This window comes from Myotis myotis, unplaced genomic scaffold (assembly GCF_014108235.1).
Source record: "Myotis myotis isolate mMyoMyo1 unplaced genomic scaffold, mMyoMyo1.p scaffold_m19_p_6, whole genome shotgun sequence".
Taxonomy (NCBI): Eukaryota; Metazoa; Chordata; class Mammalia; order Chiroptera; family Vespertilionidae; genus Myotis; species Myotis myotis.
In genome coordinates, this window is record NW_023416368.1 from 86,081,275 (window position 1) to 86,217,498 (window position 136,224).

Here is a 136,224-nt window from a genome sequence, read left to right on the forward strand (position 1 = left end):
TTTAGTTTTATTTTTAAAATATGTTTTTATTGATTTCAGAGAGAAAGGGAGAGGGAGAAAGAGATAGAAACAGCAATGATGAGAGAGAATCATTGATCAGCTGCCTCCTGCATGCCACAACTAGGGCGTGTGACCTGACTGGGAATGGAACCGTGACCTCCTGGTTCATAGGTTGATGCTTAACCATTGAGCCACACCTGGCCGGGCAGATCATGGGGCCCTTGATGGAAGAAATAGTTGCTACGCATTTGGGGAATCATTATCTTTTCTTTTTTTAAATTTTTATTTATTGTTTTTAGAGCGGGGGGTGGGGCGGGGAATGAGAGAGAGAGAGAGAGAGAGAGAGAGAGAGAGAGAGAGAGAAAGCAATTTTTTTGTTTTTCCACTTGTTGATGCATTCATTGGTTGATTCTTATATGTGCCCTGAGCGGGGACTGAACCCCCAACCTTGGCATATCTGGACCATGCTCTAACCAACTGAACTACCCATCCAGGGCGGGATTCATTATCTTAATCTGTATTTCCTCTTGCATGTGCCTAAGTTGTTGCGATGGTATCTGCCTCCAGGGCACTGACATAGCTGCTAAATGAGCCACGTCCATGCTGGTGAAACCCCTTGCTGACCACTCAGGGCACACTGCAGGAGATGGGGAACGAGTAAGATGCTAAGAGACGGTCACAAGGGGTGAAATGCTGGAGAAGAGGAGGTGATGGCCAGGTGACCTTTGAGGTGGGCCAAGGTCATCAGAGGCTCCCTTACCCTCCTGCCTTGGGCTGTACTCCCTGCCCACTTTTTTTCAAAGTAGGAGCCACTTCCATGCACAAACTTGAGAGAGTAAGGTGTTGTTGAGACCGGCTGTATGGTACACGTGACTGAACCCAGATAAGGTCTCTGTATAAACTTTTAAGATTCTGGCAGGTGGTGTGTTGATCTACTCATCCTACAGCATGAAAGACAAGCCTCAGGTGTATTTCCTTGCCTATTAAACTGCCAATTAACAATCTGGAGTGGTCCGCCTCGTTCAGCCATCTCTTCTTGTCCTCTGTGTATGCGGGCCAGTTTCAGATTTCACCTGGGGAACTTCTGATGTTTGGAACCAAAGTTCTTCCTAACGCAGTGAGACTGTGGATGAAAAGGGGCCACACGCTAACCTGCATTGCAGCCTTGCAAACTCAGAGGCCTAAAGTAATCACAAAGAATGATCTGACATTAAAATTTTAACTAAAAGCAGTTTATGGTGGGTAGTCATATCCTAGGCAGGTATCTTCCCTGACACAAGTTAATCTTTACCTTAACTGAGCCTGACTATTATCTTTTTGCATCTCTGATAACATATCATTAGAATGTCAAAATAGCCCTGCTGGTGTGGCTCAGTGGTTGAGGGTCGACCTATGAACCAGGAGGTCACAGTTCGATTCTAGGTCAGGGTACATGCCAGGTTTTGGGCTCGATCCCCAGTGTAGGGTGTGCAGGAGGCAGCCAATCTATAATTCTCTCTCACCATTGATGTTTCTATCTCTCTTTCCCTCTCTCTCCCTATCTGAAATAAAAATATGTATTTTTAAAAAAGGATGTCAAAGTAATTTTCTTTTCTCCAGACCCCTCAAAGCACAGGCACTGCTCTGCGCAGACCACAAATCCACTCATTGTTATTGTTGGCAGTTAACTATCCTGCGCTCACCTAAGTAAAACAAGTGTGTGTCTGTTATTTTGCTTTTTATCTAATACCAGAGGTTACCCCCGCTCTGCTTTCTCCCGCCTCCCTAATCTATCACCAATGGATTTCATGTAACACACTTCTGTCTTCTCTTTTGACTGTAATGTATAAAACAAGGTGCAAAATTGCCATCTCGATCCTTTGAGATGTTGCCTCCCAGCATTTGTCGACAGCGTGGCTCAAATAAACTCACAAAAGATTCTTCATTGACAGGACTAAAGGGGAACTTCAATGGGAACCCATGGTTTGTTCACTCCTGTATCTCATTGTTGGTTCCTTTCCCAGGATGTTTCTTATGGGCATTGACTTTCAAGTTTCATATAATTTTCACCTGTTAATAAACATTCTTCTTCTTTTGATTTCTTGCCCCAACATTTACAAATATAAAAAGCCATTCTTGCCCTGGCCAGGTAGCTCAGTTGGTTGAAGTGTTATCCCCATATGCCAAGGTTATGGGTTTTTCCCCCTGGTCAGGTCACATACAAGAATCACCTAATGAATGCATAAATAAGTGGAACAACCAATTGATGTCATTCTCTCTCTCTCTCTCTCTAAAACAAAACAAAAAAACAAACTTATGTGCTTAAAAAACACACATTCTTAGCTCACACAGATCATACAAAAACAGGTAGTGGGCCAACCCATGATACTATAAATAATAGAAGAGTAGGTTACATTATGTCCCTAATTTTCCATAGTCCGCCTCTGAAGGGTGTAAAAACATGTTTCCATATTAAATACGTTTAAATCTCATTTTAAACAATTAATTGTATCTGTGAACAAGTCCTCAAATTATACCAAGTTTTCACGGCTTATGGTTGTTCGTACTTTTCTTTAAACTAATTGCTGCATAACCCATGAAAGTTTCCTTTGGTATGATTTCCCAGAACTAGATTTGTGTGTTTTTCTTATTTTTCCCGGGAAACCTAAACCTAATCGCTGCAGCTGCTGATAACGCAAGGCCTTCTGGGGAACGTAGTTCCGGCTTTGCAGCGAGTGAGTCTTCTGGCGCTGAGCCGGGACATTTCCAGCGGAAGTTGTTGGGCGTGAGAAGGAAGGAGAAGACGGTTTTCCGCAAACGTCTTTGCTCACCGGCGCACCTGGGCGACGCCTGGGGGCCGTGGCTCCGCGTCCCCTTGCGATTGGCCTGCGGCTTTCCAAACACGCGCAAACAGCGCTTTACGGGCCCCGCCAGCGCAGGGCCGTCTGGGAGTTGTAGTTCTGACCCCTTCCCGAACTCTGTGGCCGGGCGGCGGCTCCGAAATCCGAGGCGGTCCACCACCTTTGGCTTGAAGGATGGATCCGGGGCCTGACGCGGTGCCTCTGGCTGGCCTGGCCTGGTCGTCGGCCTCGGCGCCCCCGCCGCGGGGATTCAGCGCGGTGAGCGGCATCGGGGGGCAGGGGTTGAACGGGGGCACCGGAGGCTGCGGCTGGACAGGCGCCTGGCGCTGACCCACGTCCCGCCGTAGATCTCCTGCACCGTGGAGGGGGCGCCCGCCAGCTTCGGCAAGAGCTTCGCGCAGAAATCTGGCTACTTCCTGTGCCTCAGTACCCTGGGCGGTCTGGAGGTAAGAGGCGCCCACCTCCAGGAACCCGGGGTCCGCCCATTCCCCCGGTCCATTCGCGGGGCCCTGCGCCCGGCGCGCCGTCCCCGCTGCTCCGTGACTCGCTGTGTTCTCCCCACTCGACCCCCAGAATCCGCAGGAGAACGTGGTGGCCGATATCCAAGTCCTGGTGGACAAGAGCCCCCTCCCGCCGGGCTTCTCCCCGGTCTGCGACCCCCTGGACTCCAGTGAGGCTCGCGTCGGAGGCTGGGGGTGGGGGTGCGTCCGCGTCCCAGCAGGGGGGACCGGGGAGAGGGATGGAGGGTGACAGGCGCGATTTCTGAGCTCGGCAACCCCCTGACTCACTGGCTGCTGAAGGGTTGGCCGAGGACTCGGAGCTGTTCCCGGGCGGGGTGGCGGGCCCTACGCTGCGTAAAAATGTGCAATTGGCACTGTGGCTCCTGGAGTAACAACAGCGACCTGTTTTGTAATTGTTACTACCACAGCTCCTACACCGCAGCCAAGCTGAACCACGCGCAGATCTTTTATTTATTTATTTTTTTTACAGAGAGGAAGGGAGAGGGATAGAGAGTTAGAAACATCGATGAGAGGGAAACATCGATCAGCTGCCTCCTGCACATCTCCCACTGGGGATGTGCCCGCAACCAAGGTACATGCCCTTGACCGGAATCGAACCTGGGACCCTTCAGTCCGCAGGCCCACGTTCTATCCACTGAGCCAGACCGGTTAGGGCGCGCAGTTATTTTTTTTATTTTTTAAAAAATTGATTTGAGAAGGAAGGAAGAGGGAGAGAGGGATGGAAACATCAATGATGAGAAAGGAGTATCCATGGGCTGCCTCCTGCACGCCCCCTACTGGGGATGGAGTGTGCAACCGGGGCATGTGCCCCGACCTGGAATCCAACCGTGACGTCCTGGTTCCGGGATCCCTGCTCAACCACTGAGCCACACCAACCAGGCGCAGTTCTCTTACTTCATTTCCAGGCTTTTGCACACTCCGACTCCTCTCCGGGTTAGCTGATACTTCGCCCTCCACACCCCTCCGCTTCTGACCCTGACGGCCCTGCTTTCTAACCATCTGGCTTTCCCCGCCTCCCACCGTGTCTTGCCATTCGTATTTGATTTTTAGGGTATACCAGGGGTTCTCAACCTTCTGGCCCTTTAAATACAGTTCCTCGTGTGGTGACCCAACCATAACATTATTTTCGTTGCTACTTCATAACTGTCATGTTGCTACTGTTATGAATCGTCATGTAAATATCTGATCTGCAGGATGGTCTTAGGCGACCCCTGTGAAAGGGTCGTTCGACCGCCAAAGGGGTCGCGACCCACAGGTTGAGAACCGCTGGGGTATACCTATTGATACTGGAGTTAGCAAACTTTTTCTGTAAAGGGCCACATAGTAAATATTTTAGGCTTTGCAAGCCAGGTGGTGTCTGCTGCACACTCTCTCACACTCCCCACCCCCTTTAAAAAGGGAAAAACCATTTTTAGGGAAACATTTGTTGGGCGGGATTTGCCTCAGGGGCACTCAGTTCTGTCTGATTCCGTAGCTACCCATCCTCACGGAGGTGCACATGGCCACCCTGTGAGTGCTCCTGCCTGTCACCAGAGAGGAGCCTGCCCCAGAGCTCCTAGAGGCTGCATGGGGTTCTCTCCTGTGGCTCCGTCGTTCACGGTTTAACCAGAGATTAACACCATGCGGTGACGGCCTTACACAGTGCCTTGGCCACTGCCTTGGAGCCATCTTTGGGTCCCTTCCCTGCTTTCCCCTCTTCTCACTCCCTCACCCTCCCAGAGGCCTCTGTGTCTAAGAAGAAGCGCATGTGTATGAAGTTGGTGCCCCTGGGGGCTGCGGACACAGCTGTGTTTGATATCCGGCTGAGCGGGAAGACCAAGACGGTGCCTGGATACCTCCGAATAGGGTAGGGCGCCCCCCCCCCCAAACTATAAGAGAAAGTTTATTTAGAAAGTTACAGAAGTAGTAGAAGGGCCCTTGGAACTTAGGAGAGGGAAAAGCAGAGGCAACACACCTGGGGAAAGAAGAGGGTGAGGGGGGAAGTTCGGGCTTCCCCCCAGCTTTTGGCCTCCTTCCTTGCCCCCCAACTCCCATGTGTATGCGCTGATCCTCCGAGACTCCCCTGAGGCCTCCATCCCTTCTGCCACCTCTCTGTGCCTCAGTTTCCACATTTAACAAGGGACAGTTGTACTAGTCTTGTGGGGTCGTCATGAGGGATAAACGAGTTGGTGTGTCTGAAGGCCACAGGACAGTGGTGGGACCCAGCAGTTGCTTAAGATGTGGGCTGAGATGCTGAAAGGAAGATTCCCCAAAAGGCAGGGGCCACCCAGAGATCCGGGTTCCTCCTTTCTCCTCCTGGCCGCTGTTCTCAGCCCTGGCTCTGCCTTGGGTCAGAACACTCCTCTCCCTCCCTCCCCATCTAGGGACATGGGTGGCTTTGCCATCTGGTGCAAGAAGGCAAAGGCCCCTCGGCCAGTGCCCAAGCCCCGAGCTCTCAGCCGGGACATGCAGGGCCTGTCCTTGGACCAACCCAGCCAGCCCAGGTGAGTCCTTGGGCTCGGGGGTGGGGGCGGGAATGGGGGTGGGGCGGTGCGTCAGGTCTGACAGGGGCTGTCCCATCACCACCAGCAAGGGCGGCTTCCCAGAGGGGACATTGTCGAGACTGGGTTCCAGGGCCTCCACCCTGCGGAGGAGTGACTCCATCTACGAGGCCTCCAACCTCTATGGCATCTCAGGTGAGTGCAGAGCCGGCAACTGAGGGATTGGGGTTGAGGCTGGGTGCGACTGGCCAAAGGTTTATACAGCTCAGAAGGGACGTGGCCACGGTTGGAACCAGGCCTGGCCCCACCCCATTCCGTAAAGACTAGCAGGGGCGCTGCTCTGGCCCGTGTGGTTCAGTTGGTTGGCGCGTCCTCCCTCACAACAAAAGGTTTTGGGTTCAATTCCCAGTCGGGCACATACCTAGGTTGCGGCTTCCATGCCCATCTGGGGTGTGTACAGGAGGCAACTGGGGGATATTTCTCTCTCACATGAATGTTCCTCTCTCTCTTTCCCTCCCTTCCTCTCTCTAAAATCCTCTGGTGAGGATTAAAAATAAAACTGGCCAGGGGGAAGGGAGCGTGCCGGGTGGGCTCTGGGGTGGGCAGCAGCCAGCCCCAAGCCCGCTGCCCCTCAGTTCCTTACTCCCCACCCCGTGCTTTCCTCAGCCATGGATGGGGTTCCCTTCACGCTGCACCCCCGATTCGAAGGCAAGAGCTGCGGCCCTCTGGTGAGTCTGCCCTGGGGGAACTTGGGTCTGTCCCTGCCCATCGCCTTTCTAGACAGGGGCACGGGGGCCATCATCCAGGCCCCGGCCCCCAGCACTGAGGCCCAAGTTTCTGGGTTGGGGGAGGCTGGAGACCAAGCCGTGGGGCTGGCGGGCACCAGTCTGGAATGGGGGAGTCCAGAGGGCAGCTGGATGCTGGTGGCCAGAGGCTGTGGCAGGAAGAGGGAGGGGATGTCCAGGCAGATATTGAGAGAGGCTCGAAGATGAGGGAATGGGGTTCCAGGTAGGGGTCTGGGTCCAAGACTGACCCGCCCCTGCCCACCAGGCCTTCTCTGCCTTTGCTGATCTGACCATCAAGTCGCTGGCAGACATTGAGGAGGAGGTAGGTGCTGGGGCGGGGAGGAAAGGCAGGGGGTGCTGGGACCCTCCCCCACCCCAGGTCTCCCCCAGCTGCACCCCACCTCTCCAGGGCTGGAGATCACTCAGTCCCTCAGTGGCTCTCCCCCCGCCCCCCATGCCTCACAGCACCCTCCACGGCCCCTCGCTCACTCTGTGCTCTTCCTCCCCCTCAGTACAACTACGGCTTCGTGGTGGAGAAAACAGCAGCTGCACGCCTGCCCCCCAGCGTGTCGTAGCCCCTTCCTGTCCCAGGGAAGGGGCCCCTGCCCCACACCCCCAGGACTGGCAGCTGCCCCACCCTAGCTCATGTTGGGGACCTTGGCAGCACAGGGCATTCTGGACCCTCAGCCCCGTGGGGAGCTGCTGGCCCGATGGGGGTGGACCTGGCTGCTTGATGGGGTCTCCTGCCCCAGGCCCTGTAGGGCAGAGGTGGGGCGAGATGGAAACTGGTGCCTTCACGTCATTTGTGTCAAGACTGTCTGGTGCCCGGAGGCCACAGGCTGTCCTCTGGGCAATAAACACTATGCCACCTGCCGTCTGGAGTCCTGATCCTGGCCCTGAGTGTGGCTCGTGGTCTTCACCTTGTGCCAGCCGGACAGCCGTGACCCCGCAAGCGGGGGAAATCCCGGGGAGGTGGCCCTGCTGCTCCTCCTGTTCCTCAGATGGAAACTGAGGCCCAGGATTCTCGGTCGCGAGGAAGACCCAGTCCTGCTCCCCTGTCCTTGCGCACAGTAACGTCATAGTAACAGCTACCGTGTATCTCGGGGACCACTTCGCAACACCTTAGACAGGTGTCTCATTTAGTCCCGTCACAGCCCGGTGGGAAGCCCGTTCTGTCACCATTTTACAGATGGTGACACTGAGGCCGCGGACAGCTAAGATCACAGCTGGGCTTGGAGCCCAGAGCCTGCTCTCCACAGAAAGCTGGCTGTGCATCCTTTCCCTCCGCTGAGCTATGGATACAAGGGTCGACCCTCATTATTCGCAGTCGTTCCATTTTATACTAAAGTTGCGGAGAAAACGGAACGAGTGAATCTTGGGCTCCTCAGGAAAATGGGTGGGTTTCTGTGAGGAGCTGTGGTCACATTTTTGTCAAGTGGTTGATACCTTGCTTATTATACGGATACTGCTGCATCCTTAACCTTGAACTCACTGCCAACAGCAGTGTAACTCACACCTGAACACAGCTCACCTCACACATATCACATGCCTCCAGCGAGGCAGCCCGCTGGAGCTTAGGGATACCAGACGGCACTTCGGCACCACGCGTGGGGCCTTTTTAAACAGCGAAATGCCAAGAGAAAGCACAGAAATGGGAAAGGTAGACCGCAGAAAAGACTCATTTACAGTCTGAGCTGGAACAGAAGGCAGTGTCACCCTGCTCCGCCTCAGCTGGGAACAGGTGCCTCCCGGGACCCGGGTTGTGCCCTGCTCTGCACGTGTCCTCCAGGGAGCACGAAAGCACCGGGAGTATTTTGATTTGGGGGTTTAGCCGGCAAGAGCGTGTGCAAACGTGGAGTTGCAAATAATGCCGGTGGGCGGTGTTTGTGAAATTCCTGCCCCAGGCTCCTGTCACGTGTCCGCCCCTCTCTTCTCTCCCCCACGTCCCTGTAGCATCAGGAAAGCCCCCAGGTCTCTGGCTCAGGGGCTGAGGGTTATTTCTCATCCACACCACGTGCAGCAGGCTCTGTGGGTCATAGTTGGAAATCCAGGTGAAGGGGCAGCCACCATCTCCTGACCCGGGGGGGGGGGGGGGGGATTCAGAAAAGTCTGGGCTATCAGTTAAATGGCCGAGCTAGGAAGTTCCTTGTTCAAGTTCAGGTCACAGTTCATTGGCCAGAATGGGTCCCCTGGGGCCTAAAGGGACAAACCACCCAACCAGACCTTTATGTCTAACAACACGACCCCAGGGGCCTGAGGGAAGAGGGTTCCCTGCTCTGGGGTCTGAGAGGAGGGGCGAAGTTCTACTGTGGGGTCTGACCGGGGAGGCAAAGCCCTGCTCTGGGGTCTGACGGGGTAGGGCGAGCTCTGCTCTGGGGTCTGAGGGGGGAGGGCGAGCCTTGTTCTGGGGTCTGACGGGGTAGGGCGAGCTCTGCTCTGGGGTCTGGGGGGGAGGGTGAGCCCTGCTCTGGGGTCTGGGGGGGAGGGCGAGCCCTGTGCTGGCGTCTAAGAGGGAAGACAGCTGTCTTGGACGGGTGGGGGGAAACCATGCACAAGGTACGTCCTCCCCCACACACTCAGCTGCCCTGAGAGAACTAGGCCTCCAGTGCTGAGCTATCTCCCCATCTCCCCTGTGGGCTCTGCCGGCCCCTGCCAGGTCCCGCCCAGGCTGCTCTGGCGCCGGCCTGGGAATTCAATCTGGCTGGAAAGCAAAGGTTGTTTGTTTTCCCTGGTTGCCTTCTCAGCTACCCCGAAACCATCCCTGGATCACTTTCCAGGGCAACCGGGTGTGATCGGGGCCCTTGGATGACCTGTGCTGGCCTCGGTCTAACTGGGCCGGCTGTCACAGGATCCTGCAAAATCCCAGCCCTCTGCCCTGCTGGGCCCGGCCCCTCACAGCACCCGGGAGGGAGCAGGGCCACACCAATCCGAACAGCCCAGGCGGCCTGGCTGGCTTGGCTCCTTGGATGGAGCTTCGGCCTGCGGACTGAAGGGTCCTGGATTCGATTCCGGTCAAGGGCACATGCCCAGGTTGCGGGCTCAGTCCCCAGTAGGGCGTGTGCAGGAGGCAGCCGATCAGTGATTCTCATCATTGATGTTTCTGTCTCTCCCTCTCTGAAATCAATAAAAATATACCTTAAAAAATAAAATGAAAAAATGTCAAACAGCCCCAGGCTGAGCTGACATCATCTTGGGCTACCAAGGGAACGAAGCCTTACCTATTCCTGCCTTTTACTCGCTCCTGGGCGCTGAGAGCCAGGCATCGCCGGAACCCGGGTACCGAGAGGGACGAGGGACCTTTCTGGAGAGGCACGTCCCAGCTCCACTGCTTGCCAGCTGGTGGCCCTGAGCAGTAACAACCTCTACACTCCCAGAACATTTCACCACCCCAAAAGGAGGCCCAGCAGCCTCTCCCAGCTCCTGGCAGCCACCGGCCTGCTCTCCGTCTCTGGATTTGCCTGTTTAGGACATTTCATACAGATGGAATCACAATATGTGGCCCTTCGTGTCTGGCTGCTCCTACTCAGTGTGATGTCTCCCGGGTTCATCCGTGTTGCAGCACGTCAGTGCTTCTTTCCTTTTGATGGCTGAGCGACAGTCCACTGTGCAAATGGACCACATTTTGTTCATCCATTCATCAGTTTGTGGACATTTGGTGATTGTCACTAGTACTGCTGTGAACTTGCATGTGCAAGGACTTGTTTGAACACCAGTTTTCAACCCTTTTCGGCCTCCTTACATGTTGTACTCCCACCCTAGTCCTGGCTATGAGGCGAGGGGCCCAGCTTCTAGCTCCCCTGACCAGTCCCGGAGTGAGGCCCTCTGCACCGGCAGCCAGCCAGTCCTCATTCTCCTCCCTCCTCCACCCTGAGTCCCCAAGGCCTGCCCCATTCCAGGGAGTTTTAGAAGCTGGAGTCCCCTGTGTCCTCAGGAACCTGCTCTGTCCTGGATCCCTCTGTGATGGGGTTCCAGCCATTGCTGCTGGGTGGCCTCACTTTTCAGGCCTCAGTTTTCCCATCTGTGGGTGGGGTTGTCCTGAAGATGAACTGAGGACAGGAAAGCACCTGGCCCATAACATTTATTCTCATTTTATCCTCTTTGTTGATATCCATCATGCTCCCCAAGAGCCCACGCTCACTGGGCATGCTCACGTACACGGTCTCCTGACGCCACGCCACGGTGCGGAGGAAGTCTGTGCAGCTTCCCAGGGACCAGGGAGGAGAGGGCCAAGGCTGGTGGGACACCCAGGTCTGTGGTCAGCTGGGTCCCTACCCAGGGCCAGGCTTGGGGATCAGCCGTCCTGCTGGGTGCTGCCCCTTCTCTGCCCATTGGGAAGAGTCCTGTGGGGGTTTCCTTTGCTGTGGCTGAGCCTCCTCTGCTCCTTGGGCCCGGGAGTCCTCACATGGCTCAGGAAGGGACAGGCTGGAAAATTCCTGGGACATCTGCACATTTGGGTAGGGGTGGGGGGTCAGACCACCCCCACTCCTGGTGAAATTTGTATGTTTGAAGATTTGTGGGAGACAGTTCCCAGGGCAAACCCCGTCTCCCATTCCTGCCCTCCCTACCCTCACTCCTGCCACCCCACTCCTTACCCCAAGCCCGGGCTTGGCCACAAGCACATTCAGGTGTGGCTCAAGTGACGTGGAGATAGTGCGGGCCAGAGTTTATTTGCAGGATGGGAGTGGGGCCAGGGCCTCTGGAGACCCCTGGGACTCTGAGTTATCCACTCCAAGCCCTGCCAGTTCCATGAGCCCCAGAAACTGGCCATCAACCCATCTTTCTCAGCCACCAGGCGCCCGACTGACAGCAGCACCGGCTGCCACACATTGACAACCTACTGTGCACAGGCCCCCGGAATGGCTTACACGGAGTCTCACGGGAGCCCTAGGCAGAGGGATCGATTTGTCCCCACGTTACAGACAAGGAAACTGAGACACGGAGTGGTGAGCCTCACCACGGACCCACAGCCAGGAGTCTGGGTGCAGCCCTTCAGGGCCGTGTGGCCCTGGGCTTCTCTGAGCTCTGCACACACAGGTTTCAAATGCTCACAGACTGGAAGGAGTCGCAGAGACTTGCACTGTCAGCAGCATGGGGGTTACAGGACCTGGCTCTGATGCTCAGTACTGGCCGGGGGACCCGTGGTGAGTCACTGCCCCTCTCTGGGCCTCGGTTTCCTCATCTGTAAAATGGACGGAGACATTTAGAGAACCGCTGCCTAAGCCCCACCCGCCCCTCCTGCCTATCCCAGAACCTCACTGTCTGCGTCGCTACATTTCCCAGTCTCCCCTGCAGCAAGTTGTGGCCATGTCCTGATCAGTGGGAAATAAGCAGAAAGGTCCCAAGGCCTCCCAGGAAGACTTTGGAAAGATGCTGAGCCAGCCCTGGCCTCTGCCTTTCTCTCTGAGTGAGGATGTGAAGGCTGGAGCCCTGGCAGCCACTTTGTGCCATGAGGCAACTTTGAGGGATGCTGTGAACTGAAAGAGAACAAGCTGTACTGCTACTGTGACTGATCTCTGCAGACTGCTCTTCCTGCTGCCTCACACCAGCTCTCTGTCCCTGGCCCCTGAGCTCACACCAGTGTGGAGTCTTTCCCCAACCCCCCTGGCTTGTGTCCCAGCATGCTGCGCATCTCATGGGTGACCCCGTCCCAGGGCCCCCCACTGACCAACAGTGTCCGGTGCATGCAGGATGCAGACAGGCTGCTCTCCCGGACACCCCCCACCGTTGCAGACATGGAGGCAGTGACTGAGGGTCTGAGGGGGTCCCCAGGTTCTGGGCAGAATGAGTAGGGGATTTGGTGGTGGGTACCCTGCTGGGGCGGAGCCCTGGGGCTGGCCTTGGAGACTTCAGTGGAGCGGGCAGGGTCATCTTCGAAGTGCGGTGGAGAGAGCTCACGGAGACCCCGGCGGGTGGCTTGGGCAGCCCGGAGCAGCGCGTGGGTCAGTACGGCCACCAGGGCCAGGGCGCCCAAGCCAAGGATGGAGGCGGCTGCTGCTCCCGCCTCGATCTCGAAGAGCAGCAGAGCATAGATGGACAGTCCTGAGGAAGGAAATGTTTCTCATTTACTCAGTCTGCAAACACGTGCTCCCCAAGCCCTGGGAGAGCTTCCCACAGAGGGGCGGGCATTCAAAACCGTCCAACACCATAGGCACGTGGATCAACCCATCGATCCTCGCACAGCCCACAAATATATCCTCATGACGTCAATTTTACCGTAAAAGGGTGAATTTCGTTTTATGTGCACTTTACCACAATTAAAACAACCCAGATCTCAGGTTTTCTGAATCCCCGTCATTGGCCTTCAGTGAATCACGGCTCCCCTCCGGCCTTGGTTTGCTAATGTGAACAAGGCAGTGGGTGACCTGGCCTTGAGGGCCTTGCTGGTCCAGCATGCAGTTGGCACCATTCATTACTGTGGGAACATTTACCAGTGTCTACCCCCTAGATCCCAATAGTACCTTTCTCCCACCCTGTGTGACAACCAAACACCTCCCCAGATATTGCCAAATATCCCCTGGGGCATAGCCTCAGCCCCCATTGAGAACGGCCAGTCCAGTCCCTATGCCCACCCTGGAGGCTGGTCTAGAAGCTCTGACCCACCCCTATGGCATCAGTGACGTGGCCAATCAGAGCACTGCTTCCCGTCTTGTAGTGATTGGTGCAGGGTTTTCCCGTGGCCCAAGCTCAGCCAATGAGAATCAGCACTGAGACTTTTGCTTGGGATTTGAGAACCCAGAAATTTTCTTACTGCATCCCCTGGGGAGCTTGAGAGAGAAGCCGGGGCTGACAGGATTTCTTGGCACTTTATGGGAGTGTTTTCATGCCTTCTTTGGCTCTGAACTCTTGCTTTTGAAGATGACACATTGTATCTGACGTTAAAGTGAGGCCAAGGACGTTTTTTTGCTCTACACAATTGTTTTTCCAAATTATAAGAGAAAGTTTATTTAGAAAGGTACAGAGGTGGGAAAGGCCAGCCAGCTGGGCTATGTGGGCTTAGGAAATGAGTTACGGAGGCAAGAGAAGGGCCCTCGGAGCCTAGGAAAAAGAGAGAGGACACGCCTGGGGAAGGAGAGGGGGAAAGGCAGGGGCGTGCTCAAGAGAGAGAAAGGGCGTGCCGCTCTGAACATTTTTGAAAAGGTCTTTATAATTATTCTTTTGGCTCTGGTTAGCAATGAATGGAGGATTGACTGGACATACTGGGGAATTCTTGCCAATGAGGTCACCTAACCTTAGAAAGAATCTAAATGGGAGCTGAACGAATTCTTAATGCTTGATGAGACTGACATAGTTACTTTTTTTTTTTTTTTTTTTTTTTGCCCTTTGTGAGTTTTCTCATATTTTAAAATGAGGATACTTTAAGTCTCCAACATGTTTGCTGGTTCGTGAGAAGACGGGAGGTTGTAGGCATTTTGTTGAAAGCACAGATACAACCATCTTTCTAAGGGGAAGCAGGGGAAGAGGTGAAGCAAGGGGCATTTCTGATGGGCTCATTTGAGCACCTGGATTCAATCACACCTGAGGCCAACAATCCCCTGGTCTTTTCAGATACGCTGGTCACCCCATCCACTCTCTTTGCTGTTGTTGTTAATCCTCACTCAAGGACATTTTTTCCATTGATTTTTAGAGAGAGTGGAAGGAACGGGGAGAGACAGAGAGAGAAACATCTCATGTCTATTGGTTGCCTCCTGCATGCGCCCCGACCCGGGGCCAGGGATCAAGCCTGCAACTGAGGCATGTGCCCCTGACCATAATCGAACCTGGGACCCTTCAATCCCAGAGCTGATGCTCTAACCACTGAGAAAACCAGCTAGGGCTCCACTCTCTTTTTTAAAAAAAAGAACTATACCTGGGGCATTTTATTAACTCAAACAACAAAAGTTAAGCAGAGTTCCCTGCACTTTACATACAATTTCCCATAGTGAGCCCTCAGCTCACATCTCATAAATACGTATTTTAATTGTGTCTCCTAAACATTTGTCAAGATTACAACCAAATATAACATGTCAGGAATCTCTTTAAAGAAACGTGATGATTTGATGCCTTTACCAGGAGGTGTGGGTGAGAACGTTGATCTAAGTTATTAAAAGCCAGGGAGGAAAAGAGGATGATGAGTCCTCTGGCACCCAGCTAATTATTTTTACTCTCCTTCATGTTTGGGGATTTTAAATTACATTTCTGCTTTATAAAGTGTACCCCCCCCCCCTTAAGCCATTCTTGAGCTGGAAGTTCTGATATTTGTAACCAAAACAGTTTTTTGCTAAGGCCAACCTCTGAAACTATCTCTTGAAACTACCAAGGACAGAAAATTTTGTTCAAAACCAAACGTAGAAAACTGATGAATCAGGAGTGTTCGGAAGACAAGTACCATTTATGAATCCCCGCCCCCCCCCCCCCCAAAGCCTCCCACTGGAGCCAGATGCCATGTACGGGCTTTTAGGGGGATTAACTCTAAATCCTCTCAGCAATTCTACGAAGCAACAAACTGTTATCATCCCATTGTACTGATGAGGAAACTGAGGCAGAAAGTGTCAGACCCAAGTGTCAAACACAGGCAGGGTGGCTCCAGAGTTTACCCCGGTTATGGGACCATTAACCCTGGCTGTTCCCACCCACGGCCCCCACACCCCACGTCCTGTCCCCCAGCACGCACCTGCTAAGTAGACGGAGACCCCACAGCAGAAGAGGCCCACGGCCACATGTCTGAGGAGGCGGCAGTCATAGAAAAACCAGTCAGACCTGGGAAGAGGGGGCAGGAAGAGGGGGCTCTGGAGGTAGAGCTGCTTGGGGAAGGCTGGGGGTGGGGGGGAGGGAGTGGCCCAGCTTTGGGGGAAACAAGATCTGTGTGAGGATCCATCCTGAACACTCATCCATTGTTCCAGGTTAGTGTTCACCACCATTTACCATCCAGCCATTCCTGTTGATTATTCAACCATATAGCTACCCATCCATGTAACCATGCCCTATGAATTCATCCGTCCGCTCATCCACGCATCCGTGCATCCATCCACCCATCCATCCATTCATCACTTAACAACCCTAAGCCTAATCCCCGTCTCTCTGCACTCAGGGCCTAGTGCCCCCTAAATGACCAGAGCCTCCACCAGAGAGCTAGCTGGCCCCTGGCCCTCTCTGAGCCTCAGAGCCTCCACCAGAGAGCTGGCCGGCCCCTGGCCCTCTCTGAGCCTCAGAGCCTCCACCAGAGAGCTGGCCGGCCCCTGGCCCTCTCTGAGCCTCAGAGCCTCCACCAGAGAGCTGGCCGGCCCCTGGCCCTCTCTGAGCCTCAGAGCCTCCACCAGAGAGCTGGCCGGCCCCTGGCCCTCTCTGAGCCTCAGAGCCTCCACCAGAGAGCTGGCCGGCCCCTGGCCCTCTCTGAGCCTCAGTTGGCACATTTGTAAAGCGGATGGTCGCAGCAGTAGTTTCACCTGCTATACATTTTCAACTGATAGAACAGAGAGGGAGGCAGGGATGGAAGGAAGGAGGGAGGAGGGAAGGATACATGGGGGGAGGGAGAGATGATAAAGGGATGGGGGAAGGAAGGAAAGCTCCCCCCAACCTGAGGCCCAGAGAGGGGTAGTGGCTCGCCTGGGCTCGCCCAGCCCCGGGGCCGGGCGGCGAGGCCAGTCCTCCTACCTGCCGGGGCCGGGCCCCCTGGCCAGCTCGGCGCCCAGGTGGCCGCAGAGCGCGGCGAGCAGCAGGCAGGTGAGGCTCAGCACCAGGGCCAGCGCGGCGAGCGCGGCGGCCAGCGGCAGCAGCGCCCCGGCCGCGTCCTCGGGCAGCCCCGGGCCCGCGCCCAGCTCCGGACCCAGCCCGTCAGCTCGCGTCCCCCGCAGCTCCGCGCGGCCCGCCTGCAGCTGGAACAGCAGCTGCGCGCCCAGCGCCGCCAGGACGGCCGCCGGGACGCCCAGCAGGATCAGCGCGGCCAGCACCCGGTCGCTGTAGGAGCGGGCCATGGCGCGGGCGGGCCGGGGGCCGTCGAGGAGTCAGAGATTTTCGGGGAGCAGGGGAGCTGCGGGTGGCGGGGGGTCCTGAAGGGGGCGGGGGTCGCAGGGGTGCTTGAAAGATGGGGTGACTTCAGGAGCTTCGGGGTACAGGTCGCAATGGGGACGAGGGAGCTCTGCGCAAACTTGAGACGGTGTTTTCTCCTCCTTTGGAGGACCCTGGGGCGCCCCCTCCCGGCTTCGGGTGCTGGCGGGGAGGGGCCGGCGTGGGGCGGGGCCAATGAGGGGAGGGTGGCCCCCACGAGGGGCAAGGGCGTGGTAGCTCCATCCAGGGACCCCTCAAGGTCTCTAAAGTACCCCCACCGCCGGCCTAAGCACCTGTTTCGTTGTTGTTTTTTAAAAGGAACTTGGCCCTGGCCCGGCTCAGCTGGTTGGAGCGTCCTCTGGGACACCAGAGAAGTTGCCTGTTGGATTGGGGTCAGGGCACATGCCTAGTTCAGGCGTTTGCAATCTCTCTCTCTCTTCTCTCTCTCTCTCTCTCTCTCTCTCTCTCTCTCTCTCTCTCTCTCTCTCTCTCTCTCTCTCTCTCAATAAAAGCCCCACAAAACCGTTGTCTTCTAAAAGCTGCAGAGGAGCCTGCACCCTGCCGTTAGGTACACTGAATTTAAGAGCCATCATCACCGGGGTCCCATGCACAGGTGGCTCACTGAGGTCCGCAAAGGGAAAACTGGCTGGAACCTGCAATAGGCGGCATCACCGACCTGGAGATCGGGGGGGGGGGGGGGGGGGGGTGAGAATGAAATAAGGCCGCACTAGTCCAGTCCCCAGGCCGCCCGGCCCAGAGCAGCGGCGTGTCAGCCTTTCCGGAGATTAGGCGCAGGGAAGGGGTTTACATCTCATTTACCTGTTTGGCCCCGCCCCCCGGAGAACTTGGCTCCCCACCCCTCGCTCAGGTGGCGCCAGAGGCAAAACCCAGAGGTTCCTGGCGCCCAGATAACTCCTGTCCCCGCGGGACCTGCCAGATAGGACGCGCCCTTCGTGTCATTTTTCAGAAGAAAGAAAGGAGGCTTAGAGACGGCGGTGACTGTCCCAGTCGTACAGCCAGGAAAGGGGTTCCAGACTGGGGTTTTGGTTTATTTCTCTACTAGAATTCGTGCAAGGGGCTCGGCCGGTCCTTGCCGCCCGGCTTTGTCCGGAAGGTCGTCCGGGCTGTCGTTCTGCTGTTCGATCTAATCAACATATTAGCTCTTTACTGTATAGGATTCTGTTGTCTCTCCGGGAACACTCGGGACCCCGGCATCCATGGCACCAAGTATTGAAATGCATCCCGTATAAACGATAAAGGGTTGTTGCAGTTTGCATATTAAATACACGGACACCTCATTTCCCCCCTTTTATTGAGCTTATTGGGGTGACACTGCTTAACAAAACTATACAGGTTCCAGGTGCACAATTCCACAGCATGGACATCTCAGTTCATGGAGGATGGGCTGAGTGTCCTCAGCACGATTATTCGATTTGATTTGCTTTTTCCCGTGTTGGAACCAGTAACGATCCCACCTCACCCAGATCGTAGTAAAAATATTTCTGGAGACCCGGACGGAAGGCTCAGACGCGCGCCTCTGGAGGACAGGACAGGCCCTGGGTCCGCCCCCTTTTGGGAGAGGGTATCTCACAGCCAGATCTCCGTCCCGCCCTTCACCTGCCGGGGTGTGTGTGTTGGGGGGAGGGGGGCAGGATCAGAACAGACTCCTCCAGTTCCTCCCCCCTCTCCGGGCCTCAGAATGACCCTTCTCAGCCCTGGCCGGCCTGGGTCAGTGGGTAGAGCATCTGCCCATGAAGGACCTCGGGTTTGACTCCTGGTCACGGGCAAGTACCTGGGATGCAGGCGCGTGTGGGAGGCAACAAGTCAATGTGCCTCACACCCATGTTTTTTTCTCTTTCTCCCCTCCCTCCCGTTCACTCGCTCTTTAAAAAAATCAATGGAAAAAATGTCCTGGGGTGAGGATTAACAACAACACCAGGCCCTTCCCACTCCCCCGTGGGCCTTGCCCGCCATCTGGAGAACTCCCCCTACACTCCCCCGCCTCCCTGCTATGGCCTCCTGCTGGGGCCCCACCTCCTGGCCAGAACTCAGAATGCCACCGCCCCCCCGCCCCCCGCCGCCCCGCTCGGACCCTGTGGGGCCCGTCTCTGATTCCACCTTGGGGAGCTGAGAGTAGCCCCCGGCCCCACCCACCACCGGGTAAGGGGCGAGGGGTGAGGGGTGAGGGCGCCCCATAGACCCGCCCCACCAGGGGGTCAGAACAACCCCCATCCCACCCCCGCCTCCTCGGAGGTGTCATTACAGACCCCCCTCTGGTCATCCCCCACCCAGGTCAGAACAGCTCCCCGGCCCCGCCCTCCGCCCCGGGGGCGCCCCCCGCAGCCCGGCCGTGTGCGCCCCGCCCCGCCCCGTCCACGCGGTACTTGCGGCGCCGCAGCGGCTCGGTGAGGCTGCGCGGCGCGGGGTCGTCCAGGTCCTCGGGCTGCAGGAAGCTGCGGTCCAGCACCTCCGCCGCCTCCTGCCAGTTGGCGAAGCAGGCGGGGCCCAGGCGCCGGATCTCGTCGGCCGCGTCGCGCGTGAGCACGTCCCCGCTCGGCTTGAGCACCACGACGGCGGGCAGCCGCTCCACCGAGAACTGGCGTCCGAGGTCCCTGCACGGCCGGCAGGTCAGTGACCCCGAGCCGGGACCCCCACATCTACTGAACTGAACGCCCCGTGTGCATGCCCGGGCTGGGCGCTGGGGAAGCCCGGTACCGGTACCGGTACCGGGGCAGGCCAGGCCACACCGGCCCTGCGCTGTGCCTCCCTCCGACAGCCCGACTCGCTCCGACTCAGGGACCTTGCACGGGCCGGGCCGGGCCATCTCCTGTCTGCTCTACCTGGTGCGCTCTTCCCAGGCCTCTGCCCATTGAGACCCAACTTCACATCGCAGCACCTCCTTTCCCGCTGCCGTTCAGTGCCGGTCAGCATCCTGCACATGGCATGGGCGATTTCCCCCACAATAGAACCAGCTTCGCCAGGGCACGGGTTCTGTTCTTACTCACTGTGTCCCCAGTGCCTGCAACAGTGTGGGGCGCAGAGTAGGTACTACTCCTGATGTGTGGGAGGAATGAATGGATATTGATAAATGCCATAAAGAAGTGTGGGTAGGGGCTGGCGGTTAGGGAGGGCCTCTCCAAGGAGGTGACCTTTGAGCTGAGATCTGCAGGAGGAGGAGGGCGGGGGCGGGGGGGGGGGGGGGAAGAGTTGGGGGAAGGGGTCCCAGGCAGAAGGCGCAGCGCAGCCCATGCAAAGGCCCTGAGGTGGGAGGGAGATTGGGGTGCTGACTTGATCACGCAGGGCCCACAGGGTTACAACGTTTTCTTTTCAGTCTGAGGAGGAAGCTGGTGAGAACCATCCACAGCCCCCCCCCCACACACCCCGACCCCCAGGACCTATCTAGGCCAGAATCCCTCACAGTCTGCGTTGAGTAAAGGGAGCCAGACTGGGCCCATCACCCATAGTTCTTTCTTTCTTTTTCTTTTTTCCAAATTAGAAAGTTACAGAAGTGGTAGAAGCGAGCCAGCTGGGCTGCGTAGGCTCAGGAAACAAGCTAGAGGCAGAAGAAGGGCCCTTTGGCTCCAGAGAGGGAAAGACAAAGCTAACACACTTGCAGGGAAGAGGAGGGGGAAGGGAAAGGCCGGAGAGCACGCCTCACTCTCGGTTCTTAATTTCCACCCCCTTGGTTCCTGGGTGGCCCTTTTCCAGGCCTCCACACAGAGAACACATGACACCTGCAAAATCCCACAGGAGTAGGTTGCCAGACAGCAAGTGAAGATACAGGACACCCGTTAAGTATGAATATCATATAAACAAATACTTTTTTGTATAAGGTTGTCCCATGTAATATGTAGGACAAACTTATACTAAGAAGTTGTTCATAGTTTGTGTGAAATTTGTGTTTTACTGGGCATCCTATACAGTGGGGCCTTGACTTAGGAGTTTAATTCATTCCGAGATGGAGCTTGTTAAGGAGCTCGTTAACTCAAATTACTCTATCAACTCAATGCAAAAAATCGGCAGAGAGACAGCTGGTATCTCAAAAAACTCCTTAGTCGGGACACTTGTAAGTCAAGGCCCCACTGTATCTGGCAATCCTGTGGGTGGGGGTGGAGGGTTGGAACTGGCTCCCTTTCTCCAGGTGCCAGCTGGGTGGATGTTCTGTTGAGAGGAGCGCCTCAAACAAGGTCAGCATTTTCTACGATGCCCTGGCAGCTGGCATTTCTGCCTCAGGGACGGCAATGTTGCCACTTCTGGGGAAAAAACCCCCCCTTCCCCAGCTGCAAAGGGCAGTGGGAGTGAGCCAATGTCCAAACTTTGATAATCTCGGGGGGAGAATGAAGTTCTCCATGACCAGAAACTTCCAACTTGTTGTATAACAAAATGAATGAAATCAGAAAATGTCGCGAAGTCTGCAACTCACTTTCAAATGTTTCAGCACAAACCTCGCCCGTATGTAGATACAGAAAATATGGCAAGATGTTAACAATGACCTAGCGTTTCCCTGTGTGCTTCTTCCAACTTGTTGGTATTTTTGAAAATTTTCATAATGAAAAGTTGGGGTTTAAAAAGAGTGAAAGGCTTGCTACGGAAAAGGGAAAAGTTCTAAAATAGCCACAGCCCTAGCTGGTTTGGCTCAGTGGATAGTGTCGGCCTGTGGGCTGAAGGGTCCTGGGTTCGATTCTGGTCAAGGGTACATGCCCGGGTTGTGGGCTTGATCCCCATTAGGGGGCGTGCAGGAGGCAGCTGATCAATGATTCTCTCTCATCATTGATGTTTCTATCTCTCTCTCCCTCTCCCTTCCTCTCTGAAATCAATAAAAATATATATTTTTAAAAATAGCCACAGACTAGAGCCCAGAAATCGGCCCGAACCAATATGCTCAATTAATATTTGACAAAGGAGGCAACAACATACAATGGAGCCAAGATAGTCTCTTCAATAAATGGTGTTGGGAAAATTGGACAGATATATGCAAGAAAATGAAACTAGACCACCAACTTACACCATACACAAAAATAAACTAAAAATGGATAAAGGACTTAAATGTACGACAGGAAACCATAAAAATTCTAGAAGAATCCAAAGGCAACAAAATCTCAGACATATGCCGAAGCAATTTCTTCACTGATACAGCTCCTAGGGCACTTGAAACGAAAGAGAAAATGAACAAATGGGACTACATCAAAATAAAAAGCTTCTGCACAGCAAAAGAAACCATCAACAAAACAACGAGAAAACCCACTGTGTGGGAAAACATATTTGCCAATGTCATATCTGATAAGGGCCTAATCTCCAAAATTTATAGGGAACTCATACAACTTAACAAAAGGAAGATAAACAATCCAATCAAAAAATGGGCAAAGGACCTAAATAGACACCTTTCAAAAGAGGACATTCAGAAAGCCAAGAGACATATGAAAACATGCTCAAAGTCACTAATCATCCGAGAGATGCAAATCAAAACAACAATGAGGTACCATCTCACACCTGTCAGACTGGCTATCATCAACAAATCAACAAACGACAAGTGCTGGAGAGGATGTGGAGAAAAAGGAACACTTGTGCACTGCTGGTGGGAATGCAGACTGGTGCAGCCACTATGGAAGACAGTATGGAGTTTCCTTAAAAAACTGAAAATGGAACTCCCATTTGACCCTGTGATCCCACTGCTAGGAATATATCCCAAGAAACCAGAAACACCAATCAGAAAGGATATATGCACCCCTATGTTCATAGCAGCACAATTCACCATAGCTAAGATCTGGAAACAGCCTAAGTGCCCATCAGTAGATGAATGGATTAGAAAACTGTGGTACATCTACACGATGGAATACTATGCTGCTCTAAAAAGGAAGGAACTCTTACCATTTGCAACGTCATGGATGGAACTGGAGAGCATTATGCTAAGTGAAATAAGCCAGTCAATGAAGGAAAAATACCACATGATCTCACTCATTCATGGATAATAGAGACCATTATAAACTTTTGAACAATAATAGATACAGAGGCAGAGCTGCCTCAAACAGATTGTCAAACTGCAGCAGGAAGGCCGGGGAGGGTTGCGGGGCAGGAGGTAGGGGGGTAAGAGATCAACTAAAGGACTTGTATGCATGCATATAAGCATAACCAGTGGACATAAGACATTGGGGGATAGGGGAGGCTAGGGGACTGTCTAGGGCGGGGGGATAAAATGGACACATATGTAATACCCTTTGTAATACTTTAAGCAATAAAAATTAAAAAAAAAAAAAATAGCCACAGACTAAAGCGCCATTTATTGGGCCGCTAATTGTAAAGCTTGACTCCCGACACCTCTCCCTCCCTCAGCTCCAGCACCCTCCATGGCTCCCAGCTATGCCGAGGACCACATCAAACTTGTTAAGGTGGCATTTGGGGCACTGCTCCACGTGGTGCCTGCTGACTTCTCACACCTGCAATTACTTATCGGTCCCTAAATTGGCTGTCCTTCGAGCCTTTGTGCTGTGCTATGGCCTCTGCCTAGAAACCCTCCCCTTTCCTCAGACTTCATCCTCCCAACTTTCCTGTCCTTAGAGGTCTCTCTTTACAGCCACTTCCTTAAGTGAGCATCCCCTGACCCCCACATCTCAGCAAGGTCCCCCATTATATCTCTACGTGGTATCCTTCCTTTGTCTTCCAGAACATACTGCAGTTTGCTATTATGTATTTGAGTCTTTGTGAAACTCCCTGGGGGCTGGATGGACACAGGGGTGTGTAGGCCCTACTCTGTAGCCCTCTGTCCTCCAAATATGGCCTGGCTGCTCACACCAGATGGCGCTCTGTCAGTAAACGAATACTGTACATCAAACTAAAAAACTGCACAGCAAAAGGAACCATCATCAAAATGAAAAGGGAACCCACTGCATTGGGAGAACACATTTGCCAATGATACAACTGATAAGGGGTTAATTTCCAAAATATATAAAGAACTCAACAAAAGGAAGACAAACAGTCCCACTAGAAAATGGGCTCAGTGGTTGAGCGTCAACCTATGAACCAGGAGGTCACAGTTCGATTCCCGGTCAGGGCACATGCCTGGGGTTGTGGGCTGGATCTCCAATGGGGGGCATGGAGGAGGCAGCTGATCAATGATTCTCTCTCATCATTAATGTTTCTATCTCTCTCTCCCTCTCCATTTCTCTCTGAAATCAATTAAAAAAAATTTTTTTTAAAAAATGGGCAAAGGACCTGAGTAGATACTTCTCCAAAGAGGACATATAGATGGCCCATAGACATATGAAAAAAATGTTCAACATCACTAATCATCAGAGAGATTCAAATTAAAACTACGAGGTATCACCTCACACCTGCCAGAATGGCTACCATCACTAAATCAACAAACAGCAAGTGCTGGCGAGGATGTGGAGAAAAGGGAACCCTAGTGCACTGCTGGTGGGAATGCAGACTGGTGCAGCCACTATGGAAAACGGTATGGAGTTTCCTCCAAAAATTAAAAATGGAACTACCGTTTAACCCAGTGATCCCACTTCTGGGAATATATCCTAAGAATTCCGAAATACCATTCAGAAAGAATATATGCACCCCTTTGTTCATAGCAGTGTTATTTACAATAGTTAAGATCTGGAAACAGCCCAAGTGCCCATCAGTAGATGAGTGGATAAAAAAAGCTGTGGTACATCTACACAATGGAACGCTATGCAGCTGTAAAAAAGAAGGATCTCTTGCCCTTTGCAACAGCGTGGATGGACTTGGAGACTATGATGCTAAACGAAATAAGCCAGTCAGAAAAAGATAAATTTCTTATGATCTCATTTATATGTGGAATCTAAAGAACAAAATAAACAGAATAGGTCCAGAGGCATGGATGCCTGGAACAGACTGACAGATCTCAGAGGGGAGGAGAGGAGGGGGACGGGAAGAGGTTAACCCAAGAACTTATATGCATATATGCATAGCCTATGGACAGAGACAATAGTGCGGTGAAGGCCTGGAATGGGGTGGGGACTAGGTGGAGGGGGAGAAAATGGGGGACCTCTGTAATACTGTCAACAATAAAACAAAAAAATACTTCACTCTCAGCAGAAACAGCCCTTCCTCCAGGAAGCCCTCCCTGACCTTCCCCTCCCACCTCACCTCCTCAGGTCATCCTCAAAGGGCAGGAAGAGCCACTTCTTGGGCATGTCCTTGAGGAACAGGTCCTGTTGCTCCTCTGTGGTGTCCTGAGACACATACACCAAGGCCAGCTGGGCTGCCCGCAGCACATAGAACTCATCGGTGAGCCGAATGAAGAAGTCCCTGAGAATCGGGGCAAAGGCCTGGCACTGGGGACAGGACCCAGCGCCGAAGAACAGCAGCACCAGTCGGTTGTCCAGCCTGCGGCTGAGCTCTGCCTCTGTATCCAGTTCGTCCTGGTCACTGTTGTTTCGGATCAGAACTCGACCAGAGAAGAGGGAGGCCATGGCAGCCCCGGCTAGGGCCTGGGAAAGGGTGCAGGGACCTGTGTGGCCCTGGGCCTGCTGGCTGGCTGCTGTCCCAGGATTAGGGATCTTTAGGAGGTCAGTGTAAGGCCTTGCTAATCTGCCTAAGCCATGACCTGATTCTGACCTGATTCTGCAGAGCCTCCCAGGGCGGAGGGCAGCTTCCAGGGCCTTTTCTCAAGGCATAACTGCAAATGCGTTTTAAAAATGCGCAGGACTGCAAAGGAAGCCCGTCAGACTGACATAAGGTAGGAGACCTGTTCCTTATGTGATGTAAAAACACATGCTTCTTGTCCTAACTGGTTTGGCTCAGTGGATAGAGCATCAGCCTGCGGACTGAAGGGACCAAGGTTCGATTCCGGTCAAGGGCATGTACCTTGGTTGCAGGCACATCCCCAGGAGGGGGTGTGGTGTGCAAGAGGCAGCTGATCGATGTTTCTCTCTCATCGATGTTTCTAACTCTCTATCCCTCTCCCTTCCTCTCTGTAAAAAATCAATAAAATATATTTTTTAAATAAAACACATGCTTCTTCATGAGCACATTAAGTAATCCTGATTCACCAGGGCTCTACTAACCACTGCCATCTCCAAGTGGAGATGAGCATGAGTGGTATTTTGAGGTGTCTGCCGTGACCAGGACGTGAGGTGAAATTATCTTGGGTTTCCACGGGCGAAGGGGTCCCGGGACCGGCCCGTGCCTGCTGTGACAGGCTTGAGAGACTTGCTAGATTCCGGTGAGAAGTTCATGGAAATAAAGATGACTTCCCCCTGAATTCTGACTGGACAGTCCACCTTAAGGTCCCCTGATGTGCAAGGTTGAACATCATGGCTGCCGTATGTTGCAGCCCCTCCATCAAGAGAGGGAAACCAGCTCCCCTCTCCTTGTATCCAGGCTGGCTGGCGACTTGTTTCCATCAACAGAATTCGGCAGAAGGTGTGAGTTTACAGGATCACTCTCACCTCCCGCTGTCACTCCCTTGGAATCTTCCTCCAGACGCTCCAAGTATTAGACAGGACAAGGGCCTCAAGGTCTGGCAGCTCTAAGCCTTACACTACATGTTAAAATGTAGCACAGTGTTTTGCAGACAGCTGGAAACAGGATGAGCTTGACAAGAACCCAACCAGATCATTGTAGCCAATTGCAAAGAAGAAATCAATGTGTGATTAACCAAATAGTGTATATAAACAATGGCTAAGCCTTGCCTGACTGGTGTGCTCAGTGGTTAGCGTCGGTCCCCCTATGAACCAAGAGGTCATGGTTCGATTCCCGATCAGGGCACATGTCCAGGTTGCGGGCCCAATCCATTGATGTTTCTATCTTTCTCTCCCTCTCCCTTCCTCTCTGAAATCAATAAAAACATATTTTTAAAAAAAACCCAAACCAATGGCTAAGCCTTCCTTAGGGGACACCAGCTTCGGACATGAATCCCATCTCCGTTACTTCCTGCAAGTAAAACTACCTTGTGACAACCATGTGTCATTCCTTTTTAATTTTTTTAATTTAATTTTTTTTAAATAAAGAAGGCAGTGTTTTCTTTTTTTAATATGTTTTTATTGATTTCAGAGAGGGAGGGGAGAGGGAGACAGGGATAGAAACATCAATGATGAGAAAGAATCAGCTGCCTCCTGCAAGCCCCCTACCTGGGATGGAGCTCACAATCTGCCATGTGCCTGACAGGGAATCAGACGGTCACCGTCTGGTTCATGGGTCAACGCTCAACCACTGAGCCACACGGGCTGGGCTATTTATTTATTTTAGAGAGAGGAGGGAGAGAGAGAGAAGCATTGATGTGAGAGAGAAACATCAATCGATTGCCTCCCATACTCGCCCCCATCACGGATTGAACCCACAACCTAGGTATGTGCCCTGACCAGGAATCAAACCCACTACCTTTTATTGAACAGGACGAAGCTCTAATTAACTGAGCCACACTGGCCCGGGCCCATGTCTCATTTCTGAATAGAGCACCCCCCAAACTGTGAACCCTTTGAGTTGGTTAACACAAGGAAGCCGCGGTAGCCCAGAGGTTGACAAGCCTTTTTTGTAAAGGGCCAGGTAATAAATATTTTCAGTTTTGTGAGACATACAGTCTCTGTTGCAACTTTAAATTTTGTCATGCAAAGCTGCTCTAGACAATATGTAAGTGAATTTATGTGTCTGGGTTCCAGTAAAATGCTATTTATGGAGGCTGAAATTTGAACTTCATAGAATTGTCATGTGTTATGACATATTAGTCTTTTGAGTTTTTTCAACCATTCAGAAATGTAAAAACCCTTCCTAGCTCCTGGCAAGTTGGCTTTGGCCTGTGAGCTGTGGTCTGCAGACTCCTTTTCTAGTCTATTGGGTGAGATGCCATCTGGAGAACTAGATGCCCAGCTAGCAGCCAGCACCACCTGCCACATGTATCACCCTCTAGCCCAGCCACCCAAAGAATATTGCCAAGTGACTGAGTCCAGTGAGACCACAGAGGGACTGACCGCCCAGGCAACCCATGTATCCTGAGAAATAGTTGATGGCTGCTGTATTGAGGCAGGTTAGTAAGAAGCTAGGAAGTATCTTGGCAAGTGGAATGAGGAAAACAGAGACACATAGTTAAATAAGGCCAAGCAATTAACAGCCAGCTAGCCCTAGCCAGTTTGGCTCAGTGGATAGAGCATTGGCCTGCAGACTGAAGGGTCCCGGGTTTGAATCCAGTCAAGGGCACATGCCCAGATTGCAGGCTCAATCTCCAGTAAGGGGTGTACAGGAGGCAGCCGATCAATGATTCACTCTCATCATTGATGTTTCTCTTCTCCTTTCTCTCTTTGAAATCAATAATAATAACAATAATAATATATGTAATATATTTAAAGAAAACAGACAAAAAAACCCTTGAGATAAAGGATGCCAGTGCTGCCCATACGGTTTGGCTCAGTAGATAGAGCGTCAGCCTTCGAACTGAAGGGTTCCAGGTTCGATTCTGGTCAAGGGCATGTACCTTGGTTGCGGGCACATCCCCAGTAGGGAGTGTGCAGGAGGCAGCTGATCAATGTTTCTCTCTCAGCGATGTTTCTGACTATCCCTCTCCCTTCCTCTCTGTAAAAAATCAATAAAATATATTAGAAAAAGAAAGGATGCCAGTGCTGGCTCGCCCATGCCCTCCCGTCCTTCCTCAGGCATGTATCTCTGCCTTTTTACTCCTAATCTCCCAGGATTTCTACCAGACTTGCAACCAGGGGAGCAGCAGGCACAGCAACTTGCCCCAGGCTAACTCCCTGAATTCATCTCCAAGGGCCCTCCTTTTGCCTCTGTAACTTGTTTCCTGAGCCCACACAGCCCAGTGTGGCTCATTTCTGTGACTGTGACTTCCTTCCCTGAGTCTAGGCAGCTCAGCTTAGGCTCATTCCTGTTGCTGTGATCTTGCCTCGTCTATCTTAAGTCCTTCCTTTGTTTCACCGTCCCCGGCTTTCGTAAACGTACTCTCAAAATCACCTGAACTCAAATCGTAAAAGCCTGCACAAAGGCAAGAACCCACATATTCCCGACTGCCCCAGGGCAGGCCCTCCTCAGGCCTGGCCCCTTTCTGGTGACAGTTATGAAGCCACCGTGTTTGGGGCAATTTGTTACGCAGCAGTAGATAACAAAAACACCTGCTCTAGAGGATTTTTCAGGGCCTGGGAAAATGTGGGAGACCCTGAAAGAAACTTGGTATTATTGGCTTTAAGAAAACCACAAAGGCCTCATTGCCAAGAGTGTAATTCACGTTGTCAAGGCCTCATGAATGGATCCCTTCCAGAAGTGCCTGTTTCACTCCATTTGGAAACACTTTCCTAGACAGATTTTCTTCACTTCGCCTTTGCCAGAACCCTGGGAAGTCCAGGCCTGTTGGGAATTCAAGAGGGCACTGAGAGTGGAATCATCTCAACAGTGAACTCCTCTGCAGTGTCCTGAGCATAGTCGGCAAGGTCCGTGCGGTGTTGTCCCACCCTGCGGGGGAAGCACGGAGCCTGGCAGAAGCTGGGCCCCTGACTGAATCACCCAGTGAATGCCCGTGTCAGGCTGTGGAGCCAACTCCAGCCCGACTGGAGCTACCATCTACCCCAGGGTTCTCAAACTGCCGCACCCTTGCCACTTGGGGCCGGATCACTCTTTGTCCTGTACATTACAGGATGCTTAGCAGCCCCCTGGCCTCTGCCCACGGGATGCTGGTAGTATACTCCCCCTTCCCTAGTTGTGACAATTAAAATGTCTCCAAATGTTGCCAAGTGTCCCCAGGGGGCAGTTGAGAACCACTGTTCTAACCCTTTATCCAGTGGTAGTGGGTGGAATGATGGCCCCCAAACAGACACATCCAAGTCCAAACCGGCAGGACCTGTGATTGTGACCTTATTTGGAGGAATAACAAAATTTGAAGATGTAACTAAATTCAGGATCTCTAGATGCGACGGTGAACCCTGAGAAAAAACACCTACTAAGAAGGGCTCCTGGTGGCTAACTGGACTTAAATTAAACAACAACAACAATAACACACACAACAGCCTAGCCCTGGCTGGTGCTGCTCAGTGGTTAGAGTGTCTGGGCACCAAAGCGTCTTGGGTTTGATCCGGGTCAAGGGCACTTACCTGGGTTGCAGGTTTGACCTCTGCCCCTGTCGGGGAGTGTGCAGGAGGCGACCAATTTCTCTCTCTCTCTCACCCTCCCTCCCTTCCATTCTCTCTAAAATCAATGGAGAAAATATCCTTGGGTAAGGATTAACAAAACACACACACACAAACACCAAAACCAGTGAATTAATAATAAAAAACCTGTTAATTTCATTATAAGCAAATCTGGGTTAAAAAACATTGTAAAATTAACAGGGCGTTAATTTTCACCTATGACACATGGCCGGCAAGTTTTGTCCATTAATTCCGAAGTCCACTAAACGGAGGCCTGCAAAATCGAGGGTTTACTGGGCTTTGTTTTGGCAGCCGCAGGAAACGCGTACCTTTACGGTGGCGGGCACTTGACCACGGCAGAGAAATTGCTCACTCCCACACGGCGCTCGTGTTCTACGTACAGTGACACACCCAAGCTCTGCTCTCTCCGTACCTTATTTCAATGTATGTTTCATTTCTCTCCTTCCAGAAAGTTTGAAGAACTCCTTCTGCTGTGGCCTGCAGGCACTTGGGGTCCCTCTGGGGAGGGAGATGTCCATCGGGCCGTGCCCCCCACAGCTACTGTGGTAGCCCCTTCATTCTCCAGATAAAGAGTTCCCTGTCTGTCAGCCTTTGTACAGTGGGTGATCAATAAATATGTGATTTACAGCGCCTCAGGAGTCGGGTGTTATTACCCAAAGGGCAAGCAAGGTGGAGGGGAGAGGTGACTCTCCCAAGGCCACCCAGCTGGAGAAGGTGAGAGCTTGGTTTGACCCTGAGTGCTGTCCCCTTGTCTAAGCCTCAGTTTCCACGTCTGAGGCTAGAGGAATAGAGCTGTTTCTTCTATTTCTTTTTTAAAAAAAGCCCTCACCCAAGGATATGTTTTTATTTTTATTTTTTTAATATATTTTATTGATTATTTACAGAGAAGAAGGGAGAGGAAATAGAGAGTGAGAAACATCCATCAGCTGCCTCCTGCAAACTCCCTACTGGGGATGTGCCCGCAACCAAGGTACATGCCCTTGACCGGGATCGAACCTGGGACCCTTCAGTCCGCAGGCCGACGCTCTATCCACTGAGCCAAACCGGTTAGGGCCCAAGGATATGTTTTTATTGATTTTTCTTTAGAGAAAAGGGAAGGGAGGGGGAGAGAAACGCGGATTGCTTGCCTCCCTTACATGCCCGGACTGGTGGTGAGACAACTCAAAACCTAGGTACGTGCCCTGACCAGGAATCAAACTCACAATCTTTGGTGCACCGGATTAGCCCCAGCCAACTGAGTTACCTGGCCAGTTTCTTTCTTTCTTTCTTTTTTTTAATTGCCTCTTATGTGAGGTTCCTTTTCTCAGCTCCTCACAAAAATCTCCAATGAACTATTTCTTTTTTTTAAACTATATTTTATTGATTTTTTTGCAGAGAGGAAGGGAGAGAGATAGAGAGTTAGAAACATCGATGAGAGAGAAACATCGATCAGCTGCCTCCTGCACATCTCCTACTGGGGATGTGCCTGCAACCAAACTACATTCCCTTGACTGGAAGCGAACCCGGGACCTTTCAGTCCACAGGCCGTCGCTCTATCCACTGAGCCAAACCGGTTTCTTAATTGCTCATCTGGAATCCCTGGCATGGATAAGGTTGTCTGAAAATAAGGGGAGCCCTAACCGGTTTGGCTCAGTGGATAGAGCGTCGGCCTGTGCACTCAAGGGTCCCAGGTTCGATTTCGGTCAAGGGCACGTACCTTAGTTGCGGGCACATACCCAGTAGGGAGTGTGCAGAAGGCAGCTGATAGATGTTTCTCTCTCATCGATGTTTCTAACTCTCTATCCCTCTCCCTTCCTCTCTGTAAAAAGTCAATAAAAATACATTAAAAAAAGAAAATGAGGGGGGAAACCTCACTAAAGTGGAGTGGGGAGGCCAGCAGGGGGCGCTCTCACACAGTACCGCTCCATGTCAATTACAGACCCTCAACAGAACGGGGTGTACATCCCCCCTACCCCGGTTACCTAGCCAGTGAAACACTAATCTCCCTGAACTCTCACTTTTCTCTGCTGGACTTCCTCTTACAGCAACCCTTCCCAACTTCCTCCTTTTTCCTCCACAGAGTAACCGTCCTCTCCTTTGTATGTGGGACTTTCCTATGGCTTTTGCTAAAACTTGCTTGTCCCGAATTGAAATTCTTTGCTGTTGCCTATTTTGCTGGTAAAATCGCTGTTTTATTTTTAAGGTCACCATGTATTTTGGGATTGGGAGTTTTTTCTATCTTAGGAAGGTAACTGAGTGTTGCATGATGTTGCTGGGCTGTGGGGTATCGCTGAAAAGGGAAGAATAAGGGATAAAGAGGAATAAAAAACGTTTTCAGTTTTGATCACTGAAAACAGGCTGGGTCACCGCTGGAGTTCTGACACCACCTTAAGAAAAAGTTGAGCTTCCAGAGTCTTTGGGATTTCATGATTTCAGGCTGAAGACTCATAAGAGAATCTCCAGGAGCTGTGGATAGAGTTGGAAGAGATTGTCACGTGCACTGTTCAGTTCTGGCTCCGTGAGCTTGGTGAGATAATGGGAGGAGGAGAGGGAACTACGAGGGAGGAGAGGAGGAAGAGGAGGAGGGACAGAAGGACGGAGAAGGGGAAGGGGGAGTGGGTGGAGGAAGAGGGAAGCAGGGGAAGAAGAGCACAAAGGGAAGTGGAGGAAAGGGGAAGGGGGAGAAAAACAGAAGAGGGGGAGGAGGGCGAAGGAGGAGGGAGGCAGGCAGGGGAGAGGAGGGAAATCTGGGCAAGAAGTCGCAAGGGGTAGGGAAGTTTAGGGAAGAAGGAAAGGGAAGGAAGAGGGGGGACAAGCTTTCTGCCCACGTTTGTGAATGAATGAATCTCAACTCTGAGCTGGCATGACAGTTCCAGTGCTCAGTTTTTTACCTGTAAAATGTGGGTGATCACAGTAGCAGGATAGTTATTGGTCGTTGTTCTGGGCCTGTTGGGATTTGTCTCCTCGAACCCATTCCGCCCACCCTGGAAGGCCCCAGGAACCAATGACAGCATGGGGGAGGGGGGAGGGCGAGTGAGCTCCTGCCAAGCCTTGTCCTCCAAATGGCTCTGGAAACAGGCCCAGGCCTTCTTCCAAGGATTGCACTGAAAAGGTCTGCCAAGCAGGGAAGAAAACAAGCAGGGTGGGGTGGGTAGGAGGGCAGAGAAGGGGGAGCTTGGAGAGAAGCATAGGGCAGAAGCCCTCATGGGCACGGTGCAGGAAAGCAGGACCCAGGAGTCTGCAAAAACAGAGGCCCTCCGGAAGGTCCACTAGCTGGGACTAGGTTGGGGTTTTCTATCTTGGACTTGCCTGCCTCCTGCCTGAGCTTCTGGGAGCCCACGAGGGAGCAGCCAGGACGGCGGCTCTGTGAGCAGCTCCAGGTCAGCCAGGAAACAGGGTACCGGGCAGCCAGGCCGGCGCTGGCCCCACCTGATCAGGAGGGTGCTTTGGGGGGCTCTGGGTGAGCATTAGGATCTTCGGGTGCCAATAAAGGACTCCTGTGGGAGGGTGGGGGTCTGGTGTGTGGATTTTGTTCTCCCTGGGCTCCTGGGGTGTTACATTGAACCTCACTGACAAGATGTTGGGATACAGATTTGGGATTAGCTGGGTCCTGGTAATGTATCTTTCAGACTAAGAAGGTGAGGTTTGAATTTAGGAACGTCTAGGGCCCCAGGCTGTGAGTGTAGGACTCCCAAGGTCACTGGAATGTGGCTTTGAGATCCAAGAGGCTTGGGGCTTGTATTTAGAACAAGCTGGGGCAGGAGTCCAGTCCAGGCGGGCCCGTTTTGTGAACTGGGATTTCCCAGCTCCCCGTGTAGGAATCCGGGATTACATGGGGGGGCGAGGGGCGCGAACGCCCGGAGGCCACGCCCCTCGGCTGCGGGACGCACGTGTTTGCTGGAACGCGCGGTGTGGGGGCGGATGAAGTTTGGTTGTCAAGGAGACAGCCGGCGGCTTCGCCGGGCCGTTCTAGCCCCCGGGTCTCGTTAGCCGTCGCTTCTCTGGCCCGGGGGCCCTCTTGATGGTTGTGGCCTCCGGAAGGGGGCGGGCCTCGGCTCCGCGGCTCCGGAGCGCCCAGGCGGGCAGGTCGGAAGAGGGGCTTTGGGCGGGACTGGGCGCAGTGGGGCGGGGCTGAGGGCGCTAGAGGTGGCCGGGGTGAGTCCCGGAGGGCGACCGGCCGCAGCGTGGGGGTGGGGCCGGCAGCCGGGGATGGAACCTGGAGCTGGAATGCAAGCCGGGTCCGGGGCTGGGGGCGGGTCCGGTTCGGGGTGGGCGGGGGCTGGTGCTGAGGGTCGGGGCTAGAGGCCCGCGTGGGGCGGGGCCCGCCGAGTGGCGGGTGGCGGAGGCGGGACGCTCAGGAAGACCCGGGGCTGGTGGCCGGGCAGGTTGTGGACAGGAAGTGGGGAGGCGTCCCGGACCCGGCGCCGCGGCGAGGTCGAGGCGTGGGGGCGCGGCCTGGCCGAGTGCCCGGGGAGGGCCTGGGTCTGCGGGGCGGACCAGGTGGAGCCAGGCTTTCGGGCCGAGTCCCGAGGGCGGAGCCGGGTCCGGGGTCGCACGGCTGGGTCACGGCATGGGGTGCGACTGACAGTGACGGACAGGGGGGGACAGCTGTGTGCGGGCGTGACCTGGACGCGGACGAACCGGTAGAGAAGTGGGGGCCGGGCCAGGAGCTGGGAGGCCTGTGCCCTACACGGGGCCTGATGGGACCCCGGCCCGGGGGCGGGGTCTGACCGGGACGGGGCCGGTCCCAGACTTGGGGGCGAGGTCTGCGCGGAGCAGGTGGGCCTGAGCCGGGGGCGGGGCCTGCCTGAGCCGGGGGCGGGGCCTGCCTGGCCGCGGGGCGGGGCCTGCCTGGCCGCGGGGCGGGGCCTGCGCGGCCAGCGGCCTCAGCGCTCTCCGCCTCCCCAGGATGCGGGCTCCCGGTGCGGGGACGGCCTCCGTGGCTTCGCTGGGGCTGCTGTGGCTGCTGGGGCTGCCGTGGACCTGGAGCGCGGCGGCGGCACTCTGCGTGTACGTGGGCGGCGGCGGCTGGCGTTTCCTGCGCATCGTCTGCAAGACCGCGAGGCGGGACCTGTTGTGAGTGCCAACCCGGCCTGGCCCCGGCCGTGCTCCCGGGGGCGGAAGGAGGGGGCTGCTGGGGCGGCGTGGGGGTCCCCAGGGCCTGTGGGGAGGGTTTGCACGCGGGGGCGGGGCTCGGGCTCGGCCTGCGAGAGGGACGGGTTGGGGAGCGAGGGGACTTGCAGGTGGCGGCTTGAGGGTCTCTGGAGGGACCTGTGTAGGTTCCCAAGTCCTTGAGGCCACGTGGGAGACCTCAGGGGGCCTGGGGGGGAACTTGGGGGTTGGTCTGTGGGCAGCTGGTAGGAGTCCCATAGAACCGGGGCTGATGGTGAGGCTGTGGGTGTTGGGGGGTGGGGCCTTGGTGGGAGGCCTCTCAGGGCTCCTGGGGGGACTCTGGTAGGTCCCAAGGGGCTCACACGGGCAGCTCGGTCGTCTCTGGAGGCTGTCCAGACTGATTGGACACTTTGGGTCTATTTAGGGCTCTGGGAGAAGGAATGAAAGGGCTTCTTGGGGCATCTGTAAAGGACAGTTAAGGTCTTTGAAGGATGTGTGCCTCTGAGCCATTGACAGGTTTCTCTGTGACCACTGACAGGGGCTCTTTGAGAGTTGGGGTCTGGGCGGGACTTGGGGTTCAGGGTCTGTGGGGAGGTTGCCGTGGGTTCTGGCTTGTGTGGTGGTCTCTGGAGACTGGGATCTCTGGGGAGAGGATTCTGGTGTCATGTGCAGGTGTCCTTGGAAGGTCTCTGGGTCTCTGAGGGTCTGGCTCAAAGAGGCTGGCTGTGGGAGTCTTCTTGTGTGAAGTAGGCATTGCTGGAGGTCCCCGGCGTGCTGCTGTGTCCCAGTTCCCAGAGACGTCTCAGTAGCAGCCCCCATGTTGGGAGAGTGTGTGAGCACCTGCCATGGGTCTGTTGCCTTCACAAGTGTCCTCTCCTCTTGGGGACTTGGGGAGCCCAGATGGAGCCCGTGGCCCTGGCCTCCACTTAGGGTCGCGCACCCAGGAGCATGGCTGGCGGGCCCTCCCTGCCTCCTTGGGCTTGTCAAGGCCCTCGCTCTTCCCCATGGACTGGGTGTATCCATGCCTGGCCCCGTCTTCTCTGGGGACAGGGCCCGAGTGCGGTCCACGCTGAGGCCTTGACACAGGGCTTGGCACACTTTTCTGTGGGAGGCAGCCTTGCGTATGGCCCCACCCCCTGGTCTTCATGCTCTTATCAGATCCCCTTGCTTTGAGTGTGGGCTGGGCCTGGTGGCTCACTTCTAACGGATGGCACACAACAGAGGTGATAGGATGTTACCTGTGAAGAAGACCGAGGCTTCCATGTTGAGTGCTCCCTGGGGGAGAAGCTGGCTGCCACATGGGTTGCAGCACTGGGAGAGGTCCACATAAATGAACTTGGAAGTGAATTCCCTCCTAGTAAAACCTTGAGCTGAGCACAGCCCCAGCTGACACCTTGATTGTAGCCTCAGCTGAGACCCTGAGCCAGACCACCCTGCGAAACCACTTCCAGATTCCTGACGCACAGGAACTGTGAGATAATAAATGTGTGTTGTTTCCAGTGTTCGTTTGGGGAGTAGTTATGCCGCAGTAACTAATGCAGCTTGTATAGCCCACTCCATGCAGCAGGCTTTGTTCTAATGCTCTCTCTTAGCCCTGTAAGGAAGAAGTGCCTATGAAACCTATTTTACAGGTTGGTCAACCGAGGCACAGAGAAGTGAATACATTTGCCCAGGAACACACAGCCAGGGAAGGGCAGGGCTTCAGAGTCCATGTTTTTAGCTGCTATGCTCTGCCCAGGGTGGCTGTATTTAGAGCCTGGGTTCAGAAAATATTTAAGCCCCCTGTCCAAGTTCTTCCAACTGATCTTGTAATTGTGGCATGAAATCTGACCACATGTAACCTGATTGGTTTCTTCTTGCCCCGGGTAAAAACAGAAGGCGGCACAAGGAGCGGAGGGATGAGAAGAGGCCTTGGGAAGGACCCAGAGGCGGAGAGTGGCCTCTTTGTCCCCAGGGTGGGGATGGCTTGGGCTTCTGCCCAGGCATGTGGCTGGAGCTGAGCACTGGCGCTCACTGCTTGCCTGTGTGGGTGTCCTTCAGAGAGCCTGGGGCTCGCGCAGGATGGACTGGTGACAGGCTGAGGGGGTTGGGACCCCGCCTTGAGTGTGACCTGAGTGTGACCAGCCACAGCCTCAGTTCCGGTTTCTTGCTGTATGGTCTGTGGATGGGGAGCCCCCATGCAGGGGCTGCTTTCTGTGGTTCCAAACCTCGCTGATGACCCTCTCCCCATGGCTGTTGCACAAGTACCACCTCATGGAGTTCTTCGGATGCTCTATCAGGGAAGCTCTAAGAGGGGAGCTGGGCACACGGAGGCGTTCAGATGTGCTGGTGCTGATTGCCCTCAGCCGGCGTGGGTGCCTCGGCGGCTCTGTAAGCTGATGTTTACCCGCTTGGTGGCCAGAGTCAGCATGTCTTAACTGGACCGTGGCCCTGTGCCCTGCTGGCCCTTGGATCATCGCCCTTCGAGCCCCAGTTCCTTTATCGGTAAGAGTAGTCTGTGTACAATGCCTGTCCTTCAAGAAGCATGAATTGAGCAACTGCTGTGTGCACCATGGGCACTTGGCCTGCCTTTGTGGCCAGCCTGAGGAGGAGCGTAGGGACCGTGCCAGGGGACCTGGTTCTTGGTTATTCTGTCCCTGACTGTGACCTTGTGATCTCGGGCGTGTTAATTTACTTCTCTGAGCTCTCAGCTCATTCATCTGACAAATGGGGATCTTAGGACCCAACTTTGGAAGGTGACCATAAAGTTAGCATAGTGCTCATCACATAGTAAGTAGTTCCTCAGTAAACGCAAAGGCTGCTCATCTTAGCTCCTCTGTTTATTAGTTGAATGGCTGAGCGATGGGGATCTGACCAGGGAGATGGATGTATAAACAGCTAACTTTTAATATTTTGCATCCTTACTTTTTTTTGTAATAGTTAGTACATAACACATGGTACAGATTTTGAATGTTCTAGAGCTGTGGTCGGCAAACTGCAGCTCGCGAGCCACATGCGGCTTTTTGGCCCCTTGAGTGTGGCTCTTCCTAAGCCTTAGGAGTACCCTAATTAAGTTAATAACAATGTACCTCCCTATATAGTTTAAGTTTAAAAAATTTGGCTCTCAAAAGAAATTTCAATCGTTGTACTGTTGATAATTGGCTCTGTTGACTAATGAATTTGCTGACCACTGTTCTAGAGGGGTGTGCAGTGCCCTCTCTTTGCTGACCCCTGCCCTGCAGTTCCCCTCCTCAGTATCGCTCTTCCAAGATATGATACAGGAATCTATGCAGACCTCGTCTGTTCTTCGTGCCCACAAATGCACACATTCTCCATCCTTTTCCTCCCCTGGTGCTCTCTTTCTTCTTTCTACTTTCATTTTTGGTTTTTACTTTTACTTAAGTCATATACACTTTGGGATGAAAGACTCTAAGCCTATTACCTCAAGTGGCAGCAGCCTGCCCCACTGTCCATCTGCATTTTCCCTTCTTTGCCCAGAATGACTCTCACCTCTTATGTGAATCTGGCCAAGTTTGGCCCCATTTGGGGAAGTGTATTCTGTGATGGGGGAGCAGCAGGCACAGTGCAAGGGCTGACCCCCGGAAGGCTTCCTGGGGGAGGTGGCAAGGATGCTCAGTGAATGGGCCGGCAGGTGAGGCCTGTGCATATGTCAGTGTGCTGGCAGGTAGCATGTGTGCGGATGCTGGGGTTCAGTTGGTCCAAATTCCTGGGGGCAAATTCCTACAAGGACCAAAAACCCTGATCCCTTCCCAGGTGCAGCTGGAGGGGCTCCTAGGGGCTCCCAGGATAAGCAGTGACCTAAGCAGGAAGACTCACAAATGTCATCAGAACGCTGAACCCTTAGTTTTAAAAACTGCAGATGCTTGCAGGCCTGTACATCCTCTCCTCTAACAGACCTGTCTGCCCACCAAGAACCTCGTCTCCCTCCATCCCCCTCTTGCCTGATTCCTGCCACACTGGCCTCTGCCCTGGTTCTCGAATGTGCCTCATTCTCCAGGCCCATTTCTACCTCAGGGCCTTTGTACCGGCTGTGCCCCAGCCTTACCATGGCCTCTTCTTTTCATCTTGCCAGGCCCTGCTGAGAAGTGATCTACCTGGCTCCCCTCAGGGCCACTCCCACCCCTGCCCCCGTCCGCATCACTCTGGCTGCGTCACCCATCAGGGCCTGGTCTCCAGTCAGCGCTTCCTTCATGCTCGTTCATGTCTGAGGAGCGGGTGTGTCTCCTGGAAGTACTGTGAGCCCCTGAGGGTCGGATCTGGTTGTGCCTGAGCCAAAAACTGTACCCAGCACATAATAGGTGCTGGTACACATCAGCTGTCTGCTAAATGGAGGAGGAAGGGAATGAATGAATGAATGAATGAGTGAATGGCAGTGCTGAAGTTTACTGTGAAGATGTTGAGTCCAGGGATGGAAGGAAGCCATTTCAAGGAACCAAGGATGCAAGGGGGAGGCCGTGGGGGTGAAAAGAATGGATTTGATAAGGAATTTGATGATAAAGCAGGTGGGACATGATGGCCAGATGAGGCCTAAACGGAGGTATAGTTGAGACTATGTCTGTATTGTTCAGGGCAAAGCAAGCTGCTATAACAAACAGAACCCCATTATCAGTGTCTTAACAAAGTTTGAGGTTACCTCTCAGAGCCAGAGACTCTGGCACCGGGGCAGGGAGCCACATAAAAACGGGAACCACTCGTTTCTCAAGCTGCCACACCAAGAAATTTAGAAATTAAAGCAATTTTTGTTTACTTAAAACAAAACAAAAAGTTAATTTCTCACTCATCTGACAGCCTGGCATCCTTGGTGGCTGCTCACCTTTACACGGTCATTCAGGGCCCTGGCTACTTCCTCTTGGGGTCTTGCCATCCCCTGCGCCTCTGATCCCCTCATCCGCTAGCATGTTGGGAAGTGGAAGTGAGACGAACCTGCTTCAAATGCTCCTTGAGTTGTATCCCCCCTGTCTTGACAACAGGTCTCTTGGCCCCACCGGGGAGAAGCCACCCCTCCCCTGGCCACCTGTGTCTATTGCCATTGAGTGACTTGGGGGTGGAGCAGCTGCCCAGCTCGTGGCTGGACCCCGGGGTCTGGTTGGGGCAGATGGCGCCTGAGGAGTCCGGCAGGTGTGCTTGGTGCGTCCCAAAGGAGAGAAACAAAGACAGGACTAGGCCTCGGCTCCCTCAGCATCACGGAGGGCCTGGCCAGCTGTGAGAATCTGCTGCTTTCTGGGCTGGTTGGTAGATGGACCTAGGTCCCTGCAAAGCCCACCAACCAAAGGGTCCTCCTTGAACCCTCCTGGTCTGGGGGGTACAGGGACCTTTTCTTCCACTTTCTCCAGATGTGGCACAGAGGCTTGGGGTGGTCTCCTGGGGGCCTGGCCAGGTACCCAGTAATGCCGTCCCCTCCGTCCCCCCTCCCAGTGGCCTCTCTGTGCTGATCAGAGTGCGCCTGGAGCTGCGGCGGCACCAGCGAGCCCGCCACACCATCCCAGGGATCTTCCAGGCAGTGGCGCGGCAGCAGCCAGACCGGCTGGCCCTGGTGGACGCAGGCACCGGTGTGTGCTGGACCTTCGCGCAGCTGGACGCCTACTCCAATGCTGTGGCCAATGTCTTCCACCAGCTGGGCCTCGGGCCGGGCGATGTGGTGGCCATCTTCCTGGAGGGCCGGCCGGAGTTTGTGGGTCTGTGGCTGGGCCTGGCCAAGGCTGGCGTGGAGGCCGCTCTGCTCAACGTCAACCTGCGGCGCGAGCCCCTCGCCTTCTGCCTGGGCACCTCGGGCGCCAAGGCCCTCATCTTCGGAGGGGAGCTGGCAGCAGGTGAGGCTGGGTGCAGGCATTATCCTGGGCAGGGCTGTGGCTGCTCAGGGCAAGGAGACAGTGCACCTCAGCCCTTAGGAGGGGCCGGCCCATCCTTGACCATGACACGTCTGTTTTGGGCTGCAGTGGTGGCTGAGGTGAGTGGACAGCTGGGGAAGAGCCTGCTCAAGTTCTGCTCTGGAGACTTGGGTCCTGAGGGCAGCTGGCCGGACACCCAGCTCCTGGACCCGCTGCTAAAGGAGGCATCCACGGCCCCCCTGGCCCAGTCCCCTGGGAAGGGCATGGATGGTGAGTCCAAGGTGGGGCCCCTCTCCCCCACCAATGCCCACGCTGTCCCCTCACCCCACCTTCCCAGCACCTGGTCGCCAACACCCTCATCTCCTGCAGATCGACTCTTCTACATCTACACGTCGGGGACCACGGGGCTACCCAAGGCCGCCATTGTCGTGCACAGCAGGTGAGGGGCCCATGGCGCCCCAGTCCGGAGGATGACTCCAGGTCGTCTCATAGCCTGGTTCCCCAGCCCCATAAATCCCACTGCCCTATTCCTGGTGCTCTGGGGCTCCTCGTTGCCGCACCTCTTCCCCACATCCAGCCCATTAGCGGGGCCTGTCCCGCAATCTGTCCACTTCCCCCTCCTCCTCCCCCCACTCTACCCGGACCTGCCCCAGTCCCTCTTTAGCATCCTGCTGCCCCTGAAGGCTCTGCTCCCCTCAGTGGCCACAGGAAGGTTTAACGACTTGATTCAGACACCCCCCGCCCCCGCCCAGACCTCCCTGTACCTGCCTTGGCCTTCAGAGTAAAACCCCCGTTCATGTTGTGTGGCCCTGCCACTTCTCTGATGTTTTCTTCCTTTCCATCCCTTGCTCACTGTCTTCTCGGCCACTCACAGTTCCTCAATCTGGCCAGGCTCCTCTGGTCTCAGGGCCTTTACAGGTGCTATGCCCACTGCCTGCTTGCCCTTCCCTAGCTCGCCCCCTCAGCTCCTTGCCAGGCCTTAGCTAATGTGTCACTTCCCCAGGCAGGATCCCCACCCTCCCTGGCTGTGTCACCTTCAGCCCCTCTCTGTCCCTTAGCCCCGGTACATCCCTCAGGGCACACAGCACCATGGACAGTTCTGTGTTCGCTGCATGTGCCTCTCGGCCAGCCCGCAAGCCTGGGAATTGGGCTGGCTCTGCCTGGCGTGCTGCACACTCCCCCCTTCCCATGCCCTGGAGGATGTAGGTCCCAGCCCCTGCACTCCTGCCCTCAGGTACTACCGCATCGCAGCCTTTGGCCACCACGCCTACAGCATGCGCCCGTCAGACGTGCTCTACGACTGCCTGCCCCTGTATCACTCCGCAGGTACCAGGGGGTGCTGGGGAGGGGGGGACAGGACAGGGGCCGGGAACCCCTCACCAAGCTTGCCTTCTGCAGGGAACATCATGGGCGTGGGACAGTGTCTCCTCTACGGGATGACGGTGGTCCTCCGCAAGAAGTTCTCAGCCAGCCGCTTCTGGGACGACTGCGTCAAGCACAACTGCACGGTCAGGCCCGCCCCTCCCGCGGGTCCTCCACTGCGGCGCGGCCCCCTCTCCCACCCCCTCCAGGGCTCCTGATGGGGACAGAGGGTGACCAGTGTTTCTTGAGCTCTGTGTCCAGCCCAGGGCTAACCCTTTGCTCACGTTGGGAGTGGGCAAAGACTTCACACCCATTTTGCACTTGGGGATTGCACATGGGGAAGGCTTGCAGTGTAACTGCAATTGGGCTCCACTTCCCTGTGCCCTGGGCCCCTCCTTCCCTCCTGGGTCTTCCCTACAGGCTCTGAATGGAAATGAGACCAGCGGACTCAGTCACCACCCTGGGCTATTTAATATTTAAGGCCACAAGGCGTGGGGACTTCCAGGTGGGGTGCGCATGAGGCAGAGGTGGAGGACATTTTCTGTTCCTGACACCAGGCGGGCTAAGACACATCCCTTCCCCCCGCCCCCATGAGGAGGGTTTCACCACTGTGATGGGGTGGAAATACAGATACTAGCCTCTGTCTCCAAGAAGAGGGAGGGGGAGGGGGAGCGGGGAGAGAATGGGACTGCAAGTTGGCAGGTGCTATCCCACAGTGGACAGGTGGGGCCCAGCGAGGTTCAGCCACCATCCCAGGTCACAAAGCTGGGCAGGGGCTCTCGGCAGGGCATCCTGGGGGACCCCTTGGGGCAATGACTGTATTCTCTGCTTTTGAGGATTTATGTTCTGCTTGGGCTGAGGTCTTGGGTGACGTTGCTAATCTGAATCTTGAAATGCAGACAGTCTGGGGTTTTACCTTACTTACTGAGAGTTGCAAATGCATGTAAATGTGGACAGGAAAGTATGAGGGATTCCTGAGCACCTGTCACTCCCTCCCCGCCCCCACCCAGATCCCAGATCCCAGTCCCTCCTGCAGCATTGTGAAGCCGCCCAGACAGCAGCATGCTTCCTGCATAGCTGTTTCAGTGAAACCTCTGAGAGATGATGACCTTTTTAAAAATGGAGGTGAAATCCACATAACATAAAATTAGCCATTTTAAAGTGAACAGTTCATCATCTAGTACCTTCACAATGTTGTGCAACCATCACCGCTATCTAGTTCCAGAACATGTTTATCACCCCAAAAGGAAAACCTGTACCCATGAGCAGTCACTCCCGCCCCGCTCCCCTAGCCCTGGCATCCACTAATCTGCTTTCTGTTTCTGTGGATTTGCCTGTTCTGGAAATTTCCTGTGAATGGAATAATATACTGTGTGGCTGTTTGTGTCTGTGGAGGACTGATTTTAAAACAAAAGATTTAAAAGCAGAGTGTCAAAGAGATGTCTGTATACCCATGTTCATAGCAGCATCATTCACAATAGCTGAAACATGGAAGCAACTCAACTGTCCATTGACAGATGAATGGAGAAGCAGATGTGGTCCATCCACACAGTAGAATATTATTCAGCCATAAAAGGAAGGAAATTCTGACACATGCTACAATGTGCATGAACCTTGAGGACATTGTGCTAAGTGAATAAGCCAGGCACAAAGGGCAAATACTGTGTGACTCCACTTACGTGAAATCGGTAGAGTAGTCAGATTCATAGATACAGTTGGTAGAATAGTGGGTGCCAGCACTGGGGGCTGGGGATGAGGAGTAAATGTTTAATGGAGACAGAGTTTTAGTTTGGGAAGATGAGAAGTTTTGGAGATGGATGGTGCGATGGATGTTGAACAGTGTGAATGTACTTTATGCCACTGAACTATTCACTTAAAAATGGTTAAGCCCATGCCCCAGCCGGTTTGGCTTAGTGGATAGAGCGTCGACCTGTGGTCCCGGGTTCAATTCTAGTCAAGGGCACATGCTCTGGTTGTGGGCTCGATCCCCAGTAGGGAGCATGCAGGAGGCAGCCAAACAATGATTCTCTCTCATCATTGATGTTTCTATCTCTCTCTCCCTCTCCATTTCTCTCTGAAATCAATAAAAATACATATTTTTAAAAAATGGTTAAGCCTTGCCCTGGCCGGTGTTGCTCACAGTGGTTAGAACGTTGGCCTGAGCACTGAAGGGTTGTGGGTTTGGTTCCCGGTCAAGGGTATATATCTGGGTTGCAGGTTCCATCCCCCGACCCGGTTAGGAAGCATGGGGAAGGCAACCAGTCTATGTGTCTCTCTAATGCTGCTTCCCTCCGCCCCTCCTTCCCTGTTTCCCTCCCTCCCTCCCCCTCTTTACAATTCAATGGAAAAAATATCCTCGGGTGAGAATTAACAAAAAGAATAAAAATAAAGTGGTTAAGCAGGTGTGGCTTAGTTGGTTGTATAAAATTACCCTGACTCAGCGGTGTCCTAGCTGGGGGTCCCAGGTTGATGATCAGCTCCCAGCTCCTGTCCAGGTACTCCCTGCAGAGGGCGTCAATGAGCAGGTGACTTGGAGGGCACCTGGGTGGGGCTCGTCCGCTGTGATTGAGAGGCAGCACAGAGTACACAGAGTATGTGCCTGACTGGTCCCGCCCCAGGGGCGGTGCTGCGGGCAGCCTGGGTTCAGCTGGCCGGGCTCTGGGGACGGCGTGGAGCACATGGGCTCTGGGCTGAGTTGCCCTGTGGGGTGTGGTGTCAGTGCTGAGGCTCACCTTCGTGGCCTGCGTGCAGCACATAAGGTGTCCCCAGGAAGCAGCATGGGATAGAGAGACGGTGAGGGGCAGAGGGGGAACCAAATGCATCATTTACGGAGAAGGCCTGTTGAGGCCCCTTTGGAGGACTGGGCTGTTTCCCCACAGTCATGAACCTTAGGGCTGTTTTGTTCTAGTGCCCAGGATGGGCGCGGGGGTTGTCCTGGGGTGTCAGGCTCCATGGCGTGCTCCCTCTCTGCCAGGTGGTCCAGTACATCGGGGAGATCTGCCGTTACCTGTTGAAGCAGCCAGTGCGTGAGGCAGAGGGGCAGCACCAGGTGCGCCTGGCCGTGGGCAATGGGCTGCGGCCCGCCATCTGGGAGGAGTTCACAGAGCGGTTCGGTGTGCGCCAGATTGGCGAGTTCTATGGGGCCACCGAGTGCAACTGCAGCATCGCCAACATGGATGGGAAGGTGAGCGTGGCAGGGTGTCTGGCACGAGTCCGGGTTTGGGAATCGCTGTGGCCCGGAGCACAATGGCGGGTTAAGAGGGCTTCTGGGCTGCCCCCCCCCCCCATGTGGGGACCCTCTTCTCGTACACACAGTCATGTAACTGTCACCCCTGAGTTCCAGTCCATGGAGTGGCTGTGTGCGCTAGGCAGCTGCCTCAGTTCCCACCTGGGGAGGTGGCAGGGAGGCAGGGCTCACGGGCACCAAGGGAGCAGGTTGGGTGCTGATCCCCTCCTACTGGACAGGTCTCAGGCTCCTTGTTTTTTGGGGGGCTTTGTTTGTTTTTTCTTCTATAACGAGGGTTTAATAGCTCATTGGGTGTGTTCTACTTACTCAACAGCATGAGCTCAGTGCAGCGCCCCTCGCTGGCGCTCTCTGCAAACAGATGCTTTCATGATTAGCAGTTACCTCCTTTCTGCCCTTACTCCTCTCCCTTCCCAACCTCCTCCTCCTCGAGGCCAGGACCAGATGAGAATAATAAGAAAGCAAGCACCAGGGCCAGAATTCTTTTCTGTCTTGCTGGCTGCTGGGACCCCGGCACCTGACTACAAGGCCTGGCCCCCACAGCGCATATCTGTTGAGTGGACCTCCCCAAGGGCCGCCGTGGCCTCCCTAGCACAGGTTGCTACTGTAACAAACATGCCCAACAGGCGTAGCGGCACAAACCCATCAGACAGGCGTTTTTGCTCAGAGACTGATCCAGGCCGGCTGACATGCTGCGGGCAGTGAGCAGCAGTCCGCCAGTGTCCCCACGTGGCTCCAGAGTCACTCCGGGTGCCCACTTCAGCCAGTGTGGAGGGTTTTGTGGACCAGGAAGCGGCAGCAAGCCAGCAGGTCACCTGCAACTGTAAGGGAGACTGAGAAGGTGGGAGGAGGAGTCCTAGGGAGTACTCTACTTAATTCCCCCCTTTTCAGGTCACCCAGGGTCACAGAGCTGGGGTGACACTGGGGGCGCTATTCCAGGCCCTGGGGCAGGAAAGGCGGCGTGTTATGGGGGAGGACACTGCCACCCTGGAGCTCCTTGCCGACAGTTCTCCTTGCTCCAGGTGGGCTCCTGTGGCTTCAACAGCCGCATCCTGCCCCACGTGTACCCCATCCGGCTGGTGAAGGTCAATGAGGACACCATGGAGCTACTGCGAGATGCCCAGGGCCTCTGTATCCCATGCCAGGCAGGTGAGCGGGCCCTCACTCAGTCTTCCCGGAGCTGGGGTCCCTGCCCTCTGCCCTCCTAGTGCAACCTGAGTGTGGCCTCCTCCCCAGGGGAACCCGGCCTCCTCGTGGGCCAGATCAACCAGCGGGACCCATTGCGTCGCTTCGATGGCTACATCAGCGAGAGCGCCACCAGCAAGAAGATTGCCCACAGCGTCTTCTGCAAGGGCGACAGTGCCTACCTCTCAGGTGTGCACACCCTAGGGGCTGGCTGTGGGGATGGTGGCTGTCATCTCACCTTCCCCTCCCACCTCTGCCAGGTGATGTGCTGGTGATGGATGAGCTGGGCTACATGTACTTCCGGGACCGAAGTGGGGATACCTTCCGCTGGCGTGGGGAGAATGTCTCCACCACCGAGGTGGAGGGTGTGCTGAGCCGCCTGCTGGGCCAGACGGATGTGGCCGTGTATGGGGTGGCCGTGCCAGGCAAGCTGGGGCTGTGGGGGTGGTCCTAGGGTATGGCAGCCCCAAGGGAGCCCAGACAGGAGGAGCTTGAAGGTACAGGTGCCCTTGGGCAGTACACATCCTGGACAATTACACACAACAGCCTGGGTGGGTGCCGCTGGAACTGGAGTCCCCCCTCTTGTGTGATTTGAGCCTCCGTTTCCTCATCCAGAAAATGGGATCATGAAAGCGACTCTGACTCAGGGTTGCAGGAGTGTAGCAGGAGCTCAACAAAATGTTTTCTGCTTTGGCCAGTGTTAGCCCAGGTGGAAGGGACTGGAGATCAGAGGCCAGGGGCTGCAGGGGCTGCTGTGTGTGTGTCTGGTCCCATGGTGGGTAAGGGATGGTGTTCTCAACTGAGCCTCTGTTTCTAGGAGTAGAAGGCAAAGCAGGCATGGCGGCCATTGCGGACCCCCATGGCCAGCTGAGCCCCAATGCACTGTACCAGGAGCTACAGAAGGTGCTAGCACCCTATGCCCGGCCCATCTTCCTGCGTCTCCTGCCTCAGATGGACACCACAGGTTCGCCGCACCCCTCCCCCACTCCCGTATTTGTCCTGGTTCAGGCACTCAGGCCAAGTCTAACATAGTGGTTCACAGCCAGCTGGCACTATGGGCTTGTGCAGGACCCTTCTCTTGTTTTACTTACATATTTACTCCCATTCCTCATTCCCAACCACACTAGACATCCTTCAGTTTTTGGTGTGTCTTTATTTTCTGCATTTTTCTGATGGAAGTTTGAGCAAATCATCTCACACCTCTGATCTTTCTTGGATCTTTCACCCATCTTTGTATTGCCTCTTTTTCTTTTTGATTTGTGGGAGTTCTTCAAAATGGTCTGGATATTACTTACTTAGCAATTTCAGACATTGTAAGTCTCTTCTCCTATTTGGGAGTCTGTGAACTTTATCCACTATAGCCTTTGTTGAAAAGAAACCCTTAGTTTTGTTACATACTTATCATTTTTTTGTTTTATTTTGTTTTGTTAATCCTCACTCGATATTTTTTCCATTGATTTTTAGAGAGAGAGATGGAGGGAAGGAGGGAGGGGGAGAGAGAAACATCAATGTGAGAGAGACACATTGACTGGTTGTCTCCTGCACATGCCCTGACTGGGGTCTGGGATTGAACTTGTAACCCAGGTATGTGCCCTTGACCAGGAATCAAGCCCACAACCCTTCAGTGCACAGGCCGACACACTAACCTCTGAGCTAGGGCCATATTTATTCTTTTAAAAAATCTTATGGTTTGTGCTTTTGAATTTTTGTTTAAAAAAAACCCACACAGACCTGCCTGGCCTGCGCAGCGTGGTGGTTGAGCGACGGCCTATGAACCAGGAGGTCATGGTTCGATTCCTGGTTGGGGCACATGCCCGGGTTGCAGGCTCAATCCTCAGTGTGGGTCATGCAGAGGACAGCTGATCAATGATTCTCTCTCATCATTGATGTGTCTGTCTCTCTTCCTCTCCCTTCCTCTCTGAAATCAATAAAAATATATTTAAAAAACAACAGACCTTCCCAACTCTAGAGCACGTAGGTGTTCTCCCTGGCTTTTTAATACTAACCCCAGTCCTATCTTTTACAAAACCCTTCTTTAATCATCCACTGCAGGGGTGCAAACTTTTTCTTAGACCCTGGATAGTAAATATTTTCAGTTTTGTGGGCCATACACTCTCTGCCCCAACTACTCCGGCCTGCCTTGTAGCACAAAAGCAGCCTAGACAGTGTGTAGGTGAATGGGCATGGCTTTGTGCCTATGAAACTTTATTTACTGAACAGGCGGTGGATTGAATTTGGTCCTTGGGCTTTAAGTTGCTGACCCCTGACCTATTGTGTGACAGACCCTTCTCTGCCTCGGTCTCATTGGGGGGCCGGGGGGGCGGGGGCGGGGAGTAGACAGGTAACCAGGCAGCGAGTGCACAGTTTCCGGCTGTGATGAGGATGGTCAGAGAGGCCTCCCTTGAAGGAGGGGACATGAAGCTCGGGCCGGAAGGACATGGAGGAGTTGGGCAGGCAAATCGGGGAAGAATGTTCCTGGCCGCGGGGAGGGCATATGCAAAAGCCTGGAGTCACGGGAGAGGATGGTGAGTTGGGGGCTCCTGAAAGCCACCTGCCTCGCCCTCACCTCCCCCTGCACCCCACAGGCACCTTCAAGATCCAGAAGACACGGCTGCAGCATGAAGGCTTTGACCCATCCCAGACCTCAGACCGACTCTTCTTCCTGGACCTGAAGCAGGGACACTACCTGCCCCTGGACCAGGGTGTCTACACCCAGATCTGCTCGGGCTCCTTCTCCCTTTGAAGCTCCTCCTTTGCTGGCCAGAGACTCCCGGCCAGGCCCCTCAAGCCAGGTGGGCTGGAGCCAGACAGCTCTGCCCTGTCCTGGGGCGGAGAAACTGGACCCCAGGAGGAGCCCGTCTCCCCTGCCTGGTCCTCTGAGCTGTCTCCTTGCCCCTCTCTGCCTGTCTTCTGCTGTGTCTATGTCTCTTTCTCCTCTCTGCTTCCTGGCCGTGGCCTCCCCGCTGTCCCCATCTGCCCTCACCTTTCCCCTCTTTTCCTCCATCTCCCCTCTCTCCTCCTCTGTTCTCCTGTGAAGTGCAGAGCAGACATTTCCTGGGACCCGGCGTTTGCTTGGGGCCTCCATCCATCATCCCTGCTGAGCCTTAGACCCAGAGTGGGGCCTTCCCACTTCCCCTCAGCTGTGCCTTACGGAGCCCCACCCAGTCCAGTCTTCTGAGGCTGCTGGGTTCCAGGATGTGTAGTCCCATGTGAAATCCAGGCAGGCCCTCTGCCCGCCCTGCCAAATGGAGGCGCCAGAGTGGTCTGCTTTCCCCACCCAGTGCAGGGGCATCGGCAGGGACCTCCGGGTCAGCTGGAAATCGCTCCTAAGCCAAACCCGTTGCCTTTTGCACTTCCCATCCCTGGTGGGTCCCCCCTGCCTGGCCTGCCTTTCCTGATGTCCTGGACGCTTCCAGAATTGCTGTGACCATTTGGATGTTGCCTCTACCTGGATGTCCCTGTTCAGGCATCTGCACAGAGCTCCTGCTGGAGGGACCCTGAAGACTGTGCTGGGTGGCTGCTTGCCCACCACTCAGATGCTCACCCTGGAAGAGGCTTCTTGGGTGTCCCCATCCAGCACAGCTGCTGTGGGACCCGTGGGAGTGGCAGCAATGGGGGGGGGGGGGGGCTGCCATTGGTGGCATCCAAAATGGCCTCAGGGGTTCCAGTCATTGAATGTCCCTACTGGCCTTGCTAGTGACAGCCTGGACCTTGTGTTGGTGGTGACATCCTAGACAATCCAGCCTGCCTTGGTGGCTCATCCCGTACTCCTACTGGGGCTGGCCACTCTGACTGCCTGTCAATCCTCCAACAGTGCCGTCCAGCACCTAGAACAAAAAGCAGTAGGGCCAGTAGCCAGTGACCCTGCATTGTTTTGCATGGGCCTTCCCAAGCACCAAGGTTTTGTTTTATAGTTGAGTTTAAGAAATAAAGCTGCAGACTATCCGATGCCTGATGTGAGCCCAGTTGTTCACTGTCCCCATGTGCACAGAAACCTGAGTCTCTGAAGACAGGATCCTCACTGGGGAACATGCTGCACCAGAGACGAGCGAGGCAGATTTGGCCTTTTCTTGTTGCCCTCTGTTGCCTGTTCTTACACCAGTATGGCCTCTGGGAGGAGGGGGACTCAGGTTAGCATTCTCACCGCTACCTTTAGCCTCTGGGGCCTCACAAAGCCCTGTTCTGACCTCAGTGGTCCTAGAGGAGAGTCGGCCAATCTGCCTGTTGGTTTCAACAGCTGCACAAAATGGCCCAAAACAGAGCGTGTGTTGTGGGTGGCACGGTTTGCTGCCCCAGGAAGGGTGCCCCTCTGTGTATGGGGCCAGCAGGTGTGGCTGTAGCTCTGGGTGACTGAGCTGGAATATTAACCCAGGACATTGAGCTCCAGAGTCTCAACTTCTACCTTCTGCTGTTCCCTCCAGTATTAGTGTCTCATCTTGTCTCCACTTCAGAGGACAGAGGAAGAAATGTTTGTGACAGCAGAACATTGGCTGGGAGGGGTACTGAGTGGGTGAACCTGGGGGTGTATCGGGGGACGGACAGGGCCTTGGCTGGGTCAAGGCTAGATGAACCATCAATGTGTGGGGTGGGTCTTTGGATGCCCGGTCTGCAAGGAGAGGGAGGTAAGATAGAGCTCTCTGAGATGCCCAGTGAGGGGAGGAGAAGGGCCTGCTGCCAGTGAGCATGGAGCACTCTGGTGTCCTTACAAGCACGGGTGTTCTGGATAACATCCCCACTCCATAGTGTCATCATGGTCCCCCCATACAGATAAGGAAACGAGCACGGAGAGGGGAATGAGGTCATTGCCAGGGTCTCCTGTCGAGAAAGTGGTCCTGTGGGGACCTTGGAGAGTTCCCAAAGCCTGTGACTCCAGCTGCAAAAACTAAATTAAGTTCCTTCCCAGATGGTGATAAAAACATTCCTGATGACAGTTAGGATCAGGCTCTATGTTGTGTGTGTGTGTTTTTAAGTCAGAGACTCCATGAGAGCAGTTTTCAGTTTACAGAAAAATGAGTGGAAAGCACAGAGTTCCTACCTATCTTCTCGCTGTTATTAACATCTTGCATTAGTGCTACATTTGTTACAGTTGATGAGCCAATATTGATTCATTTACTCAAGCCTGCAGTTTAAATTAAGGTTCACTGTGTTCTAAATTCTATTTCAACTAGTGCAGTGGTTCTCAACCTTGGCTGCACATTAGAATCACCCGGGAATCTTTTTAAAATCCTGATTTCTGGGCCTCATCCAACGGAAATTCTGTTTCTTTCTTATGGGGTGAGGCCACAACATTGGTAACAAAGAAACAGAATTTCCGGAGGATGAGGCCCAGAAATCAGGATTTTAAAAAGATTCCCAGGTGATTCTAATGTGCAGCCAAGGTTGAGCACCACTGCTCTAAACATTCTCTGTGCTCCATTTCTTCATTCCTTCCACCCCCACTCCAAACAACCACTGATTTTTTTTCTGTCTCCATAGTTTTGCCTTTTCAGACCGGCTTCTTTTACTTGACAAGATGCATTTAAGATTCCTCCGTGGCTTGACAGCTCTGTCTTTTATGCCAAATGCGAAGCTCTATCCTATCTGAGCTGGTCTGGGGGCTCCTCCAGGCAAGAGCCAGGGTGGAGGCATCTGGGGCCTCCATGAGACAGAGGTCCCCTGGGAGAACCTGCAGAAGGAAGTGAACATACAGGTTTTCAGTCCCACTCTGTCCTAGGCATAACTCCAGACTTTCAAGGCATCAGTGAATAAAACAAACCCTGCCCTCGTGGAGCTTATATTTTAACTAGAGGCCCAATGCACGAAATTCGTGCAGGGGTAGGCTTCCCTTTCCGGGGCTGCCGCACCGGCTTCCCTCCCGCACCTGATACCTGGGCTTTGCTCGCAGCCCCAGCTTCATCTGGAAGGTTGTCCGGAAGGACATCCTGTCTAATTAGCAATATTACGCTTTTAGTGTTATAGATTAAAGAAACAATACTAGCAACAAGATAAATGTTAGAAGGTTCCAAAGTCCACCAAAATGCGTCCTCCTTCAGGAAATCTCATATCTCCACCCCACCCCATGTCCTCCTCTTGGGGTTCCCCAGCTCTGTGCTCCCCTGTCTGGCCTCGCCCTGACACTGAGGTTGGGAGCCGGTTCTGCCAGCCCCAACCCAGGACAGAACTTGTGTCCACCCCAGCTTGCAAAAAAACATAAATGAGCACGGAGCCTCCAACCGCCCTGCCCCGCCCCGGCTTCACTTGCGGAGCTGCGCATGTGCCAGAGGCTGCCGCCCAAGGTACTGAACCCCGGGCGTCCCGGCCGACCGGCGCGCAGGCGCACTGGCCGCCGCCCGGAGCGCTTCCGCCTCCCGCCGTCGCGATGGCCGCGCCGGCCCCCGGCTTCATCTCGGTCTTCTCGAGCCCGCAGGAGCTCGGCGCGTCGCTGGCGCAACTGGTGGCACAGCGGGCCGCGTGCTGCGTGGCGGGCGCCCGGGCCCGCTTTGCGCTCGGCCTGTCCGGCGGCAGCCTCGTCTCGATGCTGGCCCGCGAGCTGCCCGCCGCCGTCGCCCCCGCCGGGCCGGCTGGCCTCGCGCACTGGACGCTGGGCTTCTGCGACGAGCGCCTGGTGCCCTTCGAGCACGCCGAGAGCACGTACGGCCTCTACCGGGTGAGCTACGGGGGCCGCCGAGGGCCACGCGGCGCCCCGGCCTCTCCTCGGGCGGGAGCCGGCCAGGTGGGCCCGGCGCCCCGGAGGTCACACCTGGGCTGCGCCGCTCTGCCTCCCGATGGGCCGGCGGGGCTGCGGAGAGGGCGCGGCCTGGGCCAGGGCGGCCGGGGAGCGTGGCCGCTGCCGGGGACCTAGGGACGCTCGGGCGCAGTGACGGGAAGAGCCAGGTGGGGGTCTGGCCGGAGCCTGGGCTTCGGCCTCTTCACCTGCAGCCTGGACGAGCTCTCCCCGGCCTCCACGCCGCCTGCTGCGTTCCTGACCTCCGAGGCGGTGTCTTTGAGCCCGGCCCCCAGCGATTTACAAGCAGGAAACAAGGCTGGAGGAGCCCTGGTTTGCTGGGTCCTCGGCTTCGGTGCCCACTCCTCCTGCTCCGGAGGCGGAAACCCGTCCCGGGAGGCCTGGGGCGGTGCCGTGACCGGAAAAGGAGCCCGGGGGTCCTGGGTGTTGCATTGTTTTTGTATAGAAGCTTGAGCTGATGATGTTTTGTTTTTTGTTCATCCTCATCCAAGGATATTTTTCCCATTGATTTCTAGAGAGAGTGGGAGGGAGGGGTGAGGAGAGAGAGAAACATTGGTGTGAGAGACACATCAATTGGTTGCCTCCTGCATGAGCCGGACTGGTGACCAAACCTGCAACCTGAAACCCAGGTAGTGCCCTTGACGGGGAATCAAACCGGCAACCCTTGGGTGTACAGGCCGGTGCTCTAACCATTGGGAACACTGGCCAGGGCGAAACCCTGTCCCTTTTTATTTTGTCATTAAAAAATATTTTTATTGATTTCAGAGAGAAAGGGAGAGGGAGAGAGAGATGGAAACATCAATGATGACAGAGAATCATTGATTGCCTCCTGCATGTCTCCCACTGGGGATCGAGCCCACAACCGGGGCATGTGCCCTTGACCAGAATCGAAACTTGGACCCTTCAGTCCGCAGGCCAACGCTCTATCCACTGAGCCAAACCTGCTAGGGCCAACCCCCAGCCTTCATGGACTGGAAAGACCCCTGGTGCATTGACACTGGGATCCACTATGAGCCTGACTCACACAGGCCTGGATGACCCATGTGGACACAATGCAAACCCACAATGCTAAGACCCATTCATTACTGTTGGTGACACTGTCCCTCCATGTGCCACAGACCCACCTGCTCTCCAAGCTGCCCATTCCCGACAGCCAGGTGATCGCCATTAACCCCCAGCTTCCTGTGGAGGAGGCAGCAGAGGACTACGCCAAGAAGCTGCGACAGGTGAGTCCCTCGAGTCGCCACAGGGAGACCTTGTCCACTCGATGGCTAATCCCAGGCAACAGCCGTTCTGCAGGTAGCACTCTGTGATTGTCATCGACAGAAACTCCCCTGGGGACAGTCAGCAGACCCAGCCCCGCCCTGGGTAGACACATTAATAGGCCACACCCCTGCCTTGGGGTCCCCTGGGGTGCCCTCACCTCTGACACCTAGGAGCTGGCCTGGGTCCTCACATCTTGGAAACAGTTGTGTCCCCAGATTCTTAGCCAGTTGGGCAGGTGAACGTAGAACCTCATAGATTAGAGTCCCTTTTATGCAGGTGAGGCTGAGCATCATTCCTTGTGTTACAGCTACTTGTGATTCTTTTTTAAATTTTTTTAAAATATAGTGTTATTGATTTTTAGAGAGAGAGGAAGGGAAAGGGATAGAGACATAGAAACAATGATGAGAGGAACATCGTTGATAAGCTGCCTCCTGCACGGCCTCTACTGAGGGTGGAGCCTACAGCCCGGGCATGTGCTCTGACGAGGAATCCAACTGGCGACCTCCTGGTTCCTGGGTTGATGCTCAGCTGCTGAGCCACACGGCCAAGCACCACGTGTGATTCTTTTTCTGACAGTTGTCTCTGTATTCTTCTCCTTCCCTCGCAACCTCTGTGGACTGTCTTCTCCCCCTGGCCAGGCCTTTCAAGGGGACTCCATCCCAGTTTTTGACCTGCTGATCCTGGGGGTGGGCCCCGATGGCCATACCTGCTCACTCTTCCCAGACCATCCCCTGCTGCAGGTGAGTGCACCCACACAGGCCCCACGCACACCTGAGCTCTGGCCTCTGCTGTCTGGGGCTTCCACAGGAAGGCCAGGAGTTGTCTACAGCAGGGTTTGAATCAGCTTCTGCCAATAGGCATGCCCGCTGGCTTTATCCTCCTGAGCCTCGGTTTACCCATCTTATGATGGGGGCCTTAAATCAAGTACCACAGGATTGGGAGGGTGGGATGGAATGATGGATGGATTATGCTTGATGTGGGTGAGTGCTTGAGAAGTTGAAGTGACATTGTCCTCTTCAACTCCCCCCCAGGAACGGGAGAAGATTGTGGCTCCCATCAGTGACTCCCCAAAGCCGCCTCCACAGCGCGTAACCCTCACACTCCCTGTCTTGAATGCGGCCCGAACTGTCATCTTTGTGGCGACTGGAGAAGGCAAGGCAGCTGTTCTGAAGGTAAAGCTGGGGGCCCATTCCCAGGAAGGCTGGGGCATGTGAGCCTGGGGACAGAATAGGAGCCCGGGTGCTATTGTGCTGGAAGCACCAGATCTCAATATCCTTCAGTAATTCTTGGGTTGAAGGGGAGATGGAAACTGCCATTGCAGGCTTGTTAGGAATGAGTAAGCACAAAATGAGATTGATGAGCTGAGACAACAGCTACACTGAGAGGTAAATTCATAATTTTAAAATACATTTTTAAAATAACTATAATAATAAAAGGGTAATATGCTAATTAGACCAGGATGTCATTCCGGATGTCCTTCCTGATGAAGCCGGGGCCAGATGGAAGCAGCCTGGGTCCCGGGTGCCTGCGGGTGGCCAGATGGAAGCAGCCTGGGTCTCGGGTGCCTGCGGGTGGCCAGAGGAGGGAAGCAGCCCAGGTCCTGGGTGCCTGCAGGCGGCCGGAGGAGGGAACCCGGGTCCTGGGTGCCAGAGGGAAGCCGGTGCCGGCAGCCGGGGGAAGGAAGGCCTACTCTTGCATGAATTTTCATGCTTCGGGCCTCTAGTTAAATAGAAAACTACTGAATAAACAAATCAAGCACTTACTCTTGAATTAGAAAAATGAACAATAATGTCAATCTAAAGCCAGCAAAAGGGATATATGAAATCAAAATCAGAAATTAATGAATTGGTTAATTTTTTTAAAATATATTTTTATTGATTGCAGAGAGGATGGGAAAAGAGAGAGAGAAAAATCAATGATGAGATAGAATCATTGATCAGCTACCTCTTGAATGCCCCCCCACTGGGGATCGAGCTTGCAACCCAGGCATGTGCCCAGACCAGGAATAGAACTGTGATTTCCTGGTTCATAGGTTGATGTTCAACCATTAAGCCGCACTGGCCAGGCTTTATTTTTGAAAATTTAATGATATAGAGGTCCAAAAGATAGACAAACCACTGGCAAAGCTAACCAAGAAGGAAAAAAATCATATATAGGAATAAGTAAAAAAAGTAGGAATAAGAAAGAAGGTATAGTTATATATAATATTTTAGGAAAATATAAACTAAGATACTAAAAACAAACTAAGCTGGTTTGGTGTGGCTCAGTGGTGGAGTGTCAACCTATGAATCAGGAGGTCACGGTTTGATTTCTGGTCAGAGCACATGCCCAGGTTGCTTGATCCCCAGTGGGGGGCGTGCAGGAGGCAGCCCATCAGTGATTCTTTCTTATCATTGATATTTTTCTCTCTCTTTCCCCCTCCTTTCTTCTCTGAAATCAATAAAAATATATTAAAAGTAAAATAAAATAAAGAATATTTTAATTGCCATCATTAAAAAAAATCAACAACTATTGGGGGGGGAAGGGGGACATATGTAATACTTTCAACAATAAAGAATTATTTATTTTAAAATATATTTATATATTTTATTGATTTCAGAGGGGAAGGGAGAGGGAGAGAGAAATAGAAACATCAATGATGAGAGAGAATCGTTGATCGGCTGGGCCTATGCCCTTGAACGGAATTGAACCCGGGACCCTTCAGTCCGCAGGCCGATGCTCTATCCACTGAGCCAAACTAGCTAGGGCAAGGATTATTTTAAAAAGAAAATGCCAAAACTATAGGAGAAACCGGAAATATTTTGAAATATAAATAAATAATAATTCTCTCCCCCAAACCATTGGGCCCAGATGTCCTCACAGGGGTGGCTAATGTTGCGGTTTGGGGGCAGATTCTGAAGAGTGCAGCAGACCCATGTCCCTGCCAGTGGTGCCCACCATGGCTTCAGGTGGTCCTCCCCCCACAGCCTCAACTTTCCCATCTATAAGGTGGGTCATGAGGGCCCCCCCCCCATAGACCCCCTGAGAGAGGCCTCTTAGAGCCTTAGCTTCCCAGACTGTACAATGGGGTGGGAACGGAGGTGACTTCACAGGGTCGTGATCAGAAGCCAGTGATTTTATAAGCACAGGGTTCTTGGGGTCAGGCCCAGCTGGCAAAAAGCAGTGTTTATAATGTCCATTCACCGTGAGGTCACATTAGCGGGTTGACACACCACAGCCCGTGTGCCAATCCTGCCAGCCAGGAAGGGTTTTTACTTTGTACCTTTTTAAGTTTGGGCGGTGGCGGGGGTGGGGGGGATGGCGGGTGGATCAAAAGAAGTATATTCCCAGACATGTGAAAATTCAACAGAATTCAGATGTCAGTGTTCACCAACCATGATTTGTTGGAACACAGATGCCCATATGCCAACGTGAGCCGAAATAGCGACTCTCTGGTCTTTGCAGGAAAGGTGTGCCAACACCCTGCTATACAGTCACGGGAGCTAGAAGGGAAGGGCCTGCCCCTGCTGACTGTTTTAAGCTGGGGCAGCTGGAAGGCTGACATCACATCCTGAGAGCAGGAGAGTCTAGTCCACCGGGGCCTGCGAGCTCAGGGGCGCCGGCATGCACCCGGGCCTCACCAGCATATCCTCTTCCCACAGCGCATTTTGGAGGACAAGGAGGCCAGCCCGCTCCCTGCCGCCCTTGTGCAGCCGCACACTGGGAAACTCTGCTGGTTCCTGGATGAGGCAGCAGCCCGACTCCTGACCGTGCCCTTCGAGAAGCATTCCACTTTGTAGCTGGTCCCGGGGACACCACCGTTGCGCCCATTGCGGCTTGAGGGGGCTGGGATCGTCCTGGGGCTGGGCCCCTCCACGGCTGTGTTCTAGGCTTCACGTTCGACAAGCCACATGGTGCTGACAGGGCCTGGCCACTGGCTCTGCCCAGATATTAAAAGGAGCTTTGGCCCAGCCGGTGTAGCTCAGTGGTTGAGCTGGTTGAGCATCGACATAGGCACCAGGAGGTCGCCGGTTCGATTCCTGGTTGGGGCATATGCCTGGGTTGCGGGCTTGATTCCCAGTAGGGGGTGTGCAGGAGGCAGCTGATCGATGTTTCTCTCTCATTAATGTTTCTATCTCTCTCTCTCTCCCCCCCTTCCTCTCTCGGAAATCAATAAAAACATTTAAAAACTATAATAAAAGGAGCACTTGCTCCAGGTGTCCACTGTCTGTGGTCCTTGGTGGGCAGTGGGACAAGGGGCTCCCAGGCAGACTCGAAGCCCCCATCCCAGCAGGTGGAGGACAGGAATGGTGTCCGCGCTCAGTTCCGGGGGCCGCGCAGCAGGTACCACAGCGTTTACTGACTCAGTCCTGTGGTGTGACGTCAAGGAGGTGGCAGGGGTGGCTCCGTCTGGAGGCTCTGAGGGAAAGTCTTCCCAGGCTCCTCTGGGGGCTGCCAGCAACCCCGGGCTTGTGACAACGTCACTCCAGGCTCTGCCTGTCCTCACATGGCTTATGTGAGTATCTCTGTGTCCTCTCCTATTCAGGACACTGACACTGGATAAGGACCACCCTAAGTCCAAGATGAACTCATCTCAAGATCCTTAGCTAATTATATCCGCAAAGACCCTAATTCCAAATAAGGTCACATTCTGAGGTACCCGGGGTTAGGACCTGGACATACCATGTATGTGTCTGTGTGCGTGTGCATGCGTTAAAATACACATAATGTAAAGCTCACCATCTTAACCATTTCTCGGTATCCAGAAATGGTACAGTCACACTGTCGTACAACCATCCCCACCACCTATCTCCAAAACTTACCATCTTCCCAAATTGAAGCTCTGTCCTATTCATCAGTAGCTCCATCTCCCCCTCCACTAGCCCCCCACTCTACTCTGTCTCTGTGAATTTGACTGGTCTAGGGGCCTCATGTAAATGGGATCATACAGTGTCTGTCCTTTTGTGTCAACATCATGTCCTCAGAGTCAACCATGTTGTCACATGTGTTACAGTTTCCTTCCTTTTATGGCTGAATAATAATCCACTGTGTGGATGGACCACGTTGTGCTTCTCCATTCATATCTGTGGGCACTTGGGTTGCTTCCATGGTTTTGTTCTTGTGAATAATGTTGCTACAAACATTGGTGTACAGCTATCTCTGAGACCCGACTTTCAATTCTTTTGGGGATATACCCAGAAGTAGAAATGCTAGGTCAGATGGTAATTCTGTTTTTAATTTTTTTTTAAATATATTTTATTGATTTTTTACAGAGAGGAAGGGAGAGAGATAGTTAGAAACATCGATGATAGAGAAACATCGATCAGCTGCCTCCAGCACATCTCCTACTGGGGATGTGCCCGCAACCCAGGTACATGCCCTTGACCGGAATCGAACCTGGGACCTTTCAGTCCACAGGCCGACGCTCTATCCACTGAGCCAAACCGGTTTCGGCTGTTTTTAATTTTTTAAAAGTATATTTTCAGAGATGAAGGGAGAGGGGGAGAGAGAAACATCAATGATGAGAGAGAATCATCCATCGGCTGTCTCCTGCGCGCCCCCTACTGGGGATTGAGCCTGCAACCTGGGCATGTGCCCCTGACGGGAATCGAACCTGGGACCCTTCAGTCCACAGGCCAAACTGGCTAGGCCTGTTTTTAATTTTTGGAGACACCTCCATACTATTTTCACAGCAGCTGTACCATTTTACATTCCCACTAACAGTGCACGAGGGTTCCAGTTTCTTCATATCATCACCATTGGTTATTTTCTGTGTTTTTATAGTGACCTGTGGATGTTTCTTTCCAGGGGTACACAATTCAACCCACTACACGCTCTGGCAGAGTTCCCACTGCACACACACAGCAAATGTTTTTATTTATATGTTTTTATTGATTTTAGAGAGAGGAAGGGAGAGAGAAACATCAATGTGGGAGGAACATCCATTGGCTGCTTCCCACACGTGCCCTGACCTGGGATGGCGCCCTGACTGGAAATCAAACCGAAGACCTTTTGGTGCATGGACAACGCTCAACCAACTGAGCCACATCAGCCAGGGCCTGAGCCGGCCCTAACCTCCACCCAGTCCCGCTGCAGGCCTGCCCAGAGCCTTGAATGTGTCAGAGGCCTCTTTAGTCTCAACTGTGCCAGGACTGCAGCCTTTCCATCTGCTGGGCCCACCCAGCTTCTCTGGCTCCTGGGACCTCAGCAGAGAGTGGGAAGCATGGGGGCCTGGGGGCATCCCGCAGCTGCGCCTGACGGGGACATGGGAATTGAAAGCTCAAAGCTGAAACCACAGAAAGAGAAGTTCCCTTCAACGTCTTGGGGTCAGTCTCTCAGATGTGAGAGTGAGGAAGTGGGCCGGGGCCCGGTCGGAAGGAAACAGGTTGAGAAAGCAGAGGAGGCAGCCGAAAGGAAGGGTGCCCAGCCGTGGGCTTGAGCAAGCTCAGGTGGCCATGACCCTGGGGCGGAGTCAGGGCAGGGTGGCTAGAGCAGAGGGGAAATGCTGAGAATGGCACGGGGACCTCACTGGGGGGCCCTTCCTGAGGCATCACCTCTCCGTGCCTCTCCCCATGACGGCAGCTGTCCCTGCACCAGACCAGCCTGTGGCTCCCTTTCACCTAGAGGGAAGCCCACCCTTCCTATTGGCCCATAAGCCCCTGGGTGGCCCTGAAACCCCCACCCTCCCCTCGTAACATCCGCTGCTCACTCTCCCTTTTCTGTCCCACCCACTCTGTGCTGTTCCCACCTTAGGGCCTTTGCATGCACCGTGCCTCCTGACCGTTCTCTGTCCTCCAGCTTTTCGCACTTTCTTCGGTCCTGGTGCAGCATCTCCTCCCTGCCCCTAGCATTTCCTGTCCCCTCCTGTTCCATTTTTCTCCCTTCCTCTCACCATTATCTGACAGTTTTGTCAGTGTGCCTATGATGGTCATGGGGGCTGCTGGGGCAGCTGCAGGGAACTGTGTGGGGCTGGAGAGGGTCACTGAGAGATGAGACGGCTCTGCAGGGCATGGTGGGAGGTGCTAGAGGTCATGGAATTTGGAGTGTGCTGCACTGGGGGCTAGGCGGAGAGTAAGGGCACCTTTAATAGTCAAAGAATTGAATGGAGATGAGGTGATTGCTTGGTGGGGCTAGGGATCGTGCTGGAGGTCAGGAAGTAGCCAGTAACCCCCTTAAATCTCCACACCTCCCATTCCCCCCTCATCTGGGACCCCACCGCTTGCTCCCTCAGTCTCAACACTGACTCCAGGGATGGGGGGTGGGGGGGTTGGGGAGGCGGGCCAGCTCTCACTCCCCAGCCTAGGGACTCTAGGGGCTGGGCCAGGGTTGAATCCTCTCAGCATTGCCCTGCATGGGGCAGGCACAGGGGGGGTGGGCACCAGAGGGTGGGCACCAGAGGGGGATAGACACCCCATCCCTGCTCATCCTTCCTTTCCCCTCACACCAACAATTGGTTGCCTGATCCTGCCAGATATCTTCCCCGAATCCCTCCTCCAAAGCCAGTGGAATTGTCTCCCACCCCTGTACCCACTCTTGGGGCTGCTGGGGCAGCCCCTACAGAAACCAGCAGCTCTGGAGGCCTTGGCCCCAGGGGAGTTGGGAGGACGCAGGTGCAGGGTTGGGTGGGGCAGGGGGCGGGCATCCTCACCCCCCAGCACACACAATGGGAGGGCCAAGCTCTGGCTTTTGACCCCAGACACTGGTCGCCATAGCATCCAGGATCCTCACAGGCTGCCCTGCTCCCAGAGTGCCCCTGAGCAGAGGAACCTGGGGAGCCGGGGGTGGAGAGGGGTGTCTGCTTCACTTTAGGGCATCCCAGGAAAGGACGCAGCAGCAGGATGGGCGGGCGGCCTTCAAGCCCCCTGGACAAGCGGCAGCAGCAGCACCTGAGGGGTGAGTGAGGGTGGGGAGGGGTGGGGATGGGGAGGAGGGTTCAGGGTTGTCAGATACGCAGGATGTCCTATTAATGTGAATTCCAGATAACCAATAAAGAAACTTTTTTTTTTTTAGTATAAGTATGCCCCAAATTTTGCATAAGGGCATAGTTATACTAAAAAATAATTCCTTATTTACCTGAAATTCAAATTTAACTGGTGTCATGTACATTTTGGGGATAAATCTGGCAATCTGACTATGGGCATGGGTTTGGAGTGTGGGGCATGGCCCAGGTGGGAGCTGCCCTGGACACAGCCGGATCTTGGGGGATAATTGTTCCAGGGGGGCAGGGATCAACAGATCCCTCTGTGGACCCGGGGACTGGGTCACAGTCCTGATTTGAGACAAAGAAGTGTCAGTGCCCTTCATCCTCCATGCGCAGGGCTGAGTATTTACTGTGTGCTGGGCACGGGAATACGACGGGTTCATGATCTAGATCAGGAAAGGTCAACTCACCATTAGACAAATGGATTCAGTCAGCTCTTCTGCAAGCGTCAGGTATTTCTATAGCGGCTTAAGGCAGAGAGTTATTCCTCTCTCCTATAGAGGGGTACAGTGGCAGGCAGGCAGAGAAAAGTTAGATAACCCAGCTTCTCCCATCTCATGGTTCTGCCGTGCATGGCTTCTGCGTCTGAGGCCACCTCACGGTACATAAAGGCTGCCGAAGCTCCAGCCATTGGGTCCACATTCCAGGCAGCAAGATGGACTGGATGTTTTACATACAGTCAAGTGAGTGCATCTTAGGGAAACAGCTGGAAGAAATTTAACACCTGTGTGACCACCTCTTAGATCAGGATACAGAATACTTCCATCACTCCAGAAAGTTCCTCTGTTCTGGGCTGAGGCTTTTAAAAGGTTTTGAAAAATTCTCTAGGTAAGGGGCGTGAAAAAGCTTCCAGGTGCAATGGAACTGTTCATTGTCTTGATCGTGGTTTCTGGGTGTGGATATGGGTGAAAGTTCATTCAGTTCTGTGCTTTATTCACGTTTATTGTGCATCAGTTATAAGTTAAGCTGGAGTGCCTTAACTCCCCCTTCCCGTCCCCCAAGGATGGAAACAGACAGTGGGTGGTTAAGGGTGAATGGAACTTGGAGGATGTCTCGTGGGGTAACTTTGGGGTGTGGGGTGACGGTAGAAGCCCACCAGTTACTTCCATCTTGGCTTGTCTTCCCCTGGTAGGTGGCCTGATTCAGCCACCTCGCTGTTCCCTTGTCCCTGCAGACCAGGTGGAGGCCCTGCTGAGGGACTTCCTGCCTCAATACCGCGTACAGCTGGCCGCCTCTGTCCTGCAGCAGATTTCCCGGGAGCTGGTCCCCCAGGAGCCGGCTGGATGCCAACTGCTGCACAGCAAAGTGGGTGCCACAAATGAGGGGGAAGGGCTGCTGAGCACACAAGACTGCGGAGGCCATTGGTTCAGCGGCGGTGGGGGGGCTTCTCACACCTTTGTCCTTGCTGGTGCCAGAACCTAGGATGGCTATACACATTCACTAGCGTGTCCTGGGCTGGACGCTGGGGACACAGCAGACCGAGACATATCCCGTTCTATTCTCTGGGGCTCACAGTCTGATTGGGGGGAAATGACCCCAAACAAGTAAACATATCATGACGCAGGGTAACTTCTGATAGGTGCTAGGAAATCAAGAGGAAGGGCACAGTTGGGTGTGGGGAGTCGAGGTACAGGGGACCCCTTTGAGCTGAGATATAAAGGATGAAAAGAAGCCAGATCTGGAGCCCAGAATGGGAAGGGCATTGTAGGCAGAAGGCACGGCTGGGGCAAAAGCCCTGAAGTTGGGAAAAGCTTGCCCTGAGTGCCACACTCAAGGACACAGCACAACCACGGGATGCCCAAGTTTTTGCATGTGAGGTGACCTCTGTCTCATGCACTTTCCGTTCCTCCTTGTACTTCAGTTGCCACTTCTTCCAGGAAGCCTCCCTGGATTGCCTTTGCCCCCACCTCAGTCAGGCACCTCCCCTGAGACCCCCATCCCAGCAAAGCCCCAGGTCACACGTTAGTCACCTCCATGGGTCTGCTCTGCAAGGGAGGAGCCAGGCATAGTCTCCTCTTTCCCTCACACCCACTCCTCATACCCACATGGTACCTGCATATAATAGGGGTGCAGGAATAGTTTGTGGATGGAGCAAAGGAACCTGGAGCTGTCTGGTCCCAACTCCATATGTCTGCTGAGCTGGCAATGCACCCAGGTCTTCCATGTGCCCGACACAACATACTCAATCCTTACCAGCCCCAGAGATGGGTCTTTGACCAGCAAGGAAACCAAGGCACAGAAAGGCAAAGGGATCTGCTTGAGGTCATACTAGTACCATGAGCAAGAGGCAGAGGCATAATTTGAACTCGGAGCTCATATTTCTTACTGACATTGGGTTCCCTGCCCCATCAGGGCACTGGGTTTTCCCACCTCAGTCAGGTGCCTCTTCTCCAAGCTGTGCCTGCCCTGGGGTGGGGCTCCCTGGCACTGTGGACACAGAGCACCCTCCCAACCAGAGCTCTCCCTGTCCCTCTTGGGGCATCATGGGGCCCGGGTGTCACTCCCACCTGCACCTTACACCACCTGCTGGTTTCAGTCACATGGCCAGGGCCCAGCTGACATTGGGTTTCGGGCAGTGTGGAGGGGCTTCCCCTTGCTTCAGTTTGAGCATTTTATATAATATTCATTTATTTACTTACTTACTTACATATTTTAATCCTCACCCAAGGATATTTTTCCATTGATTTTTAGAGAGTGGAAGAGAGAGGGAAAGACAGAGAGAAACATCAATATGAGAGAAACACATCGATTGGTTGCCTCTTGCACATGCCCTGACCAGAGCCTGGCCAGGAAGGAGCCTGCAACCGAGGTACATGCCCTTGACCGGAATCGAACCCGGGACCCTTTGGTCTGTGGGCCAACGCTCTATCCGCTGAGCACCGGCTAGGGCAATACTTATTTTATATGTTTGTATTTTATATATCACTAGAGGCCCGGTGCACGAAATTCATGCACTCAGGGGGGTCCCTTAGCCCAGACTGCGCCCTCTCACAATCTGTTGGAGTCCTTGGGGGATGTGCGACTGATGACTCCTGCCACCGCCGCTGTGCTCACCAGCTATGAGCCCACAGGGGGAGCGCACTGACCACCAGGGAGCAGCTCCAGTGTTGAGCGTCTGCCCCCTGGTGGTCAGTGCGTGTCATAGTGATTAGTCATTCCTCTGTTTGGTCTATTTGCATATTAGCCTTTTATTATATAGGATTTCTATAATAGCATTTTAACAATATTTTATGAAAATGTTTAGACCTGGGAAAAGGTATGGAGACTCATTAAAAACATACTGAGTTCCCATCACCCCAGCAAAGAATCAAAATATCACAGTTGCAGTTAATTGATTCATCGTATATTTATTGAGCACCAGCTAGGCACCAGACACTGCTCTGGGACCCAGTGATGACACAAAACACACAATTCAGGTGTCAGGTAGTAGGGAGAGTGACAAAGGAAATGAAACAGAGGACAGAGAAAGTGTCCCCCTGAGGGCAGGGTCTGTGGACAGAGGCCTGGCCTTTTCTCATATAGTTACACTACACCTGCCCCAGGACCCCGCAACTCCACTTGTATTGCTTAGTTAATGCTGTGTGACAATATACTGCAAGTCAGTAGCTTAAAGCAACACACACTTCTCTCACAGTCTCTGTGAGTCAGGAATCTAGAGGCAGCTTCTCTGAGTCCTTCCTTTCAGGGTCTCTCACAGGTTGCAATTGAGATACTGGCCAGGGCTGGGATCTCATCCGAGGCTCAAGTGAGGAAGGGTCCGCCTCCAGATGGAGTGGCGATGACAAGAATGCCTGTCTCAGGGCTGTGTGATATAACTAATAAGATACAGTGGGGCCTTGACTTACGAGTGTCCCGACTAACGAGTTTTTTGAGATACCAGCTGTCTCTCGGCGGATTTTTTGCATTGAGTTGATAGAGTAATTTGAGTTAACGAGCTCCTTAATGAGCTCAGTCTCAGAATGAATTAAACTCGTAAGTCAAGGCCCCACTGTATATCACTTCTCGCCCTAGCTGGTTTGGCTCAGTGGATAGAGTGTCTGCCTGTGGACTGAAGGGTCCCGGGTTCGATTCCGGTCAAGGGCACATGCCTGGGTTGCAGGCTCAATCCCCAGTAGGGAACGTGCAGGAGGCAGCTAATCAAATGATGTTCTCTCACCATTGATGTCTCTCTCTCTCTCTCCCTCCCTCCCTTCCTCCCTCTCCCTTCCTCTCTGAAACCAATAAAAATATATTTTAAAAACATAAATTTAAAAAAAAGATATATCAGTTCTTATTTGGAAGGGCCACAAATAAGTGCATGCTCTGAGCGTGACTGGTAAAGACAGGAGTGCCACCTGGCACCCAAGTGCCCTATGCTTAGTGCCACCTGTGGGAGCTGTCCTGATGGTCTGGACCCTGGGGCACTGGCCAGGGCCCCTGACATCTGAGAGCCCCTCCTCCACAGAAGCTCCCCCGAGTCCGTGAGCACCGCGGGCCCCTGACCCAGCTGCGGGGCCTCCCACCCCAGTGGCAGCCCATCTTCTGTGTCCTGCGTGGGAATGGCCACCTGGAGTGGTTCAGCCACAGGGAGGTGAGTGAGTGGCTTGTGTCCCTTTGGCCTCCAGATTCTCCATCCTGCCCTCCCCAGAGTGGGCTTAGGGTCCGGCTACCAGCATAGCCCCTCTCCTCTCTTCAATCATCTAGCCTGAATCGAGGGCCCCTGTGTCCCTGGCCTGGGCCGGGCGACCATCTCCTGTTGTGCCAGGTGGATGGACTGAGGCCAGGGACCAGGGTAGGGGTCACTCATGGTCGTCAGCAGAGCCGAGGTTGAAGCCCTGTTAGGCCGCGTGCGTCAGGCCCACGCCCTGCTTCCCGGCTGGGGAATTCACTCAGGTCCCTTGATGCCCTGGGAGGCAGTTTCCACCTTATGAGACGGGTGATGCTGGCCCACGAAGCACGGGGCTGTCTGACTCAGTGAGACAACCCCACCGGCCCAGCGCACAGTGGCGGCTGCAGAGCTTCTGTGGAGGAGGAGGGGGGAGGTGGAGGCAGGGAGGGAGCTGGGGATTTCCCCATCTAACCCCAGACCTTCCCCAGGTCCTGCACTGAGACGTGGAAGCCACAGGTTAGACCCGTCCCAACGGGGTTCTTTGGACACTTTCCGTAGGAATATGAAAACGGGGGCCGATCCCTGGGCTCCGCGGCCCTGACAGGGTACACAGTCCTGACGTCCCAGCGCGAGTACCTCCACCTGTTGGACACTCTCTGCCCAGACTCCTCAGGTAAGGCCCGGGGACCCCAAAAGCAGGTGTCTCTACTTCAGTGCTGTTGACACCGGGGCCCCGTCAGTGGGGCTGCCCTGAGCATGGCAGGATGTTGAACAGAATCCCTGTCGCCACCCACTAGATGCCAGTAGGCCCCCCCCCCCCCCGAAGTGTGACCACCAAATGCGTCTCTAGACATGGGCACGTGTCCCTGGGGGGCAGCGTTGTTTCTGGATAAGAAGCCCAACTCTAGAAAGAGAAACACCGTTCTCATCAGCGAGAGAGGCTGGTCACGGGACCAGAACCAAAGTAGCAGAGCAGTGAACACAAGCCCTGCAGCAGCGAGTCTGTGGGGAGATGGGCACTGGTGTGTGTGGGGGGGAGGTGCTGGGTGATGCTTCAGTCTAGCGTTTCCAGGAGGTTCTCCCTTCCTCCCGCCCCTCTTCCATTCTCTCTTCTCCTCCTCCCCACCCTCCTCTCTCTCTCTTTCTCTAACTTCCTCCCTCTTTCCCTCCCTCCTTTTCTCCTTCCATTGCCCGTTCTCCTCTCCCTCCCCTGGCCTCCTCTCTTTCTCAATCTCTCCCTCCCTCCCTCCCAGGGCACACTGTGCAGGAACAGGGAAAGGCGCGGCACAGCTGGGCTGGATGCATCTGAGGGCTTGCGTTATCTCATGAATATCAGGCAGCCCCAACACTAGCTACCTCATGCCACAGATGCATGCACGAGGCTGAGGCCGAGGCCTGTCATACATCAGTAAGGCTCAGATCTGGCTAGAACTGCGTCACTGACTTCACTGAGGCGCTATCTTGCCAGCCACTGATGCCAATGCAGCAACAAGGACAGGCTGCAGTCATGTTGAGGACGAGGACGGTGCAAACATTGGGATCCACCCACATACCCCTTTGTGTCACCCTTTGCTGCTTTGCTTCTGGTCCAGTGACCAACCTCTCTCCCAGCAAAATGAATGTGTTTCCCTGCAGTCTGTATATACTACTCTGGAGATCAGGACAAAACACTGAGGATTTTAGGAGGCCTCAAATAGATTAAACAGAATAAAATCCACCCACTGTGTCCTCCCAACCACTCTAGGTCATCAATAACACCTTCGAACCCATTTTACAGGATCAGAGAGATGAAAAACGGTGCCCTACACACAGAAAATGGTTTGGCCAAGTTTGAACCTGGGCATGGCTGGCTCCAGACCCCCCTGCAAGCAGGGCTCAGCTCACAGGCCAACTAGGATAGGTTGTTGGTGGCTGCCCAGGCCACCGTGTTGAGGAGGACGCAGAGGCTGGGAGACAGTGCTGGGATGAATTGCTCATGCCCGGGCACATCCTCCCTGGAGACTGAGCTGGAATACGGACACTGCAGCTGTAGCACGGATTACACGCATGTTGAGCACCTCCTCTAAGCATTTCATGGTTACTTTCTCCTGCTGAATGAATGATTGTAGAGCAAAGTCATGAATGCAGCTGTGACCCCTCTGCCTCCTTTCAGGAGACCACACGCAGGAGGAGCCTGACCCCCTCCTGGAAACGCCCGTGAGCTTCCCCCTGTTCCTGCAGCACCCCTTCCGAAGGCACCTCTGTTTCTCTGCAGCCACAGCGGAGGCGCAGCGCGCGTGGAGGCTGGCCCTGCAGGGTGGCATCCGGCTCCGTGGCACAGGTGGGCCCCGGGGAAGGTCAGGCAGGGATGGGGCTCTGCCCCTGCTGGCTGTAGGACCCACACCCAGTCTGTTTCCTTATCTATAAAATGGGTTGTGGGGGGAGACAGACAGGATAGGGATGTGACGGGGACACTGCCTGGTGGGAGCTTCCCCTGGGGGATCAGGGAGGGTTTCTGAGAGGAGGGGATGCCCAAGCTGAGGTCCAAAAAAGAGGAGGGGCCAACCAGCGATACAGGGAACAGGACCAACACAAACAAGTGGGCAGGCTGTTGGCGGAACCAATGAACCCGAATGGAGAGGCAGGAAGACGCAGTGCAGCGTGGCTGTGGCTGCCGCAGGGGTGCCTTTCCTACACTGTGTAAAGGCTCCTGATGGGCTGGCGAGGTCTTGGGGAGCGTGTTCCCTGCGAGGGCCAAGGTCTGGAGGTGGGTGTGACCTGGGTGTTCAGGACCTGGCAGGAAGGACGAGGGCTTCCGTCCTCTTGGGGAGCAGGGGAGCCAGGCAGAGCGAGAGCAGAGGAGGGTGGGTGGGCACTCAGGAGCCTCCCCCCTCGCCCCAGTCCTACAGCGAAGCCAGGCCCCCGCCGCCCGTGCCTTCCTGGAGGCCGTACGGCTCTACCGGCAGCACCGAGGCCACTTTGGCCACGACGACATGACGCTGGGCTCGGACGCGGAGGTCAGTGCCGTGCAAGGCCCTATCCGGACCCCCAGAAGCCCCCTCGGCCTTCACCGGAGCACAGGTCCCCTCTCCTGCAGGTGCTGACCGCAGTGCTGGTGCGGGAGCTGCTGCCGGCGCTGCGAGCCCAGACCCAGCCGGGCTTGCGGGGGACCGGCCGAGCCAGGGCCTGGGCCTGGACCGAGGTGCGCGCGGGGTCGCGGAGGTGCCGCAGGGACACGGGGCTGGGGAGGGGTGCGGCGGGCGGGGGGGCGGACATTGCGGAGGGGATGGGAGCCGACCCGGGCACCCAGCTTCGCCTCCTCGGACTGTCGCCTAAACTCTCCGTCTCTCTCCGCGTGTTTGTCTCTATCCGTCCGTCTGTCCCTCCATCCTGCGCTCCGGGCCGTGGCATCCCTGGGCTGATCCCCGCAGCTCCTGGATGCGGTTCACGCCGCTGTCCTGGCCGGGGCCTCCGCAGGGCTCCGCGCCTTCCAGCCCGAAAAAGACGAGTTGCTCGCGGCCCTGGAGAGGACGATCCGCCCCGACGTGGACCAGCTGATGGGGCTGCGGGGGCGCGTGGCAGGGAAGCTGCGGAGTGAGCCTGGGGGACGGGGCGGGGTCGGGCGGGGAGGGGCCGGGAGCCTGAGAGAAAGAAGGGGACCCAGGTGGTTGTAAGGGGCGGGGCCTGGAGGGGCGGGGCCTGGGGGACAGGGCGGGGCCTGGAGGGGCGGGGCCGGGAGCCTGAGAGAAAGAAGGGGACCCAGGTGGTTGTAAGGGGCGGGGCCTGGAGGGCGGGGCGGGGCCGGGAACCTGAAAGAAGGGACCCAGGTGGGTATAAGGGCGGGGCCTTTGTGGGGCGGGGCGGGACCTGGGGGACAGGGCGGGGCCTGGTGGGGCGGGGCCGGGAGCCTGAGAGAAAGAAGGGGTCCAGGTGGGTGTAGGGGCGGGGCCTGGAGCCCGGGAGCTGAAGACGCGCAGGGGCGGGGCTGGAGGTGGGAGGGCGTGGCACGACAGGCGGGGACTAAGCAGGAGGATGGGCGTGGCCCTGCGGCTGTGCCTGGACCGGGGCGGGGTCAGGAGGAGGGCGGCCGGGGAAAAGGGGTCCGGCCAGGGATGGGGCGGGTGCGTCTAGTTGTGGAGAGGACAGGAGGCCCTGGCGGTGGCACGTCTGAGCCGGGTTGCTCAGCCAGATGGCGGAGGGGCGCCCACTCGGCTCAGGTACAACGTGAGCCGGGCTGGCATCCGGACTCGGCCTTCCCGGCATCGCTTCTGAGCCGACCCCACCGCACTCCAAGCGAAGCCTCGTTTCTCAGGAAAATGGGGCGGAGCGGGTGCTCAGTCCGCGTTCCGCCCACCTCACCCTGCGGAGCCTCGGGTCTCCCAGGACTCCACTTGCGGAGCACGTGGCGAGGGAGACCCAGGCCAGTGCCTTCCGCCCTCAGCCGAAGTCCAGGGCGCCCTGGAGTGCTGCCTGCGCAGGAGGGTGGACGCACAGCTGCCCCGGGTCACGCAGACTCTGCTGGACATGGTGGGAGCAGCACTGGCGGCCGTGCAGACCCTCCTAGCCCAGGGCATGGACCGCCTGGGCCGCCACCTGCGTGGGAATCCCTCGGGCGCCCGGCTGCGGAAAGAGGTGGGCTCTAGCGGGTGAGGGCTGTTAACTTCATAGAAGAGCTTGCATCTTTCTTGTTTGACAACCTTTTCTTTTTAAGAACCTTAAAACAATCTTTTTCTAGGCTGTTTTTTTTCTTCTTATTATGGACAACCATGCTATGGTTATCAGCACACTGTTTAAAATGTGGGGAAAGGGGTAAGATGATGAGAGTAGCACGTAATAATGTCAGTTTGGAGTCACCTTCCCCACAAACTCTCCCTCCTGCCATTCCTCTGTTTAGCCAGAGCCCTCCCTGTCCCCAGAGAATTCTGCTCCATGCAGGTCAGCTCAGTTCTTCTGACATTAAATGAGCACCTACTAAGCACCTTCCACTCATTGCGCATCCACTCCCTAATCACCTCCATCCGGAACTGTCCCTGGCCCCTCTCTGCATCTGCAGCTGCCTGTGCCTCCCTCATCACGAAGGCAGTTACACACCATTGTGGTTGATTGTCTCCAGTCTATCGCCCCAAACTTTCCTCTGAGCTCCCAGAGGTGTTGGATGACTCCACTCATGCAGGCCTAGGGCTCAGCCCCGAGAGGCCACCAGATGGTGGGCATAGGTGCCACAAGGACTGAGTGTGCCCACTTCCCCTCAGTCCTGCCGGCACCGCATGTTACCATTTTTCCAGGTCTTACCGTTTTATGCCCATCACACCACACCTTACTGTTGCTTTTATTGTGCATTTTTGTGGTGATAGCCAAGGTAAGATGTGTTCCCATTTGTGTCTTTCCTTCGCTGCATCGGCTGTGAGGCCCTGGGCCCTGCTTTTCCATCAGCTGATGGTGTTCTCTCACCTGACTGCCGTTGGAGCACAGGTTTACTCCTTTGGGGAGATGCCGTGGGATCCGGAGCTGATGCAGGCTTGCTACCGCGAGGCTGAGCGGGGCCGGGGCCGCCTGGAGCAGCTGGTGGTGCCGTTTGGCTTCCTCGGAGCACGAAGTCTGGTGTTTGGGGCCCAGGATCTCGCACAACAGGTGAGGCCAAGGCAGCTACCTTCACTGAGCAGGTGTCGATTGTGTGCTGGGGAGATCGTGGTGACTGAGACAGACCTGGCCTCCCTCGCTGGGCTCCCGGTGTCATGTAGACATGAACCATGACCAGGCCGTGGGCACGGGATGGACAGGGCTGTGGTGCGGATGCACAAGGTGCTGTGCGACCTCCACGGACGTGCTTGGTCAGTCTCAAGGGTTGGGAGGATTTCCAGGAGAGGACTTCCAAGTGGGGGCAGCAGTGGGAGGAATGGGGGTGGGGCGTGTCCTGGGTAGAGGATCCGTGTGTGTACGTGCTGGGAAGGGAGAAAGCTTGTCTGCCTTTGGAGAAATTGAACAATTGAGAGACATTGGGTTGTAGGTTTCCAGGGAGGGCAGAAAGGTGGGAGATGTGCCAGTGGGGAGAGTGGGCAAATGGGTCAGGACCCTCTGTATGGGGTTAAGAGGCCGGGCTCTGTCCCAAGGGCAATGGGGAGCCACAGCAGGGGAGGGGCGTGACCAAATGTAAAGTTCAGAAGCCACACCTGCCTTGGGAAGCATGGGCTGTGGGGGGCAGGAGGGGCGGAGGCCTCCACTAGTTGGGTGCTATTGGTGAGGAGAAGCAGGTGTGTTTTGAAGGCCAAGGGGACGGGACCTGCTAAAAGACATGGTAAGTGAAGGAGACAGGGATTCAGAAGACCCAGTGGTGCCCCGCACAGTTGTTCAGTCTGCATACTGCTCAGGAGCACTCTGCCGATGAGGCGGAATCCAGCCCGCCCGCTGCTCCCCAGCCTGGGCACCCGGCACCGTTCTCCCAGTTGGCACGTAGGCCCCCACCGACTGGGTGATCCCTGGCTCCTGAGAGGAGGTGCTTTTTTTTTTTTTTTTAAATGTTTTTCTTGACTAGAGAGAGGGGAAGGGAGAGGGAGAGAGAGATAGAAACATCGATGATGAGAGAATCATTGACCCGATGCCTCCTGCACACCCCCTATTGGGGATGGCGCCCAGGCATGTGCCCTGACTGGGAGTTGAACTGTGACCTCCTGGTTCATAGGTCGACGCTCACCCACTGAGCCACACCGGCCGGGCAGGAGGTGTTGTTTCTTGAGGCTGGTAAGGCCAGAGAGTGAATTACCCGGGAGTCATCCCAGTTCCTCCCTCCGCAGCTCATGGCCGACGCCGTGGCCACCTTCCTGCAGCTGGCCGACCAGTGTCTGACCAGTGCCCTGGACTGCAACCAGGCTGCCCAGCAGCTGGAGAAAGTCAGGGGGCGCGTGCTGAAGGTGAGGTCTGCGGGGAGGGCCTGGACGTGGGCCTGGGTGCCCCGATGGCCACTGGACTGGCCACTGTGTGTGTCGTGCAGAAGTTCCAGTCGGACAGTGGCTCAGCGCGGAGGAGGTTCGTCCGCGGGTGGCAGCTCTGCATCTTTTTGCCCTTCGTGCTGAGCCAGCTGGAGCCGCGCTGCAAAGCGGTGAGCGAGTGGGGGACATGCAGGCAGGGGAGGGGCGTGACCAAGCATCTGTATCTCTCTACGAAGTGCTCGCTCCCGCACAGAGCCGCTGTGACAATTAGAGACTTTTGTTCCCTGAGCTCTGGGGCTCCAGGGGGCTCTCACAAATGCCCTCTGCTTCTCCCATGACAGTGCTCAGTATCGGTCACTTGAGAGCTGGGGTGAGGGCACATGCATCGCACCTAGCAGGTGACAGGTTTCAGAGAAGGGAGGAGAGAGGGGAAGTGTGTGTGGGGGGCTATGGGCATGGAGGCTCTCCCTGAGAAGATGACACCGGAGAGGGAGTGAGCTGAAGGCATGAGCCATGTCCCAGGGAAGGGGCTTCCAGGCAGAGGGCACAGCATGTGCAAAAGCCCTGAGGTAGGCCTGGGCTAGCGTGTTAGGGAACAGTGAGGCGGTGGGAAAGGGCTGAGGGGAGAGGTCACAGGGGCCTGGCCACACAGGGCTTACGGGCACCAGGCAGGGCTTGGTTTCAGGTGCCAACCGGCTCCCCTAGAGGAAGTGGCTGTGGGGGGTCCTGGAAGAGACATCTGTGCTATTCCTGTTGAGGTGGGAGGTGCTTGTTTTATCTCCCACGGCAACCCGAGGGAGCACAGGTCACGGAGTCCATTTTAAAGACGAGGAAAATGGGGCTCAAGGCCGCCCAGGTACCTAGACCAGGGTCAGAGCGGGAGCTGGCACCTGCAAAGTGCCCACCCCTCCAGCCCAGCCCCTGCCCACCTCCATTCCAGGAGCTGCTTGAGTTGGAAGGGGACGTTCTTGCTGTGGGCAGCCCCGCCCTGACCATCGAGGGCATCTATGAGGATGTCATCCGGGGGGTCCTGCAGCAGAGGATCGACGGAGGTGAGCCTCCCCCTGTGGCTCGGGGGAGCCTGGTGACCCCTGAGCCCAGTTACCTCACTTCCTGTGAACACTAGCCTTGTGACTGCGGGTCCAGCCCAGGACAGAGGTGGACAAGCCTGGACGGGCAGTGATAGCAGCTCCCTGGGTGAGGGCATTGGAACGAAGCTCTCAGGGGTGTGTAGGACTTCTAGGATGAGGGGAAAGAGGCAAAATTAAAAAACTGCAGGTAGACATTCACATTTAGTCATTCAACAATCGCCGCCTGTGTTTCGCTGCTGGCACTGAGCCCCCAGGAGTTCTTGGACGTGGGCTCGGCCTCCCAGGACCTCCCGCCCTGGGAAGAGGCTCCAGAACTGTCTCTTCTCCCTCCTGCCTGGTCTGTTCACTCAGGACCCAATGTCTGTGCTGCTGAGGCGCGTGCAGTAACTTGGGGCTGAGCAGCATGTAATGGCGACTCAGGGCATCCACGCGGCCCTCACCGAGGGAGGGAGAGACAACAGGTGGAGAGGAGGCTGGAGGCTGCCGAAGGAAGACATGCAGGGGCTTGAATGACAGGCAATTGGGAGTCATGGAGGGGGTGTGAGCAGGGGATGACGGTGGCCAGGCTGAAAATGAGGGAGGAGGCCGAGGGCTCGGCCCTGGGAACAAATGATGGGCCGAAGCAGGGGCAGCTACCAAGCGGACGGAGCCCAGTGATGAGGATGAGGCAGGAGCAGAGGTGCCAGAATTGCTGGCCTGGGTGTCGCCGAGTACACAGGAGAGCCCGCCACCTGCGAATGGAGTGTAGGGAAAGGGAGGCATCCCTGAGAGCCTGTATTTGAAGGACATAAAGAGGAAGAAGGGACGCAGAGCAGCTTGATAGGCGGCAGCAGAGTTTTGGGAGCAGGAAGTAAGGGTGAGGATGTGGGCTCCATCTGTGGGTAGCTGAACAAAAAACCCCGAGTTCTTTTTTTTTTTTTTAATATGTTTTATTGATTTTTTTTTTTTTTTTTTTTTTTACAGAGAGGAAAGGAGAGGGATAGAGAATTAGAACATCGATGAGAAAGAACATTGATCAGCTGCCTCCTGCACATCTCCCTACTGGGGATGTGCCCGCAACCAAGGTACATGCCCTTGACCAGACTCGAACCTGGGACCCTTGAGTCCGCAGGCCGATGCTCTATCCACTGAGCCAAACCGGTCAGGGCAAAAAACCCCGAGTTTTTGAATAGGGGACACTTTAAATGAAAAAAGGCTATTCTCTGATTGGGGGAGGGGATCCCAAAACAGGTAACACCTCCATTCCCAGAGGTTTTCCATGTCCTTAGGGGGTTTGATCCTTAATGGATTTGTGACATCTGCTTGGAATGCAGTGTTTGGAGCTGGAGCTGGTACCATCTGGCTCAGTGAAGATGTCGGGGATCAGCTAGCAATGTCTGCCTTGCGCACAGGCAGGGAGAGAGGCTCAAATAAGCCATTTGTTTAAAGTTCTTGGTTGAGCCCTTTCCTCCATCCTTTGCCCTTTTGTGGCTTCTTTGGGGGAATGATGGAAGCCTTTTGATGCCCGGACTTCTCCAGGTGGGTCCAGGGAGTTATCTGTTGTTTCAGAGCTGAAAAAGGCCCTCGGTACCAGCGACGTATCCTGTACTCTGGACAGCTGCTCAGAGGAGCCATGGGACCAGGCGGGAGCAGGTGAGGACCTCACAGGTTCTTGGGCCAGGCCAGTGAATTGATGGGGTGGGGGGGTGGGCGTTACAGGGTGTATGGGATTGTTGAAAGTGTAGGTTCCTGGATGGAACAGCATCCACCTGTCTCCTGATGTGGCTGGTCTGGCCAGGCTCATGGGGAACAAGAGCAGTGGGGAGACACGGAGTGTGCTGGAGCCACACAGGGACCCTCTTAGCCCAGGCTCTGCCATGAATTTGCGTCCCATCTCATCTGGCCAAAACTCGGCGGGGCCTCTCCCAGCAGCCGCTAGTTCCCAACACTGAAAGGCGAGGTGGTGGTGGTGGGAGCCTTGGGCTCACCCTGAGCAAGGGCCCTGCAAGATGGGAGCCGGGATTCGAGAGTGGCTCACGGCTCCTGGGGAACTGCTGTTACGAGAGCTTTGGGAACCCACCCGGCTAAACTGCATCCATGTTCTTCCCCCATGGGAACGCTGAGATAATAGATGTGTGTTGTTTTCAGCTGCTAACTTTAGGGGTCATTTGTTATGCAGCTATAGCTAACTAACACGGATCTAGGGCAGTATCCCTTAGCCAGCGGTTCTCAACCTGTGGGTCGCGACCCCTTTGGCGGTCGAACGACCCTTTCACAGGGGTCGCCTAAGACCATCCTGCATATCAGATATTTACATTATGATTCATAACAGTAGCAACATTACAGTTATGAAGTAGCAACGAAAATAATGTTACGGTTGGGTCACAACATGAGGAACTGTATTTAAAGGACCAGAAGGTTGAGAACCACTGCCTTAGCCAGTCGCCGAAGATAAACTGATGCATATTCACACACATTGGGATGAACAGGAGATTAAACAAAGACTTCTTACCAAGACTTCAGGGTGTCAGAATGCTTTGTGATTTGCAATTGGCAATGAGCGTTTGTAGGGGAGCTCCTTAATCTATTTAAGCAGAATCTAAGTGGTGATGGGTTTTGCTTCTAGTCGTTCCCTCTAACAGGTACCACCACAGGGGATGGCCTCCTATGTACTTTTCAGCAAGTGCAGGTGTTTGTGGGTAAACCCCTCGATGTGAAACCTCATGGTTTAGACCAGGGGTGGGCAAACTTTTTGACTCGAGGGCCACAATGGGTTCTTAAACTGGACCGGAGGGCCGGAACAAAAGCATGGATGGAGTGTTTGTGTGAACTAATATAAATTCAAAGTAAACATCATTACATAAAAGGGTACGGTCCTTTTTTTTTTTTTTTTTTTAGTTTTATTCATTTTTTTTTAGTTTGCCCACGGCTGGTTTAGAGCATGGGTGCTTGCCATTCCAGTGGTGGTCTTCAGAACTCTCTCCATCAGTGTGGTCCCATCTGGTTGTTGCCCCTCACCTGTGTGCAGGTGGCCCCTTACCCCACAGGCTGCACAGGCTGTCAGCTGACTGGAAATTTCTCATACCTTCTGGGTGGAAAATGGGGTGTTGGCTTCATTTGAATGAACACATCTTCTTGGAGAGGAAAATAAACATCTTTTCACGTGTTTCGGAGCCGTTTTTAGCTCTCCTGTGGAGCCCTGTTCCTCTCCTTGGCTCACCTTTGTTCTAGGTGCTTATAAATTAAATTGTTCTTGCGAATATCCCGTTTACTGAGCATTTATTACGTGCCAGGCATTTGGTGTGTCCAATTATTTGGCATCCTTGTGACACGTTCCATTTTACAGATGAGGAAACTGAGGCTCAGAGAGGGACTTGCCCCAAGCAGCCAGGCTCCTGCACTGAGGCCCAGCCGCTCTGCCCGCTGCTGCCTCCAAGGACGTTCCGGAGCTGATCTGCCCACAGCCATCTTCATGCCAGCAGAGAAATGTCTGCCAGTGGGAATTCCGGGTCAAACGAACCAAGCCAAGGCTCTCACAACCAGCTCACCTCCGCCTCACTCCTCTTCTGAACGGCCGCGCCTTCTCACATCTCCACCAGCGGAATGTGTGCATGTTCTCCAGATCCTTTCCAAATATTAGGAATTTTCATCAAAGAAAAAAATGTCAACTTGATGGGCACACACATTTCATTTTTTAATTTTGAATTTCTCTGATGACTGAAATGAATCTAAAAATGTTTATTGGCCATTTATATGTTTGTGGGTTGTTTAACATTGAATTGTCTTTTCATGGATTTCCATACCCGCCCCCCCCGCCCCTCCCCAGATTTTATCTTTTTCATATGCATCCCTGGTAACTCTGTGTATATTAATGGTATTAACACTTTGTATCTAGATTACAGATATTTTTTTTTCTCAGCTTGCTGTGGGCCTTTTGGGTTTGCTTACACGGTTCCCAAATTTAACTCAGTAACAAGTTTCTCAGCAGAGAGAACTTAGACAGACTTCCCTGTGTTGCCAGAAAAGTCATCTGTGCACTTGAGCTTGGCAGCTTCCCCGCATCACAAGCCTTCCAGCTGCTTCCGGAGCCGGTTCCTGAGGGACTTCCCCAATGTTCTTCTCCTCTCGGCTTTCAGGGGGGCCTGCACAGCCCACAGCGATGGCTTCCTCCCATTCTGTCCTGGAGATTTGAGCCTTCCCCAAAGAATAAGATTTCCCTCTCGTTTCCGGATGTCCCCCTCCACCACCATCTTCTGAGATGCATTTGTGCCTCACAGCCCTGTCCAGTCCAGCTGGCTGCGTTTTACCCAGGATGTCCACGTCATTCTGGGAAAATCGCAGCGACAAGGACTTGTCACCCCGCCCACTTCGAGAAAACCGCTGTGTGCCCGGGGTCTGAATCCTCCCAGTCTTCTCTCGGTGTGTCAGGACAGGAGGCGCCTGTCGCCCTGTTCTTCTTGCTTAATGTGAAAGACCTTTTGCTGCCAGGCCCCTTTCCTCCACTCAGAGTCAAACCACGTAACCAGGAAAGGCTGGGCTGCGTCTCTAAAAGATTCAGCCCCAAACTTGACTTGTGCAGATAATTACTGTAAAAAAAACAAAATCAGAAAACAGGCGCAAAGTAGAGGAAAGTAATTAGAGGAAGGGCATGGACAGGGGAAGAGCCTGAAGAGGAGGAGGGGCGAGTGTCACCTGACTCCATAGAGGAGCTGGGAGGTTTGGGGCTCCCCCGCACCCCAAGCTCCCATCTTGCATGCCAACCAGGACATACAACCCCGTCCCTGAATTTTACCTAGCAACCGTAACCCTCTGCCATGCACATTAATAAATATACATCTGAGCATCATTCTTTTTTTAAAAAATTATGTTCTTTCAATATTGTCTACTCTTTTATTTTTTAAAAAATATTTTTATTGATTTCAGATAGGAAGGAGGAGATAGAAACATCAATGATGAGAGGGAATCCTGCACGCCCCCTACTGGGGACCGAGCCCCCAACCCGAGCATGTGCCCTTGATGGGAATCGAACCTGGGACCCTTTAGTCCGCAGGCCGAGGCTCTATCCACTGAGCCAAACCAGCCAAGGCTGGAGCATCATTCGTAACATTTAATTTTTAAGAATGACCCCAACACAATCATTTAGAAAATACACCCAGAATTGGAAAACAGTCTCCTGGTAACATTTCCATGGAAAAGCCATCCTGCCTCTGGGCACGTGCTCAGCCCGTGAAAGCATCACGTGGCTCCTCTTTACGCCAGCCCTGCGGGGTCAGCAGAACCCTGGTTTACAGTGGACACAGGAAGGCTCACGCAGCAGCCCATGCAGGGCGGCTGGGGACACCAGGGTCCACGCGCTTAATACCCAATAAGCCTGGAGGGCACCCCAGCGAGGCGGGGGCCCAGGATGATAAAACCTGCGTTGCAGCCAGGGACACCGAGGCTCAGGTCTTCCGGTCCTAATTACCCAGGTCCGCCTGGTACCGCCCAGGGATTGTACGAATAAAAGTTGGGTGGGCCCTGGAAGTTTGCTCAGTGGTTAGAGCCCCGGCCTGCGGACTGAAGGGTCACGGGTTCGACTCCTGGTCAAGGCATGCACCTCCGTGGCAGGCTCCCCAGCCCCGGTAGGGGGTGTCTCTCTCACGTGGCTGTGTCTCTCTCCCCCTCCTCCCTCCCTTCCACTCTCTCTAGAAATCGTTGGAAAAAAACATCCTCGATGAGGATTTCATAAAACCATGTTGGACGGGGCATCAAGTGCGGGTCCCGCGGAGGCAGTGGGTCGAAGGTCAGACAGACACTGAACTCCGTGCCTTTAAGGCGTCCGGAGGCGGGGCCTGGAAGGCGGGCCCAGATGCCCGATTCCAGCCCGGCGCTCTCCTCCCCTTTAAGGCGCGGCAGCGGCGGGACTCCGACGGCCCCTTTAAGGCGCGGCCCTCGTCTGCCGGCAGAAAAGAGGCTTAAAGGAGACGCGTGGCGCGATGGCGGCGACCCCACGCGCGTGCCGGCGGTGCGGGCGGCCGCGCCCGGAGCTGCTGCTGCTGCTGCTGCTGGCGCTGCCGCCTCCAGGGGGCCCGCCGGGCGCCGCCGCCTACTTCCCGGAGGAGCGCTGGAGCCCCGAGTCGCCGCTGCAGGCGCCGCGCGTGCTCATCGCGCTGCTGGCGCGCAACGCGGCCCACGCGCTGCCGGCCACGCTGGGCGCGCTGGAGCGGCTGCACCACCCGCGGGAGCGCACGGCGCTGTGGTGAGTGCGGCGCCGAGTCCGGCCGGCTGCCCGGTCGGCGGGTCCGCCCCGCGTCCCGCCAGCTGTCCTGGCCCCGGGCAGGGCGGGCCAGACCCATGCGTGCCTTCTGCTTCTTGTCTCCCAGCTTCGCACCAGACCACGCGTGCCTTTTCCTGCTGTCCCGACCCCCGCCCTCGCTGTCCCGCATACGAATGGGCAAGACCCCGCTTTGCCTGCCGGCCCCCATGAGGGCAGATCCGGGACCACACCCAGGCAGGCCGCCCTGCCTCACCCTCTCAACCCGCAGGCTCCCGGGAAGGGGGCCCGGGGCCGCCAGGGCGCGGCTGTGGCCCACATTGCACCTCCCCAGCTGTAGATCTTTGCACTCCTGCCCGAATCAGGCCTTCTAACCCGAGTGCGTGGGCGGGGGATGGCCCCTTCCTGGAAGGGGAACGGGGTACCCAGCGCTGCCCTCATGGTTACTGTTGTCACCGCGGTCCTTGTTGGCAACTTAGTAACGGTTCACGTGGGAAAATAGCCCTGGGCTCCACGTCAAACCAGATTCCCAGGTGTCCCTCGTCTCTGCTCCAGGCTCCCTGGCCTGGATCACCCACGCGCAGGGCTTGTTGAGGTGGTGGTGTTCATCGGAGAGACTGGAGGAAGGTGGATGGGACCATGTGATGTCGCTGTATTTTTATTAAGTCTCACATATTTAGTACCTAAGCTTCTTATAAGATCCTAGATCAGTGGTTCTCAACCTTCTGGCCCTTTAAATACAGTTCCTCGTGTTGTGACCCAACCATAACATTATTTTCGTTGCTACTTCATAACTGTAATGTTGCTACTGTTATGAATCGTCATGTAAATATCTGATATGCAGGATGGTCTTAGGCGACCCCTGTGAAAGGGTCGTTCGACCGCCAAAGGGGTCGCGACCCACAGGTTGAGAACCGCTGTCCTAGATGCTCAGTAGTACTAATAGTGTCTCCCGTGTTTTTCTAAATGAGCTTGTTTAATCTCTGCAGCCTAGTGAGGTGTCCTCACCCCGTGTGATGAGGAGACTGAGGCACGGAGGGGGCAGCGCCTGGCCCGTCCGTCCGTGTAGCGGAGAGCAGGCTGAGCCAGGGCGCGGAGCCCAGGTTCAGGTCTGCTCCCCTGTCCTGGTTTGGGCTCCCCAACCTCCCTGACTGTCCCCCTCCGCCCGCAGGGTGGCCACAGACCACAACTCAGACAACACAACGGCCGTGCTGCGGGAATGGCTGGTGGCCGTGAAGAATCTGTACCACTCGGTGGAGTGGCGGCCGGCAGAGGAGCCCCGGTGAGTGCCAGGCCCTGCCCTGAGCGAGCCCCCCCTGTCGGACTCAGCTGCACCCCTGCCCACACGCCCTCCATGGATCCCCATTGTCCGGCCTCAGAACCCTGGCCCCTCCGCCCCGGCTCTCTAGCCAGTTCTGCAGCCTTAAGTGCCAGCCCTGGCTCCTCTGACTCCTCTGACTTGCCCTCAGCTTCACAGATTCTGAGTCTGGGAGGACGGGTTCCACTTTCCTTTTGCCCTGTGTTTTCTCCCAGTGACTCTGCCTCCTCCTGAGCTTTCTTCCTTCTCTATCGATTGCCCAGAAGTCCTCCCCTCCGGGCCTTGGCACTAGCCGGCCCCCTGCTGCAGACATACCTGCCTCCTCCCGTGTGCCCCGTGCTTGCTTCTTCCCAGCCTGCAGATCCAGCTTAGCCGACCCCTCCACCCCTCCGCCAGGAACCCACCTCTGGCCGCCCTGCAGCCCGGCCCTGTCTGGGCTCCGCAGTGCCTGTGTCTCCCCACATCACAGCTGCCTCCCCCAGGTCCTACCAAGACGAGGAGGGCCCCAAGCACTGGTCCGACGCGCGCTACGAGCACGTCATGAAGCTGCGCCAGGCGGCCCTGAAGTCTGCCCGGGACATGTGGGCTGATTACATCTTGGTGAGTTTCCCGGCCCGTGGGTCACAGAAGGCGCCTGGGGTGTCCCAAGGGAAGGCAGAGCAGTGAGTGTGGAGACTCCTGAACTCCGGTTTACGGAGGGGGAAACTGAGGCACCAGAGGGGGTGTGAGCTGTCAGAGGCGATCCGGCTGGCTAGGTGGAGGATTTGGGATTCAACCAGAGGACCCTGGGCTCCTAACCACCCGATGCGTCCCCCATTGTCCTCTGTGGTTGGACACTCGGTTCGCCTCTGCTTTTATCGCCATCATGAGTTGTAAGGAGCAGCTGTAGGGCCACCGGATCTCCACACACCCTCAGTGACACTGTCTGGGTCACTGCAAGAAGCAGGAAGGTGGGCTGGGGACGGGGGGAACTTGGGGACGCTGAGCTGCTGAATCCTGGTTTTCACTTCCTCCTCCTGGGCCAGTTTTGCCTCTGGGAAGGCGGGGATGTCAAGTGTTCAACGAAATCACGTTGGATAAGTGCCCACAGGTCCCGGGCCTTCCTGTTTCCTTGACCTGGGCGTGACTCCCTCCCCTGGTGCAGATGGGGAGGGAGTTGATGACAGGGCGGTCATGTTGTGATGCCAGTCTGGCTGGTTTTGTGTACGCGCCAGGCCCTGAGTTGAAGTCTGTACCTTTTTTATTTATCAATCAACACACATTTATGAGCCCCTACCAGTGCCCTCCTGCCGAGGCCTGGGACACAGGCTGAGCCCCACCTTGCTGGCGTCCCGGGAAAGGTGGGTGTGACCGGAAAAACCAAACTGAGAGAGGCACCATCAGAAGGCAGCGGTGCTGTGAAGTTTAGACAGGCATTTGGTGGTGAATCAGTGTCCTGGGGCTGCTGGGACAGAGCCCCACACGCTGGGGGACTGTGTTCTGGGAAGTGTATTATCTCAGTTCTGGAGGCTGGAAGTCGGAAATCCAGGTGTCAGCAGGGCTGTGCTCCCCCAAAAAGCTCCAAGGGAGGGTCCTTTCTGCCTCCTCCAGCTCCAGGAGGCTCGGGCATCCTTGGCTGTGGCTGCATCGCTCCAGTCTCTGCCTTTGTGGTCACATGGACTTCTCTCCTGTGTGTCTCTTCTCTTCTTCTGAGGTCACCAGTCATTGCATGTAAGGCCCACCCTAGTCCAGTACGACCCCATCTTACATTTTTACTAAATCTGCAAAGACTGTATTTCCAAATAAGGCCATAGCCACCTATACGAGGGGTTAGGACTCTCAACATTCAGTCTCCAACAGATGGCCTAGCCAGGGTGGGGTGATGAGTGAGCAGGGTTGGGGGCCTTCCTTAGGAGGGGACCCCAGCAGAGATCGGAAGGAGCAACGGAGCCAGCCTTCGGGGAAGCCGGAGGACAGTGTCTGAGGCAGAGGGAACAGCAGGCAGCAAGCTTTGGGTGTTCAAGGACTGTGAGGAGGCGAGTGTGGCTGGAATGGCCTGACGAGGGAGCGGTAGAGGGGGTGATACCGAGATGGTGGGTGGGGGCTGGCCTATGCAGGTTGAGGGAAAGATTTGGTTTTCACTCTGATGGTAATAGGGAGCCACGGAAAGTATGTAAGCAGGGGAGGGCTGTGTTCTAGTTTATGATTCTCAGAGCCCCTGTCCAGGAGTGGGGACAGCAGGACGCTGGGGTGGAGGCCTGAGGGATGGGGCTGTGGAGAAAGGCAGGTGGGTCAGGCCTTGCTTGGGGACTAGATGTGAGGGTGCCAGGAAGATCCCAGGCCCCTGGCCTGAGCCCTCTGGGGAGGAGAGAGCTGTCTCCTGGGAAGAGGAGGGCTCCTCCTGGGCCCAGTAGGTTGATACTTCCTGAGACCATTTTACAGATGGGAAAGTAGAGGCTTGGAGAGGGAGGTTTCACTGGCTGGGCTGGCACAGAGGTGGGACTGGCCCTGCCTGGCGCCATCCTGCACGGGGCCGCCGCGTCTGTTTTGTTTTCATGGTTTGAGGTTGACTGTTTTTCGCTTTTCCCCTCAGCAAACCTGGGTAGAACGCCAGGTGTTGGTTCAAAACTCAAAGCAGCTTTTGACACCCCATGTCATTTTTGAAATCGGGGACTTTGGAAGTCCGTATTGGGATGTGAAATCACTTGTCCAGTGTTTTAAAATTATTGTTAAAAGGGCCTCTTTTTTCCTTCTCTTTTTACAAACGCTATCGGCGTTGCTTGTAAGAAAATCTAGAAGAAAAAATAAGGAGTTTAGGAAAGAAGGAAACAAACCTCGTAATCTTACCTTTCAGAGAGACTGAAATTGAGGTGCAATTTACATAACATAAAATTAGCCTTTTAAACCATGTAATCGAGTGGTTTCTGGCACATTCACAGTGTTGTACAACCATCATCCCTGTCTAGTTCCAGAACATCCCGTCATCCCCACACAGTCACCCCCAGGCCCCTCCCTCCCATCCTGGCAGCCACGGTCTGCTCTCCGTCTCTGGACTTGCCAGTTCTGGCACTCTGTGTGCATGGAGTACACAGCACATGGCCGTTAGGGCCTGGCTTCTCTCAGCCTGTTTTCAAGGTTCTTCCATGTTGTAGCGTAAGTGCTTCTGTCCTTTATATGGCTGAGCGATACTCCATTGTGTGGCCAGACCCCGTTTTGGTTATCCATTCATCTGTTGGACACTGACATTGTTTCCACCTCCTGGCAATGGTGAATCCTGCTGTTTTGAACATAGGTGTTCACGTATCTGTCGGAGTCCCTGTTTCCAGTTCTCTTGCTCTGTCCTCAGGGATGGACTTGTTGGGTCACCTGATAACTATGTTCTTAACTTTTTGAGGACCTTCTGGACTGTTCCAGCTGCTTTTTTAAAAAATATATATTTTATTGATTTTTACAGAGAGTTAGAAACATCGATGAGAGAGAAACATCCATCAGCTGCCTCCTGCCCACTCCCTACTGGGGATGTGCCTGCAACGAAGGTACATGCCCTTGACCGGAATCAAACCTGGGACCTTTCAGTCCCCAGGCCGATGCTCTATCCACTGAGCCAAACCGGCTAGGGCCCAGCTGCTTTTACTGCACATACATCCAGAGGTCAGAATGTAAATGTCCGCAGGGGACTGGGTGGGGAACATACGCACCTGCGCCACCTGTCCCAGGGCTGCCCCTCCTGTCTCCAGCTGAGGGTCCCGTGTGGCATGCTGTTCCATGGTGCCAGAGAGCCTGGAATGCCAGTGTCTGCCGTTGTTTACCTCAAGTGACTCAAATGCTCTAAAAAGCCCCTGTGAGTAACAGAATGCATCTTTAAAAAATATATTCTTTTATTGATTTCAGAGAGGAAGGGAGAAAGAGAGAGAGAGATAGAAAGATCCATGATGAGAGAAAATCACTGATTGGCTGCCTCCTGCATGCCCCCTACTGGGGATCAAGCCCACAACCGAGGCATGTGCCCTGACTGGGAATCGAACAGTGACCTCCTGGTTCATAGATCGATGCTCAACCACTGAGCCACACTGGCCTGGCCAGATGCATGTTTTTTTTTTGTTTTTGTTTTTTATTGATTTCAAAGAGGAAGGAAGAGGGAGAGAAAGAGATAGAAACATCAATGATGACTGAGAATCGTTCATCAACTGCCTCCTGCATGCCCCAACATTGGGGATCGAGCCCGCAACCCTGGCATGTGCCCTTGACCAGAATTGAACCCAGGACCCTCCAGTCTGCAGGCTGACGCTCTGTCCACTGAGCCAAACCAGCCAGGGCCAGATGCATTTCTTAAAAACCATCTCCTAATCGTTCTGTACGGGACCTGCAGGACAGAAACATCCTTACCTAATTGTTCCAAACTTTTTTCTTTGTAACAAACAAGTTACCATATTTTTACCCCAACATTCAAGGTGTTAAAGCAAAATAAAGTTTCTATTTTTATGAACTTTCTATTGGCATCTAACTCAGAGAAAAAAGTGTATTCCTCTCGGAGGTGGCCTCTGGTCCACCCCTCCTCTTCACTGACCAGCGCTGCCTGTTGTAAAAGTTCCCACTGATGGAGCCACATGGCCCGCCCCCGTCATGTCCGGCATCTCGACAGCGCCCTGTCTGGGACCCATTTGTGTTTCTGTGCGCCATGTGGCCCATTCCTGCCCCTTCCGTAGCAGCCCGTTTCTTTGTGTGGCTGTAACTTGGCTTGTTACTAAGGTAGAGCTGTGGGTTGGGGCACCGGATGGTTCTTCAGACCCCAGGACCCTGCCTCTGCCCCATTATTCCGAGGTGTGGCCCAGCCCGGTCACTCCAGCAGCTCCCAGTGATGTCCTGTTGGATGTTTTGTAGTTTGTGGACGCAGACAACCTGATCCTGAACCCTGACACGCTGACGCTGCTCATCGCCGAGAACAAGACGGTGGTGGCACCCATGCTGGATTCCCGGGCTGCATACTCCAATTTCTGGTGTGGGATGACTTCCCAGGTCAGGCGCCTGCTTGGGTAGCGCAGGGGGCTTGGGGTGCTGGGGGCTGGGCCAAGCAAGTGGGGGCCGAACTTATTATCACACCAGCTCATGGTGAGCGTTTCACACCTTCCTGATCATCCTTAGACAGTCCACACAGTAGGGAGTGGTGGTGCCGGATGGGGCGGCAGGCACAGCTTGATTCAGACGTTCAGACAGCCTTCCTGTCTTCCTCCACCCCTGGGTGGCTTCATTTTCAGACCCTGGGGAACCATCCCAGCAGCTTCCCGCTGAAGTCCTCCTGGACTGGCCTTGTCCATCTCTCCTCCCACCCCTGGACCAGTTCCTGAAGCCAAGAGCTCTTTATTTTTGTTTTTAGTTGTAGGCCAGTTTAATGTTCAAACCTTTTTCGGCTTTTAAATTTCCTCCTTCATAGGCTGCCTCTCTGATCCAAGTGTGGGGCCAGGTCTGCAAGTAGACAGCCGTTTTTTCTTTTATTGGCCATTGTCCCGTTAGCCCAGGCGCCGGGGGCGGAGCCTGTCACCGACCACGCCCAGAGCACGGTGCTCAGGGAAGGCCCACCCTAGGCAGGAGGTGGCACTGGGCCTCGCTCTCTAGATGTTCCGTGTCTCTCCTCCTGGGTCGCAGGCCTCCTCCCCTCAGGGGACCCCTGCAGAACTCCGCCCCTCCCCCGCAGGGCTACTACAAGCGCACGCCTGCCTACATCCCCATTCGCAAGCGGGACCGCCAGGGCTGCTTCGCCGTCCCCATGGTGCACTCGACCTTCCTGATCGACCTGCGGAAGGCGGCGTCCAGGAGCTTGGCGTTCTACCCGCCACACACGGACTATACCTGGGCCTTCGATGACATCATCGTTTTCGCCTTCTCCTGCAAGCAGGCAGGTGAGCCCTGGGGGGTTGCTGTCCCGGGGATGTCATCTGGTCGGTTCTCTGGAATCTGAGCTGAACATGTCCCCGCAGAGGCCACGGAAGGTCCACAGAACTAGAAGCGCGCAGGGTCCGGGTGGCTGCAGGTGGGGGTGTGTCCAGGTGTTCAGATGGTGGCCACAGACCCATTCTTTCTCCAGCCCTGGCTTTGCCGAGGGTCTTCGCCTCCCAGGTCTAAAGGGGACCTACTAATGGAAGGTTATTTTCAACTTAATATTTTCTTACATTCTCCCAATTTTCTGTGGTTGAACGTAACCGTTCCCTAATTGTATAATTATGAAAAAGCCCTTTAGAGAGAACGAGAACACAGCCGTATGCTAACCCGCCATTTACTTTAAATCAAGGGTTATTAGCAAACGGTGGCCAGCAGGCCAGATCTGACCCACCATCTGTTTCTGTATGGCTACAAACTAAGAATGGTTTTTATATCTTTAAATGGTTGGAAGAAAACATGAAGAGAATAGTAATAGTTTGTGACATCGGAAACTGCATGAAGTTCAGATTTCGGTGCCTATAGGGAAGGTTTCACTGGCACGCTGCCACACCCATGTATTTAAGTGTGGTCTATGGCTGCCTCCGCATCCCAAGGGCGGGGTTGAGTTGTTAAGACAGACTGTCAGGCCAGCAGCCTAAAAGATCTATACCAGTGGTCGGCAAACTGCGGCTCTTTGGCCCCTTGAGTGTGGCTCTTCCACAAAATGCCATGTGCGGGCGCGCATGTACAGTGCGACTGAAACTTCGTGGCCCATTTGCAGAAGTCGGTATTTTGTGGAAGAGCCACACTCACGGGGCCAAAGAGCCGCATGTGGCTTGCGAGCCGCAGTTTGCTGACCACTGATCTATACCATCTACCCTCATTATGTAAAAGCTAGCCAGTTAAAGTGAAAATTATTTTCATTGACTTATTAACTTTTTTTAAATATATATTTTATTGATTTTTTTTACACAGAGAGGAAGGGAGAGGATAGAGAGTTAGAAACATCGATGAGAAAGATTGATCAGCTACCTCCTTCACACCCCCCACTGGGGATGTGCCTGCAACCAAGGTACATGCCCTTGACCGGAATCGAACCTGGGACCCTTCAGTCTGCAGGCCGATGCTCTATCCACTGAGCCAAACCGGTTAGGGTGGCTTATTAACTTTTTAAAATACGCACTCAGTATAAAAATTTAAACCATCCAGAAAAAGACAAATGCAAATGGAGGTCACCTGACTGACATTTTATCCAACTGCATCCCATTTTTGTGCAGAAATGTGCAGCAGCCCCAGCCAGTTTGGCTCAGTGGATAGAGCGTTGGCCTGTAGACCGAAGGGTTCTGGGCTCGATTCCTGTCAAGGGCACTTGCCTCAGTTGCAGGATCCTCCCCGGCCTGGGCCCTGGTCAGGGAGTGTGCAGGAGGCAACCAATCGATGTATTTCTCTCACATCGATATCTCTCTCTGTCTTTCCTTCTCTCTTCTACTCTCTAAAAGTCAATGGAAAAATATCCTCAGGTGAGGATTTAAAAAAAAAGAAAAAGAAATGTGCATCTTTTTTATTTTTAATCCTCACCAGAGGACGTGCTGAGAGAGAGAGGGGGGGAGAGACATTGATGTGAACAAGAAACATTGACCTGTTGCCTTCTGTACCTGCCCCGACCGGGAAACAAACCTGATACCTGGGTATGTGCCCTCACCGGGAATCGAACCCTCGCCTCCTGGTTCATAGGTTGACACTCAACCACTGAGCCACACCAGCCGGGCATAAGGTGCTTTCTAACAGCTCTGATTGTCAGTGTCTCGCCTGCCAGCGGGAACCCCTGTTCTCACTCCAAGTCCCCGGTGGAGGTCTGAGGGGTTTCTGCTGGTTGCTGGAAAAAGCAGGTGGGACTCCCTTACTTTCCACCCCACACTGGGCTGTGAGGCTGACGCTGTGGTCAGAGGGGACCACTGCCACCTTGTTGCTCAGTTTTCAGTTTTGATTGTTGTTTTTGGCCCCAGAGGTCCAGATGTACGTGTGCAACAAGGAGATGTACGGCTTCCTGCCAGTGCCGCTGCGGTCACATAGCACCCTCCAGGATGAGGCTGAGAGCTTCATGCATGTGCAGCTGGAGGTTATGGGTGAGTCCGTCCACACTGCCCTTTCTCTGTCATCACACATCCACACCCTGAACGCTGATTGAGCACCTGCTGGGTGCTAGTGCCTTTGCCACGCACTGGGAACCTGGCATGAACAAGGTGGACAGTTGTCCCTGCTCTCAGGGAGCACTGGCTTGCAGCAGCTGGGCATGGCAGTCAGGGTGGGCTTCCAGGAGGAGGTGGCATTAAGAGGCAGAGTGAGTAGTAGTTAGCCAGAAGGGGATTATAGCCAGAGGGAGCATTCTGCAGACTAGGAGGCTAGGGGGACACGAGCTCAGGGAGCAGGCAAGGTCAGCGGGGGCAGAAGTGGGGCTGCTGAGCGGGTAGAGCTGGCGGGCCAGGGCAGCGGCCTTAGGCACTGCTTTCCTCAGGGGCAGTCAGGAGCCATGGAGGGTATGGGAGCAGGGAGGACAGAAGGTTTTCACCGATGAACCTTTATGTGCATGGCAGTGTCTGGGCCACAGCCTTTTGGGCCATTTCTAAACCTCAGACCCATTACTTATTTAATATATATTGTATGTGTATACTTTTGTTTTACTTGAATATATCTATTTTAAAAAGGGAATTACATATTTTTACCATAGTTGCAAGTTCATGTCTTTCCAGTAAATAAATCTGTAAATTATTAAACTAGCAGCCCTACCTCTGGTGGCCCCGAGATGCGTTGAGCACACAGGGCCGAGCTGCCTCCTGGTGGACGTGGGGTGTCTCCAGAGCAAGAGGACAGTGGGGCAGTGTCCACTTCCGGGGGGCTTTGCCCTCCACTGGCCACACATCTCAGAGAAGGCCTGCAGAGCAGCACCCCCGCCCCCCACTGCACAGATGGGGAGGGTCCAGGCTCCCGCTGCTGGTCTCAGTTGCCTCACTCTTACCTGCTTCTAGAAGGTTGTGTGTGTGTGTATGTGTGTGTGTGTGTGTGTGTGTGTGTCCCTGGTGGCTGAAGGTGGAATGGCACACTCCCTGTTTGGTCTTTTGAAATGACCGAGGTCACCAGGTGGAGACCCCCCAATACCCAGGTGTCTGTCACATGCAGAAGCTCAGGCCTAGGCCAGGAGCCCCCCGGGCCACTGTCCCGAGAGAGAGGCCTCTGCTTGGCGCCCACTCCCACCTGCGGCTGGACCCTGGAGCATCCCTGTGGCTGCCGTGGTTTTCCTCATTTAAATTTCACCTCTATTTCTGTTACTGTTTCTGGTCAAGAAGCCGTTAACACTGCTGCTGTACACTCCACCGTGACAGAGGCATGAATGCCCTCCTGCTTCTTTCTTGAGGGCCAGAGCTGAGCACACAGAACAGATGGGAGGAGGGCCCGGGGGGTTCAGATATGTGTGTAAATCCTTCCTCTGTTAAAGCACGGTTCCGCTCCGTCCGCGTGTGGGGACCCGGACCTGGGCCGAGCGGGGGTTTTCATGTGTTCGGAGATCTCTCTTACAGTGAAGTTTCAGAGCAGAAAGGCTCAGGGTGACAAGATCCCACCTCCCACTGTCAGTTCTCTCACCACTCACCCCCGCCCACAATGGGGGGTTGAGCTGAGGGTCAGACAGAGAAGGGATGGGCACGTGGGATTGGGGCCTGTGTCCCAAGATCCCCAAATCTTGCCCTTGGTGTCAGCCATCCCAAGGAGAGTGGGGTGCCCAGGAGCTGCGGGACTCTGGGGGGAGGAAGCCCTGGGGCGTGGTGGCCTTGGAGGAGGCCCAGGCTGTGGGTGGAAGGTTCTGGGTCAGGTCTGGGCCTTGTCCACGTCTCTTCCAGACAGAGGGCCCTGTGTTTGTCCCTTGCGCTCACATGGGGCCTTTGTTTTTGGTGAAGCAGACACCACACTTGGAATCCAGTTGGGTTTTTCTGGGCAGCCTGGGGGGCAGGCAGGGACGTCTGCAGGCTCATGTGTACCTGAAAGTCTGGCCCTTCTGGGGGAACCACAGGCATATATATGCCAAGATCGCTGTGGGGATGTGGTCTGAGCAGCTCATGGGGAGGAGTTATGACTGCTCTGACGTTCTGGGCGCACCTTGGCCTGGAGACGTGCCCCTCGGTCAGATGGCTGGCTTTTCCTGTGTCTTCCCTCTGTGTGTCTCTGTGTCCACATTTTCCATTAAAAAAAAAAAAAATCCTCACCTGAGGATATGTTTTTATGGATTTTTAGGAGGGAGGAGAAACATTGATATGAGAAACATCAAAATATCAGTCAGTTGCCTCCTGTATATGTCCTGACTGGGAATCAAACCCACAGCCTTTTGGTGTACGGGATGATGCTCCAACCAACTAAGTCACCCGGCCAGTCAAATTTTCCTTTTTTTTTTTTAAAGTTTTACATATGAATGGGCTGTCTTTTTTTTTTTTTTTTAATATATTTTATTGATTTTAAAGAGGAAGGGAGAGGGAGAGAGAGAGAAACATCAATGATGAGAGGGAATCATTGATTGGCTGCCTCTTGCACGTCCCCTACTGGGGATCAAGCCCGCAACCCAGGCATGTGCCCTTGGCTGGAATCGAACCCGGGACCCTTCAGTCCGCAGGCCGACGCTCTATCCACTGAGCCAAACCAGCTAGGGCCAAAGTTTCCATTTTTATCCGGATCCCAGTCATAGTGATTAGGGCCCACGCTAGCGACCTCCTTCTACCCTGAACACCTCTGTAAACACCCTGTTTCCAAATAAGGGCACATTCTGGGCTCCTGGGGGTTTGGACACCAACTTAACTGTTTGCAGGAGGATGCCTGCCATTCAGCCCACGCAAGTGTGACTCCATGGCATCATTTCGTGAATAACCTCTGAGTTGTTATCAGCCCATTTTATAGATGAGGAATCTGAGGCCCGGGTAGGTCACGGCCATTCATCCTTGGTTCATTCTATGAGCAATTATTGAGTGCCTGCTGTATGCTGAGCCCTATGTTGGGCACTGGAGACCCAGTGTGCGTGGACAGACTTGGTGTTGATTTCACGCGGCTCACAGTAGACAGCGAGTTAGGATAGCAGGGTGGAGGTTTGATGATGGAAATCCCGGTGCTGTGGGGAGCGGGAGGAGGTACCTGACTTAACCTGAGGGCACTGGGAGACTCACCCCTCCTCAACATGGCATCTTAGCTGAGAACTGGGGTAGGGGGAGGAGGAAGGAAGGGTGTTCCAGGCAGAGGCTCAGCATGTGCAAAAGTCCTGAGGTAGGAATGGATGAGGTTGGTGTGCTAACAGCCAGAGTGGGTAGGAGGTGAGGGAGAGACTAGCACCAGGATTATGGTTGGGGACAGGTCAGGCAGTTTTCCAACCTCAGGCTGATATGGAGCCATGGAGGGGATGCGGAGGGCGCAATGGAAAGAGGTTGGAATGTTCCCCCCGACTGCACCCCATGACCCAAGCCACCCCTCGGCTTCTTTCTGCCCCACAGTGAAGCACCCCCCAGCAGAGCCCTCCCGGTTTGTCTCAGTGCTTACCAAGATGCCTGACAAGATGGGCTTCGACGAGGTGGGCCAGGCCTTCTGGGGCGGGAGGGGGAAGGGTGGGGAACTTAGGGCTGGAGAGTCCAACAGAGGCTCTGTGCCACAGGTCTTCATGATCAACCTGAAGCGGCGGCAGGACCGGCGGGAACGCATGCTCTGGGCGCTGTGGGCGCAGGAGATCAAGGTCCGGCTGGTGGAGGCTGTGGACGGCAAGTGAGTCCAATCTGAGGGCAGGGGTGTAGACCGTGCACTGGGGCCATGGGTGACAGCTGAGCCCTACCCTGGGGAGGGGTGTAGACCGTGCACTGGGGCCATGGGTGGCAGCTGAGCCCTACCCTGGGGAGGGGTGTAGACCGTGCACTGGGGCCATGGGTGACAGCTGAGCCCTACCCTGGGGAGGGATGTAGACCGTGCACTGGGGCCCTGGTGGAGGGGAAGTGAGTCTGACCCTAGGGGAGGGCTGACAGAGCCACACTTGGGTGGCCCGCCCCCCGCAGACCTGGCCGCAGGTCCAGGAGGGGCGCCAGTAGTTGAAGAGGGAAGCAGCTGCTCAGCAGTAGGGCACTAGCCAATGGTGGAGTAGCCGGCAGCATGGGGTGTCCACTGACCCCTTCCTGTCCCCCCTTCCAGAGCCATGAACACCAGCCAGGTGGAGGCACTGGGCATCCAGATGCTGCCCGGCTACCAGGACCCCTACCATGGGCGGCCCCTCACCAAGGGAGAGTTGGGCTGCTTCCTCAGCCACTATAACATCTGGAAGGAGGTGAGTCCAGCAGGTAGAGTGTCTGGCGAAGTGAGTAGGGCAGGGTCCTCCTCGGCCTTCGCACAGCTCAGGGAGGGCATTGCTTGCCCCCCAGGCAGACTCCCAGGCTGCAGCAGGACCCAGGGCCCCTCTTTAGGGAATGTCCTTCCATTGTGTAGATGTGGACACTGAGACTGGGGGAGGGGGGAGCGCAGTTTCCAAGTGTGGCCTCTTCACACCTAGCTTCTTGCAAATGTCTAGAGCAGGGAGTGGTCCTCAGACTTTTTAAACAGGGGGCCAGTTCACTGTCCCTCAGACCGTTGGAGGGCCGGACTATAGTTTAAAAAAAAACTATGAACAAATTCCTATGCACACTGCACATATCTTATTTTGAAGTAAAAAAACAAAACGGGAACAAATACAATATTTGTATTTGCATGTGGCCCGCAGGCCGTAGTTTGAGGACCCCTGGTCTAGAGCCTGGACTCTGGTCTTGACATTTACTGATAGCTATAGCAGCCATGATGACATTCACTGGCACAGAGCCCACACCAGGGGTAGCGCATCAGCCCTGGGGCTCATCAGCCACACTCAGAGAGAGAGGCTGTGGTAGGTGGGGATGCCAGGCTGGGATTTGAACCTGGGACTACAGGCACAAAGCCAGATGCGGTGTCCAGATGCAGGTGGAAGGGGGTGTTCAGGAGTTTCAGGCAATGAGTGCTTGCTAGGGTTGCCCTCTTTTTCTGAGATTCATTGTGGGTGGCATGGAGCAGAGGTGGTGGTGTCCACGGGGCCCTGGGTTTAAGTCCAGCCCTGCCTCTTAGAGGGCTGAGCCCTGTGAGCAGGAAGGCTCTTCCCAGCCTGAGCTTCAGTTTCCCCATATGACAGTCATGGCCTCCGGGGGCCGTCATGAAGATTCAGGAAACATTTGCCAAGCACCTACTGTGCACCTGGCCTGGTGCTGGTGCTGGTGCTGGGGACATGATAGCCACCGGGACAGACCCAGCCCCCTGCAAGGGGCTCACAGCCCTGGGAAGTGGGCGGACTGATGATAAGCCACAAAGAAACAAATCAGAGTGAAATAAGTGAGATACATCTAGTGAAGGGACCTAGGGCTATGAATTGTCCTCAACTGGCAGCTTTGGGTGGTGGTTGGGGAGGAGCTCCTGGGTGGGCGACATTGGAGCTGAAGCCTAAAGGGTAAGAGGTAGTCTACCTGCCATTGCATGAGGGAGAGGGCTGTGTCAGCTCAGTCCCAGGCCCTGGAATGGGAAGAACAGCCAGGCCCGAGCATCTGTTGTTGAATATTCTAGGAAGTGGTAGCCCGAGGGGAAGTCAGTCCAGACAGCGGCGGCGAGGGGTGCATTTTCTTCTCGCCTGCTGCCCCAGAGCCTTCAAGCTGAGCTGGCTTCAGGGTTAGGCCTGACGCTGTTCTCCCTCAGGTGGTGGAGAAGGGACTGAAGAAATCGCTGGTCTTTGAGGACGACCTGCGCTTCGAGATCTTCTTCAAGAGGCGCCTGATGAACCTCATGCGGGATGTGGAGAGGGAGGATCTGGACTGGGACCTCATGTGAGTATGGGGCCTGGGGGTGGGGCCATGCCAGGAGGTGTGGCCTGGGGCACGGCCAGAGCCCAGGGGTAAAGTATGGGGTGGGGTGGATTGGAGCCTGGGGTAGGGCCAGAGTTCAGAGGTGTGGTCTGGGGCTAGGGCTCTGGGGCCTGGTGTGGAGTGGGTTGGGGCTGAGGTTGGGACCAGGGCTCGGGCGTTGTCTGGAGTGGGTGGAACTGGAGCCGGGTGGGGCTAGAGCTCAGAAGAGCATCTGTGCCTGAAGGTATCTGTCGGGACTAGCTGGGCCAGCTCTCGGAAGTATGGCAGGAGTGCTCTGTGTGTGTGTGGCCGGTGTGAGGGGCAGACCTGAGGGTAGTCAGGGCTGGGGCGTGGCCTCGGGCCTGTGGGGTAGGACCGTGGGAGGATGACCTGGAAGTCTAGGGCCCTGGCTGTGGGGATGAGTCCTCCTCAGGGCTTGGAGACTGGAGGTGTCCTATGGCGGGTGGGGTGGCGAAGATTTGCCCAGGAAGCTGTGGGCTGGCTAAGGAGCTGGTGGGGTGGCCTGGGGTCGGTGTGGTCAGGTCTTGGTAGCTCAGAGCTGGCCCAGTGTGGGAAGTAGCCAGAGAGCCTGGGTCTTAGCCCAGCACTAGGGCAGGTGTGCTCAGCATATCTCTCGAACAGTTCTTTGGGATCTCATATGGGGGGGGGGGTCCTCCCCCCCCACCCTGCAGTGTGCAGGGCCCTGACCGTAACTGCACCCCTTCATTCCCGACTGCTCACCAGACCCTTTCACCTTCCTCCACTGCCACACAGCCCTCTGAGCCCAGAGCAGCTTCCTTCTCAGCCCCTTTCCTCCTTGTAGCACAGCCTCAGAGAACGTCCCAGAAATCCCATTGCCCCCAGCTCCAGATCCTTCCATGGCTCCCTAGTGCCCTAGGGAGAAACCCACCCTCCTCCTCGAAGGCCACAGACCCCTGTGGTTCTGCCAGTCCAGCCACACTGGCCTCCTTCTTATGCCCCAGACACCCAAGCCTGCTCCCTCCCCAGGGCCGGACAGGGACTCAGTAGGTCCCTGCCTTGCTGGGTTAGCATTCTCTGGTGGGCGGGAGGAGGGTGACGGCCTCAATTCCACACCCCAGCTATGTGGGCCGGAAGCGGATGCAGGTGGAGCACCCCGAGAAGGCTGTGCCCCGCGTGAGGAACCTGGTGGAGGCCGACTACTCCTACTGGACACTGGCCTACGTCATCTCCTTGCAAGGCGCCCGCAAGCTGCTGGCGGCCCAGCCGCTCTCCAAGATGCTGCCCGTGGACGAGTTCCTGCCGGTCATGTTCGACAAGCACCCAGTGTGAGAAGGGGTTGCTCGGGCGGTGGGCTGTGGTCGCAGGCGGCAGTCCTGGAGGGGGCGGGGCATGAGGATCTCGGGGGGGGGGGGGGGGGCCAGGAAGGTGCCGTTTTCTCTGCCCACTTCCTCTGTGTGTCCCCTCCACTTCTGGCTCCATTTGAACCCCATCCCCCTTCTGTCTCAATCTGTTCCCTTTCACTTCTCCCTCCATCGGTCCCGTCCCCTCGACCCACTGCTGCCCCTTACTCCCTGCCCTTCCAGGTCCGAGTATAAGACCCACTTCTCCCCTCGCAACCTGCGCGCCTTCTCCGTGGAGCCTCTGCTTGTGTTCCCCACGCACTACACGGGGGACGACGGGTACGTGAGCGACACAGAGACCTCGGTTGTGTGGAACAACGAGCACGTCAAGACTGACTGGGACCGTGCCAAGTCCCAGAAGATGAGGGAGCAGCAGGCCCTGAGCCGAGAGGCCAAAAACTCGGATGTGCTCCAGTCCCCGCTGGACAGCGCTGCCCGGGACGAGCTCTGAGGGGCAGTGGCCACGACAGCCTCCATGTGCTTGCTGGGGACAGCAGGGCCCCTGCGGACCCTGGCAGGCCTGGGAGGGCTCTCCATGCAGGGCGGTGGCCAGCCAGTTCTTGCTCAGCAATCTTGTACACACAGGCAGCATTAATGGAGTGCCTACTGTATGCCAGGCATAGTGTTTTGCACTGGGAGACTGGGTGGGAACAAGCCATCATTCCTCTCCACGTGCCTGACATTTCTTAAGCATCGACTATGTACCGGGTTCGTGGGTGATGGCCGTGAATGAGGCATAATAATTTCCTCAGTGATGATTCAGTCATCAAGCATTTATTGACGCCCCCCCTCCCCCCCCCAAGAATCAGGCACTAATGATACACATTCATTTTTTAAAGATTAATTTAAGTATTTATTGAGTGCCTGCTGACGGTTGGGCACCATTTCAGGCTCTGGGAATATTGAGATAATTAAGACACTTTCATTTATTCAAACACACATCAGGCACCTACTGTGTGCCTGGTACTTGAGACACAAAAGTTCTTACCAACTCCGTGCTGTTATGGAGTGTCTGCTGTGCGCCGGAAGCTGAGCTGGGTGCTAGGCATGGAGATGAACAAGGTGCTTTTCTCTCTTTAATTGGCTTCTCCCCACTCACCTGAAGAGCACCTACTGTGTGCGCTAGACATCCGTGATACAAAACAGTATAACCCTTGTTCAGTCACTACATTTGATTTCCCACATGTGTGCTGGGCCCCAGAGATGAACAAAAAGAGTCCTTTCATTTCATGCCTTAGGCATTTATTGAGTGCCTACTGTGTACCAGACCTTGTGGACGCCCAGTGGGGTTAGCGAAGGGTTGAGTTTGAGTCCTTATCCATCCCCCAGGCACCTGAGCTATGTGCAGGTCACCACCCCGGAGGGAGGGTGACTTCTCTCACCAGGGGCTTCTGCTGGCCCCAGTAACCACATGGCCGCTTGCAGGTTCCTGCGCCAGCCCCCCTGGAGGGGGCGGGGTGAGGAAGGGGCTGGGTCTCCCCTGCCTGCTCCTGGTGCTGTTTGCTTGACCTCCCAGGCCTGCGTCTCAGGTGTGGTGTCCGCCTGCTCAGTGGGGTTCCTCTGTCTAAGCCTTTGGGGGGCTCAGGGGCACTGGGGTGCTGTCTGCACTTGGGCAGGATGTTCCCCGGCCCAGGCTGGAGGGCTTGCTGCGCCTTCAGCCGGAAGTGAATGTCAGAGCCGGCCAGCGGTGCTTCCCTCTCCGGGATGGACACTGCTTGCTGGGTCGGATCCTGGATAACTTGCTTATTTTTTTATTAAATGGTCCTGGATGGTTTTCACGTAAGTCTGTGTTCTCTTTTTTTTTTTTCTAATCCTCACCTGAGGATACGTTTACTGATTTTGAGAGAGAGGGGAAGGGAGGGAGAGAGAGAACAGAAAACATTGATGGGTTGCCTCCCACATGTGCCCTGACTGGGAATGAACCCACAACCTTTTCGGCGTCTGGGACGGGGACGACGCTCCAACCAACCGAGTCGCCAGGCCAGGGCGGTGTTCTCACTGCCAACACACCACACCCAGTCCCCTCGCCCGTTGCTGGCCAAGGTGTGGGATGCAACCAGTGCCGGAGAGGGGCTGAGGGGGGCGTGAGTGTGGGTGAGGGGGCAGGGAGAGCCCTGTGGTCCAGCCTGTCCCGTGAAGCACCCCCTAAAATAGCCCAGGGACAGATGGCCAAGCTCACTCTATCCTGTGGGGTCAGCTGCAGGGTTGTTTCAGTTGACAGACTGGAGGGGGGACTTTCATGGTTGGGAGTCCCCAGAAAACAGACTCTAAGATGGGGGTTTGGTGTCCAGGAGGTCCCCACAGGAAGCCCCGATGGCGGTGGGACATGAGACAGGGAGGAAGTGGCTGCAGGAGGCGCCAGCGGGCAGTTGGGCACCTGGGGATCTCGGGGACACGGCCTGGAGCAGAGGCCTCGGTGGTCCCACCCCAGGGATTTGGATTTTCTGTGTCAAATAGTTCAGGGTTCTCAAGATCCTTAAGTCCTTAGGGTGCAACTAAGCAAACTAAAAAAGCAAAACTAAGTCGTCCTCAGAGAACATTTTGGTAAAAAACCTAGCCTTATCCATCTGCCTGGAGCATATCTATACACATTTTTAAAAAGAGGATCATGTGCCGGGCTGGTGTGGCTCAGTGGTTGAGCATCAACCCATGAACCAGGAGGTCACGGTTCGATTCCTGGTCAGGGCACATGCCCCGGGTTTCACGCTCAATCCCCAGTGTGGGGCGTGTGGGAGGCAGCTGATCAGTGGTTCTCTCATTAATGCTTCTGTCTCTGCCTCTCCCTTTCTCTCTCTGAAATCAATAAAAACATTTTAAACAATAATAAAAAAGAGGATCATGTTACATACACTCTACTCTAGGGGTGGGCAAACTTTTTGACTCGAGGGCCACAATGGGTTCTTAAACTGGGCCGGAGGGCCGGAACAAAAGCATGGATGGAGTGTTTGTGTGAACTAATATAAATTCAAAGTAAACATCATTCCATAAAAGGGTACGGTCTTTTTTTTTTTTTTTTTAGTTTTATTCATTTCAAACGGGCTGGATCCGGCCCGCGGGCCGTAGTTTGCCCACGGCTGGCCTAGAGGGTCTTTGTGGCACGCAGTGGGTCTTTTTTTTTCTTCCCTGCAAAATGTCTCTGATTAAAATACAGAATCTCAGGCTCTGCCTCCAGATCGAAGGGGTTATTTTAGAAGCTAGTGGGCAGTGCCTGGGGATCTGAATTTCATTCTGAATGCCCCACCCTCGCATCCAATTATCTAACTGAGATCTTTCCTCTTCTCTTACCCTCCAGGATCATTCCTTCTGTAATGGTTCCTATAGATAGTGTTTTAGATGTTTCTATTGCTTTTTAGAGAGAGAGGAAGGGCGAGGGAGAGAAACATCAATTAGCTCACAACCAGGGCATATGCCTTTTGGTGCACAGGACGATGCCCAACCCACAAAGCCACACCGGCCAGGATATAGTGTGTGTGTGTGTGTGTGTGTGTGTGTGTGTGTGTGTGTGTGTGTAGTTTTAATGTAACTTTGAATTGAAAAGTGGTTCATGTTCATGGAAAAAGCCTTCAGTTGGCCCATCAGCTCACTGCCTCTGCTTGCTGTGGCTGCAATAACCAATTTCCACGGATTTAGTGATAAACACACATTGCCCCGCTGAAGTGCCTCAGTTGGTTGAGTGCCGTCCTATGTGCCGAAGGGTTGCTGGTTCGATTATCTGGGCTGCGGTCTGAGTGTTCGGAAGGCAGCCAATCAATGTTTCCCTCTCACATCGATCTGTTTCTCTCTCCCTCCCTTCCTCTCTCTAAGCATGTCCTCAGGCGAGGATTTTAAAAATAATAAAACAACGCACATTTATTCTCATGTCGTTCTGGAGGCCAGGAGTCTGAAATCATTGCACTGGCTGCAAAGTGTCAGCGGGGCTGGTTCCTTGGGAGGACCCAGGGGGAGAACGTGTTCTTGCCTTTTCCGGCGTCTGAGACTGTTGGCTTCCTGGCCTGTGAGCCCTTCCTGCACCACGCGAACCTCCTGCTTCCCTCATCACATCCACTTCTTCATCTGGCTTCTCTGGTTCCTCTTGTAAGGACCCTTGTGGTTGACTACATTTAGGACCCACTCAAATAATCCGGAATAATCTCCCTGTCATCTCAAAATCCTTCACTTAATCCCATGTGCGAAGTTCCTTTTGCCATTACAGTAACAGCCACAGCCCTGGCCGGCAGGGCTCACTGATTGGGGTGTCGGGCTTTGCACCAAAGGGTCTCGGGTTCGATTCCTGGCCCAGAGCGTGTACCTCAGTTGCAGGCTCATTTATAAAAACAGGCAGTGAGCCAGATGTGGCCCAGGGGCCATTGTTTGCCAAATTCTGGTGCAGAAGGGCAGGACCCGGCTGGTCCTGTAGGAATGATTTTGCAGACTGGCTCACCCAGGGAACTAAGTCCCTCCACAGCCATAGAAGACAGGAAGTCGGGGGGTCCTTGAAACCTCCAACTTCGGGCACAGACCCCATATCTGTGATTAAGAAATAGGATCCACAATTGTCTCCTTCCTTCCTTCCTTCCTTCCTTCCTTTCTTTCCCTTCCTTCCTTCCTTCCTTCCTTCCTTCCTTTCTTTCCTTCCTTTCTTTCCTTCCTTCCTTCCTTCCTTCCTTCCTTCCTTCCTTCCTTCCTTCCTTCCTTCCTTCCTTCCTTCCTTCCTTCCTTCCTTCCTTCCTTCCTTCCTTCCTTCCTTCCTTCCTTCCTTCCTTCCTCTCCTCTCTCTCTCTCTCTCTCTCTCTCTCTCTCTCTCTCTCTCTCTCTCCCCCCCTTTCTCTCTTTCTCTCATCATCAGAGGATATTTTTCCCATTGATTTTTAGAGAGAGTGAAGGGGGGGAGAGAGAAACATTGATATGAGAGAGACACATTGATTGGTTGCCTCCCGCACACACCCCAAGCAGGGCCAGGGATCGAACCTGCAACCCTCTGGTGCCTGGGCCAACACTCTAACCACTGAGAACCCCGGCCAGGGCAGTTTAAAAAATGTTTCTATTGATTTTTTTTATTTTTAGAGAGATAGAAACATCAGTGATAAGAATCATCGATTGGCTGCCTCCCACACGCCCCCTGCTGGGGATTGAGCCCGTAACTCGGGCATATGCCTTGACCAGGGAATCCACCTGTGACCTGGTTCATGGGTTGATGTTCAATCATTGAGCCACACCGGCCAGCACGCCTGCTTTCAGAGCCCGCCAACGTTGGCTGCCGACAGAGCGAAGAGGAGGAAAAACCAAGATAGCAGTTCCTTCTTCCATCTGAAGTCCCACTGGTGCCTCCGGCTGGTGGACCCCAACAGGTGCCCAGCAACATGGGAGTCTGAGAGCGTGGCAGCAGCTTTGCAGCCTCTGCGGGAAAGGGGGTGGGTAGGGCGGGTGCTGCTGTCTACCCACAACGTCCTTCTCGTTAATTACCGTACAGCATGGGATGGTGAGGATGATTGTGTAATTGCAGGAGGCATAGTCACAGAAACTATTATGTGTAAGTGCAGGATTAGGAGCAGAGTAATTACATGCAATGCAATAAGTTATGTAATGAAATGTAATCTCACAGAGGTCATGAACCACATCATTGTGTTCAACCCCCCAGGAAACCGAATGTACATCTCGTAGACATTGCCTGGGTGATCCTGCTATATTGGCAGGTGACGCGATGAAAAGGCAATGAATAAACGGGGGAGAGATTAGGGTAGATGAAGGGGATGAGAGGGCGAGGAGAGGGTGAGGCTGAGGCTGAGGGTTCCGGTGTGAGTGGAGGGTGGAGTGAGCATGAGGGTGGTGCTAGAGTTTGCCTAAGGATGGGAACAGTGAGGAGGGGAAGTTGAAGAAGAATTATTCGGTCAAGGAGTGGGCAAACGATGGTCCATGGACCAAATCTGGCCAGCCACCTATGTTTGTTGTTGTTTTCTAACTTGAAGTGAAATTCAGATAAAATTAGCCACGTTCAAGTGTACGACCTCATGGCATACATGTACGTTGTCCCACCGTTAGCTCTATCCGTTTCCAGAACTTTTTCATCTTCCCAAACTGAAACTCTGTCCCCATTAAACACTAACTTCACATTCCCCTCCCCCAGGCCCTGGCACCCACGCATCCCACTTTCTGTCTCTGTGAACCTTGATTCCTCTGGGAACCTTATGTAAGTGGGGTCACCCAGTATCTGTCTTTTTGTGGCTTGTTTATTCAGCTCAGCACCATGTCCTCAATGCTCACCACGCTGTAGCAGGTCAGCAGGTCCTTTCTAAGGCGGATTAATATTTCATCGTATGGATGGACTATGTTGTTTTTCCATTCATCAGTGGACACTCGGGTTGCTTCCATCTTTTTTTATACATTTTTTAAATTGATTTCAGAGAGGAAGGGAGAGGGATAGAGAGATAAACATCCACGATGAGAGAGAATTATGGATCTGCTGCCTCCTTCACGACCCCACTAGGGATTGAGCCCACAACCCGGGCATGTGCCCTTGAACCTGGGACCGTTCAGTTCGAGGGCCGACGCTCTATCCACTGAGCCAACGTTCTATCCACTGGGCCAACCGGCTAGGGTCATCTTTTGGCTAGTGTGACTAATGCTGCTATGCACATGGGTGTGCAAGTATGTTATTGAGACGCTGCTTTCATTTTTTTTTTTTCAGATACAGATATCCAGAAGTAGAATTGCTGGGTCACATGGTAATTCTTTTTTTAAATTTTTTGAGGAACCTCCATACTATTTTCCACAGCAGCTGCACCATTTTACATTCCCACGTACAGTTCACAAGGGTTCCAATTTCTCCACATCCTTGCTAGCACTTTTTTTTTAATGTTTTTGATTTTAATATGTAATTGATTTCAGAGCAAGGAAGGCAGAAGGAGAGATAGAAACATCAATGATGAGAGAGAATCATCCACTGGCTGTCTCCTGCACGCCCCCTACTGGGGATCCAACCTGCAACCCGGGCATGTGCCCTGACTGGGAATCCAACCGTGACCTCCTGGTTCATAAGTTGACGCTCAACCACTGAGCCACACCGGCTGGGCCTTCCTAACACTTTTTAAAAAAAATAGTAGCTATCCTGATGGGTCTGGAGTGGAGTCCTCAATTTTTTAATCCTTCGTTCCATGCTTATTGTTTTTTATTAATCACATTTAGGTATCATTAAATTTTATCTCTGTGGGTGTATTTGTGGGTATAAATATGTATAGCGAGTCTTTGAGCTTTACAAATGTGGTGTCATGTTTTCTGATGCCTCTCACTCAGCGTCACATTTCTAAGACTCACTTGTGTCATTTGTCAGAGGAAAACCTTACCCGTGGAGGATGGCAGAAGTACCCCTGTTCCCCGTCCAGAGGTGCAGCTCTGAGACTCAGAGGATCAGCGAAAGATGCTTGTAGTTGCAAATGAACGCTTCTCACAGCACAGCAAGCAGCACGCTCCTCGGTCTTCGAGCCCCATGGGTGACATGACGGACCCCACGTACTGAGGGACACAGGGCCGAAGGCTGAGCATGGCTTGTAGCAAGCAGCAAACAAGCCAGCTCCCCCCTCAGGGCGTGAGCAGTTACCCAACGCCGCATGGCCCACCTGTGTTGCTATGGAAACTGCTGGGTCTCGGGGCAGAGATCAGGTCTTCAGTCTGGCACTGTCACCAAGAATGTTTGGGGACACTCAGGGCCCCTGGCAGGCTGGCCCTTTCGACACCATGCAGACAGCTGTGGTTCATCCACGTTATAGCTGCATAATATCCCCGTGGGAAAAGACCGCACTGACGGTGCTTTCCGTCGTGTTGCCCACGTGCAAGCCTTGGGGGTGGAATGGCGGAGCTATGGGTAACCCCTGCGGTTTAGCCACTCTTTGTTCCACTTTTAGGCCCCCCCCCCTTTCTTTTCTTTTTTAAATCCTCACCTGAGGATATTTTCCCATTGATTTTTACAGAGAGTGGGAGAGAGAGGGAAAGAAGAGGGAGAAATATTGATGTGAGAGAAACACATCGATCGGGTGCCTCCTGCATGCACCCCGACCAGGGCCTGGGCCAGGTGGAGACTGCAACTGAGGTACGTGCCCTTGACCGGAATTGTACCCAGGACCCTTCAATCCACAGGCTGACACTCTATCCACTGAGCCAAATCGGCTAGGGCTAGCCCTTTTTTAAATTTTATTTGCAACTAAAAGCATTCATGAAACCCATTCCCGATGGTGAATCCCATGGCCTGGCTCTGGCCACTCAAACACAGAAGTAGCCCAGATCTTAGGAGGGGGGTCCCTGAATTTACCGAGGGAATCTGAGCTGAATGAGACTCTGTTTCTGCTCCCTGATGAGATGAAGGCTCAAAGCAGAAATTCAGTTTAGCTGTAGAAAAAGGAAGTTTCTGTTCTTTGAAATTAAATAAATAAAACAAAACAAATAAAATGAGATTAATTAAATAAAATGAGATTCTCACCTGCTACATCAAAACAAAACAAAATCCCAAACATGGGACTCTGGGTTGAATTGGGAGGCGGGGGGGGGGGGGGGGGGCGGGAGGGGGGTGTCCCTGGCTTTTGTGTTCTAACTTGCTTGAGCTAAGAGCAACAGCTGCCCAATGTCCGGGGTTCGCATCCTGACTCCACCCCTGTTCCTGCCCTGTGAAGTGGGCAGCGCTGCAACGGCATCCGCCCATAGGAAAGGCTGCGTGCGCATTTCTGTGTTTCTGGGAATGCAGAGCCATCACCATGCGTCCGAGGCAAGGTGCTTTTTCTATTTTTTAATATCTGCTGTTAATAAAATATTTTTACAGAGACCAAAAAATCAGAATAGTGCAAAACATCTCCACATCATGCATTCATGACCACTTTTCATGGGTTTTAGACATTTGTTCCAAGTCACATATTTACAGAGAAATGGGGGCATCTGTGACGATGCTAGACCGACAGGATGGAGTTAAAAGTGTTTTGAGTTCACATTTGCAGTTACATGCTGAGAGGAGACTCGTACAGGAAAACCTCCCTGGCAGGTTTCAGGGTCTGAGGGGCGGGGCCAGGGGTGGGTCTGAACCCCCTGCACCCACCTGTGTGGCCGGGATGCACAGGGAATCCTACACCTGTGACCCAGCCTGGAGTCACTATGGCTGGGCAGGGGTGAGGAGATGGGGGGCGGGGGGGTGGGTGGGGGAGGAGGTCTTACTCAACACCATTAACTGGATTTCTCTCTTTTAAAAAAATAAAAGGCAAAGAGAAAAGCAACATGTGTCAGCGAAGACGACTTTGGTCCTTGACAATTCTTAGGAAAGCATGTCCAGGGGACGTTCAGGGTCGTGATACAAACCAAGTCCCCAGAGAGCTCCCCTTCCCCTGCATCCAGACGGCAGAGTTTGGGGTGACTCTGGGATGTTCCTGCGGTCCCGCCCCTCGGCGCCCCATCTGCAAGATGGACAGTGCAGGGGCTGGACGTTGGGGACAAAAAGGTGTCTGAGGTCCCAGCAGAGAGGTCCCAAGGATTTCTAGTTGGGTGTTAAGTATTTTTTGCATCTCTGATGGGGGCATGGTGAGGTTTCAGGCTCTGGTGCCTGAGTCTGAGAGTTTGGGGGACATGGCCAGGTACCTCCTCCTTGTAGGTAAACCCTCCTAGGTGAGGCTGGTGAGAGCCAGAGTCGGTCCCTTCTCCTTCCAGGTCACCAGTTTTGCCTTCTCTCCTCTCTCTGTCTCTGCAGCTCCCCCTCTCTGAGTCTCTCTCCATCTCAAGGTCTCTCTCTGTCCCCATTGGGGTGTGACCTTTTTCCTGACTTTCCTTCTCTCCCTCCTTCTCTTGGTCTGTGTCCTCACTCTGCATCTGTCCCTCTTGGGGAGGGGACTGGCTCTGCCCAAGATGTCCCTCTTGTCCACCTCTCTACTCGTCAGAGGCCCACGCTCCTTCTTCTTCCTGACCCATGGAAAACTTGGGCCATATCTTGGCATGAAGCAAGGCCAATGCAACCCCGTCAGGGCTAAGAACCCTGGTCACCCCAGGTGAGGCGGCAGAAGCCTAGAGGGATCCTCCAAGCTCGCTGGGCGGCCTTGGGGCAAGTCCTGCTCCTCTCTGAGCCTTGTTGCTCCTGGTTCCAAACCCTTCCAACTCCCTGGTTTCCTCCCGTCTCTCCCACATCCCCTCTTCACTCTGTCTTGTGCCTCAGCCACAGTCGGGCTCCAACACCTCCTGTGTGCCCAGATCTGTGTTGGAGGCGAAGGTTGATAGGGATGGTCATGGACAGACACACATGTGGATGCGTGGGCACACACAGATGTGCCCCAAGACATAACTCAACTAGGCATGCCTCGTTGTCATCCCTCTGCCCACCAGCCTGTGTGGGCCTTGGGAGGCCTCAGACCCCAGCCTGGAGAAGACAGAGCCGGTCACCGACACCCCCAGTCCCACTGCTTCTAGGGCAAAGGGTGGGGAGTCCTGAGGGGGAACAGTGGTGATTTTCTACAGGAGGAGATATTTGTGCTGAGTTCTGCGGGATGAGTAAGTTCTCTGGGAAAAGAGGGAGGAAATTTCCCAATCAACGTGCTCAGGCTGGTGCTGGAGAGCCCCCCCCCCGCCCCCGTCCCCACAAACACACACCTGTACCCCTAGAATTTCTAGTCTCTTCTGTTCTTTCCTGTCTGGAGAATTCTGGGAGAGGAAGAAGCGGGCAGGGGGCTGGGTCCAGAGAATCCCAAATCCTCACTTTTTGTTGGCAGGAGGTCGAGTTCTCAGGGTAGCTCCCATGGGGTCCTAGCAGAAAGGGCTGAGGGCAGGCGGTTTTCTTGGCAACCAGAGGTGGGAGGGGGCAGTAGTAGGCTTGGCCCAGACCCCCATTCCTTGTAAGGGTTGGGGGAGGTCCCCCGAGGGGGGTTAGCAGCAATGGGGAGCTCTGTGGGGTCATCTCAGTCCACCCTCGGATGGGGCACACAGGCCAAAGGGAGTGGGGACAAGGCCGGCACTGGGTCCCTCACAACGCTTTGCGGCTTTCAGCCATCTGTCAAATGAGTGAGTTGAACTCTATGATATGAGGACTGGGCATGTGGGGGGTAAAGAGGAGAAAAACCCACAGGGAAATGCGGGTGCCCCAGAGCCCTTCCCTGGGCCCCCAGGGTTTGGGCGCCGGAGGGCGCATGTGCTTTTGAAATTCCATCCTCCTCTCTCTCCCCGTTTATTTTTTGCACAAGGGTCCACCATCCTAGCCCCTCCAGCCCCCAGACCACCAGGGGGTGCTCCAGGAAGCCCTGCCCCTTGCCTCGGGCCTGCCCCTCGAGGGAGCCGAAAGTTCCATACTTGGCAACTGGTCTTGGGCCCCAGGGGTTGGGGACCCGTCTTATGGCTTTTCCTTGGGACAGGAGGCAGGGGACCAGAGCCCGGGGACCAGGCCTCCTCCATAAGGGGCGGGGTTCTCCCATCCTAGCTCCGTAGGCCCCGTAGGCGCGGCAGGCGTGGCCGCAAGGGGGGAATGTGGCTTTTTCCTTCCCCGCGCTCTAGGGCGTGGCCTCCCGAGGGGGCGGGGCATCGTCCATTCACAATTCCTCAGTGGGAAGCTAAGTCCAGGGCGCAGGCGCACACTGTCTTCGGCGCGGAGCCCGCAGACTTGCCCTCAGGAAGGTCCCAGCACGCAGGCGCCCGCCCCGCCCCTTCGCGCAGGCGCAGTGCTGCCCGCCCGCGCGCCCCGCCTAGGACGCAGGCGTGGCACCACCCTCCTCGGCGGAGCGCGTGTCCGACTTGAGCTTGACGAACTCCTTGGCGACCTCGTCGTTGCTGCGTTGCGACAGGATGCGCAGCACCGTGAGGCCCGTGTCGTCCATGTGGATGCGGCGGCCGAGGGGCAGCCAGCAGGCGGCGCTCCCGCGCTGGGCCAGCTCACGCAACTGCAGCACGGCCAGCCCCACCGTACGGTCCTCCCGCGCAAAGCAGTAGTCTTTGACGCACACCTGCAGCTCGTAGCACTCAGGGCCCGCTTCCGCACTCAGCGTGCTGCGGGGGACGGGGCGTCAGGTCAGGCCCCGCCCACCGGCCAGCTCCACCCCACGATGGCCCCGCCCCACGCCAGACCCCTCCCACTCGACCACCCAGGTGGCCCCGCCCCCGCGCTGGACCACACCCCGCGCCATCCTCCCGTTTTCAAAACCTCCCCCTTTAGGCCATCAGTCCCCGCCCCAAGTGACTGGCCCTACAGCCTTTCGCTGGGCCATGTCCACAGCTGCTGACCCCCTCTCCCCCACCACAACTACCAAGAAGTGTCTGCCATGTCTCTCTTCCCTCCATTCTGCTCCCCACGCAACAACATCCCATCAGCCTGGCCACATCACGTCCCTACTCCAGTGGCCTTCCCCCAGAGCCCCTGGCTGGGCCATGTTCCCACCACTCTGGTACCCAGCGTCCAAACCCTTAACCGCTGTGCAGCTGACCTCACCATCCTGCTACTTCAGATACTGCACCCAGAAGCCCCATTACCAGGCTCCCGCCAGAACTCAAGTTCTCCCTGTGATGCGTGGCCTCTCCCCCATGGCCTCTAGGTCCTCAAGATGCCCTCCCTGTCCGACCCTGCCCTGAAGTCTCAGCTTGACGCCCCCTGCCCCCAGGCCACATCTCTAGTGAAGCTGGGCTCCTGCCCCTCGGGTGACCCGCCCTGATGCTAGATGATGAGCCTCTCCCTTTGGCCACGCCCACCCCACCCCAGTGGCTCTCAGGCAGCACTCCTAGCCCTCAAGGACTCCAGCCCACCCCAGGAGGCATATCCCCACCAGGCCCTGCTCTTGCTCCCAAGCATTGTGTCAGGGGACCAACTACTGCAAAGTCCTCTGGCCCCTGGCTCCTCTAACACAACTGGCCTGCTGTTGTCCCTCAGGGGCCCCCAACTCTCCCCAGCTCTGATGCCCTCTGCACTTCTGTCCCTCAAGAACAGCCCCCAATGTTACCCTGCTCCAGTGAGGTTCACACCTCATCCAAAAATCCACCCACATGACTTCACCCCACCCCAGGTAACCCCTCTGTACCCTCTGATCAGATTTATTTATGTTCCCCAGGGTCTCTCCCATCTGGACACCTGATGCCTTGACCAAACTCACACCTGCCCACCAGGAATCCCTATCCAGAGTGACCCCACCCCATCCCACCTCACATGATACACACCCCCACTTCCTAAACCAAACCACAGTCCACTCCTGTCCCCACAGCAGGCTCCTCCAGATAACCTGCCCCAACAGACCTGACAAGGCTCACAGCTGACTCCATGAGTCCCCATCCCCGCCCCCCACCATGACCACCCACACTACTTAACCACCAGAGTCTCCAGCCCCAGAAATGGCCCCAACCAACACACCCCTCTGCTCAGATTCCCCTCCGCTTTACAAGCCTTCATCATGATGCTATATCACACTCGATGCCAACCCCAAACACACACCTGCCTGCCCCCCAAGGTGGTCAACTCCCTCTCAATGTTCCCTCACTGAGGTCAGTTCTGCACAAAGGTGCCTCTGTTCCCACCAACCCTACCTAGGACGTGACCTCTCACATCCCTGTGCCCAAGAACCACTGGCCCATCAGACATGCCGCCTGCCTCGTGGGCTGAGGTTAACCCAGCAAATACCCCCTCCCCAGAGCACCCCAGACTCACAACTGGAAGCTCTCATTGTACTTGGGGGCCCAGCTGTTGTTCTTGGATTTGGTTGCAAACTTGCGTTTCTTGTCGCTGAGATGGGGCCCAATGATGTTGACTTCAATGAACGGACGGAAAATGCCAGAAGTCTGCCACTTGAGGTCATTGGCAGCCACCACTATTGGAGGAAGTGGAGGAGAAGGTTAGTCAGGTTCCCTCATTTTGGGGCCATGGTTTTCAAAGCCTGTCCAAAAGACTACATTTCCCAGCATGCTACTGTAGCTAAGTGTAGCCATGGTTATGGCTTAAAAGGGAAAATGCCCTAAAGTTTAGGGCCTAAACTTCTCTTTCCTCTAGCTGAAGGCTGGGATACTGGTGAGGGCTGAGTTATTTGGGACCCTATAGAGGAGGAAAACATATTAGGGATAGAAGTCCAACAAAAGATGGCAGGGGCCTGGATCCCCAACACTGTGATGCCTTAGAGTCAGCTCTGATTGTCCTTGGAGTCAACTCAGAAAAAAATGTATTCTATCTTGTTCAAGCCACTGTTATTCTAGGCCATGGCTAAAATAGATCTGTCTGCTAATTAACAAAATAAAAGGATAGAGGAGCTGAGAGACTGAGTCCTGTTAACACTGTTTGCACCCCTGGATTCAGCCATGCCTGAAGGTGGTATACTGCTGGGATTTTCAGTTTTTGTTTTTAAAGATTTTTTTATTGATTTTTAGAGAGAGATAAAGGGAGAGGGAGAGAGAGAGAGAAACATCAACGTGAGGGCAAAACATCAATCAGCTGCCTGCCGCATGCCCCCTACTGGGGGTGAAGATTGCAACCCAGGCATGTGGCCTGACCAGGAATCGAATAACAACCTTTCAGTGCCTGGGATGATGCCCATCACCTGAGCCTCGCTGGCCAGGGCTGGAATTTTCAGTTATATGGAAACTTTTTCTTCTTAATGAAAAAGTTTTTCTTGCTTAAGCCGATAATCTGGCTTCTGTTTTAGAACCTCGTACATCCTGGCTGGGGCGCTCCCCTTCCCACCTCAGGCTGTTTACCTTTCACTGTGACCTTGTGTTCCCCGGTTCCTGGATGAGTGAAGAGCTCAACGTGGACGGAGACTTCACCCACAGGATCTTCCACGTTGGAGCCTGGGAGGGCAGGGGAGGATGCTGGCGTCAGCTCCCTTCTTTCCCACCCACCGGAAGGGGCCCGGACTGTCCCCTACCCACGATGTGCTGGCAGCACCAGGTCAACAGCCCTGACAGGGAGGCACGGAAGGTTGGAGGGAGTGGCAGGTAATCTTGGGGAGGCCAGGAACCCAGGCCTCTGACCTTTCACTGCCTTGCTCTGTGATCGCTTAACTTCTCTGAGCCTAATGTGTCTGCCCCCCACTTTTTTCTTTTGACTGACCACCGTAAGGTCAAAACTCGGTCTTCATCTTACACACCTTCGTGGCAGAATCTGACGCTCTGGTTTCTGTGCCTCAGTTTCTCCTCTTGGCTACAACAATGCCACCCTCTCCACGTTCTCATCCTACACACTAGTCACTTCTCACCCTCTTTTATCACTTCCTCCTTTTCTGTCAACCCTCAAACTGTTGGGGCGCCCTGTACCTCACTCCTGGATCCCCTTGACTTCCTCCCTAAGTACAGGTACATTAGAAGAGCCCACCAGCTCTGCCTTCAAATACATCCAGAATCTCACCCACCTCCCTGACCTCCATCCTGACCCAGCCCCCATCATCACACTCCTGGGCCACTACAATATAGCAGACTCCTGCCTGTCTCCTTGCATCCTCCTCTGAGCTTCTCTCAATACACCAGCCAGAGAAACCCCAGGAAGTCAGATCACATCCCTCCTTTGCTCCAAACCCTCCCATCTCACTCGGAGGTAACCGAGTCCTTTTTGTGACCTGCAGTGTCCCTCCCGATACGCCTCACGATTCCTTCTGCTGCCTCACCTCCCTCCACGCTCACCCTTGCTAACTCTGCTCCGGCCACATGGACGTCCTCTTTTGTTTTCCCTGCCTCCACACCATTCCTCTTCTAATAGACAATCCCAGGTTTCCATTTAGAGATGCCCCACCCTCACCTCAGACCAGGTGGCTCCATCCCACACTTCAGGTATGGCTGAATGAACCATGGCTGTCCAATTAGAGCATTCCCTGCCCATGGCTGCAGTCATAGGCAGAGGGATGGTCATGTGACTCAAGCTGGGCCAGTAGGAGTTGGCCCTGGGACTTTGGCTGTTAGGAGAGCATCTCTCTGTCTGGTGCTAAACTGGCAAGGCTGTCGCTGCCTAATGAGGGGAGAGGCCACCCCAAAGCGGTGTCTGCAGAGATCAATGACCAGTGGCGTTGTTGAAGGCTCTGGATCCAGCTACTCCTGATGCCCACCCAACCTCTAATATTTTAGTTCCAGAGCCAACAGATTCCCTTGTCTACTTGAGTCAAGGGGAGGTGCACTTCTGTGTCTGCCCAGCACAAGATCCTGACGGGTTTTGATGAGGATCCTTGAAGGGCAGCTTAAAAGCTCCTGTGACTCTGAGAAAGGCACCCTGTGGGGCCTGGGGACCTGTGACTGCCAGCACATCAACTGACCGGCCCGCCCAAGCCCCCTAGGAAGCTCTCCACGCTTGGTGCACCCCATGCACGGGGAGGAACAGGAGGAAAGTTGGGGTGGGGGTGGGGAAGGAGAATGGGTCAGTCCAAGGTTGATCCAGGTCACTTGCCAGGGGCAGGAAATTAGAGGCTCAAGGGCATAAAAACCTGCCCACCCCCAGCACCCCAGCATTGGGGAGTGCACCCCCATCTTCGCTGCTACCCCAGGCCACTTTCCTTATCATCTCAGGCTCTCATCCCCTCCCCTTCCCTCCCCTCCCCCAATCACATGCTCAGCCTCACCTCCCCACCCCCACCCCAGGCTGATGCTTCATTGCAAGCTCAATCCGGGCCAGACTGAGGGTGCCAGGAGGGAACCGGACAGTGGTTGGGATGGGTGAGGGTCAGACCAAGGCCAAAGCTAGTAAGAAGGGGGAGGGGGGCAGTGCTGGGAGCCCCCTTCCCGTGGTTTGCTGGCTCCAAGAGGAAGGGTCTTTCCTGGGCCTGTCTGTGCTTCTCTCGCGCCTCCCCCACCCCCCTACAGGGTAAGGATCCCTGGGCAAGTGGCGTCTCCTTTGAGAGGCAGTGTCCTCCTTTATGGAATGATTAACCCCTTAGTGTGGTGTTTGAAGGAATCTTGGTAAGATCCTTGAGAAGTTCTTAGTACAAGGGCTGACTCATAGTTAGAGCCTGGAAAAAAGGTAGTTTTCTACCTTCGGAAAAGTGATATCTTAATAATAATAATAATAATAATAATAATAATAATAAAAAAAACAGCAGCAGCAGTAACTAAAATTGCTAAGCGCTATTAAATGCCAGAAACTGCTCTGAATTTAACTCATCGCATCCTATGAATTAAGGTCCTGGCCTTCCTCCAGCCCAGCGAGGAGAAGACTGAGGCTCAGGGGCCACCTTGCCCCGGGTGCCCTGGCGCCCAGCCACGGGGCGGCAGAGCTGGGATCTGGCTCAAGAGCTGCGCTTAGGCTGCGGGCTCGAATCCCTTCTCCTTCCCCACGTGGAACCAGCAAGCCATCCTTCCTCCTTGTCCGCCCTGGCCCCCGCGGCCGGTCCAGCCCGGGGCTGGAGGCGGAAGGAGGGCCTTTTACTAGCCGCGGCGGGGAGGGCGCAGGCACCAGGCACCGGGCACCGGGCGCGGGGGAGGGAGGGGCGGCGGGCGGCGGAGGCACGTACCCTTCTCAGGATAAATGTCTTCACTAAGGGTAAACCTAGTCCCTTTTCCACCATGGACTAATCGCGGGGGCGGGGAGGAGAGAGGGAAGCGGGGGCAGAGACGAGCAATCCGGGGGCGAGGATGGAGGGCGAGTGTGCGTGGGGGGAGCAGGGGAGGCGCGGAGGGGCGGCGAGTGGCAGGGAGGAGAGACAAGAGAGAGAGAAACGTCAGCGGCAGACGGACAGACAGACAGCCTCCCACTCCGGGGGACACCAGGACACTAGAAGCAGCAGCGTGGACCGGCTCGAAGCTGAGCGGAGAGGCCTGACGCCCGGGGAGCGCCCTGGGCCGCCGGGGGTGGGGAAGGGGCCCCTTTCGGGGGGCGCAGGGCCTTGCTCCCCGCCCCCCCCCCCCCCGGCTCCCCCTCCGCTGCCGGGACTCAGCCGGCGCAGGGACCCAACCTCTCACCCTGGCTTGTGCTCTTAGAGCCGATTGGGAGCAGGGGAGGGTCCCCGGGGAGGGGAGCCAGGACCCTGGAGTCCGGTCCCCCAACCCGAGCCGTGGTGTGTGAGCTCAGAGGGGGACAGCGAGATTAGAAAGAATTTGAGACATGGACCTTCCGCTCCCCACACCGCCTCAAGGTTGGGGTCCCGCCCATCCCTGGAGCTGCCAACCCCTCATTGTCAATCATTCCTTAGCCCAGACCTTCCAGACGTCCCTCCCATTCCCCTGGAGCTGCCAACCCCTCATTGGCCACAGGACGGCACAAGCCCCGCCCTGCCAGAGCTGTCAATCGCTCCTTAGTTCCTCCCCCTCCCCCCCACCCCCCAATCACAGAGGTCCGCCCACCACAGCGGTCAACCAGGCCTCGGGTCGCGCGCCCCGGAATCTGTCAATCACCTTGGTCCTAGCCATCAAAGCGGTCCCGCCCCAGAGCTTTCCATCACTTCTGGCTCTAAGACGTCCATCGATTTTCCCACAAACTGAATTGCTCCCTGGCCCAGGACCAAGCAGTTCACAAGCGCCAGGGACCTGTTACCGCGCTCATGATGCCACAGGAGACGAGCCAATGGCAGCTCGCGGCGGGGCTGCCCCTGCGGGCGAGTGTTGGCCTGGGGCCACCCTGCTGCCCCTTACCCTGGGCAGCCTGCGTCTGCACGAAGGTCTTAATGAGCAGGTCGGTGGCCTGCGTGTAGAGGGACAGGGCATAGCGCAGCGACTGCAGGTCCGGGCTCTTCTCCAAGAAGGTCTTCTTGAGGCCCACGCCGCCCGCGTGGAAGTATTGCTGTGGGCACAGGGTGGGGAGGTGAGGCTAGAGGCACCCCTACTGGCTCCTCCATCCCTCTGCCCTCTGCCCTCTGCAATGAGGCACTGGGTGAACCCGGGGTCTCCACTCAAGTCCGGTGCGGCTACTCCCCCACCTCCACTCCTGCCCCCACCCTGCCAGTGGGCTCCCAGCACCCTCAGAATAACACTCGTGCCTCCAGCCCCTCCCCAGGCCCATTAGCTTCAACCCTGCAACCTCCTTGACTTCTCTGCATTGTCTCCCTAGACCACACCTGCCTCAGGCCTTTGCGCTTACTATGATCACTGGTGGTGAGGTCCTCTCCACACCTGGCCCTGGATCTTCTCTGGCTCCTTGTTTTTCTTTGATTAAGGTTTCAAGAAGCCTTCCGTGACCCCACCCCTTTAATATGTTGCCAACTCCATTTTAGCAAAACATTTGTGTTCAGAGTAGTTTTCCTTTCATGCGACCACAGCCTCTCTCATGACTCCATGCTCTCGCGTGGGCTGGGCCCCTGCCTAGAACGTTGTTTGCTTGGCCTTGTGAACTCCTATGCATTCCTCAAAACCCACCTCCCACATGTTTTCTTCTAGAAAGTCCTTGCTGCTCTCTCCCCAGGCCACCCCAGCTCCCATTCTTCCCTCGACGGCATCCTGACCACAGGACTAAAGATGTTTGTATCCAATTGTCTGCCCCCCAACCCCCAGTCGGGGGCTCCTCAGGGCCTTCCCAGCGGGTCATCAGGGAGTGTTCATAAATTGAATGAATGAAGGTGGGTTTGAATCTAGGTTCATGTCCACACCAGCCATACCCTCTGCCTGCCCCACCTGAGATGGGCAGGGGTGGGGTTTCTCACCTTGATGGTGTCCAGGGCCAGCTCAACGACCGCACACTGCTTTGGGGTCAAGCTCTTGGCTTCCTCTCGTACCATGTGGTCCTGGATGAACAGAGAGAGGGGCCAGGTGGGCAGAGCAGGCCTCCATTAGGGATCTGCCTATCTATGGTACTAAGTCCTGTAAAACTGTGAGGGGTTGGGTAGCGGGTCTGCTTTTTCATCACGGTGTGCCCGGGGCCCAGCATGTGCCTGGCACACACAGCAGGTGCTCCCTAAATATTTGTGGAATAAATGATTTATACTCTTGATCAAGTTGTACCTTTCTAATACACCAGAGCAAAAAAAAAAAAAAAAAAAAATGTGCTTAAAGCAGTCTGAGAAGGGCTCCTCTCCGGGAACCTACAAAGCCTGTCACTATTCTGGGTCTCCTCCCAAGGCCTCCCCCGACCCCGACCTCCTCCCCGCACTCCTGGCCTTACCTTGAGTTTAGACAGTTGACCCAGCTCCTTGGCCGCATTGAAGATCATCTGGGTTCCCTGCAGATAACAAGAGACACAGCCAGTGAGGGTGGGAGTCCTCCAGCCCATCCCCAAGCCCCTCAAGCCCCTGCTGACACCCCCGCCCTGGAGTCTTCTTGGTTCTTGTCCAAAGGCTCTGGGCAGGGCAGTGGTTGTGTCGCAGAGACAGAGGTCTGAGACCCCCCACCCACACCCCCGCCCAGGAAGTGCTGCGGAGGAGGTGGTGACTTTGTCCCCAGAAATCCCAGTCTTGTCGGGATGCTATCACCCTCCCACCTCCACCATGACCCTGGGTTTGCGGGACAGAGAAGAGAAATGTCGAGAGGGCGGGCTGCAAGGGGCAGTGGTGGTGGGGGGGGGGGTCTGGGATGCTGTTTGTGGGTCTGGGTGGGCCTTGCCAGCCCAAAGTCAGAGGGGCTGGAGGAAACCGTGGGATGGGCTCTAGTGAAACCCTCGCTCCCTGCAGGACCAGTCCCTCTGTGGGAGGAGTCCCCCAGTAATCTGGGGGCGGGGATGGGACTATTAGTCTGACCTTCCAACACTCATCTCAATATAACCTTCCCCCTTCTTCGCTCTCAAGCAAGATAGTGTCCTGGTCATAGTTCCAACAAGCTGAGTGGGCCTGGATTCAGATCCCAGCTCTGCTGTGTGGCTCTGGGCAAGTCACTTCACCTCTCTGAGTCTCAGTGTTGCCATCTAGATGAAGGAAATCCTATCCACTTCAAGGTGTGGCTGGAACTCAGTGTGTCTTTGTTCAGTTTTTAGTGTTACTAGCACTTGCTTCCAAGGTCACGGGCAGAGCTGGGGAGGACAGGGTCCAGGCCTGGAAGTCCCGTGTCCTGGCTCCTCTGTCACGGTGTGGGGTGACGAGGTGTGTCCCAGACACTTTCTGGGCCTCAGTGTCCTCCCCTGGTTCATAGGGGCACCCTCTTGGGTGACAGTGTGGGGCTGAGTACCAATGAAATAAGGAGTCCTGCATTACAGGTCCTGGGCTGGGCTGGGGGTCCTGGGGCGGGGGGCGGTCGGGCAGGGAGGGAGCCATTTGTAGCTGGGAGATTTGGAATCACATGGACAATCTACCGGCTGACTCACGGAAGCCAGTCATCCTGGCACTACTAGCGCTATCATCATCCTGGCTGTCCCTACCCTTCCTCTGCCTGGTCTGTGATTCCCCGAGGCTGTAACGAGGCACAGTTACTCAGGAGCCCGGCTGCTTGGGCCTCAGCTTCCCTGGATACCCCCTCCGCCCTGCCTGCTGCCCGCCCCCACCCCCCACCCCACCCCTCACAAGCAAGCCAGACAGACAGAGGAAGAAGAGACCGACAGACGGGTTCACAGAATGCCACTGGATGGCACGGACCACAAGGGTGGAAGGAGGCACGGGGTGGGAGGAGGGAGGGGGGAGCCAGACAGACAGTGAGAGGTCGGTCTTACGTCTGAGTGGCTTGGCAGTTTCGCCCTGCCCTGTAAAGAGAATCAGGCGGAGGTCAGAGCTCAGGTGTCGGCTGGGAGGGTAGTCAGTGGGACTTCCCTGCCCTCTCAAAGCACAGCCCACCCCCCAGCCCACGCGCTCCCCCCCACCCCCCGTCCTGGGTCTAATGCTGAGCCCCCTCCCCAGGTAGGCACTCGCCCTGTCCCCCAGGGTGGGCTTGGGGCCAGGCTCCCGGGCTGCCGTGCCAGGAGCCTGGAACCAGCCCATCACCTGGGGCAGATGCCCCATCCCATAGTCAGCCTGCCCAGGTGGGGCGCCTTGGGTAGGGGAAGAAAAGGCAAAGCTCAAGGTCTATTGTTCCCCAACTCTCAAGACCTCACCTCGGCAGGCCTGACTCTACAACAAAAGTGCTAACCGGCATCACAAGTTCACTCAACATACAGCCACACACCCAGGCGCATTCGTGAGCGTGTAGAAAGCTTCTGTGCACACACACCCAGATTGACATACACATACATACACATGCAGAACTCACAGGCTAAAACATACAAGTCCACGCCTAAACACTTGCACGTGTGCACACCATCACACTCCTAAACCCACTGCCCCCCAAGAGTGTACATACATGTGTACAGTGCCTGGCACATCGAATGTGTCCCCTAAAGGGCTGCCTGCATGAGTAGGAAAGTCCCACAATCCATGTGCATCAAGTGGAGAGCCCAGTTGTGTGCACGCAGGTGTGAGAGCTCCTGCATGAGTGCACACAAGGGCAACTGTTCATGTCCCGCTACAGCTCCCATCTCTTTACAATAAACAATTAGAACAAAAAAATCTACATAAAAAAACAAAAACGTCTCCATCCATGGCAGTGGGCCAGTGTCTGAGCCCTTCTTGAAACCACCGAATTTCAGCTGAGCGCAGGGCTGGTCAAAACCCTTTGGGTGTTGTTGCGAAAGGGTGGGAACAGCATGTGCACACACTAGCTCACACACACGCACACGCACACGCACACGCTCACACACACCCACACGCACACGCACACACTAGCTCACACACACGCACATGCTGCAAGCCACGTCCCTGGATCTGGTCTTGTGGGACTTGGTTAGGACCCTCACCTCAACTCCTGACCCCCAGGGGGCCTTCCTGCCCATGCAGAGACACAGACATGCACACACGTGCCCAGACACCAGGGCTCAGGACCTCAGCACCATGAGGCCCTCATTACCTTTTCTAATCCCTTGCCATGTTTTCTCAAGAGGGTGCCCTGCAGAGACAATGTCACAGGGTGATCAACCCGGCAAGCCACGGGGGGCGGGAGCCCGGGATGATCACAAATGTAGTTATGGGGGGAGGGAGTAAGGGCCATCTGCACTGCCCAGGGGGCTGGCGACTGGATTGCAAGGGGATGCGTGCATGTGTGTGTGTGTGTGTGTGTGTGTGTGTGTGTTAATGACCAATTCTTCAAACGTGTGAGTCAGAAAGACAGGAAAGAGAGAAGGAGAAATAGAAATACAGAGCCTGAGAGAAAGGAGAGAAGTTGCTGCCCAAATACAATCCATTTACGTGTGTTGTACAGATGAGGCTTTGGTTCTCGGGTTAACAGGAAAGCAAAAAGGCTTCATATTCAGACGGACCTGAGTTTGAATCCTGACTCTGGCATCTATTTACTCTGTGGCCTTGAGTAAGTGACTCCTCCTAAGTCTCAGCTTTTTCTCATCTGCAAAATGGGAATCTTAATATCCACCTTGCTCAAAAGGTGGTCATGAAGGTGAGCTGAAACCGCAGCTAAGAGGTCTGGCATACAGGGAATCACCAACAAACGTAAATTCCCTTAGCTCCCAGCCCACAGATGCATTATCTGTGGTTACAGCCAAAGACACACGCTGAAATAAGATGAGCTCTTGTAAACTTTTGACAAGATTAAATACTGTAGCAGCCTGGTCTTTCTCACAAAGGGTGGGAATCGGAAGTGGTTTTACTGATTTCTGCCCTGGTATGTGTCCATTACTACCCTCACCACAAAAACAACAATATAAGGTCTGATTCAGTGCGCACTGCCCCCACTAGACATGAGCACTTCATTTATTTTTAAAATATGTTTTTAGTGATTTCAAAGAGAAGAAGGAAGAGGGAGAGAGGGATAGGAACATCAATGATGAAAGAGAATCATTGATGGGCTGCCTCCTGCACGGCCCCCACTGGGGATGGAGCCCCCAACCTGGGCATGTGCCCTGACCACCAGGAATCAAACCGTGACCTCCTGGTTCATGGGTCGATGTTCAAACACTGACCCACACCGGCCAGGTGAGGTGATCACTTTAATGCATCATCCCATTTGGTTCTGACAAAAACACTCAGACAATTAACTGGTTTTTCAGACAAAGAAATGGAGGTTGGGAGGTGAAGTGACTTTCCAAGGTGAGAGAGAGAGAGCGAGAGAGAGAGAGAGAGAGAGAGAGAGGGAGAGGCTGGGCTGGGATTTGACACTAAGTCTGTCTGACACGAAAGTCACAATGCCATCTCTCACCTGGGTGCTTGGGTGTGTGTCTGGGGTTTGTGTATGTCTGTATGTGCAGCGGGAGTGGGCTGGGAAGGGGTGGTGGAGGGCCTGTGCTAAGTAGCTGAGTAGGGTCCTGAGTGGTGAGCCCAAAGGGGAGGTCCCAGGGGCTGTGTTGACTTTGAACCTCTTAGCTTCTAGGGAGATACTCAGATACCTTGATGGCATCTGATCATGGAATGGGGGGTATCACAACTCAAGGACTAGGGCAGACATGAAGGTTTGGGGTTTGGGAAACTTGAAGGCACTGCCTCCATACTTATAATGGGGCAAGGTGGTGGGCGTGGCCTCCCTCCCTCCGGCCCCGCCTCCTCCCCATACCCCAACCCAGACAGACACAGGCACATCTAGGCAGGAGGTGGGACAGTGGTGGGGGAGGCAGTGGGTGAGGAGGGGGCACTGGGTGGGGTGGGGGGGCTGCAGCCACACGGTGGGCCGAGTCCAGACACAGAGCGGACGGACAGACAGACGGACAGAAGGGCCTCTACTTACGATCATCTGTCAGCCATGATGGGGGCCAGGTGGTAGGGAGGGGGGAATAAGTCACCATGAGTCTCCCCGTAGCCCAGGGAGAGGGTGGAGAGGGCACTGAGGGGCAAACCCCATGCCCCAGCCCAGCCTGAAGGAGGCCGGGCTGGCCAAGGTAGGTCTGAGCCTCCTATACCATCGTTGCCTCTTGGGGGGACCCCACCACCCTCCCCAAGCTGTCCACGTTCACCCAGAAGTGCCCTCCCACCCTGTGTTGAGCCATCGATACACGTACCAAGACCATCCAGGCCCTCAATGCCTCCCCAGAAGGACCCATGCCCAGCCACACCCCTCCACAGACAGCATGGTACTCCCACTCCCGCCCGACAGCCTGGTCCCTGGGGATCACTGTCTCTGAGCTGTCCCCGAAGGGCCCAGAGGCACAGCCCTGCTCTCTGGTGGCTGCAGACTTCCGCTTGACATCTCTGACCTTATGCTCTGGATGACCGCTGTCTAACCTCTGAGAGCCTCTGCTCTGTTCCTCTTTGATTTTTGAACTCCATGGAGTCTCCCTTCCTTGTCTCTTGATTGAATCCCCCAAGGGCCTCTGATAAGCCCACTGACCCCTATGATGTCTGTGCCCCATGGGTGGCCTTGAGCCCAAGGTGACCTGTTTTCTGGGTGATCTCTGACTTTTGAATGACCTCTTGATTCATGTGACCTCTAAGTCCCTTAGATGTCATTTGATTCTACTTGACCTCTTTGACCCTTTTATGACTTTTGACCCATGTGTAACCTCGCTGATCTTTGGCTTCATTTACCTCTGGCGGCTTCTACAACCCTTGGATGACATCAGTGCCTGGACAACCTCTGAACCTCAATGCTTTTGGCACCAAACTCTCTGGGCTCCCACAGGGAAGGTGGCCCAGGCATCCCTCTGACCCCTGTGGGCCTCACCGTCTGGTCAGTGAGGGGTGGCAGGACAATGGTCTTCTCCATGGTGTTCATGACCAGCTTCCACAGCTCCTTCAGTACCCTCTTCAGCACCGTCTTCTCGCAGATTTTGGCAAAGAGAGTCAGGCTGGGGGTGAGGAGCAGATCTGAGAGAGGGCCCAGCTGGCCCTGACCTGTAGAACCAGGCCCTTCCCTTCAACATATGGGCCAGGTGGGAAAGCATCCCTGTACAGAGCCTGTGCAAGGCCCTTGGGTCTGATGGAGCTACAGTGTGGGATACGTGTGGAGGGCAAAGGTGGCTGGACAGCTCAGCAGGGGCCAGGCAGGAAGAGGGCCTCAACGTCTGGGAGGAAGGCCTGGGCCTTAGCATGAAGGCAGTGGGGAGCCATGGAGTATTCGAGAGAGAGAGAGAGAGAGAGAGAGAGAGAGAGAGAGAGAGAGGGAGATAAAGATACTATTGTTTGAAAAAGCAGAGGGGAGATAAACTGGGTTAGAGGCTGCATGGAGAACAGGGACTGTGAGGAGGCTGGGGCCACGCTCGATAGGAAGGAAAATGGAATGGCAGGAAGAGGATAGACTTAGGAGGGAAAACCACGAAGAATTTATGATTGGATATTTGAGGGCTGAAGGAGAGGGCAATTTACCATTATTCATCCAGCAACTGACCCCCATCCACCAAACCATCCCTCCCCCAACTTTCTTTAGTGCTACTTCCATCACTTTTTCCTTCCTTTCCTTTCCTTTCCTTTCCTTTCCTTTCCTTTCCTTTCCTTTCTTTTCCTTTCCTTTCCTTTCCTTTCCTTCCCTTCCTTCCCTCCTTCTTCCCTCCCTCCCTGTTCCTTCCTTTTATACACCCAACTATCCATCAGCCATTCTTCCTTCTTCCCCCTCTCCCTCCTTCCTTCCATCCATCCTCCCATCTACACTTCCTCCATTTATCTTTATTCTCGTCAGTCCATCCAGTTATTCATCCATCCAAATACTTACCCAACTATCCATCCATTCATCCATTCATTTACCCATTTGTCCATCCATCCATTCTTTCCTCCATCTATCCTCCATCTAGTCTTCTAGCATTTATCTTTTAATCTACCCACCTGCCCAAGCCTTATGTCTTTCCATCCAACCATCATTCATCTATACAAATATTTACTCACCATATCTTCCAATCATGTACCCACACATCTTTCCATCCCTTCATTGCCTCCACCCACACACCCATCCAAACCACTCAACCACCACCCAGCAAGCTGCCCAATTGTTCTCCCCAGGCCAGCCTCAGAGGCCTCACCCGTGGCCCCTCCCTTACTCGCCCAGTCCACCCGACATGGCTCACTTGCTGTCCAGCAGGTCCATGATGGGCTGCAGCACGTTGTCAGCATCTTGGGCCACGCTGCTGCAGGCACTGGCTGGCACATTGCCCGTGCCCTTCACCTGGCTAAGGATGTCGCCCATCTGTTTGACACACTCCTCAATGTGAGGCTGGAAGCTGGGGGCACAAAAGGAAGAAGCTCAGGACAGGATGAGGCCATCCGTGGTGATCTGTGGACCTTGACCTTTTATCATCAGCATCGGGGAGCCATGGCATATAACTGAGGGGGGCAGCATTAATAACAGCAGAATCGGGCACCAGGCTGCGACATTTCCCTGTGTTGTTTATTTCACCACAGAGTCCTGCTCATGTACTATCGTTATCATCATCCCCACTTTGCAGATGAATAAACTCAGGCTCAGAGAAGTTGAATGACTCACCCCAGGCCACACAGCTAGTCAGCAGTGAAGCCACGACTGAACCCAACTTCATCTGACTCCAAGCCTGAGGTCTTCCCCACCACGTCTGCTGAGTCTCTGCATGCCCCAGGCTTAGGTCTGGGGCTGCCCCTCCCCCTGCTCCCAGCCTTGGAGGTACCCCACCTGGTAGCAAACACCCGGCTGAGCTCATCCAAGACGTTGTTGAGCTTCACCTGGAGCTCTTTCAAGATGTCGCTGGCCTCAGCGTCCAGCTGAGGAAGGGGAAGGGACATCCATCAGGTCAAGTTTACAGAGCGTCCACACATCTGGGGCATTTTCCCACCCGACCCAGGGAAAGGGACCTCAAGGGGCTCGAGAGGAAACTAAGACACAGGCAGTGCAGCCACTTGCTTGGGTTTGAGGGACTGGCTGAACTGGAATTCATCAGGTATGAGCTCCGGGGCCCATAGGGATAGGGGGCATCACCCCTCCTGGTCCCATCTCACCTCTTTCCCTCCCATGGCTTCAAACATCTTCTCCAGCTGAACTCGCAGCTGCTGAGTGTTGTTCATGAGGATGCAGGGCTGAGGATGGGAACAAAGCAGGGCGTCAGGGCTCAGGACCTCTCCCCAGAATCTCCCTCACCCACCACCAGGGGTCCTGGATGGTTTCAGCGTCTGGCTCTGGAGAAACCTGGGGCCCCACAAGGTCATCTAAGAATGGAAGACAGTATTTGGGACCAGGTTCCTGGGTGGTCTCTGAGGACGGGCAGAGGGAAGGAGGACCTAAGTAAGTGGGATGGGCCTCCAAGAGTAGCAGGAAGGGGTGTTCTTGTCACAAACCCATGTTCTCTTACATGGGACCAAAGCTCTGCATGCTCACATACATACACCCTGAAGGCTTCATTTGCAACAACCAGACAATGACACACTAAAGGCATGTCCCCTCACCTCCAGACCCCCCCATACACACACAGTCAGATACACACAGCTGGACACACAAGCAGACACACGTCTCACAACCCAGGGAAGGATGGAACTTGGGGTGTGTGTGTGCAGAATTGTGTTAGGAAGGAGGACAAGGGTCCCCGCAGGTCACCACTTTCTCCTTCTCCTTGGAGCAGTAGGAGGCGAAGTCCTTGATGATGATGTCCGCATACTGGAGGAGCACGTTACTGATGGTCTGGATAGGACATAGAGAGAGGTTGAGAGGAGGGGCTGGGGCTGGGGGGAGGGGGCATCAAGAGCCACCTGTGAGATGAGGGATAAACTCAAACCCACTTTAGCACCTAAGAGGGACCGCTGGGCTGGGTGAATTCTCCAGCCGGGATAACCATCACAATCAAGGGGACACCACCACGGGAAGATGATTATGTTATGTAGACTCAGCTCTTTTTCAGAGCAACAACCATCTACACTAATAAAAGAGAAAAATGGTAATTGGCGTACGGCGCTACCGTTTTCATTGGCTAATCAGGGCTATATGCAAATTAACTGCCAACTAAGATTGGCAGTTAACTGCCAACAAGATGGCGGTTAATTTGCATATGTAGGCACAATGCAGGGAGGCGAAAGGGAAAGCAGGAAGAAGCCCCCTGCCACTGACAGTGATCGGAAACCCAGGGGGGAGCTAAGAGCTGGGGGCCAGGGCAAAGGCAGCCCTGGGGCTACCTTTGCCCTGCCCCCCAGCCATGATCGGAGAATCAGGCGCCTTTGCCGCCCTGGCCAGTGATAGCAGGAAGTAGGGGTGGAGCCAGCGATGGGAGCTGGGCACGGTCGAAGCTGGCAGTCCCGGGACATAGGGGCCCCTTGCCTGGGCCTAAAGCGGAGCCCACGATCGCGGGGCCGCTGCAGCTTAGGCCTGGGCAGGGGCGGAGCCTGCAACCGCGGGGACCTGGGGGGGCGGAGCCGGGGATTGGGGGGATATGATGGTCCCCTTGCCCAGGCCTGAAGCCTGGGTCAGAGGCGTCAGGCTTGGGCGGGGGGTGGAGCAAGCGATCAGAGGGAGATGGGGGTCCCCTGCCCAGGCATGATTCCTGGGCCAGAGGCCTCAGGCCTGGGCAGGGGTCAGAGCTAGTGATCAGGGGGAGATGGGGGTCCCCTGTCCAAGCCTGACACCTCTGGCAGAGGCGTCAGGCCTGGGCAAGGGGCCGATCAGGCGATCGGAGGGTGATGGGGGTCTACGCCTCTGGCCGAGGCATCAGGCCTGGGCAAGGGGCAGAGCCAGCAATCGGAGGGGGCTGGGGGCAGAACCAGTGATGGGGGGAAATGAGGGTCCCCTGCCCAGGCCTGACACCTCTGTCAGAGGCGTCAGGCCTGGGCAAGGGGCCGATCCTGCAATTGGAGGGTGATGGGGGTCAATGCCTGAGGGCTCCCAGTATGTGAGAGGTGGCAGGCTGGGCTGAGGGACACCCCCCCCCCCACACACACACACACAGTGCACGAATTTCGTGCACCGGGCCCCTAGTCTAATATGATTGTTAACATACCCAGCCCCATCCACAAGCATTACTTGATCCTAAACCAAATCTCAGTTCCTACCTGCACTCCCCAACTTCAACCCAGCTTAAAGAAAATCCAACTGAACCTCCGTTGAAAATCCAATTAACCCCAGACCAATGTTGTCAACCTCCAGACTCACCCCAGGTCCCACTCAAATTCTCTATAAACCCCAACCCTCTAATAATACAAGAGCAAATCCCAATCCCAACAGTAATTTTAAACCTGACCCCAACCTCAACCCCATCCCCAACCTTAATCCCAGCTGCAAATTCAACTCCAACTTTAACTACAACCCTGCCCTCAACCCTAACCTCAACTCGAACGCTGTCCCCAACACAACTCTAACCTTTATGGAAGAACTAGCCCCAATATTGACCTCAACCCCAACCTCAATCCCAGCGATATAACCAATACCAACTTTTACCTCAAACTCAATCCCAACTTCAGTCCTGACCTCAACCTCAACCCAAGTCCTAATCCCAACCTCAACTCCAATCTCAATGACATCATCAACCCAATCTCAACTCAAACCCTAACCTCAAATTCTAACAACTCCAATCTCAACATCACAAACTCTAACCTCAACCTCAACCCAAACCCTGTCGCCAACCACAACTCCAACCTCCATGGCATGACCTATTCCAACACATGGGTTGGTTTTTTCCATAGACCTCGACCCCAACATCACCAACTGTGACCTCAATCCCGACCTCAACCCCAACATCACCAACCCCAACTGTGACCTCAATCCCAACCTCAACCCCAACATCACCAACTGTGACCTCAATCCCGACCTCAACCCCAATACCGATCCTGACCCCAATCCCAACCTCAACTTCACCCCAATCTTGACCCTCTCCCCCACCTGGACCCCATCCCCAACCCCACCCACACCCCGCACCTTGGCAAACCGCCTCATGTAGTGCCCCACGATCTGGGGGTCAGGGCACTCGAGCTTTTTGATGATCTCAAAGCTCTGGTTAAGCTGGGAGAAGACATCCACCACGGAGCAGGAGAACAGGGCATGCTCTGAGGTCTGCTGGAACTGCAGGGTGAGGGGAGCCAGGAAAGAGGAGAGTGGTCAGAGTCAGACAGTCCCTATAGCCCAACCCTCCTACTCTCCACAAGAAGAGCCAGAGGCCAACTGCCTTGGGGTGAGATGGATAGTATGTGAGGTTGACTCCGAGCCAGACACAGAGGCCACTGAGTGGGTGGGTGGGGTCAGGCTTGATAAACTCACATTCATCTGCTGAGTGAACAAAATACTTTAAACACCATGAACAAGACAAAGGTTGCGGATGCCCTTCAGAGACTGGCCTCATCCCAAGGGTAGTTTTTGTCCCCAAATTGTATCTCAATGGACTTCAAAGGGAGTGAATCCACTGTGGGGAGACGGGGAGCTTGGTGGTGGGTTAGCCTTCTCACCCCATCCTTCTTGTCTCGCTCCAGGGCTCCATGCAGGAAATCTCGGGACACCTCCTCATTCTCATCCAGCCACTGGATGACGAAGGGCTCAAACCACCTGGAATGGACAGTTGGGATGGGTTCCTCCCATCTCTGGTCTCAATAACCCTCTGCTTGAACTCAACCTGTGGGCCTGGGTGGTCACTCTCTGCTCCCCTCCCCTACCAGGCTTTGGCTACCTCACCCATGAAATGAGCCAAGTGACCACTGTCAGAGCAAGGCCCAGACTTGCATGAATCCTGGTTGATAAACTGCCCAGGGGTAAGTAAATTTACTCTCTGAGATCCCAACATAGTATATAGTAGGTCCTCAGTCAATGGTGACTACCAACCCACTCTCCAACACAGCCTGTGAGCCAGACATTCCAGGTTCAAATCTGGACTCCACCACTAAATCCTTCAGCATTTAACCCTCTATTTTTTCATCCACAATATGGAAATTATGATGTTTCCATCTCATAGAATTGTTGAAAGGATTAAATGAGAAAATACATGCAGGACTGCTCAGCACAGTTCCTGATACTTACAATTATTAATTGTTTGGCTACAGGAGTCCATAGGCCAATGGCTAAGAATGGAGAACCTTGGATATGAGCCCCACCTGTGCCCTTGATGCCCAGGGAACCCTGAGTAGGTGAGCCCTCCTCCTTGGGGCTCAGTCTAGTCAGCACCATAGTTCTGATTTGGGTTCTGGGCAGGGGACTCACGCAGGGTACTCTGGCACTCGGTCCTTAAAAGCAGGAAGCTCTGTCACATACTCATTGTAGAGCCACTTGACCTTGAAGTGGAGGTTCATGTAGTCGGCGCTCTTGCACAAGCGATGCTTGTCATGCTCTGGAGCAGGGAATAAGGGGGTGGCTCAGCCAGGGGGATCTGCCACCCTCTGTCTTGGCAGTGCCCACTCTGGCCATCATTGGTATTCGAGCTCAGGCATGAAGGTACGGGGCACTCACAGTCTTGGAGAAGACACAGCTGTCTGCTCAAGCCAGGTTGGGAGACATGGCGTGGGGGACTCACCCTCCATGGCATACTTCATGTCCTGGGCAAACAGGTTCCACATCACTTCAGCACTGATTTTACCCACATTCAGCTCCTGGGGAAACCTGGTGAAAGTCATGGAAGTATGAAAACTTGACAGCTAGGAGCCTGATGGCATAGGTTACTTAGGCCTTCCTAGTCAAAGAGTTGTGCAGTACAGGCAGAGGGAACTGTATTCAAGTTCCCTCATAGTCACCAACTTGCTGAGTGACTCTGCATTGAGGCCCTTCTTCTCCTGAGCCTCTACCCACATATCCCACATGGATGGGTAATTTACCCCTTTATCCATCCATATACCCATCCATTTACCCACTCATCTCTCTATTCATCCATCCATCCATCCCTCCATCCCTCCATCCAATCATCCATCTATCCATCCATCTACACATACATCAATTCCTTTATCCACTCACCCATCCTTCCACCAATTTATTCACCTATCCATCCATCCATTTCTCTATCCATTCATCTATCCACCCATACACACATGCATCCCTTTATCCACCCATCCATTATTCCACCAATGTATCCATCCATCTCTATCCACCTACTCATCCATCCATCCATCCAATGCCCCTGATCTTAACTCCATATCTAAGTAACCAAGAGATCATGGCACCTCGGAGTTAGGGGCTTCTCTAGCATTCACCTCAGGGAGAAATAAAACACAATAGCTCTTTAAACTATAAGAGATGAAAAGTCTACAGACGAATAAATCCACAAACCAAACCTGCACACAGTCTCACACAATACACAATATTGTATATTAAAGTCAATTCACACTTGCACCCACAGACCACAACTACAAACAAAATGTCATCCACACATGTAAGAGATAATGCAATTTAAACGTAAAAAATTCAGAAGAGTATTTTGCACACAGTAAATACTAGAACATTATCTATTGTTGCTTATGAATCTACACACACATACAAATTTATATACATATGTACAGTTATTCACACAAATCAATACATATAAAATACATGTCTGATTACACCAGTAATTGTGTATAGACACACAATTTTGTTTATGTTTGCAAATTATGCCATTTTTCATCCAGACATAGGCCCACCCACAATTTTCCCCACATACACAACACTTTATGTATAATTAGACACAAAGTTGTGCACACACATACACGATAACCTCCAGATAGGTGACTACAGACACACAACTCACTGGTTGAGGCAGGGAGTGTAGGAATTCTTGTCTTCCTCGATGATGGACACTATGAGAGTGATCAGCTTGGACCAGAAGTCGAGGTTCTTGATGCTGGGGCCCTGTTCCTCTGGGGGAACTTCCCCCTTCTTGGCCTGGATGGGGCAGTGGAGATGTTGGCTACAAGGGGTCCAGGGATGGGGCTTCAGTCAGTTCATTATTGAGGTGCAGAAGGTTGCTGATGAATGGGCCCCATTAACATGTGTGCGGTTCAGGTGGGAGGTCGGCACGGAAAGGGACTGAACTCGTAAACTGGCTCAAGCAGAGCTTACATCTATTCAGCTTAATGAGGCTTAATTAGACTCAGCTCATAAAACAGAATGGACCGGCATTTAGTTGAACAAACTCAAGCCCACTAAACCAAATGGAACTGAAGTGAACATAAATCATACCCACTTAGCTTAACAGATGGCAGTTCTCAGAGTTAATTCAGTGGAACTGAACTTGGGCCAATTACACTTTATAGAGCAGCATTAAACTTAACTGGATGGAATTTAACTCAAATAAAGTGAACTGAATTTAGCCTAATCAATTTCTCCAAGATCAACATCAGCCTACCTAAAAAGAATGGGCATAAATTGATCTGAACTCAACCCAACCCAACCCAACCCAATCCAAGTCAACCTAACATGCTCTGGCTAACTCAATCTAACTTTAGTCAGTCAATGGAAATGAAGGTAACTCAACTCAACTGAAATGAGTCCAACTGAACCCAACTCAATTGAACTCACTGTACCTAATCCAACAACCCAGCTCATTCGGACTCTAACTCAACCCAGTCAAGAGCAACTTCAACTCAATTCAACTGAGTGGAAATGAATAAACTTTTCTTCAATTAAATTAAACTCAATCCAATTCAGTGCTGCTCACTAATTAGCCAAGAGCAATTTTAACTTAAGTCAACCAAATAGAAATAAATGGGACTAAACTGATTATAGTTGAACTAAACTCAATTTAATCCACTTTACTTCAACTCAATTCAATTGAGAGCAATTTGATTTCAACTCAAGTAAAATGAATGTAAATGAACAGATGGAAATAAAATTGAACTGAATTCGGCTTATGTGGTTACTTCCTGTCAGAAACACAAGCTGAGGTAGGAGACACCTGAGGCTAATCCCCCTGGGTTTTAAATTTATAATTTATACATCTTTTCCTTCTGACAGCCTGGGACATTATATGTGTAGATAAACACATGTTGAAAGATCTCAAATAAATTAAGTTGAAATGACCAAAACTGAACTCTACTAAAAAAATCAATTCTACTTGCCCTGGGTGTCATCTTGTGCACTGAAAGGTTGCTGGTTCAATTCCTGGGTAGGACACATACCCGGTTGTAGGCTCAATCCCCAGTAGGGGTCATGCAGGAGGCAACCAATCGATGTTTCGCTCTCACATTGATATTTCTCTCTTTCTCTCCCTCTCCCTTCCTCTCTCTCTCTCTCAAAAAAAAAAAATCAATAAAAATCATTAAAAAAATTTAACTGAACATTTATTGAGCAGTAATTCAATTCCAGGCATCCTATATTACATCAAATTCAAGTAAGTTTAACTAAAACCAAATTGACTGAACACCTACCTATTGTGTATCAAGTACTAAGCATGTAACTAAATTTTATCTAAAGCTTGTATCTCGTTCTCAATCCTGAGATGCTGGTTAATGACCTAATTTTACAGAGGGAAATATTGAGGCTCAGAACAGTTAAATCGCTTGGGAAGGAGCAGGTCTGGGACTTAGGCCAGGGCCTGGTGGGTGTCTACTATTCCTTCCTGCCTCATCTGAAGTCCTTACAGGGTCTGTCTGGTACTCCCGACTGTAGAGTTCATGACAGTTATTGAAGATGTACTCATAAGTAGAGTTGAGGCAGGCTTTCACACAATCCTTCACAACCTGGCTGGCTCGGGGCGGGCTCTGGAGTTCTTGCACCTAGAGGGATGGAGAGGGCATGGATGGGTAAAACTGGGACAAGAGTTGCCCAGGAAGTGGCTACAAGTGATTCTGGGTTTAAGGAAACACTGCAGCAATGGGAAAAAAGAGCGTCACTGAGAAAGGGCGCTGCTCTCCAGGAGAAATGCTACTTGTTTAAGACCTAAGAGTCCTAGAGACTCCTTCTTGGAGAGCTGATGGGGCTGGGTTCCCTTTCTTACCTTCATCCGAAAGAAAGTGATGCTGGTGAGAAGGTCCACAGTGGATTTGAGGTCCTGGAGTCTCTCTGGGCTACTGGCTGGGAAGTTATTCTGTTGGGAGGGAGAAGAGAGAAGAGGTTATGGAAGGAAGTTAGCAGAGGATAGGAGACAGCGTTCTAGGGGAGATACAAGGGCCCCAAAGTTTCAGGAAGTGAGCTGGGGGTCAATGAGAACACCTTGACGTAACTGGGAGGTCTTGTTGGATGCACCAAGAAGGTGGGGAAGGTGCTGCTCACATATGTGTACACTTGTTAGAGGAGTACATTCTGCATGTTGAGATGGGCCCTCCCATGTGCACGCCTGCTAGAAGCTGTCCCTTCTGGGCACACATGTGTATGGGGGTAAGCAAGTCATCACGCATGCACTTCTCACCCGGTACATAGAGAGGTCAATTCGCAGGGAATTATGCAGTTGGTCCAGGAGCTTCACAAAGCGCTCTTTCTGGGGAAGCAGAAGAGGAGGAGGATAGATGGAAGCAGGGACTTGGGCATCAAGTGTACAGTGAGAGGTGGCTGCCATGTTGGCTGAGGGCTTACAGTAAGGGCATCCCATCCACCACTGAACTGAACCCTTAGAACATCTGTTTCCATTCTACAGAAGGGTAAACGGAGGCTCAGAGAGACGTGACTGGTACAAAGTCACACAGCAAATCGAGTCCACATTGGAAATCTGGGAGTTGAATGGGGTTTCACCAGCACGGGTGTGGGTTCTCCCTCATCCCCCAGCCCCTGGGACTGACCCCGAAGTTGGAGGCTGCGAAGCGGTCAGAGGCAGACACGTTGGTGGAGGCGGTGGTATGCGCATAATAGGCATTGATGTTGGCAAGCAGGGTGCTCATGACAGCAGGCACCCCAGGACACATGTACTTGGAGGAGAGGCAGGCAAAGTGGCTGGTGGAAGGGAATGGGAAGCACTGGGCCTGGTGTCCAGCCAGGACACGCTGTGCCCCACCTGGAATGCCTCCAAGACAGCATCGTGAGTGACTCCTCCCAGCCCCCCAACCATTCCCTTTCCCTCTGCCTGATTCTGTCCTTTGAGTTTCGCTGTCTCCTCTCTGAGTTGCCCTATGTCTGCCTCTAACTCCAGCTCTCATCCCTGTCACTGCCGTCCCCAGCACTGGCACTTCCCTAACCTCCAGGGGAATTATGTAACACCTACCACACCCACTTCCTCTCTGACTCCTTTTCCTAGGAACCCCTTCCATCCCAGATCCGCCAGTATTCGCTTGGTGAGCCCCCTGCCCCAGTTTTCTGCACCTCACCCTGATGTCCACCCCAGCCTACAGCCTCACGTCATGGCTTGGTAGATGGACTCGACGCCATAGCGCATGGCAAATTCATCCACAATCTCCTGAGCCGTCTCATCATAGTAGACCTTCCAGGCGTCGTCACCCTTGGCATCCGGGATCTTCACGACCCCATTGTTCTGCATGTCAGTTACGAAGTGGAACAGGTTCTGCCAACACAAGGGAGAAGGAGTCAGAGAGCGCAAGGGGGCACAAGGGGTCAGGTGTAGGGCATCTTACATTATCTATCCATTTGTTTATTCATTAACTCATTCATCTACTCCTTCACCCATCCAGCTACCAAAAATTTCACCTATCCCTCATCCATTCTTCCAATAATCTATCTATCCACCTATATATTCACTCACCCATCTGTCTACCCAGTCACCCACCCACCTATCGACTTAACTATCCCCAAATTCACCCACCCACTAATTCACTCTTCTAATAATTTAACCACACGTCCATCCATCCCACCTATATTTACTCACAACTTAATCAGTCCATCCAACAATTCATCCTTCTACTCAATCAACCATCAATCTACCCATTCATCTCTCATCCATCTGTTGATGCATCTATTCGCCCATCCATTGTCTAACTACTCCAAAATTCACTCATTATACCTCTATACTTTCAATAGTTAAAACATCCATCCATCCACCCACCCATCTATTTGTCTACCCATTCACCCTTCCTTCCATTCATTCACCCATCTATTTACCCGTCCATCTACCCACCTCTCCAACTACCTCCAAATTCATCTATTCTTCCCCAAATTCAACCACACACCCATCTATCCCATCTGCTACATACAACTTAATCTGTCCATCCAATAATTCATCCATCTACCCATTCAATCATCTATCCCCCATCAATTTATACAAGCATTCATCATCTATCTGTCCATCCATCTAGTCACCCATTCATCTATCCAACTACCCCCAAATTCACCCATCCATTAATCTATACTTCCAATAGTTCAATCACACACACATGCACTCATCCCTCCATTTTTTATCCATTCATCACTCATTCATCTCTTTAATCACTTATTCATACAAAAAATTAAATTATACCCAGGCAGCTGGAAGAGATAGATGCAGACCCAAACAGCCCAACTTTGAGGTTCAGGGATGGGACAGATGGAAAACCTGGAGCTGGGTAGTGAGAGTCTGCTGGGAGGTCAGAAAGGGCTTCCTAGAAAAGGGGACCCTGAAGTGGACCTTGATGGGCGGGAAAGAGTTTTCCAGGCAGAGAGAACGGCCTGGGGGACGGCCTCAGAAGCCCAGAGGAGTGTGGAAGGAGGAAGGAGGAGCTGGGCCGGCAGAAATGGCGAGCGGAGGTATGTGGAAGATCACCGTGATCTCTGAAGGCAGGGTGGAGCAGTGGCCTCACCTCATGCAGACAAGTATACTGAACATGGTAGGGGGCCACCTTCTCCTCCCCTTTGATCTCCACACTGATGTGTAGCCGGATGGCACCCGACACAGCAGATTTGTCGGTCCGCTTGTCTGCAGGGCAGAAAGGGGTGGTAGTGTCAGAACCTCCCAGGCTAGCCCTGGGCTATTTTAGAGAAAGCATTTATTTAGTTAGTTAGTTAGTTAGTCAATCCTCACCCGAAGATATTTTTCCATTGA

The 136,224-nt window shown here is 54.4% G+C and overlaps 8 protein-coding genes across 21 annotated transcripts in view; 5 read left to right on the top strand and 3 right to left on the bottom strand.

Moving 5' to 3' along the window:
• Positions 1-2,843: 2,843 nt before the first annotated feature.
• Positions 2,844-7,499, top strand: MVB12A (multivesicular body subunit 12A). Its single transcript, XM_036314717.1, has 9 exons — positions 2,844-3,098; positions 3,188-3,286; positions 3,414-3,510; positions 5,081-5,207; positions 5,725-5,844; positions 5,930-6,036; positions 6,508-6,569; positions 6,892-6,948; positions 7,139-7,499. Exons 1-9 carry the CDS (start codon positions 3,015-3,017, stop codon positions 7,199-7,201), a joined length of 816 nt encoding a protein of 271 aa, XP_036170610.1. The 5' UTR covers positions 2,844-3,014; the 3' UTR covers positions 7,202-7,499.
• A 3,196-nt stretch (positions 7,500-10,695) lies between these two features.
• On the bottom strand, positions 10,696-16,795 carry TMEM221 (transmembrane protein 221). Of its 2 annotated transcripts, XM_036311814.1 has the most exons (4): positions 16,257-16,795; positions 15,277-15,362; positions 12,435-12,665; positions 10,696-11,805 (listed from the first exon to the last, which is right to left on the bottom strand). In XM_036311814.1, the coding sequence occupies exons 1-4, from the start codon at positions 16,574-16,576 to the stop codon at positions 11,744-11,746; spliced, it is 699 nt and encodes a 232-aa protein (XP_036167707.1). In that variant the 5' UTR covers positions 16,577-16,795; the 3' UTR covers positions 10,696-11,743. The 2 variants fall into 2 exon arrangements, with proteins under 2 accessions (XP_036167707.1, XP_036167706.1); XM_036311813.1 differs by lacking the exon at positions 10,696-11,805 and having other exon boundaries at positions 12,196-12,665.
• Positions 16,796-18,942: 2,147 nt separating this feature from the next.
• On the bottom strand, positions 18,943-25,090 carry NXNL1 (nucleoredoxin like 1). Its single transcript, XM_036312600.1, has 2 exons — positions 24,765-25,090; positions 18,943-19,261 (listed from the first exon to the last, which is right to left on the bottom strand). Exons 1-2 carry the CDS (start codon positions 25,088-25,090, stop codon positions 18,943-18,945), a joined length of 645 nt encoding a protein of 214 aa, XP_036168493.1.
• A 7,825-nt stretch (positions 25,091-32,915) lies between these two features.
• On the top strand, positions 32,916-50,426 carry SLC27A1 (solute carrier family 27 member 1). 6 transcript variants are annotated; one of them, XM_036312593.1, is made up of 13 exons: positions 32,916-33,126; positions 34,655-34,822; positions 40,274-40,668; positions 40,795-40,956; positions 41,056-41,125; positions 41,921-42,012; positions 42,085-42,194; positions 45,023-45,232; positions 46,315-46,441; positions 46,529-46,666; positions 46,738-46,902; positions 47,295-47,441; positions 49,063-49,220. In XM_036312593.1, exons 2-13 carry the CDS (start codon positions 34,656-34,658, stop codon positions 49,218-49,220), a joined length of 1,941 nt encoding a protein of 646 aa, XP_036168486.1. In that variant the 5' UTR covers positions 32,916-33,126; position 34,655. The 6 variants fall into 6 exon arrangements, with proteins under 6 accessions (XP_036168486.1, XP_036168489.1, XP_036168484.1 ...); XM_036312591.1 differs by lacking the exon at positions 32,916-33,126 and adding an exon at positions 33,677-33,832 and having other exon boundaries at positions 49,063-50,426; XM_036312595.1 differs by lacking the exon at positions 32,916-33,126 and adding an exon at positions 33,865-33,901.
• Positions 50,427-52,730: 2,304 nt separating this feature from the next.
• Positions 52,731-58,556, top strand: PGLS (6-phosphogluconolactonase). 3 transcript variants are annotated; one of them, XR_004968140.1, is made up of 6 exons: positions 52,731-53,123; positions 54,320-54,427; positions 55,106-55,207; positions 55,499-55,639; positions 57,318-57,455; positions 58,109-58,242. XR_004968140.1 is itself a non-coding variant. In XM_036312597.1 (5 exons), the coding sequence occupies exons 1-5, from the start codon at positions 52,836-52,838 to the stop codon at positions 58,244-58,246; spliced, it is 777 nt and encodes a 258-aa protein (XP_036168490.1). In that variant the 5' UTR covers positions 52,763-52,835; the 3' UTR covers positions 58,247-58,554. The 3 variants fall into 3 exon arrangements, 2 of the variants coding, with proteins under 2 accessions (XP_036168492.1, XP_036168490.1); XM_036312597.1 differs by lacking the exon at positions 57,318-57,455 and having other exon boundaries at positions 52,763-53,123; positions 58,109-58,554; XM_036312599.1 differs by lacking the exons at positions 55,106-55,207; positions 57,318-57,455 and having other exon boundaries at positions 52,746-53,123; positions 58,109-58,556.
• Positions 58,557-61,865: 3,309 nt separating this feature from the next.
• Positions 61,866-79,825, top strand: NIBAN3 (niban apoptosis regulator 3). The gene is made up of 15 exons (XM_036315167.1): positions 61,866-62,339; positions 63,602-63,732; positions 66,872-66,997; positions 67,574-67,688; positions 69,168-69,335; positions 69,896-70,011; positions 70,092-70,196; positions 70,426-70,588; positions 71,436-71,626; positions 72,467-72,625; positions 73,786-73,902; positions 73,983-74,090; positions 74,861-74,972; positions 76,560-76,643; positions 78,337-79,825. Exons 1-15 carry the CDS (start codon positions 62,285-62,287, stop codon positions 78,441-78,443), a joined length of 1,857 nt encoding a protein of 618 aa, XP_036171060.1. The 5' UTR covers positions 61,866-62,284; the 3' UTR covers positions 78,444-79,825.
• Positions 79,826-80,823: 998 nt separating this feature from the next.
• COLGALT1 (collagen beta(1-O)galactosyltransferase 1) lies at positions 80,824-99,525 on the top strand. Of its 2 annotated transcripts, none has more exons than XM_036313942.1 (12): positions 80,824-81,228; positions 82,415-82,525; positions 82,958-83,161; positions 87,422-87,556; positions 88,233-88,437; positions 90,463-90,582; positions 93,979-94,055; positions 94,137-94,243; positions 94,661-94,793; positions 96,215-96,342; positions 97,461-97,667; positions 97,926-99,525. In XM_036313942.1, exons 1-12 carry the CDS (start codon positions 80,839-80,841, stop codon positions 98,191-98,193), a joined length of 2,085 nt encoding a protein of 694 aa, XP_036169835.1. In that variant the 5' UTR covers positions 80,824-80,838; the 3' UTR covers positions 98,194-99,525. The 2 variants fall into 2 exon arrangements, with proteins under 2 accessions (XP_036169835.1, XP_036169836.1); XM_036313943.1 differs by having other exon boundaries at positions 80,885-81,228; positions 83,044-83,161.
• A 6,876-nt stretch (positions 99,526-106,401) lies between these two features.
• UNC13A (unc-13 homolog A) overlaps positions 106,402-136,224 on the bottom strand; it is a 65,962-nt gene continuing 36,139 nt past the window's right edge. For 2 of the 5 annotated variants that reach the window (XM_036315052.1, XM_036315050.1), the window contains 26 exons: positions 135,983-136,098; positions 134,591-134,754; positions 134,039-134,189; positions 133,672-133,740; positions 133,261-133,350; positions 132,905-133,039; positions 131,074-131,207; positions 129,871-129,956; positions 129,561-129,687; positions 128,816-128,912; positions 128,292-128,435; positions 125,988-126,071; positions 125,396-125,473; positions 125,073-125,161; positions 124,495-124,647; positions 123,162-123,285; positions 122,229-122,234; positions 120,405-120,443; positions 119,179-119,208; positions 117,706-117,762; positions 117,248-117,328; positions 116,244-116,391; positions 115,127-115,183; positions 112,392-112,484; positions 111,355-111,514; positions 106,402-109,712 (listed from right to left, as the gene is read on the bottom strand). In XM_036315052.1, the coding sequence (XP_036170945.1) occupies positions 109,412-109,712; positions 111,355-111,514; positions 112,392-112,484; positions 115,127-115,183; positions 116,244-116,391; positions 117,248-117,328; positions 117,706-117,762; positions 119,179-119,208; positions 120,405-120,443; positions 122,229-122,234; positions 123,162-123,285; positions 124,495-124,647; positions 125,073-125,161; positions 125,396-125,473; positions 125,988-126,071; positions 128,292-128,435; positions 128,816-128,912; positions 129,561-129,687; positions 129,871-129,956; positions 131,074-131,207; positions 132,905-133,039; positions 133,261-133,350; positions 133,672-133,740; positions 134,039-134,189; positions 134,591-134,754; positions 135,983-136,098 (2,813 nt within the window). In that variant the 3' untranslated portion in view covers positions 106,402-109,411. The remainder of the gene's footprint in view (positions 109,713-111,354; positions 111,515-112,391; positions 112,485-115,126; positions 115,184-116,243; positions 116,392-117,247; positions 117,329-117,705; positions 117,763-119,178; positions 119,209-120,404; positions 120,444-122,228; positions 122,235-123,161; positions 123,286-124,494; positions 124,648-125,072; positions 125,162-125,395; positions 125,474-125,987; positions 126,072-128,291; positions 128,436-128,815; positions 128,913-129,560; positions 129,688-129,870; positions 129,957-131,073; positions 131,208-132,904; positions 133,040-133,260; positions 133,351-133,671; positions 133,741-134,038; positions 134,190-134,590; positions 134,755-135,982; positions 136,099-136,224) is intronic. The other 3 variants (XM_036315051.1, XM_036315054.1, XM_036315053.1) reach the window with 3 other exon arrangements.

Bases quoted from the DNA above. Each gene is read 5' to 3' on its own strand.
- MVB12A (XM_036314717.1), top strand. From the start codon at position 3,015: ATGGATCCGGGGCCTGACGCGGTGCCTCTGGCTGGCCTGGCCTGGTCG. The intron at 3,099-3,187 runs GTGAGCGGCATC...GTCCCGCCGTAG, and splicing joins CGCCGCGGGGATTCAGCGCG to ATCTCCTGCACCGTGGAGGG. The intron at 5,208-5,724 runs GTAGGGCGCCCC...CTCCCCATCTAG, and splicing joins CCTGGATACCTCCGAATAGG to GGACATGGGTGGCTTTGCCA.
- TMEM221 (XM_036311813.1), bottom strand. From the start codon at position 16,576: ATGGCCCGCTCCTACAGCGACCGGGTGCTGGCCGCGCTGATCCTGCTG. The intron at 15,363-16,256 runs GTAGGAGGACTG...CCCTCTTCCCAG, and splicing joins AGGGGGCCCGGCCCCGGCAG to GTCTGACTGGTTTTTCTATG. The intron at 12,666-15,276 runs GTGCGTGCTGGG...TTCCTTCCTCAG, and splicing joins GGTCTCCGTCTACTTAGCAG to GACTGTCCATCTATGCTCTG.
- NXNL1 (XM_036312600.1), bottom strand. From the start codon at position 25,090: ATGGCCTCCCTCTTCTCTGGTCGAGTTCTGATCCGAAACAACAGTGAC. The intron at 19,262-24,764 runs GTGAGGTGGGAG...CCGGCCGTGCAG, and splicing joins TTTGAGGATGACCTGAGGAG to GGACCTCGGACGCCAGTTCT.
- SLC27A1 (XM_036312591.1), top strand. From the start codon at position 33,768: ATGGTTGTGGCCTCCGGAAGGGGGCGGGCCTCGGCTCCGCGGCTCCGG. The intron at 45,233-46,314 runs GTGAGCGTGGCA...TCCTTGCTCCAG, and splicing joins TCGCCAACATGGATGGGAAG to GTGGGCTCCTGTGGCTTCAA. The intron at 46,903-47,294 runs GCAAGCTGGGGC...CTCTGTTTCTAG, and splicing joins GTATGGGGTGGCCGTGCCAG to GAGTAGAAGGCAAAGCAGGC.
- PGLS (XM_036312597.1), top strand. From the start codon at position 52,836: ATGGCCGCGCCGGCCCCCGGCTTCATCTCGGTCTTCTCGAGCCCGCAG. The intron at 54,428-55,105 runs GTGAGTCCCTCG...CCCCCTGGCCAG, and splicing joins ACGCCAAGAAGCTGCGACAG to GCCTTTCAAGGGGACTCCAT. The intron at 55,208-55,498 runs GTGAGTGCACCC...ACTCCCCCCCAG, and splicing joins CAGACCATCCCCTGCTGCAG to GAACGGGAGAAGATTGTGGC.
- NIBAN3 (XM_036315167.1), top strand. From the start codon at position 62,285: ATGGGCGGGCGGCCTTCAAGCCCCCTGGACAAGCGGCAGCAGCAGCAC. The intron at 62,340-63,601 runs GTGAGTGAGGGT...TTGTCCCTGCAG, and splicing joins GCAGCAGCAGCACCTGAGGG to ACCAGGTGGAGGCCCTGCTG. The intron at 70,012-70,091 runs GTCAGTGCCGTG...CCTCTCCTGCAG, and splicing joins CGCTGGGCTCGGACGCGGAG to GTGCTGACCGCAGTGCTGGT.
- COLGALT1 (XM_036313942.1), top strand. From the start codon at position 80,839: ATGCCCGATTCCAGCCCGGCGCTCTCCTCCCCTTTAAGGCGCGGCAGC. The intron at 87,557-88,232 runs GTCAGGCGCCTG...CCTCCCCCGCAG, and splicing joins GGTGTGGGATGACTTCCCAG to GGCTACTACAAGCGCACGCC. The intron at 94,244-94,660 runs GTGAGTCCAATC...CCCCCCTTCCAG, and splicing joins GTGGAGGCTGTGGACGGCAA to AGCCATGAACACCAGCCAGG.